Source organism: Protopterus annectens, chromosome 11.part0, assembly GCF_019279795.1.
Source record: "Protopterus annectens isolate FY-2018-M chromosome 11.part0, PAN1.0, whole genome shotgun sequence".
Taxonomy (NCBI): Eukaryota; Metazoa; Chordata; order Ceratodontiformes; family Protopteridae; genus Protopterus; species Protopterus annectens.
Window position 1 is genome coordinate 1393655634 of NC_056745.1, and position 144179 is coordinate 1393799812.

Consider the following 144179-nt stretch of genomic DNA (forward strand, 5'->3'; position numbering starts at 1 on the left):
ATTTTTATTTTTCAGATATGTATTTGCAGATCTATACATGTAAACAATTTTGAGGAAGCCCATACCTCCTTCAGAATGAGAGATCTGTAATCTTGGTGTACACTGATTTTTATATATCACTTGATAAGCATGAAGCATTTTTCTTGTTTTCTTGTCCAACTGATCTAATACCTTTTGGGGCCATTCAGTCACCCCAAAACTGTATGTTAGAATAGGAAGATCAAATTGGTTTATAGCTTGCACTTTGTTCCTAGATGTCAGGGCTGTTTTCTGTATTAATTTTAGCCTTCAAAAATGTTCTTTACTGAGTTTTGTTCTCAATTGTTCATGTTTTATTGTCGATCCTTCATCAATTCCCATATATTTATACACTCCCTCCTGATCAAGTTCCTTTAGGTCACATTCCTGTCCCAGGATTATTTTCTTGATGCAGCAGCTTTCTTGCTTTAAATACTTCTTTTGCACATTTTTCAAGACCAAATGACATTCTTATATCATCTGAGACTTTGATCACTTGCAGGTGTATTTTTAGCTCCTCATTTGATGAACTATACAGTTTTAAATTATCCATAAAAAAAGATGAGAAATCTTTGCACTTTGTTGTTGTCTGACAGCCAGACTTTAGCCATGGCCTAATATGTTATGTAAACAGCTTAATGTGGTAAGGGCAAAACAGAAGAGCAGCAATGAGAAAGAGTCACCCTGGAATATGCATCTCCCTCTGAATTTTTATCCTTGGGATAATTAATTATTTGTCCTTTATCATGGTTAAGCTGCAAAGTGGTTTGCCACTATTTCATGGACACTGTAATGTAATCAATCAATGTAGGGTGTATCTTATACATCTCAAAGCACTCCTTTATCCATGGATGTGGGATGCTGTCAAATGCTTTTTGTAATCCGTCCGTAACATACTTAAGATTCTTCCCCTTTTACAATTCTCCATTATAATTTTATTTTAAAGAAATGATCCTTTGTTCCATATGACTTTCTTTTGTTTGTTTGCCATGACTGAATTTTCTTCTAAATCACTATAAACTGTCAGTATCACTGTTAGAAGCATATAGAAAATTACAGAAAATCAATTAGACCCAAAATGTTAGAAGTCTGATAAAACAATTGAATGTAGTAATCAGAACTATTAACAGAAATTCATGTGATATAACGGACGTAAATAGGATGATGACTTACTACAAAATTATATTGCAATAAGAGATAGGAAGGAAAGTAATCAAAAGCCATTATGGAAGTATCGAGTAGAGAAAACTATAATGCAATTAAGACAAGAAGTGTCATTGTTAGAAGAGTGGAAGAGATCAACAAAAAAACTTAGAAAGATAGATGTGATAAAAGCAAGCACAGTATTAGAACAGACCAGGATCTATCATACAATAGTGCAAATAATAAACTAAAGATATCAGACTTCTAACATTTTGGGTCTTATTGACTTTCCGTAATCAATTTCTTTCATCAGTCCTAACACGTCAATCCATCTCTGTTAAATCAAGCAACTATTCCCTTAGATCTTTTTCTTCTAAACTGGTGGCACATTCTTTATTCTCTGTTTCCTGCAGGCATTCTACAGAAAGTTCCAGAATATCGTCCTGTGACATACTCTCTTCAGCTGCATCCTGTGTCATCTGTTACTCTTTCATATGGGAACTCATTGGCCTTTCCCTCCACAACATTGACTGTGTCAGAGTTGCCACCACTTCCTGCTCCTTCTCTTGCTGTGCAAATCCAGCTGAACTTTCGTACTGGTTTCCTGCACAAGGCTCCAGCGTATCTTCATGTGGCAACTGATCAGATGCTTCCTGTTCCACTTGTTTCTCCTTAATTTGGGGACTCACTGTTCCATCATGCTGTGACGTTGCCAGTGTTGGGTTTTCAACACTAAATCCTTCCCTTCACAAACAATCCATAACTTCTGTTTCTATTTCTTTAACATAGGCATCCTAAGGCAGTGTAGCTATTTTTTCATGCATACTGACAACCACTGACCCCTAACCAGGAAAAGCCGAAAGACAAACAACAACAACAACTGACAGCCACTTAATCCTGAAACAAACACTATATGTAAGAGATGTAGTTACACTATGAAAATGAAGGCAACACTCTCACATACAATGCCAAACATGTTGTCAGCATACATACATCACTTCCCACACCAAATAAGGATTTGACACATAAACCCACATATGCAGAGGTACTCATTAGTAACTTAACAAAAACTTAGAGGCCTCTCAAATACTGCCTTCAGAAACCACATATACACACAACAAAGCAAACTACAACCACAACATATAATACACACACCATTGTCTCCACAAATAAGCCCATCAGGCATAATGACACAAAACCTAATATATTGTTCTTGGGTGACTCCATTGTGAGATGCATGGATGTTCCTCCCACCAGGCTGGATAAGTAGCGGGTTACGGTCAGCTGCCTGTCAAGTGCCAGGATTTGTCAAGTCACTCAAGTCACTCACCCACAAGTACCAGTATGACTCTGTCATAGTCCATGTGGGGGTAATGACTTGAGCAGTACCTTACTGGACTATATGAAGAGAGACATGACTGAGCTGTCAAATTATGTGTCACAGGCAGGTATAAATCTAGCCTTAAGCAGCATTCTGCCTTCTCCGAATGATGCCACAATGCAAACAAAAAATTACTGATGTTAACAATTGGCTTAGCTTCTGATGTCAGTCCAAGGGGTTTCAATATCTGTCAGTCTAGAAAGACATGGTCAACAGGCCACACTGCTTTGCCGGATATGGTCTGCACCTGTCTCCTCTAGGCTTTTGGATACTGGCAAAAGCATTAGCCACTCATAATGTGCCTTTTTTCGACAGTGACAAAATAACCAACCACCCAGCATAATAAAATCCTCTCTAGATAAACGCAAGGTACTGCTGCTTAATGTTAGGAGTCTAAACAAGAAACTGCACTCCCTGGAAGCATTCCTCACTTTGGAAGATGCTAACATCTGTTTAGTCACCAAGAAATGTTTCAAAGGTGCGGGAAGCACCCTGGCTGTGCAGGGCTACAGTGCATTCCATACGTCCAGACCACAAACTGAGCCTGAAAGAACCAAAGGAGGAGGTGTATCAATCTTCATTAAGTGTAAACACACCTCAAGACTTGTCAAAAAGTATGACTCTGTTGCATTTAGCATTTTACCTTAAATGAAGACAATACAATTCTTCCTCTCTTTCAGTGGTATTTATTACACAAGTGTGGGAGCCTCATGGAAAGTACCAGGGAGACTCCCCAAACAAAGGAATGCATATGCTGGTAATACTGCTGACAGTGGTTTACCCATAGGCTTAAAGCAGTTCACATTACTACATCTCTAGGCAGAAAAAGAAAATCGGATGTGCTTCCATATAAGGCACATTTCCTGCTTTCAAGAAGGTTCTTGTTTTTCAGTACTTTTCCACTATTCACAGTTTACTCAGAGTTCGCAGTACAAAGTCCATCTTAATGCATGCAGATTGTCACATACTCACTTTCCTTAAACACATACTTTGGCCGTTCATATTCTACAATCCCCCATTTGATGCTGTGTAAGCATCACCATTTAGTCTATCATACATTTGCCCTAAGTCTAACATAACCATGTGGCTGGTTCCTTCAACATTGTCACACATTTTTATTTCATCATCCATATCTATGACTGCAGGCATATAAAACTTAAGACCTTTTTAGTAGTCTTAAAAGACATTAATTTCAAAATCAACGCTTTGAAATCACAACAAGAAAGGCAATAATAGCTAATACTGCGATTAATAAAATTAACTTCAATAGTCCACCTCCCCAACCTGAGAACAGGTTGGTTAACCATGTCCATGTTGAGTTATCGGCCTCCTTGGCCTTAGAGAGTTCAGAGACTCTCTGAATGAGTTTGAGATGACTTTCAATTTCATGCTGATTGTCAGGAATAAATGTACAACACTCCTCCTGGATTAAAATGCAAGTTCCTCCTTTTGCCGCTAGGGTGAAATCAAGAATCATACGGTTTTGGAGGACTACAGCTCTCATAGCAGTCAGTTCATCAGTCACTAGTTCTAAAGCAGAAAATGTGGCATTGCTTAATACTTCAAGCAACTTGGACAATTTTCTCAGTTCCCAAATTGATTTTACTGCTCTGTATGCTGGAATTATACCAGCCCATGATATGACATCATCACCCAAGTCCATATGAGATAGTCCTTTGGTGCCAGCATGAGCTAAGTCATGATGACAAATCCATGAAGCATCAACTTAGCCTACTGGATTGGCAGGCTTTTTAACCTCTTGAACGTTCTGAATTTTTCCTTGAGGTAAAGCAGATGTATGTCGGATGGCTGGGACTAAATAACCTAAGAAACAGCTACCAGACCAGTTTTCCGATAGCCATTTATAGGCCTTTCTTTCGCATATAAAATAACAGTCCTGCACCAGGGTGGTAACGTTTGAAGAATGGTCACTGCCCGTAGTTATGCCATGAAATATGGAAATAAATAAATGTGAGAAGCATGTAATGAGGCATTTCTCAATGTCAGCTGAATGGCATCAAATGAGACTGGACAGCCCAAGGCTATGCGGTTTCCTTCTGTGTAACTGCACTGGTATTTGATTGTCGTGTTGCAGACACTTTGTCCCATTTTTCGAGTCCAATGATGTTGACTTGAGTAATTTCGTCAGAAAGACAGAGTGCCATTGTGATGGAGAGAAAGTTGTAATGCAATAGATTTACTGGATGTAATGTTAGCAGTGTTGTCGAGTAAGCTAGTCCATGTATCATTGATACTTAGTGGAGACACAGCCAATGACAATCCCCCATGTACGGAGGGAATGGCAGTGCAGATCCAGCAGTTGGGAATGTTGAATGTAGAAGCATAAACATATTTGATGGCTTGGTAGGTGTTGAAAGGTGGATGCCAAATAGCTCACTTGGTGTGATGCGTCGATGGAGCAGGAAATAAAAATGGCCACATTAAAAATAACAGGACAACAAGAATGACCACCAAAATGGCTGTCCCATATTTTTGTGGAAATGGTTGTTGCGTCTGAGTATTGTCAGGAGTTTGGAGTTTTCCAAAAGGGTAGATGTTAGGCATTGTCAGGTACTGGAACAGTTCTACTTCGAGTACGAGTAGCAATGGGTGGAGAATCTGGAGTTGAAAAAGATAAAGGCTGTTGGTCTTCGGACAGCACAACTTTTTTGACGTGTGAAATGTGGATCCATGTTGGAGATCCTTGCAGTCGCACAGCAGATGACGTTGTCAGGAGAACCTGGAAGGGCCCCTTCCAGCATGGCTGGAGCGCTGTTTTTCTAGAGAAGGACTTAACATAAACCCAATCACCTAGTTGTAGGGAAGATGACAGGAAAGGATCTGGAAGATATTGAGCAGCTGCTACTTGTCGATTGTGAAACTGTAGGAAGGAAACAAGAGACTTGCAGTACAAAAGAATATCATTATCAAATGCATCATATTCAGAAAGGGATGGTGGTGGTGTCATGGGCATACACAGAGGGCGACCCATGAGAATTTCATGAGGAGAAAGACCCTTAGTAGGATGCGGTTGTGCTCACATAGAAAGTAAGGCTAGTGGTAAGGCCTGTACCCAAGTTAAGCCTGTTTCTGAAGTGATTTTAGCAAGTCTAGTTTTCCAGGTCTGATTCATTTGTTCAATAATACCTGATGCCTGTGGTCTATACAGGCAATGAAATTTCAAAGTGATGCCTAACATTGTATACAATGATTCAACTAACTTAGCAGTAAAATGCGTTCCAAGGTCAGAGTATACTTGACAAGGAACACCAAAACGAGGTATCAATTCATAACACAATTTTTTGCAACTAAAATAGCATTGCTTTTAGCACACGGGTAGGCTTCTAACCACCCCAAAAAAATATTAGCAACAGTAAGGCAGTTTTGCCTATGGTTAGTTGCACCTGGATAGTCTCCGATGCTTCGTGCGTTGCCACTAACCTGGAGGTGTGGGTATCTTTGATGAAAATGGATACTCCCCCTCCTTTTGTGGTTCTGTCCAAGTTTTGGGGCCGGAAAGCATGATATGAGGTAAAACCTGATAGTGCTGGGCTGCTCTCAGGAGCCTTGAACCAGGTTTCAGTCACTGCACAGACATCGATGTTCTCCATACTGAGAAGGGCTTTGAGGCGTGCATCTTGAGGTTTAGACTTCTGGCATTGAGCAGCATTACCCTTAGTTTTTTTTTCCACTTGTGTTTTCTAGGGAGGTAGGTTTGTCATTTGAGCCTTGCCTAAAAGGCACTATGGGGGTGGCAAGAGCCTTGGCCAATATCCGAAGCCAGGGTGACAGGTGCAAACCATCCCTTACTAAGCAGCGTGGCTTGTCAAGCATGTCATCCCAAGCAGACAGACACTGGATCCCCTTAGAATGACACCAGTAATTAAGCCAATTGTTAAAACTGATCATTTTGTCTTTGTACTGTGGCATCATTCTTGGTGAGGGTAGATGCTGCTCAGGGTCAGGGTCATACCAGCCTGGGCTACATAATCAGAGAGCTCCTCTATGTCTCTTTTCATGTAGTCCAGGGAGGTGCGTCTCAGGTCGTTTACACCTGCATGTACAATGACTGAGTCATATTTGTACTTGCTGTGGAGTGACCTGAGTGCTTGTGTTATGTGGCGGATTCTAGCTCCCGACAGGCAGCTTACTGTGACCCTCTCCTTGTTCAGTCTGGTGAGCGGGACGTCAGTGTGCCTGACTATGGAGTCACCTATTACAAGTGTGTCTGGCATGTTGTTTGGCCTTAAGGGCTGTGACTGTTTAGCACACTGACTTTGTGAACTATGTGTTGCATTTGCTATGTCTTGAGGTGGTGGTTGCTTGGGTGTCTGCTTTGGAGGCCTCTGTTGTTTTGGTAGATTTTTAATCAGCGCCTCCGAGTATGTTTATGTGTTTGGTTTGCAGTTGTGATAGTTCTATGTGAGACTGGGTTTGCAGTGTGCGTGGTTACCTTCTCCTCCTGACTGGTCTTGCCAGTACTGAATTGAGAGAACTCAGCCTCCAGTTTGGCTATATAGTTGCATCTCTCGCATATATTTGTATTTGTTGGGAGGAGGAGAGGGTTGTCTGTGTACATGAGGCAATTGTAACATTGCCTCAAGATTCCCAGATTCACCAGCTGAACAGGAGAGGACGCTAGCAACTGACCCTTTGACATGCTAGAAATAGTGAAAAAGATTGCTGTGTAACTGAGTCAGAAAGGACCTATAGGGAAATGGGTACTCAACAGAATTTAGGTGAATGAAGTACTTTTGTTTGTTTAAGAGTGCTTTACCTGTATACAAAATGCTTTAGGAGCAAGTGCTGAGCTTTTCAGATAGAGTATAGGCTGTTTAGATTGCAAGTAGAACAGTTCTAAGGGAAAAATTGAAGAGCAGACTTGGCGGAGCCAGAAAAAGTTTAACCAAGTTTAACGGCTGCGCTATCGCGCATACCGCATAAAGCGGATTTTAAGCAGTGAACTCAATTATAGCGGGGAACTGGCCAAAATGCCTTCGTCGGTGTAAATATCACTTCCCTTTTCCTTTATAATAGGGTTTAGATTTAAAGTACATTACAGCTTTTGCTTCCTTATGAGTCTTACTATGAGTTCTTGGTCCCTCTTTTTTATCGCTTGTTTCCAGATCAGATTCACTAGACTGATTGTCCGCAGCTTGTGCTCTCTCTCTCTAGTGGTGGAATCTTTAGTGGTGAAATCTGGCTGCTTTGTTTTGGCTCCTTGTTGAGCGAGGGGGGGCTGATACTGTGGGGGTGCAATCAGTGGTGCAGTCAGTGGTGGGGGAAGCCAGGCATTATCGTCCTCTGACAATTCAGTTTTTTGCAATTTAGCTAATTCCTTTACAGGATAAAGCCCCTTAAAGGGTGGGTCCTTCAAGCATTTACCATTTATTACATCTAAATTACTAGCAATGTGTTGTAATTCCCTTATTTGCTCTTTTAATTTTTGCTGATTATCTTTTAGACTACTAATAACCAAATCTTTTTCTCTTTCTTTCGCCTCTGTCATCCAATCATTAAATGCTGCCCAGCACAACCCTGGTATTCTTCTCCCTTTTTCCTTAACTTTCCTTGGAGATTAAGCAAAATATTTTTATTAAAACTACCATTTTCTGGAAAGGTGAGTTTACCATCACCCTTAGTGAGGGCGACCCACTGACTTACAAACATACAACTGTCCCAGGATACACGAAAATACATATAACCAGCTGGTGTACCTCTTTCTGGCTCCTTTATGGTTCCCACATTCGCTCCCATTTTCACACAATAAGCTATACTGTGACATTTTGTAAATGTCGTTTTCCCCACTCTCGTATCTCATTTCACTTTTAAGTCGCCAGCATTCCTCACCTTGGAAGATGCTAACATCTGTTTAGTCACCAAGAAATGTTTCAAAGGTGCGGGAAGCACCCTGGCTGTGCAGGGCTACAGTGCATTCCATACGTCCAGACCACAAACTGAGCCTGAAAGAACCAAAGGAGGAGGTGTATCAATCTTCATTAAGTGTAAACACACCTCAAGACTTGTCAAAAAGTATGACTCTGTTGCATTTAGCATTTTACCTTAAATGAAGACAATACAATTCTTCCTCTCTTTCAGTGGTATTTATTACACAAGTGTGGGAGCCTCATGGAAAGTACCAGGGAGACTCCCCAAACAAAGGAATGCATAAGCTTATATGCTGGTAATACTGCTGACAGTGGTTTACCCATAGGCTTAAAGCAGTTCACATTACTACATCTCTAGTCAGAAAAAGAAAATCGGATGTGCTTCCATATAAGGCACATTTTCTGCTTTCAAGCAGGCTCTTGTTTTTCAGTACTTTTCCACTATTCACAGTTTATTCAGAGTTCGCAGTACAAAGTCCATCTTAATGCATGCAGATTGTCACGTACTCAATTTCCTTAAACACATACTTTGGCCGTTCATATTCTACAACTCTCTTGAGCTACTCTACATCCAATTAACTATAGGCAAAGCCCACTACCACATCATAGCTAGCTATAGGTCCCCCACCATGAAACAGGAAAAGCATACCACATACCTGGACTTACTTGAGTCACTTGCCATACAGCTCAACACCTTACTCATGTGTGATTTTAATTATCCTGCCATCAACTGGGAAAAATACACAACCACAGACATGCTGGCTCAGACGTTCTTGGACTTAGTTAATGCAAATGTTCTGGAACAGCTAGTCAGCACACCCACAAGAGGCTCAAATGTCCTGGTCATGGTACTGACTAACATGGAGAGCATTGCACCTCCCATGTGATGCCCTCCCTGGTAAGAACCAACCATAAATCAATCTCATTCAATGTGATTATAAGACCAGATACCCCATAGAGCTCAAAAATGCTTAAGAATTTTTCAAAGACAAATTACCTCCTACTAAGTGATGGTATAAGAAGTTTCAAAGCCCCCTCAAATGCAGACAACACGGACTGCCAGCAGATGTGTACACCAATACCCTGTATAACCACTTAAGCAGTTGCAAAAAATCAGCTGTATCTGACCAGATTAAAACCAGGTCCTGCTGAAAAAGCAAGCCACCCTGGTAGACCCCGAGTATAAACACACTATACAAGAGAAAGAAACTAATGTCCAAGAACAAAAGGGAAGTGGCTCAGCAGAGCAAGAAATCCCTCACTAGCTTAAACAAACAAATGAGAAGTTTTGTCAAGTCCTCCAAATCTAATTACAAAAGCAAAAACAGCCTACCCAGCTAAGGATAATCACAAGGCATTCTTTAACTACATCTGAAATCTAAAAGGGAATACGCTACGCACTGAACTGACTGTGGATGGCACCACCCATACTCAACCAGAGGTAATAGCTAATCAAACTGCTAGCTGACAGATTTGGAGTAAACTTCACCCCCATCCCCTCAAGTCATCCCCAAAGTATACCTGCCATCATTCCTCAGCCTATTATCTTAAGAAGCAGGTCATTTTGGCAGTCTCCAAGGCCAAAAATATGGCATCAATGAGACCAGACTACATTCCAGGTTGCCTTTTGGTGTTCAGCTGGCTCTTTTCGACCCTCCTTTGCCAGTTTTCAAGCGTACAATCATCTTTTCAATTTTTCCTGTAAGTCCTTTTTTTCCTGTGCTAAGTGGTCGGAGAGATATTCCACTTGTGTGACTAATTCATGCAATCCAAGACTAGGCCAGCTTAAACATACTTCCTTTAGCTTATCCCGTACTTGTGGGCATAACCCATCTATGAAGGTAGCCGACAATCCACTCTGTGCCTGCCCTTCAGTGGGTTCTGGGTAACCGGAATAAGCCTCAAAGGTTTCAGTGAGATGATTTAAATACTCGTTCACAGGTTCATCTTCTTTTTGAAGAACTGACTTGATTTTGGACCAGTTGGGTGTGGGTGGGACTATTACTGTAATAGCTTCTACTATACGCTGTCTGACCGCTTCAAACCCATTATCTTCTTGTGCATCTTATTTTCGAATTGGAGTAGGGACATTAGCATGGTCCCAAATTCGTTTCATCAGATCAGCCGGTATGGCATACTGAAGAACTGCCCTGACTTCTTCTATTGTAGGATTTTGTAAACAAATATGCCCTGCAAGCACATGTTGGAACTTAGCTGGATTAGTACAGATAGGTGGTAGTAATTTGGTAATGGCTTCCTCTGACAATTCAGTTATTTGCAATTTAGCTAATTCCTTTACAGGATAAAGCCCCTTAAAGGGTGGGTCCTTCAAGCATTTACCATTTATTACATCTAAATTACTAGCAATGGGTTGTAATTTCCTTATTTGCTCTTTTAATTTCTGCTGATTATCTTTTAGACTACTAATAACCAAATCTTTTTCTCTTTCTTTCGCCTCTGTCATCCAATCATTAAATGCTGCCCAGCACAACCCTAGTATTTTTCTCCCTTTTTTCCTTAACTTTCCTTGGAGATTAAGCAAAATATTTTTATTAAAACTACCATTTTCTTGAAAGGCAAGTTTACCATCACCCTTAGTGAGGGCACCCACTGACTTACACACATACAACTGTCCCGGGACACACGAAAATACATATAACCAGCTGGTGTACCTCTTTCTGGCTCCTTTATGGTTCCCACATTCGCTCCCATTTTCACACAATAAGCTATACTGTATTTTACAGATTTAGCTGTGACATTTTGTAAACGTTGTTTTCCCCACTCTCGTATCTCATTTCACTTTTAAGTCGCCAGTTTTTTGTTTTAACCCGCTCTCACACTGCACAATCAACAGCATAAAAAAATGCATGCCACTTACCTCAAAACAACTGAATGAGAGGAATTATTACATTTCTATAAAGTTGTCAATACCAAATTTTAAAGCAGGCGAGGACAGGAAATGAAAGAAACACCACCAGAACAGAAAATTCTGTCATGGGCCCTTTCACTAGCAGCGTTTTGTTCAATCCCCAACTGCCGCCGCTGTTGTCAATTCAGATCCGAGTAAACGGCACCAATTGTTGCATTTAGCATTTTACCTTAAATGAAGACAAGACAATTCTACCTCTCTTTCAGTGGTATTTATTACACATGTGTGGGAGCCTCATGGAAAATACCAGGGAGACTCCCTGAACAAAGGAATGCATAAGCTTATATGCTGGTAATACTGCTGACAGTACAAAAATATGAACTAGACCAATTAAATTAGTACAAAAGACAATTAGCCAATCAGTGGTTTACCCATAAGCTTAAAGCAGTTCACATTACTACATCTCTAGGCAGAAAAAGAAAATCGGATGCACTTCCATATAAGGCACATTTCCTGCTTTCAAGCAGGCTCTTGTTTTTTTTAGTGCTTTTCCACTATTCACAGTTTATTCAGAGTTCCCAGTACAAAGTCCATCTTAATACATGCAGATTGTCACATACTCAATTTCCTTAAACACATACTTTGGCCGTTCATATTCTACAACTCTCTTGAGCTACTCTACATCCAATTAACTATAGGCAAAGCCCACTACCACATCATAGCTAGCTATATGTCCCCCACCATGAAACAGGAAAAGCATACCACATACCTGGACTTACTGGAGTCACTTGCCATACAGCTCAACACCTTACTCATGGGTGATTTTAATTATCCTACCATCAACTGGGAAAAATACACAACCACAGACATGCTGGCTCAGACGTTCTTGGACTTAGTTAATGCAAATGTTCTGGAACAGCTAGTCAGCACACCCACAAGAGGCTCAAATGTCCTGGTCATGGTACTGACCAACATGGAGAGCATTGCACCCCCCATGTGATGCCCTCCCTGGTAAGAACCAACCATAAATCAATCTCATTCAATGTGATTATAAGACCAGATACCCCATAGAGCTCAAAAATGCTTAAGAATTTTTCAAAGACAAATTACCTCCTATTAAGTGATGGTATAAGAAGTTTCAAAGCCCCCTCAAATGCAGACAACACGGACTGCCAGCAGATGTGCACACCAATAACCTGTATAACCACTTAAGCAGTTGCAAAAAATCAGCTGTATCTGACCAGATTAAAACCAGGTCCTGCTGAAAAAGCAAGCCACCATGGTAGACCCCAAGTATAAACGCACTATACAAGAGAAAGAAACTAATATCCAAGAACAAAAGGGAAGTGGCTCAGCAGAGCAAGAAATCCCTCACTAGCTTAAACAAACAAATGAGAAGTTTTGTCAAGTCCTCCAAATCTAATTACAAAAGCAAAAACAGCCTACCCAGCTAAGGATAATCACAAGGCATTCTTTAACTACATCTGAAATCTAAAAGGGAATACGCTACGCACTGAACTGACTGTGGATGGCACCACCCATACTCAACCAGAGGTAATAGCTAATCAAACTGCTAGCTGACAGATTTGGAGTAAACTTCACCCCCATCCCCTCAAGTCATCCCCAAAGTATACCTGCCATCATTCCTCCACCTATTATCTTAAGAAGCAGGTCATTTTGGCAGTCTCCAAGGCCAAAAATATGGCATCAATGAGACCAGACTACATTCCAGGTTGCCTTTTAAACAGCTTAAAATATGAGCTACCAGACCCGCTTGGATCCCTATTTAACCACAGCCACCAAACTGGCTATGTTCTGGCAGAATGGAGGACAGCAACAGTAATCTTTCTGTTAAAGGGGGACCATCAACTGATGCCAGGAATTATAGGCCCAAAAGCTTGATTAGCTTCACCTTCAAGACCATGGAAAGAATCATTGTGGACCTTATTAACAAGGACAAAGGTGATCTCTAAACTCTGGACCCAACCCAGTTTGGATTTGTTAAAGATTGATAATGCCTGTTAAACATGGTTGAAAAAGTCAGCAAGGCCCTGAATGAGGGAAAGACAGTGCATACCACCTATTTTGACCTAGCCAAGGCATTTGATGCAATCCCCACTCAGGTACTATAGAGAAACTCTTCCATCTGGGAATTAACTCCTTCATTACCAGATGGGTAGCCAACTGGCTCACTGACAGGACACATTCTGTCAAAGTGGGTAACTTCACCTCTAGCAAAAGACCAGCTGCCAGTGGCATACCACAGGCTTCTGTGTTGGCCCCTTACTGTTTGGAATTTATTTCTTATAAGTCCAGGCAAACTTGGACAGCCTGTAGATGACCAAGTTTGCTGATGATTACAAACTTGGAGCAATCACTGAGTCCCCCAATGATGTAATATACTGCAGACAGGGTTAACACATACAAATGATTGGTTCCACAGCCAAGGATTAAAGCTAAATGCAAAAAATTGCATTATAATTTCCTTTGGGAAAGCTGACATCCCTGCTAATTACATTATAGACAGCACCCCCGTAAGTGTAGACCTAGTGGTACATGATCTGGGTACTTAATTTGCTAACAGTCTGAACTTTGACCACCACGTATCCACAGTAGTAAAGAAATACTTCTGTGTGGTGTATCTTATAAGTAAAGGCATTCCATCTAAGGATGTTATAATTCCATTATACTCAGCCCTCATCAGACCAATAACTGAGTACAATGCTCCTTTTTGCATGTACCTCAACAGACACCTGCAACAATTGGACAGACCACAGAAGTTTCTCACCAAGAAATTACAGGACACATAAAACAAGTCTTAGTCTTACGTGGAAAGACTGAAAGCCCTGTCACTGCATTCTATCTCCTACAGGTTGCTAGGGAGTGACCTGTGCCTGGCTTACAGGGCAGTCTCTGACCTGGTCCTGATGGAAATGCTACACATTCATAAATCAAACTGTACAAGTGTAATTCACTCCATAGATGTTAACCTAGCCTCTGACATGAACATGTCATGCTGGAGAGATAGATACATCTCCCAGAGACTGCCACTTCTCTGGAGCAAGCTTCCAATTCATATGAAAGAAAGCACCTCCCTGACCCTCTTCAAATGCAACCTAGATCAATGGATAGGTGACCACAGATTCACTCCTGGTGTGGTGCACATGTCCCTCCTGGACAAAGGAAGTCGATATTAGCTACCATAGACCCTAACCTCTCTGAACTTCACTAAACTAACTGCCAACAATTGTGGCAACTCGAGATAAATATGATTAGGCTTGTAAGGAGTCTAGAGCCATTAGCCCAGTAACCTTCTATGAACCTGTTTGTTTGTCTGAGAATTAAGTGGTTGCCAGTGTACATGAGGCAAATGCTATATTGTCTCAGGATGCCCACGTCCACCAAGCTGGATGCAGAAATGTGCCCATCCATGGTTGCAGGTCCTAATGTGTACTTTGCAAGGATTAAGAGTGAAGGGTGTTTGTAACCAGATGAGGGATGGGTGCTTACTTCAAGGTAATCTACAGCTAACCTATCCAGTGAAGCTACCCAGCACCCAAACCAGATGCTCTTAGAGCAGTGATAGTCCTGTGTGCTGTAATAATGTAATGTAGACCATAATAGTCTTGACTAAATGTGTTTATGCTACTGACCACGCAAACTAGCTGCCCTGTGAGTAGTGCAGAAATTTGGTAAACTTCTGAGGTAATTTTTATAGGGAGGTTTATATATGATCAGAGAAAGGCAATTTAACTATGCCTCTAGGCCAGTAAGGTAAGCACACAATGAGCTTTTTACCAGCAATTCCCAGCTCAGATAAGTAAAATCAGTCTTCTCCTGCCATAAGAGTACAGATTTTGACCCTCTTAATGTAAAGTGACTGGTTTGGAACCCTAGTGTTAAGGAACCAGAAACAGATGCCTTAGTACTAGTCAAAAATCACTGGATACAATGTAATTAAATGCAGGACAGCAGCCTTTACAGCACTTAGAAAATGCAACTTTTAAACTTTAAAGAAGTGCAGAAAAAAAAATATAGCACAGAAATCATTCACGATATAATGAAAACAACTAAAACAAGTGGAAAATGACACAAAATTTCATTTGTCTTGCCAAGATTGCTTCAGATGTATGCAAAATCTCTCAAAGTCTCTGGCGTCATCGCCAAATGATGAGCAGTTCTGGATAATTGAGCCAAGACTCATGCAAATACGAGTCTTACATACAATCAGAAAAAAGCAAGTTTTACATTGACTATGCCCTAAGGCCAATCTTGTGAGCACACAATGAGTTTCTCCCAGCAAGTTCCAGTTCAGATGAGTGAAATCAGCTCTCTCCTACCATAAGAGTGTTGACTTTGATCCTCTTAGAATGTTATTTTTACTTTTAGAATGTGCATTTTGTATAAACTAATGTAGTTTAGGGACATACAGTTTCTTGGTAATTTCAGATTTTATACTTTATCTGTATTTAAACATTTTATAAGCTGTATTTTAATTATATGTTGTTTGATTGTTTTCTAAGTCCCACTGGACCCTTTTAAACACCTGACCATTATGTGCTTAGTTTGTTAGCTATTTAAATGTGGTGTATTAGTTTTGTTGAACAGTCTGAAAAAGTGGGTGTATGTGTGCCCACGAAAGCACTTACTGTCACATTAAATAATTTTTTGTGCCTTTTAAACTTGGCTATTTTTTTGTTTTATAGTAGTTCTACAGTTTGTTTTGGAACGCCTAAACGTTGACAACTTAAAATCGCGAATGGCCGTTTCCACACAGGGAAACAAGTAACTTGGCCATTACGTGGATTTTGCCCTGTTTACAATGTAGAGCGATCTTGGAGTTGGTATATTTAGTTGGAGGGTGGGGGGACATAGCCCCCACTTGATTTCTGTTTAATTTTTTTTTTTTCCATTTTGGCCAATGGCATTGTTTCCCTGTGTGGAAATGGCTGTTCGCGATTTTAAGTTGTCGACATTTATGCATTCGACAACCTAAGCGGTCGACAATGTAATATAGACTCTAAAAATCACTGGATACAATGTATTTAAATGTATAACAACAACCCTTAAAAAATGTAAATATTAAACTTTAAAGAAGTGCAGAAAACAATAAATAGTACAGAAATCTTTCACAGTATAATGAAAACAATTAAATCGAGTGCAAAACAAAACTTAATTTCATTTATCTTTCTAAGGATGGCTTTAGATGACTTCAGATGTTTGCAGAGTGGAACACCCCACTTTAATGTTTGCCTCTGATCCTTCATATATCCTCCTAATTAAACTTACTATTTTATCAGAGAATGCAAATTTTTCCATTTCCCCACTCATAAAATCCCAGCTTACTCTAACGAATGCTTTCTCTGCATCAAGACCTACCAACAGTGGTATTTTCTTACATTCTGCTTCACTCTGGATCATTATTGTTCTATTAATGTTATCAAATGTTTGCCTCCCCTCCACAAAACCACATTGATCCATATCTATCAATTTGGCATCACCTTTGCATTTTTTCTAGCCATTATAGATCTAAGCACTTTATAATGATGGTTTAGAATTGAAATAGGCTTATATGAAAGCTTTCTTCCAGGATGTTGGCACTTCAGTTCCTTTTAAGATAAAGTTAAACAAAGTTTTCCAGATCCTTATCACTTTCTTCCCTCTTAGCATCTAAACTTACACAGGAATGCCATCTATTCCTGGAGACTATCCTGAAGATTAGTTATACATCACCATTTTTATCTCATCTCTTCCTATCCTAACTCAATAATTGAGCCTCATCTACATCTAACCTTGGCATACTTAATTCTTTTATAAACATTTTCATTTGAAATGTTTTATCTCTACATTTCTCTACTTTATACAGATTTTCATAAATTTTCTGAAATATTTCTAATACCTCTTTTGTTAAATTTTCATTTCTAGGACCCATAGATACATTTAATTGCTGCAAATCAAATTCTAGTCTCCACCTATAAGTAATATTCCTTGCTGAAAGCTGACTACTTTTCCCAGATTTTTCTTAAGCTCCATTGTAGCAGTTTTAGGTGGAATATAGATACATGCCAGCATGACCTTCTTCCCTTGCCAGTAGCCCCTTACTACTACAAATCTACTATTCAAACTACTAAAAGTAAAAAAAAAGTCCGGTAGAAGAAAAAGGAAGCTGCAAACTGTTGATGCCTTAAGCTGCTTTTTTAATACACACACTTTTCGTCCAGGCACAGTCCAGACTTCTTCAGACACAAAAGCACAATAAATGTAAAAGCACACACTAAAATACTCATGTAGGAACAGCACATGACTAGTTGTGCCCTATCTTAGCTGTGCTTAACTAATTAGACAATTAAATGATTAAATAATTAAATACCACAAGAAACCCCACCCTTCATTCATCTCACTTACTGTTGAAATACTGAATGTCACTGAACATCCTATCACTGTCAACTCTAAGAATATATATACAAAAATATACAAAGATAAACATATTCACAGTGAGATATAGTCACCAGTAAATCATAAGAAGCAAATGATAAACAATGACATTAAAAGCACCAGAAAATCAGGTTAAAAGCAAATGAAACATATATTCCAATGGCTCAACTGAATAAAACTCATTCAAGATGTATACAGCGCCTTGAGAACTGCGCCGTTCAAATGTTATCAAAAGAAACTTACACTTAGCCTGGATAATGTACCTAAATTCCTTACATTTAAAACATTTAGAGAAGTTTTATTGTAAATGTTACTCACTAGACATAGGTGAAAGACCGCTTAAACACAAGTTATCCTTACTTTATCACCCCACACCACGTCTTTCTGCTATACAAAACATTCAATGCTGACCCAGACGCATTACAATCCACAACAAAGGGTCCAGCTCGGAAAAACAGATAAAATTAGCATATAGTAAAATCCACCTAGAGTGGATTCGTCAAAATTCCACCTATGAGCCCAGTCTAAAGACAAAAAACTGTCAGCGGGTAAATTATTTATGTATGAACACAGATCATATATTGCGTTCGCCGATTCAAGTGGAATCAAGACGGACCAAACCATCCCTTCTGGTATACACAGGGTGGTTTAATAAAGAAGGACATTCAAAATACTGAGTCTTAGTACTTGTAAATGGGCTAACCGGACAAGAGAAATATAAAGGAAACCATCTATGGAGTGCAAAAATTATGAATATTAAATTGGATAAATGAATTGAAATAAATAATAACATTCGTCAATGGGATGCATAATGGTCCCCCCCATATCAGGTTCAAAAGGTGAATCTACCATGGTGAACACTGAAGTCCTTAGAAAATATTTTACAAATCCTTCGTAGATATACGCAACAACTTCACTCAGACACATATAACAGAGCAATTCAGGGGGATATATAACCCCAAGTAACTACAATCAAAATGCACATCAAATGTAGACTAAGGGATAGGTGTCTCAGAATAATTGTTAGAAAGCTTCCTTTTTCTTCTACTGGACATTTTTGTTTGAGTTTTATAAATCTACTATTATCTTTTTATCCCTCTTCTGCTACTATTGGAGCTTCTCTAGCAATTGATATAAGTACTTCCCTTTATCCTTTGTCCCAGATATTCCACTGAATAACCATAGTGAAACCTTTTTTCTTTATCAAATGACACATGCTAAGTTCTTTCCAAATGTGTCTGCTGTAGCATTACTATCTGCACTCTGAATTTTTAATATAGTTCACTCCTCTTTCTATTTTATATATACCTGTGAGCCCATTCACATTAAAAGATAATATGGAAAGTGTTGCCTTTATGAAAAGAAGTCATTATTCTAATTTTCCACCTATTATGTATAACAGCTTTTTAATGTCTAGTTTCAGCTTTTGTGTTGTATGCATACACTAATGTTTGGCAGGTTGATCTTTTATACAGCTTCTTCTTGTCATATCGGTTTGAACCTATGTCACATCTTACAAGAAGTTTTGTTTTAATGAAACCCTCAAACAAAAATAAATACCCAAGAACACCCCCTTAACTTACTAACTTAATACAAATACACAAAACTATGTACATCTTTAAATAATGAACTGTAACACTCCTAATAATAACAATTGTCCCAGATTGACAGCTACACTCATGGGCTTGAATTGACTTATAATAAAGGTTATGCATGCCAATATGCATGCTATAGCCTATGCTTCTACTTAAATTAAGTGATGCCATAGTCTTATCTTTATACCTCTCTCAGATGTAGAAAACAACTTGAATGTTATCAGAAAACATTATCTTATAGACTTTGAAGTAAAAAGTATACTTTTATATTGCCTTTATCAGCTTGTCTCCATAGAAACATAAGAACCAGATACATATTTGCCTTCAGCTACAAGGTTCTCATGTTGTGAGAATTTATTTGCTAAAGAAAAACTTATTATATTCAGTGTTCTTTTATTTACTTGCTTCTACTTAAAATTTGTTAGATCAAGACAAGAGCCTTAATACAATTATTCCCCTATGTAAAAGTAAGAAAAAGCATACAAATATTACGTATATCATGTCCTCTTCTCTAGGCTTTCTTCTCTTTTTACATTGTAGTGCCTACATTTCTCCAAAAATAACTGAAAAACTTTACTACTATGACAATGCAGTACATGTCATGTTTTAGAAAAATACTGTTAATAACAAAAATCATTTTACTTACAGTTACGTCTTTCCTTCCTCTTCCCCTTCTCTTCATGTTCTTCCAAATATTAATGACATGAAGTAGGGTATATACTTTGCTGTCCCCTACAAGATTAACAAAGTCAAACAATTCCAATAGTTCCAGGTTTTCTTTTTCTGCCTTATTTCACAAATGTGACTGATGCTTAGTAATCCCACATTTATTCATTAATTTCTGAGTTGCTGGTTTTCTTCCTGTTGATCTCCATCTCTCAACTCCAGTCTTAACTTCATTTCCAGCATACTCCTTGGTCCCTCTAGTCAACTCATGTGCTTTTCTCTGAAATGTGAAATCAAGAAATGTTGTGGTAGATTTTGAAAATTCAAAATAATCCACAAGGGAATCATAACCACCACTCCATATAACAAATATATCATCCAAAAACCTTAAGTACAATTTAAAAAAAGAAGTGTAGTTACTATTCATCTACAAGCATTTTCCTTTGAAACATTGGAAAAAGATTTTGCTGGCATAGTCTCTCTGAGTTTTATCATCAGAAGAACAAGAAGTAGAACCCCATTTGTTTGATAGCTCACTCTTTTGGACAAACTAGTATATTTTATTTGTGTGTGCAGAGTTTATTCATGTACTGGATGGACTTGCGGTGGTTCTTAGCTGTGGTTGTACCAGTATGTGTTGGAGTGCTTTGTTTATGGTGGATACTATTTTTAATGGTTCTTGGTGGACTTCTTGATATCCTCAGCACACAATAATTTAGACTCGAGTTTGTGTGGAATACACTGTTAGCCTGTGTTGCTCACAGAATGTGAGAAGGTGGTCTTCACTTTAGTTAAGCACTTGCATCTCTCACAAATAGTGTTGAGATAAGAAATAATTCATTCACTGTAAGCATCAGGCAGTTGTTACACCACCTATGTATACCAAGGCAGCAGAAGTAAGACTAACTTGCTGACTCTCCAGTTATACAAAGTATAAAAGAAAAAGGTTCTAATATAGTTCCTGGTTATAACTATTTAATATACAAATAAAAATCCATGGAGTAAATTGTATTTAACACTACAACTGCTAATACAGTTACAATTTCATAAACATAAATAGCAAAATCTGGATGAACAACTCCTGATTATAGTATTTAATATAAAATAAATGAATGAAGTAGACTGCACATAGTACTAAAAGGATAGGAGAGCAGTTATAGTGCTGTGAACAGGTCAAAACCCATGTTGAGTGGTGACTATCAGTTGGTTTTGGAGTAGAAAGTTCATAAGTTGAGTCTGAATGAATTTTTCCATTATTTTAGAGATGGGGGATAGTTTGGCAATAGGGCGGAAATTTGAGAATTCTGTGTTGTTGCCACCTTTATGTAAGGATATGATGTAGGTTTTTTTCTAGATGGAGGGTACATAGGATTCATGAATAGATCTGTTTATGATAATACTGATGGAGTAGCTGATAGATTTGGCTGACATTTGTAGGTACTCAGGGGGTAAGTTATCTGGGGCAGTACTACCATGTTTGAGTTTTAGTAAGAGCTTAGTTATGGTGGAAGTAGGAATAGGAGAGATAGTAAATGGCTGGGGAGAAGATTTTGTTGATGAGTAATGATTTACTGGGTTGTTGTTATGAGTAGTTTGAGGAAAGGAGGCAGATAGTTTGGATATCATCTCTAAGAAGTAGTAATTGAAATGTGAAGTAAGTTCAGCAGGAGTTTTGTCAGGATTTGTGCAGGTGTTGCTTTTGGTGAAAGGGTTTAGTAGAGTAGAAACTGAGTTCCAGAATATTTTGGGTTATGGTTACAGTCATTTTGGAGATGAAGGTAGTGTTGTTTTTTATCTTTAATGACTAGATGTTTTACTTGGTTGTAGAGCTGTTTAAAGAGCTAGAGTTCCCTGGGGTTTTTACTTTTCTGCCATTTTTTCCATGTTCTCTCTCTTTTGGTCATGAGTTGTTTGGTTTCTCTAGAAAGCCAAATTGCATGATTTGTTTTTATTCTCTTGTTTCAAAGGGCAGCCATTCAATTGAGGATGCTTAGGAATGTTGAATTGAATAATTCAATAGCTTTGTCCAAGGGTAGGGATTTCAGAGTACTCCAGTTAATTTTAATCAGTGTTTCACTGAAGTCTGTTAGGTTGAAGTTTGCTAACTTTCCGGTAGGTTTATATTGGTGGTGGTTTAGGGCTGTGGTGTGTTGCATGTTATGTAAGCAGGCTGATGGTCACTAATATTACAGGAGAGGGTTCCTGCTGAAGAAACTTTGTTAGGGTCAGAAACTAAAATCCAGTCAAGGATGGAGACATTGTTATTTCTTGGTAGGGTTATGCTAGTGATGAGCTGAGTGTAGGTATAGAGACTGATGGATGCATTAGGAGAGGTAGTCAAGTGAACTAGCCAATTGATGTTAACGTCACCTAAAATTATTGTTTCATTATGGATATTGTTTGAGGTCCAGGCTAATATTTCTTCTAGTATAGGGATATTATTACCAGGTGGGATGTATAGGGCAATCAAGCAGAGACTTTTGAATTAATTCATTTTTAGATAAGCTATGGTGAGTTCAGCTGTGGAGCACTGTGGAATAGGGTTTGAGTAGGGGATGATGGTAAGGGAGTTAGGGTAGAGGAGTGCAACTCCTTCCCCATTCTTGTGGGGTTTGTCTGATCTTAGGCAGGAGAAACCTGGAGGGAGGAATTCAGTGTCTTTTATATATGGTTTTAGCCATGTCTCGGTTACAGAAATTATATCAGGTCTTGAATTGGATATCTATGCATGGAATTCTGGGATTTTGTTTCTAATACTTTATATGTTAGTTGTGTTGATTTTTAGGGATTGGGGGGCTGATGGGGTAGGTCCTAGGTTGGGGTGAATCTCCCCACATTGGGATAGTGTAGTGATACTAACTGAATAAAGAGTTGGTAGCAGTTTGTGCTTAGGGTTATACAGTGTTGTGGGGAGTATGAATGTGGTCTGTCTGTGAGTGGGATGAAGTGTTGTGAGATGAAGAAGGATTGAAAGAGATAGAGAGAGGAGTAATATAGTTGTAGACAGTGGTGTCATTATAGACAAAAAGGATGAATGCAGAAGATACATGCATAGGTTGTGAGGAATGGGGGAGGAGTTGCTATTTCAGAAGTGGGATAATTAGTAGGGGTTAGTTAATTGGGTATGTTGATTGGGTGGGGTTGGGATGATTGGTTGGAGTGTGTGAGAATTGCTTGACTGGAGTATGGGTAGGGTATGGCAACTATAAATGTAACTGATATGGGGTGGGTGGGAATGGGGGTAGGGGAGTGGAGCGAGGGGGGGAATGGAGCGGGATTGCCCAGTCGACCTGTACAGCACTAGTGAGTTGAAAGAAAGAAAAATAATCAGTAAGGTAAGTTGAAATGGAGAAAAACTGAAGGTTGAGTTGTGTTAGAGAAATAGAGTTTGTTAGTGATAGAGAAGAGAGGAAAGTGGAGTATTTAGAGTCTGTGTTACCTTTCAGTTGAGTTTTAGTTGTAAGTGTTAGCAGGTAAGAAGTGAGAGGGCAAGTAGAATAGATATAGAGTCAGGGAGATAGGATGTTTATTTGATTAAGATGCCCTGTTTTGGGGGGTACAGTAATGCATAGGGCTGGAACAGTAGTCAGAGATGCTGCACCAACGTTATGAGAGGGTTAGCAGTTAGTGGGAGTGGGAGGTGTAAGGATGAGGCCCAGAGAAAGTTGACCAGAGAAGACTAGAGGATGCTGTGGAGACAGGAGGGGTGATGTACTAGGAGGAAACCAGATAGAGAGACCCAAAAACATAAATAGTTGTTACACTAGGCTAAATACCAGAACACATACATTCACTGTAAGAGGTCAGGCAGTGGACCAATGGGTCCAATCTTCCACCAAATGACTAGGTGTCTCAGAAACTGCACTTTTCTTGGGGGTTCTGTATCTGATGATATGAGGGAAGAGCACAACTATAGTAGTTTACCTAATGGGGTAGAGAGAATGAATAACAGAGGAAAAGAAAGAAAAAAATGAAGCAGTGATACAAATATTTAGATATGACAATACTAAAATAGATAATATTCAGCTAAATAAAGCACATGATAGGATCAGACAGGGGAGTAGCAGGAAAGCTATAAAAATATTAACAGACAAATGCATTCATGGCTTAAAATGGCACCCTGGAAAATACAGTGCATATTACCAATACCTCAGCATGGAACAGAGCTTACACATTGGGTAGTCCTGACCAAAACTTTGATTATAATATTTGTTAGGACTTGACAATAAGGAGCTTAGTTACCACACCAAGAGAGCAACTGTCTTGGTATTTGGGAGTAAATATTTAATATGACATTGACACGGTAAGGAATGGAATGGGCACAAGTACTTTGTTCATGAGAATGTGAAACTACAATAGGCTGAGTGAAAGTTAACTGAATGGTTAGCAGGTAAAAGAGGAGATAGATAGTAGTTAGGGAGTAGTGAATAGGGTAGTGCTAGATATGGAGATAGGGATGACTTTTGAGGCTAATAGCACCATCTAATGTCTGTAGCTAATATTAGGCATACTGTGAAATGGGGAGGAAGAGGGGTTGTAGGAAGCAGCCTGGGAGAAGTATATGAGCAGTCAGAGGTATGTTATGCAAAGTATAACTTCAGTAGAGACTGCATATCGGTATAACAGATGGGCATATGAGAAGGATAGGTATTGTACAGCTAGTTAAGACCAGGTGGTAGGCCCATACTATGTGGGATAAGAAGAAAAAAGTGTCTTGGGTTCTAAGCGGGAAATATGACCGAGGGTCTTAAGCAGTGATTTTGCTTATTATAAGCTGAAGAACAGTGAGCTGCTTGGTGTGGATGTATAGCTCCGTGCATTTTACCCCCATAAATAAAGTTACTATTATATACATTAATGTAAACACATTGTCCTTTACGAACGTAACTTGGGTATGCAGTAAAAGGCAGTAAAAACACAATATAGCTATGTCGCAATTAAGCAGAGGCAGTGAAAAGCGTAAAACAAACAAAGGAATAGACAAGCACAACTGAGCAGAGGCAGTCTGATGCTTGAAAACAAACAAGCAAAGGCAAGAAACAAACAATTCACAATTTCGTCACATATAAGCAGATACTTATAGGTTAGCAGTACTAATATAAACAAGAAATGGGAAGAGCGCTCAGTGGCTAGTTGGGATACAACAATTGCCAGTAGTTTGTGAGTGTTGTTACAAATTGCCATTTATCCTAAAGGTCTAGGTTGAGCTCTTAAAACAGAATAAAGAACACATGAAGTACAAGCGTTAGCCTGAAACACGTGCTTAAAGAACTTAAAATTTATAACAGCATTAACAATTCAGCAGGAGGGCTAATTATGCTTGTACTGGATGCTGACATACCTTTTAGAATATCAGTACATGAATCAATTACGACAGACAAAAAGCTAGGCACCAGATTAATAGTATTTGCACATAATAAGCTTAGAAGTTATAACAATAATTCGGCAGAAGGACTAATACGCTTGTACAAGACCTGACATAGTTTGCAGAATATAAGCACATGAATCAACTGCAGTGGGCAGCAAAGCTAGGCAACAGATTAACAGTTTTTGCATAATTAGAAAATAAGGCTTACGTTATCGTTTTTTGGTCTCAGTGTCCAGAACCGTAATCATACATCACCCAGGGGTGATCATAATCCTCTACACAAACCTTTAGATTGCACACTAAACAGTTTCATACATTTCATCTGACCATCTTGGCTCCCTATTGATATGTCAGCACTCGAAATTAATAATGCCAAAAAGCTGGAAAAAGGACCAAAAACCTAGAGAACAGTGAATCTCAAAAATCGCTCTTCTCCTTATAACTTCTTTTTGCAAGCTCACCCTGCACCCCCCACCCACCCTAAAGTTATTATACCAATTCTGAGACTGCCATGCCACAGAGGAAAAGGGAATATTCCAAGAAACGGCATGTAGACTTAGCATCTAGGCTTAGTATATGTAAGTTTGATCTTTCAGCCAGTCTCCGCAATTCAGGACTCACTCTAGTGGCTCCCAACAATTCAAGTGGTAACCGAAAGTCTTTCTTAGTATGTCCACCCAAGGTTCTTGTTAGTCTGCTCTCAGTCCATTGAATTTACCACTACCACAATTCACATTTTCTTTGCCCTGTGTGAGCCAGCCATTCCTGATTATTTAAATTATGGTGGAATGGTAAACATTATTTGGAAATGCATTCCATGTGTTTATGATCCTAGTATCTCTTTAACAGACCTGGCATTAAACTGATCATAGACTCACTGTAGTCAGGGAACATGGGTATAACATGGTTAGGCTTGTAAAGGCCCTAGGACCATTAGCCTAGTAACCTATGGACCTAAACCTGCCACTTGTAAGGTTATGTGTCTTCATCATTACACCCAACAAATTAAAATATACTGAATTTTATTCATTTTACCCACAAAATGGATATATATTTTAGATAACAAAACTTATATATTTAAAGTTTCTAGCCTATCTGTATAGGATGCATTCCTTAATCATTATATTGCTGTTTGCTGCATCTTTTCATAGTGGTCTTGGTTCAAGAAATTTGTAGTTACTGTTTACCATTAAATCTGATGTTGTCTTTTTGTCTGTTCCTCAACCAGTGGGTCTCTGAACCAACCTCAGATCCAACTTCGGCCACTTCTAAAGACTTTGGCTCCATAGCTTGAGCCCTTCCCCTTACCCATAATCCTCCTGTTTAGCTTAAATTCTCTCAGATCTCATTTGCCACTTCAGAGTATGGACATGGTTTACTGTAGCTCAGGCATTAGTGGTTTGAGATAAGTGCTTTTTGTGGTATTTTAATGGCTTTTTAAGCTATTCTGCTTTTTATATGCTTCTCTGTTTCTCTCTCTCTCTCTCTCTATATATATATATATATATGTGTGTGTATGTGTATATATATATATATATATATATATATATATATATATATAGATAGATAGATATACATATATAAAGTTATTTTTCCTTTCTATGCTCTACCTTATAGGCCTTGCGCTTACCTTGTTTCCCCAATTATATTTGGTGCTACCTGTTGAGGCTACAACTTTGTTACTATTGTTGGTATTCTTCTCCTTTGTATACCATTGCTGGTAGCCTTCTTTCTTCTTTCTTTTGAGTAACCTTTCCAATATGTATGGCAAGCCTACTGACTTCAAAAAATGTACCTCCTGTAGGCATAAGATCCCAAATTCAGTTGCCCACCAAAAGTGTGTTTATTGTCTTGAACTGGAGCCAATACCATCTAGGATCCATTCTCCTTTCTTATAATCCTTTCTTACAGGAGACCTCTCAAAGTGCTTCCAGGCCACCCTCAATCTCTTCATCCCTCAGGTAATCTAGGAGCCTAACTGAAGCAGATGTGGACAGGATGCTGAGAAAGTTTCTCCAGGCCCAGATTCAGTTGGGAGTTTTACTGTCTCCATCTCCCACTGGACCCATGAGCCTGGCAACAGCCCAAACCCAGCTAATGAGTCCTAATCCAATCTGGCCTGTAGTTTTGGAGACATGGGATGTGAAAGCTCCAAGTTTGTCTGTGTTGGATCTGAAGGCCTGGCCTTCATCAACTCCAACTACATCTCTGATCTTGTTGTCACCAACACTGTCAGAGCTGGAGGGACCTCAGAGCTGTAGTATCACCATCAGTTCCGGGGGGGTGGGTTTGACTCTGATGCTGTAGGCCCCATCTTCTCAGGGCCTGAGCACTGGACAGCTTGGCTCCAACCTCTGCTTTGAGGCAGGATCATGGTGAAGCTCTGAGCCATCCTGGGCAGATGTCTTTGGCTACTACCAGGGCGCCCTTTGTTTCTCCCATGACTTTGGCCTTTGAGGTAGTGGAGAGAGAGCATTTTCCATTTCCACCCCCCTCTGCAACTTTCTGTTTTGGTCCCTGAACCTCTCAACCTGTCCCATTTTAGCCTAGAGACAGTCCTCATCCAAGACTCTGTTCACACTTTTGAGTCCTCTCCATAGCATCCCACCAGGGAGCCTCCTCAGAAGTGTTCATGCAAAATGAGGCACTTAGATTCCTCACAGGAATCTTTGATGGAAGACAGTGACTTCAATGAAGAGGAAGGGTCCCCCAGATCACCCTGTGAGATCTCATTTGGTAAAATACTCAAACTGCCCCATTCTCCGGAGGAGTCAGTGTCTCTCAAGGCTTCCAGAGCAGGCTCAACTACGTCTTGGGTAGTCCCCGGCAGATGAGATTGCGGACTTCATCTCCCACTGGGCTTGGAGGGATCCAGATGTCATGAAGCCTATCCCTAAGAGGTCAGAAAAGTACCTTGTTGTGCCCAAGGATCAAGCCTATTTATTTATTTGTTCCTCTAGAACAGGCTTCCCATCTACATGAAGCAAAGCTCATCTCTAACCCTATTCAAGTGATACCTGGACCAGAGGATGAGAAATTGGAAATACACTTTGTGACTAGCACCTGTCTCTAATGGACAGAGACAGCCTATAAATCTTGCCCTAGCTTACATATACTCCTTTAAAATAAAGTACAGTTGTATAAAATGTTACCATAATGGTAGAAGACCTTCTCTTCACTGTTGCAGTATTCATTACATTAGAGATTCCCTGCCAAGTGTGACCTGATGTCTGGTCAGTATGCTAAAGCCTTAGGTTGCTTTAAGGTATGCTGCATTTCACACTTATGCTACTCACATAGCATAGGCCATAAAGGTGACATCTGGACGTACCATCCTCAGAACTGACAGCCACAATAGGAATGATAGTCCAAGGAAAAAAAGATGTAACCAGTACATCCAGAAGACCAATGGACCAGGGGGAGGTGGGAAGGAGTGAATACTGCAACAGTGAAGAGAGGGACACTGCCACTATGGTAAGATTTTACACAACAGTACTATGTCCTTCCATATCACTGTTGCAGTTTTCTTTATATGAGGGAGAGTGCCAAAACTCAAGAAGAAAGTTGGGGGAGGAAGGACCAGCAGACCCTTCCAGAAAGCCTTGAAGGATGGTCCTAGCAAAACCAGCTCCATCTCTGAAGATTCCATCTAACTTGTAGTGCTTGGAAAATATATGCACAGAAGTCCAGGTAGCTGCCTCTAGAATAGCGTTAGTACCCAAATCCTTGAAAAAAGAACCAGAAGATGCCACACCTCTAGCAGAATGGGCATTAACAGAATAAGAAAAGCTCTTACCAGGAAAGGAGTAACAAAAAGAAACAGCTTTTGAGATCGAAGTAGTTTGGTTGGATACAGCTAATCCTAAGGATCTGGAATGAAAGGAAACTGGGATGATTAGATTTCCTAACAGTCTTAGTCTTATCCAAATAAAATTCTGAGTTATTTATGCACATCCAGTGTGTGCAGCACCTTCTCACTAGCAGATTGTGGAGCAGGGAAAAAGTGGGCAAAAAAACAGACTGATTAAGGAACAACTCATTCACCACCTTGGGCATAAAAGAAGGATTAGTACGCAAGGACACCCTGTCCTTATGAAAAAAAAAGGAGGACAAGCCATAAGGGCTTAAAGCTCATACACCCATCTGGCAGAAATAAGTGCCAACAAAAGTACAGTTTTACAAAAGCAGTGTTGCAAGGAAGCTGAAGCTGCAGGCTCAAAAGAAGCCTGAGTCAATTTTTCCAAAACAAAATTAAGATCCCAGAGAGGAGGAACAGGCTTCCTGGGAGGCCTAATATGAAGGACGCCTTTAAAGAATTGTTATGCTTCAAATCTAGAGGCTAAAGGAGGAGATAAATGCAGACAAGCAGAGATAGCTGATAATTGGGACTTAACAGAAGAATAAGCCAACCCAGCACTGAACAATTCACAAAGAAACATCCACAGTGGATGGCGGTTATGAGAAAGACACCAAAGAGAAAACCTCTTCTATTTGGATAAGTGAGATTTCCTAGTACTGGGTTTCCTGGCCTCATGCAGGACCCTAAGTATGTCCTCAGAAAAAAAGTGTTTATGTGGAATCAAAATCCTATAACCTACAGTGTCAGTTGAAGAGTGTACAGGTGGGAAATGGATGCGAGATCCCTCGTCCTGTGTGCGTAGGTCTACCCTGTGAGGTATCTTGTGATGACTGCCATTGGCTGAATGCAAAAGAAGAGGGAACCAATGCTGTCTCTGCCAAAAGGGAGTCACCAACAAGATTTTGAGAGCATCCTGTTGAATTTTGAACAGGACTTTTAGAATAAGGGGAAGGTGAGGGAAAGGGTAAAGAAACACCCCCTTCCAAGAAAAAGACAGAGTGTCTACCTAACAAACCATAGGACCTGGGACTTTTGCCGAAAATAAAGGAAGTTGTCTGTTCAGAGGGGAAGCAAATAGATATATTTGAGGAGTACTCCACTGGTGGCCAATGTCCAGAAACACATCCCTCTGAAACATCCATTCATGGGATTGAGTTAAGGGTTAAGGACCTGCTCAGAGTGTCTACCACAGTGTTTTGACCTGAGGGAGTGTAAAATGTCTGAAGAGTCACTTGATACCGGATAGCAAGATCCCACACTACGAGTGCCAACCTGCAAAGAAGGTAAGATCTTGCCCCCCCCCCCAATCACTGTGGTATTGTTTATAAATACCTTGAGAGATCCTGGGGAGAAAAGCCTGAAGCGCCACCAGAAGAGTTCTCATCTCTTTGACATGATGTGCTCTTTCTGTTGAAGAGGCAACCACACCCCCTGCACCTTTAGGGAGCCAAAAGCTGCTCCCCATTCCATGTCTGAAGCATCTGTGAACAGCTCCTGAGAGGGAAGAGGGGGATGAAAAGGGAGCCCTGGTTTTAGGGACAACTGCTGGATCCACCACTGAAGTTCCTTCTTGAGACAAGGTAGAAGAGGAACTACAAATTCTAGGGGATGCGCATGTTGAAGCCAAATTGACTTCCGAAACCACTGAAACTTTCTCATAGGTTCATAGGTTGTTAATAGGCTATCGGCCCTAGGGCCTATACAAGCCTAGCCATAATAATTCCCTGGCTATTTCTTCCCACACTATTTACTTCCCTGGACCCCTGTCTAGCAGGATGACTGACGTGATCCCCAGGGTGAATTTCCTTTCTCCCATCCAATCATCAAGATTCCTTTTGAAGAGGGACAAAGAGGCGCTCTGTTTGACATGTATGGGCAGTCTATTCCAGAGCATGGGGAGTCTCTGGGTCAGGAACCTATGGAGTTTGGCCAGTGGGGGCATAGGGATGGTGGATGCCATGAACCCCCAGAGCTCTCAGAAATTCCCTGGCTGTTATACAGGCCAGAGGAAGAAGAGTTTGAAAGAAGGAAATTAGTGTTAAGGCCTTGGGAGGAGGCAGAGTTGCCAACATAGGCACAGTCTGTATCCTGCTTCGCAAATAAACATGGGCTTGAGAAGGGGTCAGAAAAGACTTTTTGAAGTTTATTGTGAACCCCAAGCTTTTCAGAAGGGAAATGGCAAAGTGAAGATTTTGCAACAGGATCTCTGGAGAGGAAGCCTGAAACAGGAGGTTGTCCAAATAAGGAAATACGTGGATCCCCTTCTTCTTCTTCTTCTTTCGGCTGCTCCCGTTAGGGGTCACACAGTGGATCATCTGTTTCCATTTCTTCCTGTCCTCTGCATCTTGCTCTGTCACACCAGTCACCTGCATGTCCTCACTCACCACATCCGTAAACCTTATCTTAGGCCTTCCTCTTTTCCTGTTACCTGACAGCTTCATCCTTAGCATCTTTTTCCCAATATACTCAGCATCCCTCCTCAGCCCATGTCCAAACCAAGGTAATCTTGCCTCTCTGGCTTTGTCTCCAAACCTTCCAACCTGGGCTGACCCTCTAATAAACTTATTCCTAATCCTGTCCACCCTCATCACACACAGTGCAAATCTTAACATCACGTCCAGCTTTGACTCTTGCCATTTTGTCAATGCCACTGTCTCCGACCCATATAACAGAGCTGGTCTCACTACCCTCTTGTAGACCTTCCCTTTCACTCTTGCTGGTACTCATCTGTCACAAATCACTCCTGACACTCTCCTCCACCCACTCCATTCTGCCTGTACTCTCTTCTTCACCTCTCTTCCACACTCACCATTACTTTGAACTGTTGATCCCAAGTATTTAAACTCATCCACCTCTACTCCCTGCATCCTCACCATTCCTCTATCCTCCCTCTCATTCACACATATATTCTGTCTTACCCCTGCTGACCTTCATTCCTCTTCACTCTAGATCATATCTCCACCTCTCCAGGGTCGTCTCCACTTGTTCCCTGCTCTCACTACAGATCACAATGTCATCTGCAAACATCAAAGTCCACAGGGACTCCTGTCTGATCTCTTCTGTCAACCTATCCATCACCACTGCAAGTAAGAAATGGCTCAGAGCTGATCCTTGATGTAATCCCACCTCCACCTTAAACGCATCCGTCACTCCCACTGCAGACCTCACCTCTTGTCACACTACCCTCGTACATATCCTGTACCACTCTTACATACTTCTCTGACACTCCTGACTTCCTCATACAATACCACAACTCCTCTCTAGACACCCTGTCATATGCTTCCTCTAAGTTCACAAAGACACAATGCAACTCCTTCTGACCTTCTCTGTACTTCCCTGAATCCTGCAAAAAGCAATCACAGGAGCAAGACATTTGGTGAATACCCTTGGGAAAACAGAAATGCCAAAGGGCAAAACAGAGAACTGAAAATGCCAGGAAGCATCAGAGAAATGTAAAAACTTCCAGAAAAGGGGGTGGAACAGGAAATGGAGATAAGCATCTTTGAGGTTCAGAGACACCATATAAGCCTGAGGAAGCAAAAGATGGAATAAAGTCTGAAGGGACAACATCTGAAAGGAGGGCACCTTCAGAAAAGTGTTTAGTTGAGAGAGATCTAGAATTGGTCTCCAAGTACCCTCTTTTCTGAGTGCTAGAAACATCCTGGAGTAAAACCCCCTCCACTGTTAGGAAACAGGCACCTCTTGAATAGTACCCTGAGTCAAAAGGTCCTGAAGCACCTCTGGAAAGAAGGAAAGTTGTTCCAAAGGGGGTTGAGAAATACCCATAAAAGGGGGATGGGATTTTCAAACCATGAAATACGCCTGGCTAATAATGGACGGAACAGAAACTCCCTGAGGAGGTTTCAATGCCATCAAAGCACTAAACAAGCCCTGAGTGAAGGCCTGTCATTCACTTTGTGGCTCCATAGGAGCAGGAGTAACATGCTTAGTCTTTTGCTATTTCTTCAATGGGATGCCCACCTTATAAAATTTGGAAGGCTCTAACCCAGGACGGCATTCAATAATGGTAGTCAGAACTTCTTCTCTGACTAATATCTGAGGAACACCCTTAGGCCCCTCAGACATAATCAGCCGTGGTTCCCCCTGAATGTCCAAAACAGACCTGCAATAACTCCTTGGACATGTTTAAAATCAGATCCCAGCTGGCCTCCAACCCGGTCTCGGCAGAGGAATCCAATAATAAAGTATGGCGAAACTCCAGGCATTCACTTGCCTCTGGAGAGACGTCCAGTGTAGGCTGAACAGCAGAAGATTCTAACTCTGGATCTTGGCCTTCTTCTTCTTCACTGATCACTGTCCTCAAGAGCAGGAAGTTCCCAAGTTCCCTCCACTGTGTCTTTTGCAAGAAGCTTAAGATGCTGATTTTGAAGATAAAACACCAAAGAAGAGAGTCTACTATGAAGTGTTTTAGGTACAAAGGCCTGACAGATGGAACGGGACATATGGTTGTGCGAGGCGCCAAGGCAAAACAGACGCTGTTCATGGTGGTCTTTATGAGAAATCTATCTCCTACACTGGCATTTACCCTTCTTGGATGACATGAAACCCCACAACCAACAATAAAGAAAGATAAGTAAAAGAGAACCCCAATGGGGCACTTATCTGCAATGGCTTGGTGATCCAGCAATGGAACAGGTAATCAGATCAATGATCAAGAGCTGGTGTTTGGACTGGCGATAAAGACATTCTGAGGAAGGTACATCCCAACGTCACCTTTATGCCCTACGCTATGTGAGGAGCATACATGTGACATACGGTGTACCTTAAAGCAACCTAAGGCTTTGGTATACTGTTCAGATGTCAGGCTGCCCTTGGCAGGGGATCCTTAATGTAATAAATACTGCAACAGTGAAATGGAAGGACATCCTCTAAGAGACATATAATTGCAGAATACAATTGGGATGCTTGGCTAGGCTTATAAATAACCCAGTAGCTGTTAGCCTAATGTATACCTATGAACCTATAAACAGACATAGAGACCAAGGGCAAACACTGATGTCAATTACTGAGGACTAAGTACTAATGCCGTTAACATTTATAGTCATGTGCTGGCTCTCTGCTTCAAAAACTCAGCATGCATGTGCAAAAGTCAGTATGCCATATTATCCCCCACTTTAAAAGGGCAGCATGGTATTTCAGTGCCCATCTGACAATACCCATTTGAAGATATAGAGGGTTATTTGATAAACCTGTAGGATAGAATCCCTAACTAATCCTACTAGTTAGCCATATTATAGGAACAGACAGCAAATGACAGTAGCAGCAAAAGGAAACCTGGACCTGGAAATAATGTTACTTATAAAGGTGTTTAGAAAAAACAAGGTGCAGCTACACAGGAATCTTTTATAGTAACATTAAGGAAAAGGCCAGCAGGAGTCAATATTGCTTTAGTGGTACGAACCCTTGAAGTTCAGGAAGATGCTTTTCATGTTTATTGTGACAAAATTCAACACAGTTAGCTAACCTTACAGAAAGGGTGATATTACATACTTTCTTACCCAAACTTTATTTACCAAATAACACAAACAAGTAGTTATATTTTTGGAAAGATTTTGTTCTGTTCATCTGTGCAAGAAAAACATATTTACCATGGTTAAAGTATTCAGGGAGAAAAGATGACTAGAAAGGATGACTAGATTTATTGACTGTTTCATATATTACTCTTTCATCACTTCTAGCATGAAGGATCGGTTAATTCTTTACTAAGTGCCGCCCTTTTCTTGTGGAAAGTACGTAATAAGGCTTGACAGAAAAAAAGCTTGTGACACAAGTATTATCTTGTGTGATATGATCTAATAATGTCCAGAAACAATTTTCCAGGACAGGACTTCATATCAGTCTTGGGCACATTGTTCAGAAGGTGAGGGGTAACCTTCTCAAGCAGAAAGTAAAAGTCTTATGGAGGTACAAGGTCTACAACTAGGGTTCTGAGTAACATGCAAGAAGGCCTTACATATGTCAAGAGATGCAAGGAAAGGAGAGTCTAGATCAGAATGAAAGTTAGATATTACAACCAAATTAATTTTGATAGAGGAATAACTAAGACCAAAATTAAAATCAGATAGATAAAGGATAAATGGAATAAGTACTGTAAATGGGTCTATGTCTTTATTAGATATCAGATACAAAAACACATTAGTCACTGTCAGATTTTTGGGTAGAATGCTTCTGAGAGAAGAAAAACAAAGAAAGTTCCTTCTAAAAGAGAAGATCTTTAGCTATGAAGCAAACAAGGGATGACAGGCTATCATCTTGAGGACTTGAAGGTTGTGGTGAGGTTTGTCTAAAAGAGAAGAGAGATGTGTCTTGAACAGACAAAGACAGAGGGGCTTCTGTTTAAGAAAGGATGTCAGAAGAGGGGTCCACATCTGCTTTGTCCAGAAGAGAACTACTGGAAGGACCATGACTCTGAAGAGTTTAGCACTGGGTGTCTGTTAAAAGTTCACTGAAATGGGATTTCGATGTTCTTGTCTCGACTGTCTTGCCTTTGATGATGTGGGGTTTGGACGATTTGAAGTAGACCTATATATATATATATATATATAGAGAGAGAGAGAGAGAGAGAGATACATTCTACTTGTTTGAATGACATTCTGTTATGAGTAAACTTACAGAATGGATTGCATTTTGAATAGAATAAGGAGACTGTTATTTTTGCAAGAGCTAAATACCAGAAATAGGGGAATTTCCCACTTTCTCTGGTATTGTGCAATGTTGGAGTTGGTGTTTTTAATTTAGCTGGGGTCTGGGGATGCATTCCACCAAGTGGGAGTTGCAAGAGGCTCCCTCCCTTCCAAAATACTTGTTTTTATTTATTTTTGTTTTGATATGTTTGTTTTTTGAATGGTTTTGTTCAATAAAGTGGACTTTGTTGTGACCGCCTTTTGACCATTTGTCATGAACACTTCTATATAATGGGATGAAGTGGGTATAGACCCCTGCTTTTAAATTGTAACAGTGTCTTCCAAAACTCACTCTTTATTAAGACCTGGATTTACATTTTTGAGGTGTTGGGACTCTTGGTATTGGGTGCTGGACTCCTAATAAAGAGGATGAATTTCATCACTAAAGAATATGGGGTAAAGATTAAGCAGTCTATGTGGCCATTGCTGTGATAAAGGATTGGATAGTATCTCCTTTATCCATTTGCCATTAAATTCTCTTCATATTTTGAATTGTTAGGAGATTTCATGTCTGAACAGGGGAGGTTCTTGGAAAGAGAATCTAAAAAAAAAAATCACCTTGATTTCCTTTGACAATTCAGTCAGTTGCACCCAAGGGTATCTAAATAGCAGTACTGGATCCTGCTACTGGGTTGCACCTTATGTTTCTTTGCAAATCACTCTGACTATAATGTTGCTAAAATTAGAAGAGGTTGTGGTCTTGGACTAGCTCATTTCTTTCAGTGGGCCCTCAGGCAATTCATGTGAGCAATTCTGCATTTGATGTGCCATCTTTTTACAAACAAACTGAGAAGGTCAAAATATGTTTCAGTGCTTGGTTAGCTAAGGTACCTCATAAGGAACCATATCTAGCCAAATTCCAGGATATAACAGTCTAAAAAGACAATTTCCCCAAGCCAATCATCCATACTCTTATGAAATAGTAATATATATTCTAATTGTCTTACTTTCAGAAAGAACTTATTCAAGAATTTTCATCCTATACCTCTTGGCTTTTTTAAATTAAGAGTCAACAGCATATAGTTATTTATGATCAAATTTCCATGTGCTCCAAGCAAGATACCCAGTGTAATTATGCAAACATCTGTATGCCCCCATAAAGCCCCCTCTTTATAAAAAGTACTGGACTGAATTCAACATTTTAACTCCAACCTCATATTTTAAACTTTTTAACACCAAGAATACTTTTAGTAAAGTGTTTTTGAACTTTTCCCTTCTTTTTAATATCAACAAGGCTGTAACTGCAAAAAACACCTCCATATTCAAATGTATGTCTAAACATGCTTTTTATATATATATATATATATATATATATATATATATATATATATATATATATATATATATATATATATATATATATATATAGAGGTAACAGTACCAAACTACTTTATAAACAATTCATCTTAATAGTGTCTCAATTATTCCATGCAGTTTTTACATATGACCTAACATGCACTACAAACCTTAGATCACTAATTATAAGGATCCCAAGATCATTATATTTTGTATATGAGCAGACCAATTCATTACTGATACTATACAGATATTCTACATTACCCTTTCCGAAGGTATGTACCATACTTACTGTTACTGTTGTACTGTTAAATTTCATATCATTATTATCTGCCCATTTTATTATTTCATCAGAAAAGTTGGGATGCACTAGCAGATGTCCTTACTAGATGTCACTGTCAACTGTATGTATGGGGATCTGTTTAAGGGTAGGGTATAAAGACAAAACATTCTCCATGACAACAGGATGACACAGCACTGGCATGCATCAATCCCCTGCCTGGCCTTAAATGTCTAATCACATCCAGGGGAAAAGTCAGCTTTGGAGATCTGGAGGTAGAGGAAGGGTACAGGGAGCACCTGATGGTCAGCTGTGCTGGGGCAGTAACAAAAATTAAAAATAAATAAATAAATATTTTAGTTGCTGCTCTTTGCTGAGCACAACAATACAGTACAGCTACTGATAATTTAGAAATGGGTAAGTCTTTTTTCTCACACACTTTATTCATTGTTGCCATTATTTTAAATATGGCTGGAAAGTGTTATCAATATTTGATCGAATACTTCTAGGTTTAGTGGCATAGAAAAATAAAGTCCTATGACCCAGGTGTTTTGAGTTTGAATAATGGTTTGGGTACTAGAAGAGCTGGTCAGGGGAGGGTAGGAGTGAGTGTCTAATGCTAGTTTACCCATTATTGTGAGAAGGGGATTTTCATCACTTGCATCACATGGAAGCTGAGGCTTGCAGGCAGTGATATAACAGCTTTAACTGGAGATATGGTCTTGGCTCACCCAGCTAATAGCAGTAGCTTTCATTTGCACATGAGTGGAAGCACTGATATGCACATGGAATGTGGAGTAGACCCGTGCAGGAGGTGGGTGCCCATGTCAGTCACCAAGGCTTGCAGTTAGGTTAGTTAGGGGGTGCCTTGCTTCATCATTCCAAAACACCACTTTGTGTGGCAGGGGTATTTATTTCATCTTTTTTTAGTGCTATGCAATAGCCCTACAAAAGTCAGATCAAATAAACATAAAAACTGCCAAACATTAAAACATAAAATGGTATGCCAGACTATAGTTGTAGCAAGACTTGTTAAAGTAAATTATACTTTCAAGTTTATCCATTCCATCATCAAATAGAAAAACAACTAATTCTGTAAATTTGACCATAGCTTAAATGCAAAAAAATGTGTCCTACTTTACAAAAACAAGTTACATGATTTAAATCATAGAGATACAGATAAAAATAAAATGTGTGAACTGCCTCACTGCCATGCTTAATTAAGTCATTTTTGTTATTGCCTTTGTTAATATCACAAATACATGTCGGTATTAAAACCTCTAACCATCTGTATGCCTTACCTACTTAAAAAAAAATACATGTGTGCAAGTCATATATACTATAAACTGTGTTACTATTGCACTATTGATCTGAGAATTTTTTTTCCATTTCAAGATGCTGCCATGCATTACTTAAATTTGTATACTGACCTATACAACAACTGTGACACTTGAACACAGTTATACTTCCAACCCTCCCCCCAATGTTTTTTTAGAGAAAGCGGAATTGACCTTATTTTATCAATAACTAAGATGAGTGGCCTCCACTACCATTTTTGCAACTTTCTCATCCTTTGAATGCATCCTACCACCACACATTGTGCAAAACTCAATTTGACTCCATGTTTGCTTTATAGCATTATTGTTCCTGTCTCAAGAGTCTAATGAAAGGACAAATATCCTGTTCCCAACTTGTTTGGTTACAGTGTCAACTTCCATGAGTAAAAATTCAAGCCCATAACCTCTCTCACTTATATGATCTCTTTACGTGGCTCAATGACTACATCATCCCACGGAGACATGTGCATCACTGTCAGACTAAATTGGCCACATGAAAATTGCTCATATTATATTTAGTTTCACAGCAGGGCTGGTGTAATATACATAAATATATATGAATGTATGTGTGTAGATATGCATGTATACTCACACATACACTCACACACACATATATATATATTTTTCCATGCTTCTTATTTCAGCATCAAAAATACCATTGCATTATTATGGAATTTGACTTCACATTTTAAAGGGACAAACATTACATTTATATAAGAAAAATGCATGTAAATATTTCACTAACCCCCTAACCAACACTAATATACTATCAGTAGAGCAAACTAGCATCATTAAGAATACATTTGTCTTCCAGATAGGACATGTAACTGTAGACATGACTGGGTACCATGGGCAAACCCATGTCCAAACCATCCAACTGGTACATTTTTCACCAGTTTTATTAAATGATCAAATTTTAATCAGTGACATGGGTTTACATGCATTACTAGCAAAGAAAACAAACCCAGGTAACAGTTTCCATTATTTTCATGCAGTGTGTACATATAAACATATACATATAGACATACAGACATATACATATAGACATATAGATCTAGACATATAGATATATACATATAGACATATAGATATATACATATAGACATATAGATATATACATATAGACATATAAACATATACATATAGATATATAGATATATACATATAGACATATATATACATATAGATATATACATATAGACATATAGATATATACATATATACATATAGACATATAGATATATACGTTGACATTTGGATAGTGGTACTGAATTGTGTTGACTCTAGGTTTGGTCGACATTTGTTTAGTCAAAAAAATTTGGTTAACCACACAGATGGTTGACAAGTGTATGAGATCCCATGATTCTTGGGGTTGGGAAGTATGCCCTTCCCCAACATTATGTGATCTCAGACTTGGTATGTATAATCAGCAGAGTGTGTGCGTTGCTCACTTCATACATAGTAGAGCATTGATGTTTTATGGTCAATATTGTGAAAGTCAGCATTCGAGTGTTTCGACTAGTCAGTATACATACACCCCCCCACACACACACAAATTATATATGTGTCTATATCTATATCTACATACACACATATATATATATATATATATATATATATATATATATATATATATATATAAATGTATTTATCTGTATATGTTCATTTATTGAAATTCTGTCGTTTTGAAAATGATCATATTGGAGAAATTACAAAAATCAATAAATAGGAAACAAATTAAATTTTTGTGATTTGATCGATAAAATATTTGTCTGAACAGAGGTAATGTTATGGAAAGGGTTTTACTGAGTTAATGTGCATAGCTAGAATTAGGGATAGGGAGACAATTAAGATTAGCAAACATAAATAAGGTGGCCAGGGGGTCTCAGACACATACCACCACACATACACACCCACAGTAAAACAGCTGTATTAGACTAAATCTATCCCTTTACTTATCCCTTACTCTAACCCCAGCCTACAATCACTTACCCTCACGAGTGCTGAAACATTCACAAAACATATTGCTGACATAAGAGGTAATGGTCTAGAGCCAGGGGAAAAAAACAAGCTTCATTTCAGACACTTTGGGCACACAGAAGCAGATTTTATTGCACCTAGACAAAGAACTACAAACTCTAAATGAACTAGCACCTCGGCTTATGCCTTCAAGGTTCAAAAAGAGTTTCAAAGATATGTCTTTTATATACTAAAATCAATTAAATTTAATTAATTATTTCAAAAAGTTCTATGCAAAGTCCTACAGTACTTAAAGAAACAGACAACTTTAAAACACACACAATTGTCTATAAACATAAAACAAAGAACATGTAACAAATACAAAAATAGGACATTCACTAAATCCTGCCAAAATCAAACTGACTACTTCAACTGAGTTCCAAACAACAGAGAGTCATTATTGCAGTTTTACAGTCTGGAAGCATCACAAGCTACAAGACAGAGGGACACAACAGTGAAGGTAGCGGCTGAATGAATATTCCCAACAGTTCCCTGCAGATGGCCGAGGTGGAGGCGACAAACCAATAGAAATTAGCATTCTCAGATGACATCATCATAAGCAGATTATATGGGTTGCCTTCATGTTACTGAAGTTATGCCCACCGCTTTTAATTTGCAATAGATCAGATAACTGCTACTTGGTAGAGCACTGGGAGAGGTCTAACTATATATAATACCACAATACTTTTTTGTGTGTTGGGGGGTTTTGTGTCCACCTATACCCCAGTGTACAGACTCTGCCTCTAAACACCTAACCTCATAATAAAGTAATCTCTGAGGTCATAGCATCTCATAAAAATGGGAATAAATGCATTTCCCTTTTCACCAAGTTGACATGACTTTACCCCCTCCCCCACTGTAAAAATGTTTTATAGTTCAGCCTTTCATTAATATGAGGCGAGCAGATGGGGTAGTGGGAGCCTGTGCTTAATAAATCAAGCACAATTTAGATGTGTTTCCGTAGATCAAAATAGACATTGAAAATAGCAGCAAGCCAGTTAACTTGAAACAGATTTGGAAGCATAATAACAAATAAGACCTTAAAATGCATGAGTCCATTTTATTTCAAGAAGCAAAGGTACGGCTAAAATAGACATTTTTTTACATCCAGTTGTCCCTTGTAGCCATCCATCTTCATCTTGGATGACACTTTGTGCAGGTTCCCACAAGCTGTCAAGCTGCTTTCCAAACCTTGCTCTAACTTCTGCATCCCCCCCCCCATCATATAAAACCACCCACCTCTTCTCTCCCATATCTAAAACATGTTCGTCAGCCATTTCCCTTGTAATCTCTGGGGATTTAGTAGTGTTCCCATAACAGACTCACATGCCTGCATGTACTTTAGTCCCTAGCCTTCCCACATATATTCTGCATTTGCAGATACTGCCAAAATGCTTCTTCAATCCAGATTTCTCCTCTGCTTCTAAAATTCTTACATTTCTCCATCTTCCCTAGGTAGCTATCCCAGATAGTAACATTTTTTTAATTTCTGAGACTCACTAATGCAAGTCCTGAAATAGCAAAACTGGATGAGTGAAAAAGTGGACTCAACACACATGAAGTCTGAGATCTGTGTCTTGCAGTGTTCCCTTTTCTCTGAGGTATGATGATCTCACAGTTAGTATATACAAGTAGTGGAGGTATTGGGGGGAGGGGGGTTAAAATAATTTTAAAGGAGTAAAGCAATTTTCAATATTTGCTGTTTCCATATTTTGATATTTTTATTGTATTCCAGGAATCATTATTACAAGTTTCAAAATGTCAGTAGTGAGCCATCCCACATGTATCCTTCCTTTCCGTCTTCATTTTACATAACTTATTTCTTCTCTTCCTAGACTTTTAACCCTTCAACAGTATTATCAAATGTCCCCAGATTCTTACCTATCCCATCTTTTTCAACCTCTTCCTGCAACTTCATCAGAACTTTATTACATCTACTACTCATCTACAACCCCCCATTTATTCTCACTTTTCTAATACTCTTAACATCCTGAATCTGAACTCATGCTAACACACATTCCCAGAATTTAGGCACTCTCACAGCTGCCTCCACCCTGTGCATGTTCTGCATCTACTAATTGTTGCCAATCCACTGTTGGCAAATGTCATTATTACCATCTGCAGCATTTAAGTATTTAATAGATAAAAGGTTCAGACAGACACCTGTTTGCCATTATGCAGTGTCACTCACTTAGCAGGTTTGTGCCTAGAAAAGCAGAAGGTATGGGTTATGTTCCCATAAAAAGTATTTGGATTAATGTTCCAGTACTGAATCTGATACTGCAGTATGGCATCAGGAGGTGCTATCCTACAGATGATAGATAAACTGAGCCCTTGCCTGCCAGCTTCTATTCATTTTATTTTGCACTGCCAAATTCTTTTATCACAGGCTTGCTTCTGCTGCAGTTTAGAAGATCCTCACCTTGTCTTGCCATTCACCTCTCAGTCTTACAGGTTAAGCAAGGTTGATGCAAATTTCTTTCGTCCTTCTTTGCAGGTTTCAGCTCACTGCACCCTCTTCCCACCAGAGGTAAACCTTGCACTGTCTTTCCTCTCCCCAATCTCAGTGGCTTGCCCCGTTGATTATTTATTTCTACTGGGTAATAGGCCTTTGCTTCATGTGAGGATCCTAAAGATTACATGAATCAGGGCTCCCCTCAGTCGGTACACTGTTACGTATCCCACGCAACTCACTATGCAAATACTTTTAATATTAAAGATTATACCCTTTTGGCAGCTTTGTCAAACTGCCCGACTCCTTTCTCAGGAAAATTTTGATTTAGGCCTCAATAAGGCCACTATTAGAGCCTCATCACCTGGGAAAGTCTTCTTTCTCCCCCACTTCTCAGCATTATTAATTCTCTTCCACAAGTCTTGTCTTCTTTCTCCCCTACTTCTCAGCATTATTAAGCTTCTTCCACAAGTCTTGCCTTCTTTCTCCCCCACTTCTCAGCATTATTAAGCTTCTTCCACAAGTCTTGTCTTTCTTATTGGACTTGATAAGCACAGCAAGCTGCTGCCTCACCGCATGACTGTTCTGCTGGGCTCCTCCTGCAGTGACTTACATTGCCCCTCCCTCTTGCAGTGACTTACATTGCCCCTCCATCAATATTGCTTCAAGTATTGCCTGTTAAATTTGCTTTTCAGTTTTTTAAGTTCCACAAAAAAGCCTTTTATGAGGACCAGTACTGTTAATTTATTTTATTTTTCTATGCATTTGATATATATTACATGTGATGCATTTTTTTTGCTAAGTAATTGTTAAGGGATTGTCATCCGGGTATTTCTTCCAGTTATCGCTACGTTGTTGATGCTTCTAGGTCTCCATGTTCATGGAATGCAGAACTATAATTAGGGAAGGTCAAAGGAGGCAACTGCACTGGGTATAAGCTGTTAATGGGTGTGATCAGCAATTGCTGATGGCGTGCGAGTGCAATACTGGCATTTATTTGAGAAGCTAGGAGATGTTATGACTCATAGCTTCATATTTTCATAATAACTTGCTAAGCTATTGATATGCGTTAATCTTAAGAAGGCTAACTTTACATTTCTATGGTAGTTTTTAGCTCTTCTACTTTGTGTATGAATCACACAGAAGCAGGCAGAATAGGCATATGCCTAGAAAATATCCTTGTTGTCCCTAACTGTGAGGTATATGGATGCTATACTGGGGTGGATCTGTGGTTACCCAGTCCATTCATCAAAATTACATTCAAACAGAGTAAAAGACATACACGAGGCTTTGAGATGTTCTGCATAGTTTTTGTGATTCAGACCCTTGTTTTTTTCAGTGAGAAAGTATTGTGGTCTCTCCAGTTGTGACATGTGTTTGGACAGATACAGATGAAGACAGGCACTGTATTCAGTGACTGGTCTGATGAGAGCTGAGTACAGTGATTACATCCTTGGACCTGGATGCTGTACCTTTATATGTAAGTTGTGGGATGATAAAGGACTTCTGTACAATAGTGGATATATGGTGATTAAAGGACAGTTTATTGTTCATATAGGTTCCCAGATCCCAGACTATGAGATCAACATTCAGGGTTGTATTGCAAGACAAGTCATGTTTGCTGAAAGATATGATTATGCATTTTTTGACATTCAGCTTTAGTCCATGGTTTTGACAACAGCTATTTGTTTAGGAAATGCTTTCTTGGAGAATTTTGGTGCCTCTGGGGAGTTTATCATGGCACCAAGTTTGTAGTCCTCTGCAAACCTGGTCAGCCATAAACCTGTAACATTTGCTTTCAAAAAATAAAGACTAAGGAAGAGTGATCCAGTGACATGCAGGCAATGAATGAAGTAGACCACCCACCCCAATTTCCTGGGTTCTGTTTGTGAGTCTAGTGAGTTCATATGAACTTATAAAGTAGTGGAAGACATTTACAGTTCACTTTTGTTTTCTCAGGGCATGAGCATTGCATATGAGTTAGTACTAAGTAAGTTCAGTGAACATGTGCCAAAAAGAAGTGTCATTCATGAAAGTGTAATGTTTTGTGTATGTGTTCAGCCTAAGGGGGAATATATTGAACCATTTGTCACATGGTTATATAAACTGACTGAAATGTTGTGGGTTTAATCAGAAAAAAAGATGAACAAATTAAAAACAGAATACTGATTGGGCTGGCTAATACTGAAGTATTTCAAAAATTAGAACTGAAAGTGAACTTAACATTGGAAAAGGCTATTCAAATTGCCAAAGATTCTGAATTAGTGTAGAAACAAAAAACTAGTAAGTACAGCAGCTGATGTCGGAGTTAAAATGCAAAAAAAAAAAAAAAGGTAAACTTAGAAAAAAAACATGCTAGTCTATGTAAGCAACTGCATATGAAGCAGAGTGAAGGCATGTTTGGCAAATGCACAAGATGTAACTGTTGATATATTGGGTAAGGGTAGTTTGCTGCAGAAGGTTTGTGGCACAAAGTGCGAGAAAGGCAAAACAATGGGATATTTTGTGGTCACTTTTAAAACTAAGTTAGTAAAAGAAGTAGTCAGTGAGAATAAAAATGAGGAACGTATTCAGAAACCATTTTTTTGGGTGTACTGACTGCTGTGTCAAGCAAAGAATCAGAGAGGTAATTCAAACTCACAATATATGTAACACCAGTTATCAAGTAAATAGATATACGGACTAGCTTAGATCAGTGGTGTAGTGGTGTAAAGCTCTAACTATGGCCCGGGTGACCTGAGTTGAATTAGCAGGTCAGGGACATGACAGTATAGGCAGGGAGATGGATGTGCCCATCTTGGAGGAAGGGTGTGTGCCCTGTGGCACACTGCCATATTTGAACCCTGACAGAGGCTAGGGAAATATGTGTGGGTGCTTTCTGCAGAGGAGGCAGGACTTTGGATGAATCTCACATGTTGTTGTGGATTATAAACTGAAAGTCCATTTCAAGCCTTCCCCTTGGAGGGCATGAGTGCACACCAGGAGCAGGATTAGGCCTTAAGTAAAAAAAAATTCAGCAGCAGTATGACACTGCCCCAGGATGCCTTGATCTTCTTACCTTGAATGCAGGTGGAATTAGTCCAGGGGAAGGAACATCAGGTTCAGTAGATCCAATGCATGAGGAGAGGTATTGGGTGCAGCTGACTGTCTTCTGTGGAATGGAAAAACAAATAGATACAGGGGCTGATGTTCTTGTAATATTACATGATATTTACATAAACATCTCAGAGTGACCCCAGCATGAAGCAGAAATGGAAATACACAGCCCAGCAGTTAAATTCAATTTTTCAGGAACATTTCTATTGATGACAGGAAAGGAAAGAGCACAAGTATGCATTTTGGGTTTATGCATATGTGAATACTCTGCTAAGTTTAGTTGTGACCTGCAAGTCCGGGATAATTACCACAGTAAATAAAATCAGTGTGACTGTGTTCAGAAAAGTTCATCAGTTTAATTTTGAACTATTAAACATAAAGTTAAAGCCAGATGATGCCCCATATGCTTTGACCACACCCAGAATGGTGCAGTTTCCAATGGTCTCTAAAGTAGAGGCAGAACTCAAACATATGCAAACACTTGGTGTGATTGAAACTATAACTGAACCTACTGAATAGTGTGCACCAGTGGTACTGCTTATAAAAAGGAATGACTAAAGTTAAATGATGTGTGTCATGAAGGAAAGGTTTATTCTTTCTACCCTTGAGGATATTGGACTTAAGCTGATTGGTGCAAGAGCGTTCTCCACATTAGATGCTTCAAGAGGGTTTTGGCAGACACTCCTAGAGAAACATAGTAAAAAATTTAACAACCTTGATTACTCTGATTTAAAGGTTTTGTTTGCCATTCAGCATAACTTCAGCATCAGTATTGTTTCAGTGTAAAATGGGCAACCTGATAAAAGGGCACACAGGTGTTGTTGTTGTGGTCATGAGTGGTATGGTAGTGCTTGGTTCTGTTAAACAGACACATGACATAAGCTTAGAGGCAGTGTTCAAACCACTAAAACTTCAAGTCTGAATATAAATAGAGACAGATGCCATTTTAGTAAGCCCTAATCCAGTATTTCATTCACAACATAAATACTACTAAAATCAGACCAGATTGGCCTATATAACTCAGCTATACTATGCTCTAAGTATGATGAATTTATTGGACAAGTTTGTACCAGATATGTTCACAGTGCTACATCCTCTGACAAATTTACTAAAGAAAGATGTACCCTGATCATGGAGGAATCCTTAATCCCAAGCCATCAGCAAAGTCAAACAAATGCTGATATCTGTCTCACTGCTTACCGGTTATGTCTCCAGACAAAAGTCATGTGTGCTGATGCCAGAAGTTATGTGCTAAGTGCTGCTTTACTTCATATGAATCGACATATCAGAAGACCTGTTGCCTTGTGCTTGAGAATAACTGATGCAAACCAAATAAATTTACATATAGAAAAAGGGGTCCCCTTCAGTAGATCAAACTTTTAAAAGTTCGAACCTCATATGGCCGAGACCATATGAACGAACTTTTAAAAGTTCAAATGGACTGAATGGAGATCCCCATACAGTGTAGAATGGGAAGAATTCCCTTTTCCGCAATGTAGTGTGATCTCAGAGTTGGCATATTTAAGTAGCAGGGGCTGTGGGGGATGCGGGGGGGGGGGGCTTGCTCCCCTGCTACAACCGTTTAGTTTTGTTTTTGTTTTGTTTTTTTACTTCGGTGTTCGGACTTTTAAATGTTCGATGTTATGGTCTCGGCCATATGAAGTTCGAACATTTAAAATTTCGATCTATTGAAGTAGATCCAGAAAAAGAGTGCCTTACAAGTATGCGGGCTTGTGAAAAATTCTCCAGATATCTTTTGGAGCTAGAAACAGAACAGAATGACCACAAACCACTGATTCCATTAATTCATTCCTATGATTTGGAGAAATTCTAACTAGGATGTCAAAGGTTGCTTCTGGGGCCAAAATGTTTCAATGCCACAGCAATCCATATATCAAAAAAGCAATTGATTGTGGCTGACCGTAAGAAATTTTCTATTTATTCTATTATGTTTGTTGTTTTTAAATAAAAACAGTGCTTCTTTATTTAAATAAATAAACAAATAAATGGCAAGGAGGGCCACTGTTGAAAGAACCTGCAGCTGTGGTGCCGTACAGAAGAGGTCAATGCACTTAACCAATCAATTGATGGGATTTCTGCTTTTTGGTCCATGAGAAAGTTTAGAAAAATTAAACATGTAGAGTGGTCAAGGCAGTCAAAGGAGCAGTAGCTGTGATACAGTATCATACTTTTTCAAATACTGGCAGGCAACTAGATATCACCAGTGGGTGCTGGGTGGCAACTAGCTGTGTATTTGTATAAAACTGAGATGAAATGCACAGTGTGGCTGTTATACTGTGTGCCATTATATGGGCAGACATCTCAGATGTGTACAAAGAGCAAATAAGCAACAATTGCTGGCTACAGTAGTAGTGTATATATGAAAGTGACTGCTGATGTTTGATTATTATTCTGTCTTTGTTGGACTAATTTAATTTTTGTGAAACAAATCAGTATTGTGCTTCTACAATTTGTAGCTCTGATTTTGTCTCATATTTTTGCTTTGTCTTTTACTTCCTAAAATGCCATTTTTTGGGGTAAATTGCTAAAGTTTAAAGTCAGTCAATAATACTTGACATTAGAGTTTCATACGTGTTATTGTTCAAAAAATGCAAGTTGATGCAAAATTGTTTTTTTCTATTAACAAAATAGTTATAATTGCTGAATACAGGAGCTGTCTGAATATGAAGATGGCTGCTATCATTTGATTATTCTGGTTTTGAGGGACTAATGGAATTTTCATGAAGCAAGTCAGTATTGCACCACTTTTCCTGATTTTGTAGAACATCCCTCATTTTGTATGATATTTTTTACTCTGCTGCTTGTAAAGTACTTGATTTTCTGGTAAAGCACTGATGACTAAAGTTAGTCAGGCATATAATCCATTACATTTTTATACTTCTTGTTCTTATTGCTCAAACAATGAGTTGTGGTGCAATGCCTGTTGTTCTATTAACTTTTAAGAGAATTAGAGTTACATTTAAAAATTGTACCCAATTTTGAGACTTTGTCCTTCCATTATTTTTGTCCCTAATTTATACTTTCCTTTGCCAACTATTTGCATGAAAAAGATGAACACCATTTATTGTTGCCATTATTTTTTGTCACAATCAGATGTCTGATGTGTATATAGTCAAAAAGTTGATGATGGGGGTACTCTGTGAATGAAAGTACCGTTCCCTCTTATCATTTGCTCATTTTAAACAATTGTTAATCTGGGTTTGCAGGTCTAGTGTGCATTTGTGCAATATTAAGTTGGAATACTTTATTGTGGACACACTGGCTACAGGGTATTTGTGTGAACAAAATTGAAATACATTTCTGTGACCATTATCTTTTATGACAATGAAACATCTGAAGTATACACTATTAGACAATTGACTATAACTGTTGGGTACGTGTGGCTGACTGTGTATGAAAATATCTTAACCTCATGTCATCTGTTCACTTTAAACAGTCTTTGATTTAGATTTGCAGAAATACTACGTATTTTGTGGGAAGTAAGTTGGAGCATTTTACTATGGTTACTGTGCATTTGTGTGAGACAAACTTGAAATACATTACTGTGGTCATTATTGTATCACAATCCAACATCTGAGTGGGGTGACTATAACTGTTGCATGGGAGTGGGTGTGGGGAATGTCTGTTGAAAAAAATCAGTAACTTTTAGTAAATTTTCCTCATGTCACCTGCTCGTTTTAAACAGTCATTAATCCAGTTTGCAGGACTAGTATGCACGTATGTGAAGTAGGCTGTAATGCATCATTTTGTTTACTGAGTGTTTGTAAGTAACATCTTGAAATACGTTACAGTAGCTGTCATTATTACTTTTTCTGCAATTTGACATCTAAATGTGACTATAATTTCTGGGTATAGTGGCTGTCTTTAAATGAAAATGACTGACCCTTCTGCCATGATCAATTAAAAAATTATTAGTCTGCCTTTGCAGGACTAGTGTGTATGCAGCCATTTTATTACAGGTAGAGATGTAAAGTGTATATAGTCAAAGTGCCTGTAATTGATGAGGATGGACAATCTGTTTTTTTTTTCATGGCTGACGTCTGAAACTGGTAGTTTTTTTGTCATTGATTAATAAACTTTGTTTCAATTCTTATTGTAAAAATGTTGAAGACTACAACCTTAAACCCCACTCAAACAAAGTTTGCATTATTAAATAATAAATTATTTTATTTTGTTAAACAATAGTTTGTTCAGCAATAATTATTTAAAAATGTAATTTAAATCAATCTGGTAGGTAAGTGTACAGTTAAAACAAAAAAAAGATAAATCCAAAGGGATGCATGCATTTATACATGATCATAAAAAACAGTGTGCGGAGGGGCCCATGATTTGAAAAATGCTCAGGTCACAAGGTACACTTAATCCGCCACTGGTGCAGAGCATCATGGTAAATCAATCCGTAAGTACTAACAGGCTTGACAGACTAAAACAAGGTAACAAACACTGAACAGTAGATGGTCATTACTTATGAGTGGGATGGATAGCCTGTTTGACACAAACAAAGCATGTGATGTGCAGATACTATACTGTCAGAGCACAGCTGTCTGAATACAGTGGTTTACTACTGTACCAAGACAGAATTGCTGTATGTTCTTCATGATGTACCAAAATGCTTAAGCAAATAAATGAAGTACATCAATGCCCTAAGTATTGTGAAGGAGCCAAGATGCCTGTATTGTGTCCCGTACAAAGCTTGTGTTGGCATGCCAGTTTTGCATATTATGTAAACCATTCTACAGAAGAGAACTATTGCTACCAATTCCATTTGCAGAAGGTCCATGACAGAAAATGTCTTCACGTTTACTTGAGTTCAAAGGAAATAGCTTACTCTCAAGATAAGAAATTCTGCAAGTAACAACTAGCAAACAAATTATTTCCAAATTCAATACAATTTTTATCAGATATAGCAAACTAATGAATTAATTACAGATAATGGTATCAGAGCCAAGGCTACTACATCTACTGTCCAGTGCTAATCCTCAATATAGCACTAAACCCCTCAGCTCCTCAAGTGAAAAACAAAAAAAGTAGGGGGACAACTTCTTTTACTTTAGCAAGCCAATTATTTCTAAATTTATTGCAACTGTCTTTAGCTTCCTACAGCCATGTTCGTGCCCTCTCAGATCTTCACCTGAAGAGCAAAAAAATAAAGTGTTTTATACTGCAGCAAGCCAATTGCTACATCTGTAGCAACTGGCTTCCTACAGCCAGATATTGCCCCCTTAGCTCTTGAAGAGGGGAAAAAAAGACATCATCTACTTTTACGAAACAGAGCACACATGATGTGGTTAAGTGCCTTGCACTCCTGACTGTGCCCACTGACACTTTGTGCCTGGGGCAGCTGCCCCCTTCACCCCATATTTGCTATGCTTCTGAATGGTATACACTTTTTATCTTCATATTTCCAGCAATTTGCTGAGGATCATGGCTTCGTACAGTCTGAGTCAACTCATCACTACCCATAGTATAATGAAGATGCTGAAGAAGCAGTTCAAACTGCCAAAAATATGCTACTCCACATAATGCTACTGGAATTGCCCTGCACATTTCATGTCTTGCAGACATATCAGGACTACTTTACCTATGGTGTAATCCAAACTGTGATAAAAGACTATTCCTTTCAACTCTGTCAAGAAAACTGACCAAAAAGCAAAATATGCTTACAAACACTTGAATGACAGATGATATTCTACCCAAACTCTGTCTGTCCTTTAACCAGGCCAACCAGTGTACCTAAATTTGGAAGATCAGAGAAAACGGGAAATACGTTCTGTTACAATACAGAAAATGAAGGGAACATGATCTTACCTGGTATAAATCAATGATGGAGTCATTGTAAGGCATAACTGGAGACATATCCAAGCCTTTCCTGAGGAGTATGAATCAGAAAACCACATATCAGAGAGTCACAGCCAGGTGTTTGAACCAATGATGATGAGACCCTTACTTAATAAAAGTACACTAATTCCATCAAATATACTGCTTAGCCACCTGTCAGAGACTAAAAGGTGCAAGTTTAGAGTCTGAGAGGACTTATCAGGCTGCCATGAACGCCTTGAAATCTGATATGACTGTGCCAAATGTACCAAAAATGGTCCAGCTAAACACATACAATACTTTAGAAGTTTAACCCTCCTTCTTCTACAAATTATTTTCCCAAGCAAATGACCAGTTGTGGCTATGAAGTGTGTCTGCCTGAATGATACAAACAATAAAGAATACCCATAGGCAGACAAATGACTGATTTCCTACCTTAATATTCAAAACAGTACTGTGAAATGTAAAGGAATACCCATAGGCAGACAAATAACTGATTTCCTACCTTAATATTCAAAACAGTACTGTGAAATGATTTCTAATGATAAGTGCAAAACTACTTCCAAGAGCTGTTTTTGAAAAGTACTAGTAAGAATGTGCATTACATGTTGTTTGTCTTTCGGCTTTTCCCGGTTAGGGGTCGCCACAGCAGAATGTATATTACATGTATTAAACATTATGCAAATGCAGTATGAGTTGTTTAGAGAGAGCTTCTCTTACTTCCTGTGGGATGAACTTGTCAGAGCCACGCCTTTCTCATCTAATGCCCAGTGCCATTCCCTGATTTGGCAGCCATGAACCCTAAATTCATGAGCAAAATTAAATGCATGAATAAAAGTTCATTTTTCCCAATCTATACCTACTTGACATAAAAAAAAGTTTGTTATTTTATTGCTACATCTTTTACCAAACAAGAAGTACTAAAGTGCTACATTTCCAATCGCAAATGCACTATCGCAGTGCGAGGCTGGCATAAGGGTTAAGGTATTTACCTTACAGACACAAGTTGTGGGGTTTGTTTCTCCCACAAATGGCCCAAAATGGCAGTTAGCCTAATACTATTTCCAAATGCTGTTAGTGAATTACTAATCGATTGGCATTTCCTGACTGCACCGCTCAACACCCTGAAACCCAGGGTGGCTGGTCCCTTCTCCTCACCCTAGCTACTCTTCTGGGAGATGTGAAAATAGGAGCTCAGTATACAGCCTTCTAATATGTATGTGTAAATGCTTCTACCTTTAAGAATGCTTATTATCCATAATGCATACAGCTCTAGGCTCTTTCTTGAAGAAGAAGCCGTGATCATAACAGTGTTTTCAGTCTGCTGCCGTTTTCTGTGGAATTAAACCTGCATCCTGTCTTTTAACTCCTGAGTCTAGTATCATTATCAAAAAGCACCATGCAGAGTCTGCTACCATAAGCTGAAGGCATGACAATGAGATTTTATTGTACACTGGTATTGCTTACCTTTTAAAGTTGCAGAACTGTTTGGGTTGCATTGACTTGCATGGGTTTACTGAAATATATTTCTGGAAGATGCAAGTGATAACATAGGTGTATTTTTTCTTCTTTTTTCATCACAAGTTGCCCAATTACATCCTCCACCAGCAAGGAGGCTAGGACAGTTTGCCTTCAAGCAGTACTGCAGCAACTTTTAAGACAAATTCATAGTTATGGAAGCATGTTGTTGGAAACTGAGAACATATAAAGGAGGCAAGTAACCTGGAACATTATTTCACAGAGGATTGAAAAAATAATCTTTCATTTATATGTGAACAGCTCTAAACTTGTTTAAGACGATTACAAGTGCATTTGTCGTAATGCCCCACATCAAGTTATTATTTCTGCATATTGTTTTTAACAAACCTTGCATTTTTCAATGACATCATCTTCCTCCATTAGAGTTTACAGTTTAGTATTTTCATTTTACTACTTCTGATATTACATATTATAGTTCTGTAAGTATTGTAAATACTGTAAATAACATAATTAGTGCAACTTTATATAATCAAACTGCTTACAATTTACTATATTGGATATAGTCTGGCGGTACTACTATTATTGCAGCCAGAATTATATCACTTTTTTAAACTAATAAACTAACTCTCTCTCTCTCTCTCTCTCTATATATATATATATATATATATATATATATAGATAGATAGGTATAGGTATATTATTTGTACTGATAATCTGCCATTATATTTACTATTGTAGTTTTTCTTTGTTTCTGTCTACTACTGCTTTTATAACTTCTATAGTCAGAGCTGTAGATAGTCTTAAAAACGTGTGCACAGATCGACAATGTGTTCTTCAACTGCATTATATTGAATCTGATTCTCTGTTTAGTCTTATCAAATTAATATTGTTAGAAACTAGCAAGTTAATAACTGTATGTACTTTTCTACCTGTTGCTGCCAAATGACTCAAGAATAACTACTGTGTTTCTATTGCTTACTGTATTTGCCGAGTGCTCTGGGTCATTGCTGAAAGGCTCCAAAGTCCACTTACCCAGTTAATAAATGTTAAATAAATCAACAAACAGATTATACATTTCACTGAGGCAACATGCATACTGTTGTTATAGAGCATCCCTTACACACTGCTAATCACCCCCACTACCATCATAAACAAATGTAATTATTCAGGTCCAGTAAGATGTCAGTCATTATTAGTCCCCAAACTACATCTATTTTGTAAGATACAGTGCCCTGTCCTCCTACTCAAAAATGATTTCTCTACTTTTTTCTTCTGTCATCAGTGTGCAAACTATGGGGAAAAGATACCCTTCAGGTATTACTAGCCAGGCAATGGAAAGGAAAGCAAGGTATTCTTTGTACTTTGCTACTTTTAATTCCTCTTGCTAGCCATTATATCCTCAAATTCTGGAGCATTTCTCTCCGGGCCTCCGCTGAAAACAGGATCTGTGGAACCTAGTCGGACTTTCCCAGTCAACAAATGATAAATAAAATAAAATAAATAAATTGTCCATTACTCCTACTTACTACCTTTCTGTGGAGGAGACCACAGAAGCAATCAACCAAGTGCATGCTCATTGGAGTTCCTTTGATAATGTAGTGAAGTGGCCCTCACTGACTCACTGAGATGTTTTTAACCTTCCCAGTTGATATCTGCATGGAAACCAATTTTTCCAATTTTGTGTACTAAGTTAGGTCGCTTTCACCCCCAATCACTTAATAATCTCACTCATCCCAAGGTTTCACATTTTGAATTGTACGTAAAATCCACACACACCAATTGATTCTTAAATCCGCAAAAGCTTTAGTTTAGAAAGTGCTCACATCTATTTCTCCTTCACTCTGCTTTATTACATTCTTATAACTACTTTAATTCCTTCAGTTATCTCCAATTTCTCTGATTTAAGCATTCTTTGTTACCATTTTTCCACAACATCTCCACAAAGGCATCATCAAAATATTATTAGTAAATCCTAATTTGTCTCAGTGTGTACTTCTTCACAGGCAAAGACATAAAAAATGGTGAACAAGAGACTTCAGTCTGTAATACCTTAAACCTCCTTGGAAGGAGGCTAACAGAAAATATGCAAATGATCACTTACAGACATACAAGCATTTAATCTGTATGGTTTCTGAATGTCTACTGGCTTTTTATCTTTTGCAATTCGGGACAATAAAGCCAACCCCCCAAGAAACCATGCAGTTGAAACACATATATATCTTAATGTAGCAAAGTAAATCCAATGGGACAGGTAAACGCTCAGGTTCACAGAAAAAAGTTTAAAATCAGTGAATAAAGCCAGGAACTGAGCGACAGTGAGGAAGTCAAACGATGCAAAAATTAATTAAAATCTCCACTTTTAATACAAAAATATAAGACAGGATAAGCACTTTCGCAAGTAGCTTCATCAGATCCATACAAAAATCCAAGTGTTAACTGCATGCTTATATACCTGCAGATGATGACTCATACTCATGGTTAATTAGCAAACAAGGTACTGCCCATCATTTTTAAAGATATAGATGATGTTTAAAATGATAGATAAAAAACAAATATATAAAAGCTTCATAAAATGCATTGCTGAAAGATAAATAATGGCTAGGCATCAAATTACAAACATATTGATCAGAATATTATGACAAACTGAATTATATTAAGAAACACAAAACTATGTATAAATTAAAAAGTAAATACGTCTGTATATAATCAGTGTATAACAATTCATTTGACATTTCTACGTTGTTTTAGTTTTGGTCTTATAGAGGCTCTCTCATTCAGGCCAAAACCTTTGTCAGCCCTTAATGAAATAATCCATTGCATTTCCTTACTTTCTGTGTAGGTTCTGATATCACCTCCCCTTACATTGGGAGAAATAACTTCTAGCACCTTGAATAAAAAGTAATGTTCATTGTTGTTTAATGTAATATGTTTGGCTAGAGCATTGTGCAATGTACCTCTCTTCATATGATAGATATGCTCCCTCATCCTATCTCTTAAGGGGTGATTAGTCTTGCCTGCGTAGAATGACGGGCAGGATTGACAAGTAGCCAAATAAACCACATGTGATGTCATACAGTTTGCATCTGCTTGTATCATAAATACTTTCTGTAAGTCTGGTTGAAAAAACTGAGTGTTACTGTTAATAAAAGGGCAAAAATTACAATGCCCACATGGCTTCGTACAACCACCCTTATTATCACTTTTTATAGTTTTAGGGTAACAAAGTATCCTTTTTAAATTATGTTTATCCCTATAAAGGAAAGTGGGTGTCTCACCCACGATCCGTTTTAAATCACTGTCAACATGTAAGATATCCCAATGCCTATTAATAACTTCCTTGATTTTGAAGTAGTCAGAAGAAAATTGTGTTGAAAATCTAATACTGTGGTTATTACAGTTATTACCTAAAGGATTATCAAATTCCCTAGGACCAAAATAAGGTGCTGCTCTAGTGCAACGCAGTTCGTATATATCATCCATATGGGAGTTGATTTTAGTTGGGGTATAACCCCTATTGACCAATCTGTTTTTCAGGCTAGTTAACTCAGTTTCAAAGCCATCATTCGTAGGGTTTAATCTTGAGGCCCTGATAGCCTGTCCTCTTATAATATTTTTAAAAACGTAAGGGGGGTGCATACTGGATCTAGAAAGTAAGGTGTTACTATAACAGGCCTTACGATGTACACCTGTATTGATTATGTCGTTCGGTAATCTCTCAATAAATAAATCTAGGAACTCTATCCTACGTGAGGAATGTTGCATGGTAAACTTAAGGCAAGTCGTAAGGTTATTCATCATGAAATGCATGGATTCTAGTTGTTCAATAGTGCCATCCCATAAAATGAAAAGGTCGTCGACGAAATGTCGATAAAACACTACGTGTTGCCTGAACATCTCCTAACGAAAAAGCACATGTTCTTCCCAATATGCAAGAAACATATTTGCGTAGCTGTTGGCACATGGTGTGCCCATTGCTACGCCTTCCTTCTGTCTATAAACAGTGGTCATGAACATAAAGAAGTTATTCTCTAAGACCAACTCCAGAAAATACACTATCAAATCTATTAAAACCATAGAATAATTACTATGTTCTTTTAGATACTCCGTTACATAAGTCAGCCCTAAGTCATTGGGAATGACAGTGAACAAAGATTGTACATCTAAGGTGACAAATAAATAGCCAGTAGTTGTACCAAGATGCTTAATACATTCATAAAGGTCAATAAGAAATTGCCTAGAGTCTTTTAATACTGTGATACTATCAGATAAAACTTGTTTCAAATGCTTTTCAATAAATACAGAGAGGTGTTCAGTTAGCCAACCACGACCTGAGACTATAGGTCTCATCGGTGGATCATAAGGGTCTTAATGTATTTTGGGCAAGCCATTGATAGTCTAGTTAACTCAGTTTCAAAGCCATCATTCGTAGGGTTTAATCTTGAGGCCCTGATAGCCTGTCCTCTTGTAATAGGACATAAGGCATCTTGGTACATTTGGTAGTACTACTTGGTAGATTTGATAGTGTATTTTCTGGAGTTGGTCTTAGAGAATATATGATATAAACTGCTCTTTGCTTGAGTCGCAGTGCCCTATAATAAGGAGAGGGGTGGCATTATTGTCATCATCCGTCTAGATGACCCAAGGTTTCTTAAAGCGGCAGCCATCAATTTATCATCAAGTCCCATCTTATTAAAAGAAATCCTCCCATGGGTTTTGGAAACTACTGTAAGGGAATAAAAACATATTAGAGTATGTTAAAGTAAATGTACATTCTTTTTAAATTCTGTGTTTAAGGTGCATTTCAGTGTGTTCCTAATTGTAGCACTGAAATGAAATCCCTTTCCTGTTATTCTGACAGACAGCACAACAGCTCGTGTATTCATCTTTTTTTAAGATGAATTTCACTGCTGTTACTGCTTGGAGAGAACACCAGACAGTAACATGAAAATATCAAAGAGGTCTAGCCTGTACCTTATCCTAATGAAACTTTCTCAGCAGTGTCTAAAACATGGCCGGATGCAGCTTTCCTTATTTAGTGAAAGAACAATGATGTGCTCACATACATTACTTTTCAAGTGAACAGCATGAGTAGCTGTAAGATTTTGATATGTTAAAGTTGTATCATACCATGTGCACCTCATACTATACCCAATGTTTTTGGGTTGTCTTTGCAACATTTCTCTGAGATCATGTTAGAAAATGCTTGGTCCCCATCATGAGTTGCAATTTGGAACAAATATTATTTGTATAGCCAGATATTTTGTCTGTCTTTGTAATATTATTTGCCTTAACAGATGGTGCTATGACTAGATTCAAACCAGAAGTATCATTTGAAGCAGCTGACTGTCTTAAGTACAAAGTTTCCTGGTTGCCAGTAATTTAGGCAAGTGTTTTCACTTTCATCTCATGTTTCTTTTGTGCTTTGACTTTCAGGCTGATGATCTTATCGGCTGTTGAAATGTTTTAAGTAAATGGATATTAGAATTTAAAGTTTAAGGATTTTGTCATGCCTTACCTGCAACAAAACAAGGGAAAAGGGAAAAACATACATCTGCATGCTGTCAAGGTTTTAAGTATCTAAGTACAGCACTAGTGTTGTGTGTAATTTATAGTGGGGTGTTTCTGGCTATACGGCAAAGAGGACTTGACTTTACCTGTGTGTTTGTGAGAGTGAGAGTATGGAATAATGGGAGGCAAGGGAAATTCGATTCCTACCCCCTCCTAAGGGTACTCTAGCTTTTTACGTGCATAATCATTACGGGGCATTAAGTTGTAGGTATTCGGATAAGTAATATGACTTCACAAAAGAAGACTGAGCTTTACAATTTCCACAAACTGCGACTTTTGAACACACTAAAGTAATTAATTTAAAAGAACTTAAAAAAAATGAACTGAAAGACAGATCAGTGAGATGCTTTTAACGATTGGTATGGTGACGTTTTTAAAACAGAAAAGGAACCAGCAGTATGTGGAGTAAAAGCTACAAACCAGAAACTGTTGCAACAAGTAAAATACCTAAAGGCCATGGCAGGAAAACAAAATGTGGGATCTCTTTAACTAGTAATATATGGAAGCACTATATCTGGCCAGGAGGAGGAAACATCTGAAGGTGATTATCGGCTCCCTTTCTTTAAAGGTGACATTCGTCCACCTCCTACTGCCCATCCTGCTGACAGAAGCAGTCCCAAACAAGAGGCAGTAGAAGAAAGGAGACAGGAAAATAAAGCAGACCATAGTGAGAGAAAAGATATGACACAGCAATGGTTTGATAATACTTATCGTACATGCTCTAAAGCACAGCAGAGAATGTCCTTACACTCAGAGGCAACAGGAAAATTGGAGGACATGGCAACCAGATCATAATAATGTCCCTCTACCACCAACAAGACTCAGAGAAGTCAGGAAACTCCGTACTGACAGCATTCAGGTAAAGGAAAAGAGGTAAACCTAAACACTACAGCACCAATTAATCAAAAAGGACCATATATACTGAACTAAATGTAGGGACAACAAAGTCCCATTTTTAATTGATACAGGTGCCATTAGGTCTGTACTTAAATTCAGTTAGTGAAATACCTTTATCCAGAGAGAAGGTAAAAAGCAGTTGGTGTGACTAATATTTCTATTGTTTATCCTGTGTCACAACTTGTGGCTGTGTCCTTAGCACCAATAGAAGAGAAGCATGCGCTCTTGTTGAGTACTACAATTCAGGTAAATTTAATGGGAAGAGATCTATTATGTAGACTAGGATATGCCTTCTGTTGTACCCCTGAGAGAGTATATTTTGATGTCCATGATGAGGCAGACGGGGAGGTTTTAGCAGCATTAAACACTGAAGAGAAAATACAAATATGACAGCCTCAGACAGATGAGATACTATTTATTTTGTTATTTATTGACATTTGATTATCAGGAAAGTCCGACTGGTTAAGGAAACCATTTTCATCGGGGGCCCAGGGAGAAAAGCTCCACAGTAATACAAAACATTTTAAGAACAATAATTCTACAGTCTTTAAACATAACACAAAAAAACTAATAGAGTTTAAATGATTATACCAAATTAGACATAATATGAAAACATTGGTTAAGGACAGGTACAAGTTATATGGCAATGATTTAATAGTTAGAAACATTTTAGCCAGATTATAGAGAAATTAAAGGTAAATTAGCATAATACAAACAGGAATTGCAATACAAAGTGATAGAAATGCAGTTTTAAGGTATATTTACAGAGAAAGCTAGGGGATAAAAATTGAAAAACGTAAGAAAGTAAGTAAAGAAGGGATAGTAAGGTATGAATAGGTATTTGTTCACATTTAAGGATATACAGTAGTTTATCCTGGTGTTCAGCAAGAAAAGAGAAAACGTTTGACTAAGAAGTCTTTCAGAATAGTTTTGAAAGATGGGAGTGAGGATATTGGGGTCTACTTTAGGACCTCAAAAGTTAAACAGATCAAATGCATATGGATCAAACCATATGCATCGAACTATTAAACAATCGAAGTCCAAAAAAAAAATTTAAACTAGTGTAGGCAGGGGGCAAGCCCCCCTGCACCTCCCATGTGGGGGGCTGCACCCCCCACACATCCCCGCTACTTAAATATACCAACTCCAAGATTGCACTACATTGGAGTAAATGGAAATCTCCACCTATGGAGATTTCCGTTTACATTTTCGATGTTTTGCGCTTTCGGTGTACTCGTGTCAAGAATATTGTATTCAATATTCTCGGACTTCGAACACATAAAGTAGACCCAGGATATTGACTTGATGGATAGAAATAAGGAGTTTCAGGCCTTATCAACATGGTATGAGTACAGACAATGGCCAGCAGATTTGATAGGTTTGTGGACAGACAAGAGTTTTTGGTCATTGGATCGTAATGACTAACTAGGAACATAGTTGTGTAACATATTATTTAGTGTTGAACAAACAGATGGATTCTGGATAATTTTATACTTGGTAAGAAGCTGTGTATATGTTAGTTGACAGGGTAGTTCTAACCAGTTAAGGTTTTTTAATGCTATGCAGTGGTGGGTTCTGAAAGGGGTAGTCACTGAAATTTAGCAACTTTGTTATAAAATTGCTCAACTTTTAATTTTTGTGATACCTGAAGGTTAGAAAGAATGGTAGCACCATAAAGAAGTATGGAGAGGAGAGATAAGTAGTGGCAAGTGTAACTTTAGTTGAGTCAGTGAGAAAGTTTTTGGCTCTATAAAGCATCCCTAGTTTTTGATGAGTTTTCTTATGCAATTTTGTATATGCATGTGAAATTTAAGATTATTATGCACTATCATCCCTAATAATTTGCTCTGAGAAGCGACTTCAGTGGCTGTATTATCAAGAGAGAGGACTTTGAATTTTGTTTTTCATGGGAGAGAGATTTGGGAAAAAAAATAATAGTTTGTTTTTTAAGGATTGAGCATCAGTTGTGAGTTACAAGGCCATGTTTCAGTTGCTGTTAAAGCTTCCTGAGTAATTTTTTGGAGGTGTGCCATGTTGTCAGATGTGCAAATGAGTGTGGAGTCATCTGCGTAGTATATCAGGGGTGCCTATTATGTGGATGTGTGGAGGGTGTTGTGAGAAAGCTAAAGAGGAGGAGAAAAATAGACAGAGCCTTGAGAAACACCGCTGATGACTTGGACGTATATAGAGAGGGTGGAGTGCCATTTTACTGACTGATACTTATTGGCTAGGTAGCTGTTGAATCATGGAAGTGTGGGCTGAGAGAGACCTAATAAGGACAAGTGAAGTAGAAGTTTGCTGTGACAAACTGTGTCAAAGGCTTTAGACAAGTCTAGAAATAAGGAGGAGACTAGTTTGCCATTATCTCTAGCTTTATTGACAGTATCTATAAAGGTTAGAAGTGCAGTGTTAGTACTATGGGAAGGACAGAAGCCATATAGTTTGGGGGACAGGAGTTTAGCAATTGTTTTTGAATAGATTTTTTCAAGTATTTTGGAAAGGGGGGATAAGATTGATATACGTCTAAAGTTAGTAACATTTGTTGAATTTCCTCCTTTATGCAGAGGGATAATGTGTCACTTTTTCCAGAGAGAGGGAACTTGGGATTCCTGGATTGACCTGTTTATAAGGACTGAGATAGGGTAGGCAATGTTATCGACTGCTATTTTAAGGTATTCGCTTATTAAGTCATCAGCTGAAGTAGAGCGTGGTTTGAGTTTGTTTAAGAGTAGTTTTATATAGGATGTGGTCACAGGTTTGAAGGTGAAAATAGATGTGGTGATATGTGGCTGCTGGGAAAGGTTAGGATTAGATGTTGGGGAAACCTTGATTAGAGATGCTACAGGTACCCAAAAGTATATGGGCACAGTATTCAAATAAGGTAGGATAGTTAAAATATGGAGAACCAGTAACAATATGAGTAGATTCAAATAATCCACTTCCCAAGGTACGATAATATCTCCTTAAACCAGAAGCAGAAGAGGGGATCCAGTCTGTTATTCATTCTCAGTTACAGCAGGGAGTAACTGTCCCTACTAGAAGGTGCTGTAACACTCCTACACTTCCAGTTGAAAAGCCAGGCCAAAACACCTATAAGTATGTGCAGGATTTGAGAGCTGTAAATTAGGTAGTAGTTTTCTTTTATCCAATTGTCTCAAGCCCAGCAACTATTCTTAGCTGTATACCAGCACGGGCTACTCATTCTTCTGTTACAGACTTATGCTCAGCCGTCTTTTCTATACCTATATACCGTGACAGTCAGTATATATTAGCATCTGCATATAAAAGACAACAGTATACTTGGACAAGGCTGCATCAGGGATATATTGGATCTTCATCCATATTTTCACAAATCTTAAAAACGGACTTGGAAAATACAGTTTCTCCATCAGACAAAATGAATGCAGTATGTAGATGATTTACTTACAGCATCAGACACACTGCCGTACTAACAACAGGATACTATTTTCTTGTTAACTAAATTAGCAGAAAAAAGGCATAAAGTGTCAAGAGAAAAATTACAGGTCTCTGGTCGCCAAAGGTAAAAATATATGGGCTAACAGACAAATATTACCCTCACATGTTAGGCAGTAAATGAAAGTCCAGTCCAAGGCCAGTCAGCCACAAACAGATTAGATCTTTTTAGGCATGGCAACATATTTTTTTATTTATTTATTTTATTTTACATTTGTTGACCAGGAGTAGTCCGACTGAGCTGCAAATAGCCCTTTTTCAATGGGGGCCCAGGGAGAAAAGCTCCAGAGAACATTATACAATGCATTAAAGAAAACATTCATAATATAATACAGTAAAGTAATTGCAGAGGACTAATAATCAAAATGGGATGGCAGAGATATTTTAGCTGGTATTTACAACATTACACAGTTATCAATAATTTGCTAGTAAATTAGTAATGCAGTCATTGTGAGAAAAAGTCATTCTTACAGCCTTAAGTTTGTCTTCAATGCATACATAGGTTACTTTTAGAAGATGATTTAAAGGTGGTATGTGTGCAGAGAGGTTATGCTGAAGAAATAGAAAGTCAGAGTTAGAAAGATACAGGTAGTCAGGCCAGGAGGAATGGAAGTGTTGAGAACAGTTAGAGAGTAGAAGTTAAAAGTAAGGACAGATGTTCAAATAGTAAGCAGGGTGGGGGGAACACTTTATGGTTGGTGAGTTCAGTGGCAGGACCAGAGTGTTTTTAAGTGTTCCTTGGCAGCAGCTTTGAATTGTTCAGCTTGATTTAATAATCTAATTTGAAGTGGAAGCTTATTCCATGCAATGGTAGGATGGTAGCTATATAGGTTGCTTCCCATTCTTGTCCTGGGTTTATAGATAAGTAGTAAGTCTTGGTCGGAGCTGCGGAGTGATCTAGTGGGAATAGTGGGATATAAGGGAGGATAGGTTAGGGCAACAGAGAGGTTGGTGTATTATAGAGTATAAAATCTGAAACTGAGAGAGTAGAAGCAGGTTGGGTAGTTCCAGCCAGTTTAAGTGTTTAAGAAAGACACAGTGATGAGTTTTATAAGTATGTTGACCAGAGAATCTGGCTACTTTATTATAGGTTGAGTTAAGTTTAGCTAGAAGTGTGGCATTAAAGTTTGTGAGTATTTGAGAACCATATAGTAGACTGGGTAGGAGATAGGTTTGAGATAGGGTTACTTTAGCTTTGGAAGTGAGAAACTTTCTATTTCTGTATAAGAGGCCTAGTTTCTGATGAGTCTTCCTGATACAGTTGTTGATGTGCAAGTCAAATTTAAGTCGATCATCTATAATGACACCTACGAGTTTGGAGCTAGGTTCAGGTACTATCGGAGTGTTAAGAGACAGTATAGTAAAAGTAGATTTAAGATGGGTAATAGTTTTTGGAAGAAAGAGTAGGAGTTTAGGTTTTTAGGGGATTGAGGATTAGTTGGTTGTTGGTGATCTGGTTTCTACTGATGTAAAGGCAGCTTGAGTAGTAGTAATGAGACCAGAGGAAGAGTCAGAGATCGTAATCACAGTCGAGCCATCTGCATATTGAACAAGAGATAACTGTGGGAAAGAGGTGTAGAGTAGATTGGTGAAGATATTAAATAGCAGTGGACCCAATATGGTTCCTTGGGGAATGCCTAGTTTTACGGGGAGGGAAGGGGAGAGTGCAGAGAGCCATTTCACTGATTGTAATCGATCAGAGAGATAGCTGGAAAACCAAGTGACGGTAGCAGGGGAGAAGTTAAGATTAGTCAATTTAGTAAGGAGAAGAGAGTGTGAGACGGTATCAAAAGCTTTAGAATAGTCTAGAAATAAACAGGAGACAAGTTTGTTGTTATCACGGGCCAAGGAAATAGTATTGGTAAAGGAGATTAGGGCTGTACTAGTACTGTGTTTTGGACGGAATCCATACTGAGTGGGAGTAAGTAGGTTTTCCTGTAATAGATATTGCAGAGTTTGCTTATGTAAACATTTTTCAAGTAGCTTAGAGAGGGGTGACAGAATGGCTATGGGTCTAAAGTTAGAGATTTCTTGGGAATTTCCACCTTTGTGGATAGGTAAAGTATAGAATTCCTTCCAGATTGATGGAACGGTTAATCAAGATAGATACAGAAAAAGCAATGGCACTGGCTGCTAGCTGGAGGAAGTTGGAAGGAATGTTATCAGCAGAAGCGGAGCAAGGTTTTAGTTTGGAGAGTAGAGATTTGATATAATTGGTTGATACAGGTTGAAAAGAAAAGGGTTTAGAGGGGTTTCAGCCAGAAGATAGGACAGAGTGATTTTGATAATTAGCTGGGGGGGGGATATTAATCATCTTTGTTACAGTGTCAGTAAAGAAGGTATTAAAGATAGTGGGAGTGTCTTTGGGTGTACTATTTGTATAGGGATTGGGACTGGAGGGATTTCCAGGATGCAAAATTTAGTTGATTGAGTTCCAAATTTTTTAGGATTGGATTTTATTGCTGTAGGAGGGTTGAAGTAAAATTCTTTTTTTATCTTTGGCAATGTGGTTATTAGTCAAGTTTCTTATTTCTTTGTACTTTTGCCAGACGGAGGGAAGTTTAGATCTCATCCAGGTTTTCCACAGCCTGTCCCTATTTCTCATTAGGGTACGGGTTGCATTAGAGAGCCATGGGGATACTTCAGATTTTATTCTAACAGTATGAGGGGGTGCTAGAGAGTTTAGTATACTGAGAAAGATAAAGTTAAATGATTGGACTGCTTCATCCAGAGACAGTTCATTAAGGTGACTCCAGTTAATTCCTGAAAGAAGGGTATTAAAGGTGTCAGGAGAGAAGATGGATAGTTTTTGACAAGTTATGTATCTATGAGGTCTGGTAACATTGGGGGTGAATCTAGTAACTTTTTCTGGAGAGTGATTACTAATGGAGTTTGGTAGGGTTTCCGGATTATGATATACAGTAAGGTCAGTTACTAGTATCCAGTCTATTAGAGTACTAGGGATTTGTGAGGTATTGTAGTGAGTAGGTACAGATATTAGTTGTGTAAAGCCATGTAGATTAATACAAGAAGAGTTGTAGTCATTTAGAGCTAGCCAATTTATATTTACATCACCAAGGAGAATAGTTTCATTTAAATAGTGTTCAGTGAGATAAGAGAGAAAGTTTTCAAGAAGGGGAATATTATCACCTGGGGGAATATAGATGGCTACTACAGTGATAGTAGAGAAGTTATTAACTTTAAAGTTAGCTGCCAGGAGTAAAGCCTATCCTGTTGTAGACAGTGGATTTTAAATTATGCAGAGCTAGCAAAACCACTGACAAACTTGCTAAAACATAATACACCATAACCCTTGCTGTCAGAGAAAGTGAGGAAAATTAATTTAATCTACTGAAACAAGCTTTGGCAAATGCTCCTGCTATAGGTCTAAGTGGATTTGCAGCAGGAGTAAAGTTACAAACCTTTGGATTATAACAGCATGGCACTGGATCCGGTAGGAAAAGGATTGCCACCTTGCCTAACAGTAGTTGCTGTAGCTGCCCTGATGGTAGAACATGCTGTCCTAATTCTCCTAGGAGGGCAAACATACAATTGAAGTTTCCCATGCAATAGCTGCCCTTTTATATTAAAAACAAAAATGCTTCCTTTCTCTCCTTTAAGGTTGAAAACATGAGTTGTTGCTGATTTTGACCCAACTATTACAATTGTTTGGCGACCAGTTTTGAATCCTGCATCTCTGCTACCAGCTGCAGAGGAGGGAGAATTTCATGACTGCATTATTGTTACTATTTGCTTTCTCTTAGTAAAGACCTAACTGATGTTCTGATTCAAAATGCTGAATTAGAGCATTTTGTGGATAGATCTTGTGGCAGGAATGAAAAAGGATGTTTGGTTGCTGGAACTGATATATATATAAAGGAAGTGGTGTGATGAGATAAGAAAGACTTAAAGGGGTCACTTCAGTTCATGTGACTGAATTAGTAGCACTTATTAAAGTATGTAATGTGTAAAGAAATGTGAACATTTATATGGACAGTAGATATGCATTTGGGGTGGTGCATTATTTTAAGGAATGTGGATTTTTGGCATCATCAGGCACAGAAATTAATAAATGTTAAGACTCTCTTTTGCTGCTAGTAATAAAAGTACAAGCACATCGTAAAGGAAGTAACATGTTGTTAAGGGCTAATAGTCTGCCTAACAAAGCAGCAAGACAAGCTACTGGATTAAACAGTTTTCTGAATTCTCTAGTAGTGGTCTCTGAACCAATGTATAACCCTGTATTTCATTTTATTTTGATACAGTAGTTACTCTGTAAGATGAAGCATCAGAAAACATGTTAAAACTAAAAATTCAGCTTTGCCACCCCCTTGGGACCTATTGTAAATCTTCAGCTGAATTTAATATAGGTGAAGCAATGAGTCAACTTAAATTTGTTTTAGTTACTGGTTGCATGTTTTCAGCCTGGACAGAAGCTTATCTTTGTACTAAAAATAATACAAGCACTGTAAAAAAGTTACTGAAGGAAAATTTGGGGTATTTCATACTATTAATTCTGATAAAGACTTCATTGCTGAGATCATAAAGAAATTATGACAAACTTTTAAAATAAAATTGCAGCTCCACTGCTCCTCATCACCCTCAGTCGTCTGGTTTAGTTCAGAGAATAAACAGAACTATTAATACTAGGTTAGGTAAAATATGTGAAGAGACTGGTCTAAAGTGGCGTGATGCACCAAATTTAGTTCTCATGAGTATAAGAAGGAGTAAAAACGCAAATAGAGAAAAGTAGACGCCACAAAATTCTTATGTGATGTCCCATGAGAATGCCATCTGCTCCTCCTACCAAAAATGTGGAGCTTACATTAGCTGATGCTGCACTGTTCAGTTATTGTTCAAAACTTGTTTCTGTCTTACAGACTTTGCACCAGAGAACTTGTGAAGCCCTTCTCCAACCTTCAGCTCTGTCATTCTTTGCAGCCAGGGAACTGAGTTTTTGTCAAGGTTTTTCAAAGGATGTCTTCCCTAGAATCAAGGTGGAAAGTGCCATAACATGTTCTTTTTACAACTTACACTGTTGTTTGTTGTGCTGGATTATCAACTTGGATTCATGCTTACCACTGTAAGCAGACTTGCCTGGTATCCATGGAGATGACAGATGATACCCCCACTTGCTCCTGATGACATCACTTCTGATGGTCCTGACTCCTCCTTCAGCTGTGATGAAAGAAAACCTCTTCCTACAAGTACTATGTCAATATGCCAAATATCTTAACATCAGTCATGGCTGGGTCTGTGCATTTAACTGCACTTCAAATGGATTTTGAACAAAGATTGTTTGAGAGAAACTTGACCTGGCATAATGTTTAATCTTTTTCAAATAAAAGTATATTTTCAATTTGCAGTATCCATCCTAGAGAATACCTGTTAGGGAAGACAGGGAACAGTTCATAAAGACTACAGCAAATGAAATGTGACAAGACATAAACATGTTTTAAATTAACGCAAACTAAAATCTTACCCATGGAAGCAAGCTATGAGTATGCTGACTAATCATTATTAAATTTGTGGAGACTGTGTTGTCCCTGGTTTCCTACTACCTCATCCAGATGCTGTTTTATAGGCTACATTATCCCAACTATCCAGCATTTTTGGTCTCCACCAACTGACCCCCCCCCCCCCAGTAAAACAGGTACTGACTTACATATTTGTATGGCTAACAGAGAAATCACCGAAATGAGAGCTGCAAAGGTTGCAAAATAAATACGATCCTAAAGGGGGACAGGACCTGTAGGCTCTTGGATAAGCACTGTTGCTCTTAGATTTCCAATTTTCATGATAAAAAATAGCTGATTACATGGAACAGTTTTATGTCATAAGTGATGGTTTAATAAAGCTGTTTCTATTTAAAAAAAGGGTCAAGAATTAAATATTTTATGTAACGTTCCTTAGGTTATATGATATATAGCAATATATGTGAAGTATAACGCTTGTAAATGTTAATTTAATACAGTTTAATTACTTTTATATGAATGCAACTTTGGCTATTTCAAAAGTGATTAATTCAATAAAGGTGTATTTAAAAAAAAAAAGCTGAAGCAAAATGGACATTATTTGATTGGTTAAGAAATGTATTTAGGAATATAATATGTAGTATTTTCCAGCATTTTATTGTTATCATAATTGTGATTTGTTAGTATATTCTTTAATTAAAAATGTGTTACTGAACTGTTTCATGACAAAAGCAAAACAAAGGTAATAGTTTCTCCAAAACAAAGACACCCTACAGCATATGTGTTTGATAACTGTAATATCCCTGTTATTGATAACCTACAAAACACTGCCGTATAACAGACACCCTACAGCATATGTGTTTGATAATTGTAATATCCCTGTTATTGATAACCTACAAAACACTGCCGTATAACAAAGACACCCTACATCATATGTGTTTGATAACTGTAATATCCCTGTTATTGATAACCTGCAAAACACTGCCGTATAACAAAGACACCCTACAGCATATGTGTTTGATAATTGTAATATCCCTGTTATTGATAACCTACAAAACACTGCCGTATAACAGACACCCTACAGCATATGTGTTTGACAATCGTAATATCCCTGTTATTGATAACCTACAAAACACTGCCGTATAACAGACACCCTACAGCATATGTGTTTGATAATCGTAATATCCCTGTTATTGATAACATACAAAACACTGCAGTATAACAAAGACAGCCTACAGCATATGTGTTTGATAATTGTAATATCCCTGTTATTGATAACCTACAAAACACTGCCGTATAACAGACACCCTACATAATATGTGTTTGATAATTGTAATATCCCTGTTATTGATAACCTACAAAACACTGCCGTATAACAAAGACACCCTACAGCATATGTGTTTGATAATTGTAATATCCCTGTTATTGATAACCTACAAAACACTGCCGTATAACAAAGACACCCTACAGCATATGTGTTTGATAATTGTAATATTCATGTTATTGATAACCTACAAAACACTGCCGTATAACAAAGACACCCTACAGCATATGTATTTGATAATCGTAATATCCCTGTTATTGATAACCTACAAAACACTGCCGTATAAGAAAGACAGCCTACAGCATATGTGTTTGATAATTGTAATATCCCTGTTATTGATAACCTACAAAACACTGCCGTATAACAAAGACAGCCTACAGCATATGTGTTTGATAATTGTAATATTCCTGTTATTGATAACCTACAAAACACTGCCATATAACAAAGACAGCCTACAGCATATGTGTTTGATAATTGTAATATCCCTGTTATTGATAACCTACAAAACACTGCCATATAACAAAGACAAAACACTGCCGTATAACAAAGACACCCTACAGCATATGTGTTTGATAATTGTAATATCCCTGTTATTGATAACTTACAAAACACTGCCGTATAACAGACACCCTACAGCATATGTGTTTGATAACTGTAATATCCCTGTTATTGATAACCTACAAAACACTGCCGTGTAACAGACACCCTACAGCATATGTGTTTGATAATCGTAATATCCCTGTTATTGATAACCTACAAAACACTGCCGTATAACAAAGACACCCTACAGCATATGTGTTTGAATATTGTAATATCCCTGTTATTGATAACCTACAAAACACTGCCGTATAACAAAGACACCCTACAGCATATGTGTTTGATAATTGTAATATCCCTGTTATTGATAACCTACAAAACACTGCCGTATAACAGACACCCTACATCATATGTGTTTGATAATCGTAATATCCCTGTTATTGATAACCTACAAAACACTGCCGTATAACAGACACCCTACAGCATATGTGTTTGATAACTGTAATATCCCTGTTATTGATAACCTACAAAACACTGCCGTGTAACAGACACCCTACAGCATATGTGTTTGATAATTGTAATATCCCTGTTATTGATAACCTACAAAACACTGCAGTATAACAAAGACAGCCTACAGCATATGTGTTTGATAATTGTAATATTCCTGTTATTGATAACCTACAAAACACTGCCATATAACAAAGACAGCCTACAGCATATGTGTTTGATAATCGTAATATCCCTGTTATTGATAACATACAAAACACTGCCATATAACAAAGACACCCTACAGCATATGTGTTTGATAATTGTAATATTCCTGTTATTGATAACCTACAAAACACTGCCATATAACAAAGACACCCTACAGCATATGTGTTTGATAATCGTAATATCCCTGTTATTGATAACCTACAAAATACTGCCGTATAAGAAAGACAGCCTACAGCATATGTGTTTGATAATTGTAATATCCCTGTTATTGATAACCTACAAAACACTGCCGTATAACAAAGACACCCTACAGCATATGTGTTTGATAATTGTAATATCCCTGTTATTGATAACCTACAAACCCCTGCAGTATAATGAAAGGTGACACCTCAGGTGTGTCGAAGGGGGAATGTAAGGGAATAAAAACACATTCAAGTATAATAAAGTAAAAGTACATTCATTTTACATTCTGTAATTCTCTATTTAAGGTGTATTTCAATGCCCTCCTAATTGCAGCCTTGAGATGAAATTCCTTTCCTGTTATTGTAACAGAGAGCAAAGCAGCTGGTGTATATCATCCTTTGTTTAAGACAACTTATATAGCAGTGTTACTGCTTGGAGATAGCACCAGAAAGTAATGTGAAAATGTCAAAAGGGCCTATGCCATAACTTTCTCAGCAGTGTCTAAAATGTGACTCATTCAGTTTTCCTTATTTAGAGAAAGAACAATGATACACATACATGTACTTTTCATATGAACACCTTGAGTAGTTGTAAGATTCTGATTGGTTAAAGATGCATTATACCATATTTATCCCATACTATACCCAGTGTTTTTAAGGTACAAAAAGGTTGTCTTTGCAATATTTCTCTGGGATCGTGATAGAAAATTTCGGTCCCCCTCATGAGTTGTGATTCAAATAAATATTATTTGTAGAGCCAGATGTTTTGTCTTTGTTTTCCAGTATTGTTTACTTTAGCACAACACATATAAGGTATTGTGTCTAGGGGATCTTGTCTTTTAATATGGCTGACTACTCCCATAACCTGATCCAATTATATGGTCTAACACAGCTTATCACCTTGTGAGCCGGTACTGATAAAATTTCAGGCAAAGAGAAGGTACTCTCTTTTCGCCCAATGAACACTGAGGACATAAGTGGATTTTATCAGAGTCCATAAGTGACCAACACGCTATCTTCTGTATCTGATCTCAAAGAAAAACACCCCCATGAACATAGTTTATTCATATAAGATGTTTTAAAAAGGATAATCAAGATAAATTAAATCACATAATCCAAATAACTATTTGAACAATCCTTGGTCACTTTCTGACCACTAATGCAACTCTACATCACTCCACTTATACCATCATAAACTTCTTAGACAGCCTAACTCTTTGTAATCTTTCTGGAGAAAACAATCCTTAACCCTAGATGTTTAATGCTCTAGTTAATCGAATGCTCTCCATCGACAAGATATGCTATTGTACTGCAAATGTTTAAACACCAGCTCTATTCAATCAATATATTATATTAAGGAATCAGTGTAAAAAAAAAAAAACACACATCATAAGTACAACTTCTTTTCTTCTCTTCACAGAAAAATGTCTCCCTAAAGGAATTTTGGGGCAGTATTAACAAATTACTCCATGTTGATGCATACTTTACTCCATCTTTTTCACCTCACAAACCTGACATCAAGGTGGTAGAACATTTTTTTTTTGAAAATGATTTGCTGTCCCCTCACCCTGCTTTATACTAAACCCACCTCAGACAAATAATTGTTCTGCCACGATACACACTATATTTGGTCTAAATTCATTTTGTCTGTGTTAAGTGGGGAAATGACTTCCTAAGGCAAACTTCTCAACCTCTTAGTACAAGAAATCTTGACAAAGCCAAAAGTAATGGGGGGACAGATTTTAAATATTACTCACACAAACTTAGAAAGTTTCTAAAATAAAAGGCTTTGTGCTGCAATGCATTTTCTGAAATATATTAAGTCTGAAATACAAATGTCTAACATTATTTAGTGAATCTAGTCCTCACTGATTTGCCAGAAAACCACAAGTTTTATGAGGAACAGACCAAAAATATTAGGTAAAAATGTGGGCCTTCTGTGAAAATCTGGACAGTTGAGTGCTATGTCCTAAAGTCAAAGTTAATGACTCCAGGACCCCAGACTTATTCTGCCAAAATGTATTATCTTGCTACCTACTCATCAATTCCCTTTAACTATATTGTCGGTAAAAGTATTAGAGAGGTCTTGGTCCACACACTTTGGAAAAAACCCTCCTACAAAGACGGTCACAGCTGAGCTAACAGCTTCAGACCCATTGCCATACTCAGCAGTCTAGTCAAAATGTTTGAGATAGCGATAGTTCATCTTCAGTTACCACAATACATGAGGAGCAACTCCATACTTAGCAAATATAATCATGGAGTCTAGGAAAGACGTTCATGAACCCTGGTCAATTGTAACTCAATAATTTTGCATGGGAATATGTCATTAAAGATGAGTTTGCCCCAGCTCGACTTCTTAACTTTAGATTATTAAAATCTATTAGTCACACATGCCATTTACAGAAACTTTGCCACTTGGCCATGGCGGATCTAAACTACGACTTCTTCAAGCTGTTTATAAAACATTTATTTATTTATTTATTTCACATTTGTTTACCAGGAAAGTCCGAATGGGTCATGAGGTACCCATTTTCAGCGAAGGCCTGGGGAAAAAAGCTCCAGATACACATGGTTAACAGAATGAAAAACTAGACAGACATAATAAAGTCATAACATTCAAGCACAAAATTTGAAAATCTGCGCATTAGTTTGTCAGAATAAAACCTCAACAGCCATAATAAAATCATTGTGTTCAAGAATAAATTATATGGAAATCCTGATAATAGGAAGATGCAGCTTTATTTACATAATAGATGGTTATCATAATGATTATTAATATTCTAGAGGTCATGAATTATGGTACCAGATTATATTGGTGAAAGTGCAGGATAATACGAGTAGAGAATGGTAGGGTGTGATAGACAGGATAGTAGGAATAGATGTGGAAAAGGTATGAGTGTAACTTCATGGGAGCATGTGTAGAGGAAGGGGGGGTAGGGTAAGTTAGTAGCAGGGATGGAGAGAGAGTAAAGTTAGACAAAGGTATAAGAGTACCTCAGCCTGGGCTCATACAGGAGCAAATCCAAGCTTTGTTGACGTATTCTTTTATAGAGGTTTTGAAGTAGTGCAGATTGGTAGCAGTTTTGATAGTTAAAGGAATGAAGGAAATCCCATAGTTTTGCTACAGAGCAGGGGTAAAAGCTTAGGCCTAGGGTTTTGTTAGGTTTATAAGCTGTGAGGAGATGTTTGTCTTCACAACTGAGATGTTTATTTGGGATATAAAAGTTGATTAATGGGCTAAGAGCAGGACAAGTTAGTGGGTTGTGGATGATTTTGTATACTGTAGTACGTTGTACGTATTGGAAGTGGGGGGGGAGTTTAAGCCATTTTAAGGAATGTAGGGCTTCACAGTGATGAGTTAGAGGGGTTGCGTTTATGGCAAATTTGACAGTTTTGTTATAGCAGCTTTCTAGTTTTTTTCTGCCTTAGGGAGGTCTGTAAATTAGTTAGAACTGGGGCCCCATATAACAGTGAGGGCAAGAGGTAGGTTTTGCCCAGGGTAATTTTGGTAGCTACTGTGAGGAAGTTTTTATTCCTGTATAGCATACCTAGTTATTGGTGTTTTTTTAGGGTCCACATTACCTTATCAAAAAGGCAATACATCAAAACGCCTTTTCATTGACCCCTAAACATCGAACTTCTATTTATGCGAACGGCCACTTCAGCGATTTTTTTCCTAGGGAAAAAAATTGCTTTGCCAACCAGAAAAGACACATCACTTCAAACATTTCAAAGTAGGGAGCTTCGCCCCCACACCCCTAACTAAATATATCAACTCTGAGATCACACTACAGTGGAGAAAAAGGCAAAATCACGATGATAGCCAAGTGATTTTTTTCCCCTAGGAAGAAAATTGCTGAAGTGGCCATTCATATAATTGGCAGTCTGATGTTTAGGTGTCAATTTTTATAGAGATTTATTAAATGTAAATCTGGGCTCTTCTCTAGTACCTTCTACAGGAAACCAGATTCGCTCAGTCTTACTATTTCTGCTAATGAAAGTACATAAGTTGAATGTGTTAATCACAAAAAATAATGAGAAATTACTCTTGACAGCTCTGTTTCTTGACCCTCAACATTAAGCTGGCTGCTTATATAAGGTCATGCACTACCTGTCACCAAACTCAAAACACTAACTAATCTAGCATCATTTGTTTTCTTCTCCAAGCTACTCACATGGTTCAGTTGTATTAACAGACAACGTATTTAGCAATTCCTCCAAACTTTTGCAGGTATGCAATAAATGTATCATAATTTATGTCCTAAAGCCATCAAGGTCTTGTCACTGCAATCTGTACAAGAATCTGAAATGGATTCCTAAACAGTCTGAAACTCCTCCTACAATTGTCTTTATTCCACAACGTAATTTCCTTTTCACCCATTTCTAATATGGCACTTACTTCCTAGGTAGCTATGCTCAACGGGGCCACAATTTATCAAAAATAATAAAAAATAGATGACATGAGTATTATGGGGGACAAACTATTCTCTGACTTCACAAATACCATTTGAAGTAGCCTTCTGCTATATATTTCAAGGAGCAGCTCTAAAGACATATTTACAAAGATTCAGTCTTACTTTATGGCTGACGCTAAAACTGTAAAGGCATTACCTGAGTATTATTTTCTGTTTTGTGATTTTTCACTATTTTTCTTTTAGTACGTTTCATTTGTATATTCCACAAATGTGTTTTTTGCATTTGCATTTGTACATATCACCTTTATTTTTTCCTACACTATAATGTACCACAGTCTAGTGTACTTAGCCACAACTATAGTTCCGCATATCCTTTATACCACTTCTTCGTACTGTTACAGTCTCTGATTTGTATTACTGTTTGCCCAACACCAAAGAATATTACAGCAATAACCAATGACTGTATGTGGTGTACTGAGATTTACCCACAGTTGGTCTGCTTTGCTCTCGTGATTAAACAAAAGCAACCATGGGTAAATTTTCAATATATTACACCCAGGAGTTGGTTATCGCTATTATACAATGACATTATTTAAGACAAAAATTACTTACTTTTCTTAAATAATGTATTTGTATAATGGCACAATGGTGTTCTTCTGCATTCTTTACATATCCTGTGACTTTGTTGATGTACTGCGCATGTGTATGGAACTTACGTTCCCACGCTTACGCAGTACATCAGTGCTTCGGCAAGCAAGCAATGGAAATGGGAACGTCTCTGTTGCTTTCTTGCTTTTTTTCTTTTTTTTAAAAAAAGAAACTGTGAAACTTGGGCATTCTACAGGTATAAGAGAGGGCAGAGAAAATACAAAGAAAATCAGGTATGTTTCTTTAGTTTTGCATAATGTACCTGATTTTTCTTGTATTTTTTCTGTTCTCTAGACATACCCCTCAACCTCTTAGCTCAAGAAAACTGAAAAACCTTGGCATATCTTAATAGAAAAAAAAGTCTGGGCAACCAGACTTTTTTCTGTTGCTATATGCTCAATTTACAATTGTTACACTGGTTGGGCTGACCAATAAGCATGCACGTTTTTAAATGCTAATGACCTCTCATTGTATAATATTCTGTAAATAACATTTGTCTTAGCTTGCCTGCATAGTGGAGCGGGACAGATCCCTTTCTGCAACCCAGGCAAATGTGGTTCGATTAGCAGCCCTGGCTCTGGAGAGATGTGGCCTGCTCTCCTACCCTGTCTTTTTAGAGAGGGTAGCGGGTGGTTGTGGAGCACACAGGAGAGAGAGAGAGAGAGAGAGAGAGGAACCACTTCACATACTTAAAAGTAAAGATATGGGGCTTCTTGCTGGCAATGTCCTTTACAGCAGTGAGAGACAGACAGTGCAGACAGCCCACTGCACATTCCCCTTGAACTACACAAGCCACATGTTCGCAGGGATGGTAGAGCTAAAAGAAAAAAAGACTCTTCAATGACTTCCTAATGGTTATCTAAATAACATCCCATCCTGGTTGACCTTAGCACTCCCAAAAAATAACAACCGTCTTCACAACTATTTACCATAGAATACATATTCCTGCTGGAGGTTTTCTTTCTGATGAATAAAACAAAAATAAAAATAAATAAGTAATCTATTTGTCCCTTCTATTTTCTTTGTTTTTTTCTTCTTCATGAAAATGGTATGATCTTACACCCAAGATCTGACTTCCATCTGTCGAATGCAACACCTATCCAACCTTCTTGTCTGTGATCCTGGGGAAGCTTAAAGCTCTGTCAAGCATCGGCCATCTTTTCTGGTATCTCAGTAGCTCTCTGAAAGTAGCAGGATGCAGAACCTTGTGTCCAGAAACAGTAGTCTTTACTAATACAATTTTCCTTTTATGGTTATTAGATTCTGTGGATCAGGTTAAGCAAGACTTGTGTCTTACCTTTTTTTTTTGTCATGCAGAAGAGCTAAAATTGAATAATGTAATCAGTGGGGGCTCAAATTCTATCTGACGTGTACAAGATAATAAATATATACAAGATAAAATCCTTATCTCACATATAGTGCTTAAGAAAACACCAGCAACCAAATGGCTCCCCTGGATGACCTACGGATATCTGAATCACCTGACTATTCCTTTTTGTGACTAAATGAACCACAGTGTTCCTGAAGTAGTCATGGGCCTTTTGATGTCCCCAAGGCATGCACAGGTAACTTATTTTCTGTAAAGCTGGAGTAGCCAACATACTTGGTAAATAGAAATTTAATGGAATAACAGCTACTATCCTCCATTTACACACACACACACACACACACACACACACACACACACACACACACACACACACACACGCGCGCATACACACAGAGGACATAAATGGTTAGCTGCCATGTGGTCCCCTCACAACCACCATTGCCACAGGTCTTTTCTTTCTTTTTCTAATCTTATTGATATTACAGCTTATGTTATACCAGTATTGTTTTGACAAATAACACTAGTTTCATTAGCACATTATTTATTATTATTATTTATTTATGTATTTATTTTTACTGGGAAATGTAAGTTTAGTTTATTTACTTATTTATTTGCAGTTTGTAAATGGGGAAAGTCCATTGGGCTGAGATAAGCCCTTTTTCAATGGAGGCCCGGGGAGAAAAGCTCCATGTACATACATATTAAACAAAAATCAACAGAAATTAATATAAAATTAATACAAAATGTTATAAAAGCAAAATCAACAGAACTTAAAATATTACACAACTTAAAAATGAATAAAAAACATATTGATGTAGTGATAGTAGTAGCAATGGATTTTTGTAGTATGCTATAGTAATAGATTCTGAACAACCTGAGATGATCAGCACTCTGTTTTGTAAGGAATGCTAATCAACCTGAGATGATCAGCACTCTGTTTTGTAAGGAATGCTAATCAACCTGAGATGATCAGCACTCTGTTTTGTAAGGAATGCTAATCAACCTGAGATGATCAGCACTCTGTTTTGTAAGGAATGCTAATCAACCTGAGATGATCAGCACTCTGTTTTGTAAAGAATGCTAATCAACCTGAGATGATCAGCACTCTGTTTTGTAAGGAATGCTAATCAACCTGAGATGATCAGCACTCTGTTTTGTAAGGAATGCCAATCAACCTGAGATGATCAGCACTCTGTTTTGTAAGGAATGCTAATCAACCTGAGATGATCAGCACTCTGTTTTGTAAGGAATGCTAATACCTACATTATGTAAAATATAAAGGGAGTAAGTAATTGTAAGAGAGAGATGAAGGAGGAAAAAAAGTGTGACTAGTGTTAGGTACAATTTTGGGAGCGAAAGGTTGAGGGAAGTGGGGGCAATTGGGAGGAGGTTAGGTGGAATGAGAGCAGGAACATTCCCAAGTAGGAGAGAGATAGGAATGCAGCAAAGTCTTAAAAGTGGAGAGGTTCTGGGTAGTTCGGATATGGGAAGGAAGTGCGTTCTATTTTTGTGCTAGGGAAAAATGACAATAGAAGTTGCCCAGGAGTACGTAAGGGCTTGTACACTTCAAGGAGATTCTGATTATTAGACCCGAGAGATCGATTGAGGAGATGCATAATAAGGATGGAGGAGAGGCAGGGGCATTGAGCTGGCTGGAAAATGAATTTATGAGCAGTAGAGAGCTGAATGTAAGAGAGATAATTGGGGAGCTCCAGCCAGTTCAAGGAGTGTAAGGCATTGCAGTGGTGGGAGGAGGATTTGGAGCTAGTAGCAAACTTGGAGATTTTATTGTAACAGGATGCCAGTTTAGCCATAAGGGTGGCTTGTAGACTGGTAAGGAGAGGGGCCCCATACATGAGAGAGGGAAGGAGGTAAGGTTGTAGAGAGGGTAAGCTTAGATGAAGAGGTAAGGTAGCGATTATGATGATAAAGCATTCTGAGCTTCTGGTGAGTTTTCTTGATGTTAGTTTGAAGGTGAGTGTCAAACTTTAGTTGTTCATTGATAATGACACCCAGAAGCTTAGTAAGGGGGACTATTTCAATGGTAGTCATGTTTTGGCTTACTATAGAGAAGGAGTTCTTGTCTATTTTGGTGTTTTTAGATGGGGTAAAGATCATGATTTTGGTTTAAGGAATGCTCTCCGTGATAAAGTTGGAATCCTGCTTTTTCAGCATTGCTTCAGTACAAAACTATTATGTACACTTTATTCAGCTGCTTTTACTGTATTTTTGCCTCTTCCTACTTTATTACTTTATTTTTGCTTTTGTTGCTTGTTCTTAAAGTGTTCAATTAAATTTATTCTGCTGCATGTATTGCTGCCTGATTAAATGGTAATTGTTACTCTAAGTCTCTCAGTTTTGGTTTAAGGACTTGGGCTTCAGGCCAGATATTTTACATTAAGAGGTTTTGCAGTCTACACTCTTGTGGGGGGAGAGAGTGGCCTCTGCCCTTCTGAGCTGGGAAGTCCTGGGTGAAGGCTTACTGTGCCTGTTGCTCTATGTGTCTTTGTTCCGGTTTAAGCACTTGGGTTCCAAACCAGTTATTTTACTTAGGAAGATTTGTGGTCTAAACCCTTGTGGCAGGAGAAGATAGCCTACACTCTCCTAAGCTGGGAGTTGCTGGTCAAAGACTCATTGTGTCTGTTATTCTGAAAGTGTCTTAGTTCTGGTTTAATCTCTTGGACTCCAAACCAGTTATCTTCCATTGGGAGGGTTGTGATCTAGACCCTTGTGGCAGGAGAGTGTGGCCCACACCCCTCTGAGCTGGGAATTGCTGGTGAAGGCCTGTTGTGTCTGTTACTCTATGTGTCTTTATTCTGGTATAAGCACTTGGGTTCCAAACAAGTTACTTTACATTGGGAGGATTCGTGGTCTAACACCTTTCTAAGCTGGAAATTGCTGGTTGAAGGACTATTGTGTCTGTCTTCTGACGTGTCTTTGTTCTGGCTTAAGCACCTGGGCTCTAAATCCAGTTGTTTTACATTAGGAAGGTTTGTGGTCTAAACTCGTGTGGCTGGAGAGTATGGCCTATACCCTTCTAAGCTGGGAATTGTTGGTGAACTGCTGCTTTATTTAAACTGTTTTTTTTTTTTTTTGCTGTTGTGACTATGAATTTATGCACTTTTAATTTCTAGTACTTCTGCATTTTATAGCATAAGCTAGATTCAGACTTGCTGAATCTAGACTGTTTGGTATTACTTGACAACTAAAACCAGCTCTTTCCTGAGATGCTGAATGATCTGAGGCATCTGTTGCTTCCATCTAATTATAAGTGCCTGTTTTTGCTCTTATATTGCACATTTAATTTGTATTTGCATTCCAGTGTCTGTTTGAATTGTCTGAACTGTTTTGTGCCACATTTTACTGTATACTGTACTAGTTCAGCTGTAGCATAGCGCAGTTCCAGCTTTGCTGTTTCTGGGTCTGTTTTGTAACTTCTGAGCATCAAATTCAAGCCATGTTTGTAGGTGAAGGCCTTTCTGCACTCTTGTTGGAGGAGAGTGCTGTCTGGGTCCCATCTTATTGAGGGTGATTGGAGTAATGTTCAGCAAGAGTGCCTTTACTGGCTAGTTTGAGTTAAAAGGGTTACCTCTTGTTTTGTTTAAGGCCTGCATTTGCACTTGTCTGTGTCCAGAGCACCATCGTGCACTGACGCATAGCAGTGGTCACTGTTGGTGGTTTAGATGCAAACATTTTGCTTGCTATATTTTCCCTTAGCACTAAGCTTGTGGTCCTTGAGAAATTCCTAGGTTCATAGGTAGGTACTAGGCTATTGGCCCAAGGGCCTAAGTAAGCCTAGCCAACAAGGTTCCCTGGCTTACACCACCCAAGAAAGTTAATTTCCTGTGCCCCTGTCGAGCAGAGCCACATAAGTGATCCCCAGGATGTATTTCCTATTTCCCATCCACTCATCAAGATTTTTCTTGAACAGTGTTAATGAGGAACTTTGCTTGACGTAGATGGGTAGCTTGTTCCAGAGTATAGGAAGTCTCTGGGGCAGGAATCTATCCCTCCAGCATGTTCTGTTTATTGTGGTGACAAGGTATATGTCCCTAGAGCATGTAGCTCAGTTTTTCATGGCTCTGCTGTACTATCAGGTGGAACACTAAGCCCAGCCTCAGCGGTACCAACACACCTCTCACCCACTAGCCATTCCTAAGTACAACCTCTTTTCCTGACCATATAAATTTATCTAACACCAAGGACAGACAATTTCCCATAGCTTCTCCAACCAGCTTGTTCAACATGGGCATCCTGAGTCAGTGTAGCAGCAAACTCAACATGTGAGAGATGCAACTATATTAAGAACCTTGAATCTATGCTCTCTCATATACCAGTCAGTACATATGACAATGAGCAGGTTGTCAGCATGCACACCTCACCCCTTACTCCACCCAAACCCACATCACACATACCTACATATGCAGAGGTCCTCACCAGAAACATACCTAAACACAAGAGACCTCCCAAGCACAAGCACGCTACACATAATACTTCCTCTGCAGAACACAATACACATAATAGCTCACATACCAGTGTATCACCCATCAAGCCCCTAAGGCAAACTTCAAAACCAAACATATCAGGCATAGGTGATTCCATCATGAGACACTCAGATGTCTGTCTCACCAAGCTGGATATACCATATCATACATGCACTCAAGTCTCTAAACAAGAGGTACTGTTATGACTTTGTCATAGTCCATGTTGGTCTGAACGACTTGATAAGTACCTCTCTGGACTATATGAAGAGAGACACGACTGAGCTCTTGGACTATGTGTCTAAGGCAGGTATGTCCCTAGCCTTAACCAGCATTATACCTACACCTAGGATGATGCCTCAATGCAAACAGAAAATGATTGACTTCAATAATTGACTTAGTTTCTGGTGTTATTCTAAGGAGATCCAGTATCTGTCAGCCTGGGATGACATGATTGAAAGACCTCGATGCTTTGCCAAAGATGGTCTTCATCTGTCACCCCTGGAATTTTGGCTACTGGCTAAGGCTCGTGCCACCCCTATAGTGCATTTTTAGGCAGTGTCTCAAAAAACAAATTCCCAACATAAAAACTCCATCTAAAAACAACCTCACGCTTATGTTACTAAATGCGAGGAGTCTTAACATGAAACTGCACTCACTGGAAGCAGTCCTCACCTTGGAAGAAGCAGACATTTGTGCAGTCAGGATGACCTGGTTCAAGGCTGTGGAGAGCATCCTATCCATGCCGGGTTACACATCCTTCTACACGTTCAGACCACAAAGTGAAGGTGTGAAAACTAAAGGAGGTGGTGTATCAATTTTCATTAAAGATGAATACACTTCCAGGTTGGTCAAATAGCATTATTCCAATGAGATATTTCAGGTGCAATTAACTGTTGTTAGGACACCTGTTCAAGTCATTGCCAGCTACAGGACCCCCTCCATGAATAAGGACACCCACTCTGCCTATTTGGATCACCAAGCCCCCTGGAAGAGGGGATATCTGTGCATACAGCCTACCTACACTTAGCCAAGGCATTTGACACTATCCCCCACTCAGGCATCATTGACAAGCTCACCCAGCTAGGCATCAACACTTATATTGTTAGATGGGTTGCTAACTGGCTCACTGATTAAACCCATTTAGTCAAAATAGAGGAATCCACCTCCAGCAGCAGATCTGTAACTAGTGGTGTTCCACAGGGATCAGTCCTAGGAACTCTACTGTTTGAAATCTATTTCAACAAAGTACAAAATCCCAGGATGCAAAATACTCCCTTACCAGCCTCAGTAAGAAGCTGAGATCCCTCATAAAATCCTCCAAAGCTAATTACAAAAATAAAATTGCCAAAGATTCCAAAGACAACCACAAGGCATTCTATAGCTATGTCAAGAATCTAAATTGCAATGCTCAGATCTGCTCTGAGCTACAACTGAATGGCATTAAATCTACTGATCCCAAGGATATTGCCAATATCCTGGCAGATCGATTCAGTGCCAACTTCACCCGTCTCTCACCCCCTAAAGGGCACATCTCAATACCGAAAGATTGCCAAATTCCAGTAATAATGGCCACACAGGTAAAAACCGCACTCTCCAAAGCTAAGAACACAGCATCCATGGGACCAGACGACATCCCAGACTGTGTACTACATGAACTACAAAATGAACTGGCATCTCACCTAAGTGTCATGTTTAATCATAGCCTCACCTCAGGCTTCGTGCCCACTGAATGGTGCATGGCTACAGTTATCCCACTCCACAAGGGGGGATCCATCTTGGATCCTGGGAACTACCGCCCCATCAGTCTGACGAGCCTGATCTGCAAGGCCATGGAACGTATTATAATGGAACTTACAAACAAAGACATTGGCAACCTTCAAACACTGCACCCCACCCAGTTTGAGTTTGTGAAGGGACGATCTTGTCTCATGAACCTGACTGGCTTCTTCAAATCAGTCTCCAGAGCTGCGGACGAGGGTAAGGCGGTCCACACAGCCTATCTGGACCTTGCCAAGGCCTTTGACACCATCCCCTACTCTGGAATCATAGATAAACTTACTAAGCTGGGCATTAATCCCTACATCCCTTGATGGGTTGCCAACTGGCTTACTGAAAGAACCCACACTGTAAAAGCAGCCAACTCCAAATCCAGCTCCAGACAAGTGACAAGTGGAGTACCTCAGGGTTCAGTCCTGGGACTGCTCTTGTTTGGCATCTACTTCTCTGAAGTACAGGCCAACACTAAGGGACTCTGGCTAACTAAGTTTGCAGATGACTGCAAACTGAGAGCCATTATTGAATCCCCAAATGATGTGGATATTCCACAAAAGAGCCTTACAGAAACAGATGCTTGGTTCCAGAGCCATGGGCTCAGGCTCAATGCCAAGAAATGCATAGTTATCCCCTTTGGGAAAAAACATGTACCCATGAATTACCACAAAGGAGTCAGTACACTAAACACTGAAAGTGTGATAAGAGACTTAGGGACACAGGTGGACAGTGGTCTCACCTTAGATAACCACACTGCCACAACAGTCAGGAAATCCTTCTATGTGGCACACCTCATCACTAAGGGCTTTTCATCCAGAAAAAAAGTAGGTTATTGTCCCACTGTACTTATCCCTCATTAGACCCATTATAGAATACAACGCCCCGTGTGGCACACCTCATCACTAAGGGCTTTTCATCCAGAAAAAAGTAGGTTATTGTCCCACTGTACTTATCCCTCATTAGACCCATTATAGAATACAACGCCCCGTTTGGTATGTACCTCTCAAGACATCTGCAACAACTGGAAAGTCCACAGAAATATCTCACTAAAAGAATCACAGGCCTAAAGCAGATGCCCTATGCTGACCGTCTAAAAAAACTCCAGCTATACTCTGTCTCATATCGTCTACTCAGAGGCAATCTCTGCTTAACATACAAGGCCATGTCAAACCCAGAGCTGTTCGACATGCTACACTTAAAGAAATCCCAATCCCTCAGAGCCACACGCTCCAGGGATGTAAACCTTGTTATCACAATGAACAAAACATGCTGGAGGGATAGGTTCCTGACCCAGAGACTCCCCAGACTCTGGAATAGACTGCCCATACATGTCAAGCAGAGCGCCTCTTTGGCTCTCTTCAAAAGAAACCTTGACAATTGGATGGGAGATAGGAATTTCACCCCGGGGATCACATCAGTCACCCTGCTAGATAGGGGTTCAGAGAAGTAAATATTGTGGGAAGAAACAGCCAGGGGAATTGTTATGGCTAGGCTTGTATAAGCCCTAGGGCCAATAGCCTAGTACCAACCTATGAACAAGCAAATACTAAAGGTCTGTGGCTGACAAAGTTTACTAATAACTGCATACTGGGAGTGGTCATAGAATCTCCAAATGATGTCAACATCCTACAAGAGGGTATTTCACAAACAAATGATTGGTGCCAAAGTCATGGCCTTAATCTCAATGCAAAAAAATGTATTATCATCCTTTTCTGTAAAGGTGATGTTCCTGCTAATTACCACATCAACAGCAGCACCTTAAGTATGCACTCAGTGGTGTGAGACCTGGGCACGCAAGTTGACAGCAACCTCACCTTTGACCACCATGTCTCCACAGTGGTAAAAAGGGCATTCTATATTGCTCATCTCATATGTAAGGGCATTGCCTCCAGAAAAAACCTGCCTGTGCTCCTCCCTCATCAGGCCAATAATTGAGTACAACACTCCTTTTGGTATGTACCTTTCCAATCACCTGCAGCAACTGGACAGACCACAAAGGTTCCTCACAAGGAAAATTCTTGGTCTTCAGCATCTGTCCTATGTGTGGATCACCTGAAATCACTGTCACTTTATTCTGTTTCATACAGACTACTCAGAGGCGATCTCTGCCTTGCATACAAGGCAATCTCTGACCCTGATTTACTGGAAATGCTGCATCTCTGCAAGTCAAAGGCTACACAGGTTACTTGCTCTAAAGACCATAACCTGGTATGTGACATTAATAGAACCTGCATGAGGGACAGATTTGTTTACCAGAGGTTACCACACCTTTGGAGCAGACTCCCACTTCGTGTCAAACAGAGCACCTTATTGGCCCTCTTCAAATGCAGTCTGGACGATTGGATGGGTAACTGTAAATTCACCCTGAGGGTTCCACCATTGTCCCTCTTGGACATGGGCAATAGGTGCTGATTGGAAATAAGGGTAGAACTTGGCTAGGCTTGTAAGGGCCCTAGGGCCATTAGCCTGGTAACGTCCTATGATTCTGTGAAAAACTATTAAAATGTTCAATTGCAATACTAGTCAGCAACAACCATAAAATATATTTAAAATAATCCATCAAAACATATACAAATACAAACTATTATACTGACAAGATTAGGAATGTAGGTATATACTCAAATATATGACCTATTTACTCTATAAAACCTAACACTTTTATTACACCTGCTGTACTAGCTACCATATGTACTATTTAATTTAGACCTTTTTATTGTTCAGACCCTGGATTAACCTGGTTTTATGAATTCTTATTGCCTGCATGATGTCTAAGACATTACTAACCTCGGGAGTATCTCAGGACTTCCATTTTTTAGTAAAGCATTTCTTACGTACTAACAAAATCAAACACACTTTCATTCTAATGTCATCCACTTTAAAATGTATGCCTCAGTTTAGAAAAATGAGAGAAAGAGAAAAAAAAAACATTTTTCATAATTAATGTCCCAAAAATGTGTTCTCTGCTGCCAAACAGTTTACTACCACATCTCCTACAACCTCTAGACACCTGTGTAAGCAATTTGTTAAGTCTTACAGGGGTATAGAGATACCTTTGGAGACATTTCCATTCAAAAACATGGAACCTTCTCAATTCTGTGGCATATCTATTTTACCCCACATATAATATTTATTATCAATAGATTAAAACTGTATCTGTCTTATTGGTAAATTGTGGCTCAGTTTACTACATGTCTTTTTAAGGCCAACCTATAACATCACATGTAAAGATTTGTAAAATCCGGTATGCCATAAGTAAATTTTGATTTATGAAAACATTATCCACAGTGTAAAAGAATGCAACATAATAGCAATGTAACATTTGGCTTGTCATAAGTACTGAATATGTGAAGAAATGTACCACATTTCAGAAGCCGCAAAACCTCAGACAATGCATGTTTCTGAAAAGTATATGCTTTCAAAATCTCCTTAAAATCATACCTCTCAACCTCTTAGAGCAAGAAATCTGGACAAATCCATAAATAAAAGTGGGACAAAGGCCCAAAAATAGGGACAATTTTTAAATATGGCTCGTACAAACCTAGAACGTTTATAGAATAACAGGTTTTGAATTAGCATGAATTTTCTGAAGGGTATGAAGTCTAAAACTCAAATGTCTGTCATTATTTTCTAACTTCAGTCTTTAATGATTTGCCACTAATTTGGCAGAAAACAACAATTTTATGAAAATGGACCAAGCATAAGAAGCAAAAATCTGGACATTCTACAAAAATCTGTACAGTTGAGAGGTATGCAATGGCAGGTTTAAACAGACAAAAAAAATTAAAAAGCACAAAATATATAACCATAAGTCATGATAAATGTGCCTTTTCTATTTAAATTGTATAATCCCACTGCATAAAATAAAGAAATTATTTTTAAAGTGTATGCCATCACATATTTGGCATATGTCCGTTTATGCTATGCTATGCTCCACAACCTTATAGGTCAACTATTACCATTCTGTATTCAACTGTTCTATAGTGCCCAATGTCTATCCTGCTAGAAAAAAGCATTCCTATCCCTAGAGATTCAAGGATGATTACTGATGAGACTGCATTTAAGGCAGAAACACAAACATTTATAAAATTGTTTTTGCAAAAGAAGGTATAAAATACATGTTGTAGATGAGATCATTGAGGTGGTGGTAATATAAAATTCATCACCAGTCCTAAGGGAGATTTTAAAGAGTAATGCATTGAAACACGGGAATAAAACAAATCAAGCTGGAAAGCATGACCATTAAATAAGAAATTATGTACTCACCATAACGTTCCATGTTGGTAGTCTATCTCACCCTTCATTTTTACATATGGGTTCAGAGCTGATCCTCGGCTCTGACTCGACCGATTTACAAGCTGGAAGACTTCTGGTTGGCTCGTGGCTAAGCAGGTATCCCATGGTGCACCAGTACAATCTCCAGATCTTGTTTGCTGCTCACTAGAATAACAACCATAAAAACAACCAATACTAAAGGGTCTCCAACCAAAGGCAACCAAATTATTACTTCCAGATCTTCCAGGATGGGGACGGAGGGCAGGTTGGTAAAAATGAAGGGTGAGATGGACTACCAACATGGAATGTTATGGTGAGTACATAACTTCTTAATGTTATGTAGTCCAATCTCACCTTCATTTTTACATATGGGACAGCGTCCCTAGCGCCTTATTCTTGGGTGGCTCATTGGAAAATACTCTTGAGCACCATGGAGCCAAAGGATGCTCTACCCCTGGATGCCAAATCCAATTTGTAATGTGTAATAAAAGTGTGAAGGGGTAACCCACTTAGCTGCTGCACAAATATTATCAAGTAGTACCCTGGCTTGAAAGGGTGCAGAGGTAGACAGCGACCTGGTAGAATGAGCCTTGATCCTGTAGGGTAAAGGTTTGCCCCCCGAGCTATAGATAAAGGCTATACAACTGGAAATCCAATTAGACAGTGTCACTTTAGAAACTGGTAAGCCCAATCTAGAGTCAGAAAAGGAAATGAATAATTGATCTGATTTCCTGAAAGCCTTAGTCCACTGTAGATAAAAACATAGTTGTCTATGAACGTCTAGCTGATGAAAACAGTACACAGATGCATTACAGTGGTTAGGGAAGAAAACTGGGAGTTCTATTGATTGGTTTAAGGTAGCATTAGAACAAACTTTGGGGACAAAGGAGGGATTAGTACGTAATGACACCCTGTCTTTGTGAAAAATCAAATAAGGTGGCTTAATAGACAAGGCTTGTAGCTCAGATACCAGTCTAGCTGATATGATAGCTACCAAAAACAAGGTCTTCCAAGACATAAATTTTAGAGAAGATGCGTGAGAAGGTTCAAAGGAGGGAGAAGTCAATTTGGACAACACAAAATTTAAATCCCAAGAAGCCACTGGTTCTTGCAGAGGTGGTCTCAGTAGAGTGGCCCCTTTCAAAAAGGTCTTGCACAGCTTATGAGACATTAAATTGGTATCTGGAAAACCTAAGTGAAAATGAGAAATCACTGCCAATTGGACTCTGATAGTGGCAGTGGCAGATCCTTGCTGAAAAAGCTCAGAAAGAAAATCCAGAATCACAGGGATAGAAGCAGCGTATGGATCTACATTCATTCTCTGTGCCCAAATAGAAAATCTTTTCCATTTACTACCATACAGCCTCCTAGTTGAAGGTTTATGGGAGGACATAAGAATATGTGACACTGAGGATGATGCATCATGAAGCCTGACTATGGATGGAACTGGAGCAGCCATGCTGTAATTTGAGGGTGTGGACTGAGGGGTGTAGCGAACCTGACATGTGAGTCAATACATCTGGAGCTGGGTCCAGAATCCAAGGATCATCCAGGAGGAGAGGCTCTAGGAAGGGGAACCAGACCTGACGAGGCCAGTAAGGAGCAATGAGGATCAACTTGCTTCCCAGCTGACTGGCTTTCTGAATCACTTTGGAAATGAGAGGGATTGGAGGAAAGGCATACAGAAGTCCCATGGGCCAATCGTGAGCCAGAGCATCTCTGGGAGACTCCCCTGGAGGGGGAATGAGGGAAAAATAGCTGCTGCATTTGGTATTGACTGGGCTGGCAAAAAGGTCGTAGCAAGGCTGTCCCCATTTCCGGAAAATCTGATCCACTGTTTCCCGTTTCAGAGACCACTTGTGAGGCATTAGCATTGCCGGGCTGAGCTTGTCGGCTATCAAGTTGGTCGGCCCTGGAATGTGTGTTGCAACCAGAAAGCGCTGGGAAGAAATCGCCTATTCCCAAACTTGCATGGCCTCTCGACAGAGTGGGTAAGATCTGGTACCACCCTGTTTGTTGATATACCAAACCACCGACATGTTGTCTGATTGTATCGCAATTGTCCCTAGGGGAAGAAGGTCTTGAAGTACTTGCAATGCCAGAAGCACCGCCCTCATCTCCAGAATATTGATATGCAGATGAACCTCATGTTCTTGCCAAGTGCCTTGGACAGTCCTGCTGAGATAATGCCCCCCCACCCGAACTGGGAGGCATCCGTGGTCACAGTGGCAACGGGTTGGGCCAGAACAAAGGGGGCACCCGTGATCAGTTGATTGGGAGCTATCCTTCTTCCATGATTCCGTCAGCAGGATAGGATGACTCAGTGGGGGAGATTGGAAGGACCATTGGGAAGACAGACGCCACTGGAGAATTCTTCCTCTACTTCCCTCCCACCTTCTCCCATCCTTGACCTTGGGAGAGACCTAATGGAAGAGTGGTTAGGAACCATAGTTCTTGTTTGAGCTCTTGACCTGTCATCTATCACTGTCCTATCATAGTATGATTATCTTACTGGCTATGCTCCTGTACTAACCCTGACTAACTTTTTTCCTTTTAAACTAATAATTACTCTGAAACTTTATAATTTTACCCTAAATAAGCAAAATACCATATTATTGCATATAAAATGTATGTATATATTGGATATTGCACCATCTCTTGTACATTACCCATTGATGCTTACTGCTAATGTTATCCTCACTGACTATTGTATTCGTACAAAAAAAAAAATTTTTATTTTCTTGTTACAATTGTATTTTTTTAGTCTGATCTGTTATGACGTTTATATTTCTTTTTGCATGTTTTTCTTGGAGCTTTTCTCCCCGGGCCTCTACTGAAAATGGACATGTATCCAGCTAGACTAGCCCGGTCAACAAATGTAAAATAAAATAAATAAATAAATAAAATCTTAATGTATTAGTATAATGTACATAATAGCAGCAAACTCGATCTGAGGTATTGTAATGGTCAGGGGGCATAATGAGTAAGGGAGGAGCTTGAAGATTTGGATCCTAGAATCTGTAGGAACTGCCCAAGTCGGAGCCGATGGCCAGATCCAAACCCATTCATTAAGGAAGAATGAAAATGGACAACACAGATGGAACTTTTTTGGTGAGAATAACTTCTTTATTTGTATATCAGATCATGGTGCATCTCAGTAAACCTTGAATTCACAATTGAAGTGTAATTCTACATCTTTTTTAAAATGTCTTTTCCTTCACTAATATCCTGCTCACTGCAGTTAAATAATGAAAAAAATCTTGGGAAAAAAGATATAATTGTAATCAGAGTTCCATTTACGGTGCAGATGTGTATATCCAGGCATCCTAATGGATTATTGAGCATTAACCTCATCATACTAGATAATTTTTGAAACAATCTTTTTTCCTAAAAAAAAAAAAAAAAAAAAGAAGTCGTGGAAGCATCCAGTTCATTGTCTGCCATACCTGAAAGAATGCCAGAATTATCATTATTTCTAAAAGCATCTAATAACTGGAGTCTATTTTCTAGAGCAGTCACAGAATCAGTAATGTGTTTATCCTTTAAAATTAGGGATGTAGAGAAAGAAAGCACCATATCAACTGATAGTGCATCATTAGAAACTCATCTTCATTTCTCTGGATTCATGGACGGCTGGCCAGAAATAGCCAGTCTGTTGTCATTTAGTACACTGTGGATGCCACTACTTTCCAGTATGACCTGCAGCCGCAGATAGTGTACAAGATTTAGTGGGGCAATCACTGACAATTTTATTCTAGTTATTTATACACAAAGGAAAATACTGGCTGCCCTTTCTTCCCTTATGACCACTCACATTAAGAAAATTACCTGAGTGCTAAAATTTATAATTAGCAATATATGGTTCCACAGTAGTTTCCCATCCATCTGTATAAATTACATGAAACATATGCATATGTAGTAAAGTAGCAACAATGCCTTCTTTGGGTTAGGAGGGTGGCCTAATAGTTAAGGTGTTTGCCTTACAAACACAAGATACAGGGTTTGAGTCTCACAAGGGATAATTGGTTAGGCTTAAAATGGCTCGCAAGGGCAATTAGCCTAGTACTAATCTATGAACCTATGTGCAACCTGGTTAATGGTACCAATAGAATTGTGGAAGCCATAGTCCCGAGGAGCTGAAAAACCCACTTCACTTTGACTTTTTGCAACAGGAGAAAACATTGAACTTCCAGCTTGTAAATCGGCTGAGTTGGAGCCGAGGATAGGCTCCGAACCCATATGTAAAAATGAAGGTGAGATCGGACTACCTAACATCATAGAAAAGGCAGTGAAGGGATCAAAAAACATATTTTCTGGGAGTGTAATGCGTTGGCAGACTTAAAGATTATCTGCAGATTGCTCAGTTGGAGATGCTGGGTGAGCAAATTGATGCAACTAAGGAAATTTTTTTTTGAGCTATAATACAGAATCATGATGGCCGCCAAAAAAGTAATTACTAGGAAAAAAAAAGTTATGTACTCACCATAATGCTCCATCTGAGTAGTTGTACTTCATTTGTCTTCAACCTATGGGTTATGGATCTGTATGGGTTCTGACACGGCCGTATATCCAGCATCTGATCCAAGCTCCTCCCCTTACCCACAATGCCCCGTCTCTTTCCTCCCTTCAGATTGAGTTTGTTGCCCAGCAGATAACATACACCCGACCCACCAAGACCTTACCACTACTAACAACCCCAAATTCCTGAGCCAAAGCATGACAGAGTATGCCTCTGAAATGTTCATTTTTCATATGTATGGCCAGGACAATAGTGACAAGGTAGGGGGAAGGAAGGGGGGAATGGTTGAAGACAAATGAAGTACAATACTCAGATGGAACATTATGGTGAGTACATAACTTCTTTATCTGAAGTAGTTGACTTCACTTGATCTTCATCCTGTGGGACACAGTCCCCAGCCGCTATACACCTGGGAGACCCTCATGGGAAGGATATTCCGGAGCATGGCGGAGCCAAAAGATGCCCTGTTCCTGGATACGATCTCCAATTTATAATGAGAAATGGATGTATGAGATGAGGACCAAGAAGCTGCAGAACAGATATCATCCAGTGACACCCTGGACCAAAAAGCTGCTGAAATAGCCATAGATCTGGGAGAATGTGCTTTTTTCCTGGCCTGGAGGGGAAGTTTCCTTGACAGAGTATGCCCAAATAATGCATTGGGAAATCCAATGGGCAATCGTAACCTTGGAAATTGGTTTCCCTCAAAAGGGTTTTGAGTACGGAATGAACAGCTGGTCAGATTTACAGAAAGCTTTTGTCCTGTGCAAATAGAACCGTAATTGTCTATGCACATCAAGTAAATGTAATTTATATTCTCTTTTATTTTGAAAATATGGAAAGAAGACTGGAAGATTGATAGTCTGATTAATATTGGCTTCTGATGCCACCTTGGGAAGAAAAGATGGATTAGTACACAAAGACTCTCCATCCTTATGAAAAGTCATATAAGGAACTTTGATTGATAGTGCTTGAAGTTCTGACACTCTCCTAGCAGAAGTAATGGCAACTAAAAAGGCAGTCTTCCAAGATAGATACTGCAAATCTACCGAAGCTGCAGGTTCAAAAGGGGGTGAGACTAAAGCCTGAGGCACTAATGTAAGGTCCCATGGAGGTGTAGGATCCTTCACCGGGGGTCTCAGAAGAAATGTACCCTTAAGGAAGGTCTTGCAGAGTTTAGAAGAGGCCAAAGATGTCATGTTTTCCCCCACATGAAAATTGGAAATTGCGGCCAGGTGGACTTTGACAGTGGAGAAACTGGCACTTTGCTGAAAAATCCCCGCCACAAATTCCAAAGCCACAGACACTGGAGCAGTAAAGGAGTCCAATGCACATTGCAAGACCCATACGGAAAAACGTTTCCACTTGCTACAGTATACACTTCTGATGGATGACTTGTGAGACAACACCAAAATGGTTTTAACTGGAGAAGATAAACCAGGAGTCCTAACAATCATGGGAATGGGAGCAGGTCCGGATAAGGAATCCCTGAGGGATGAGAAATAAGATCCTGAACCAGATCCAGCATCCATGGTGGAACTAAGATGCGACCATAAAGATGGAAACCAGACTTGGCGAGGCCAGAATGGGGCAATGAGGATCACAAAGCTCCCCAGCCTGCAAGTTTTCTGAAGAAACTTTGATATAAAGGGCAGAGGGGGATAGGCATAGAGAAGACTAGGAGGCCAAGCATGAATCAGAGTGTCTCTGGGGGCTTCCCCCTGAGGGGGATTCAGAGCGAAGAACTCTCTGCATTTCACGTTAGGAGGAGATGCAAATAGATCGCAGCAAGGATGACCCCACTTTAGAAAAATCTGCTCCGCCACTGAAGGATTCAGAGACCACTCGTAAAGCATCAGGATAGATCTGCTGGGGCTGTCCGATAGAATGTTGGACCATCCCAGAATGTGCATTGCCAGTGGAGATCACCCATTCCCACACTCTCATGGCTTTGTGACAAAGGGGGTAAGATCTGGTTCCCCCCTGTTTGTTGATGTAGCAGACCACTGACATATTGTCTGTCTGGATAGCAATCGTCCCTAAAGAAAGATGCATGAAGGGCCTGCAATGCCAAAAACACCTCACTCATCTCCAGGACATTGATATGCAAATTGGTCTCGGATGGGGACCACGTGCCTTGAACAGTCCTCCCTGAGCAGTGCCCCCCCAAATCTGGGAGGTGTCCGTGGTCACTGTGGTCTTGGAAAAGGACAGGAGAAAGGGATGTCCCCTGACTAGATCCAGGGAATGAATCCACCACTGAAAAGAGTCCCTGCACACCAGGGAGATTCATACAGGGTGAGATAATGGCAGATCTAATAGAGACCATTAAACGGCAAGGGTCCACTGAAGAATCCGCATGTTTAGGCTTGCTAAGGGTAGCGGGTTGACCGTGGCTACCATAGACCCCAATGCTCTCAGAACTCTCTCTGCTGTTGGAGATTGGGCTAGAATGACATAAAGAACGTGTAGCTTCAGGCTGTGTATCTTGTCTGGGGTGAGGAAAACTTTCATTTGGATAGTGTCCAACTGAGCCCCAATGAAATCTAAGACCTGGACAGGGGTCAGCGATGATTTGTTGAGATTGGTGGTGATGCCCAAACCCCGTGCTAGGGAGAGGAAGTAATCCCTGGCTTGGCAAAGTTGATGCTCGGAAGGGGCAGCAAAGAGCCAATCATCCGGGTAAGGGAAGACCTGAATCCCCTGAAGCCTCAGGTGAGCCTCTACTACTGCCATCACACTGGTGAACACCCTGGGGGCTGTGGTGAGACTAAAGTGAAGGGCTCTGAGCTGATAATGATTGGCTCCTAGCTGGAAGTAGAGAGACCTCCAGGAGTGCCTGTCCATCTTGATATGGTAGTACGCTTCCTGGAGGTCAATCGAGCACATCCAGGCATTCACCTGCAGGTAGGGCAGGATGGACTGAAGTGTGATCATCTGGAATTTTGCCTTGGTCACTAACAGGTTAAAGGTGGATAGATCCAAAATGGATCTTAGGTCCCCTGTTTTCTTTGGCACTAAAAAAACCTGGAATAAATGCCAGATCCAGATTGTTCGATGGGGACAGGTTGGATGGCTTGTTTTACTAGCAGCTTTTTTATTTCTAGTGCTGCTTCCTCCCTTTGTGCGGGTGAGATGTCTGGGAGGTGTTGGGTGGATGGGGCTGTTAGAGGAATGGAATTGAATATCCTCTGGATATGATCTGCAACACCCAGCAATATGTTATTATGGACTCTCATTCCACTGGGTGTAGCAATAACCGACCCCTGACTGCCTCCAGAGAAGAGCAGTCAGGCAGCAGGGCTGCTGTGTGGGTCTGTCTGAGAACGGTTCTTGAGACTCACAATTTTTTGGACCCCCTCTGCCTCTGGGGTGATGTCTATCAAAACCCCCTCTGCCCCTGGGGGATGGTGAGTCTTGAGTGTCCCGGAAAAACACCTGAGACTTCCAAAACCACATCTTCTTAGCCCCTCGCTGATTCCTAGAAAAGGATCTTTAAGGGGGAGAGAAGCAGATCCGGAAGGCAGACAGTGTATTCCCGTCCTTCTCACTCTGGACCAAAGTCTCTCGTACCGACTTCCCAAACAGGGAGGAACCTTCATATGGGGCATTGGTAAATGATGCCTTGAAGGGTTCCGAGAACTGACATAGCCAGAGCCAGGTGTGTCGCCTAATGGCAATGCCTGTGCCAGCTGCCCTAGCGGCTCCCTCAGTAGCATGGGAGAGGAGATGCATGGAGATGTTAGCAACTGATTTCAGAGAGGCCACACGAGCGGAAATCATCTTCTTGTCTCTTGCTGACATGGACTCCGTGGTAGGCTCAAGGATCTCCTTCAATAGGTCTCGCTGCAGCCGAATCATATTTGCCATGTAATTCAGTGCTCTTACTGAGAAGGTGGCTGAAGCGTAGACCTGCTTCCCAAATTGATCCAATGCCCCTGACTATTGGTCAGGAGGATGGACCGAAGAGCTCTCCTGAGCGAGCTCTTTCTTGGTGGCAGCTGCCACCACCATAGCATCAACTGGGGACCCTTTGTTCCAACATGTCCTGTCTGAAGGAGGCTAAGTACTTTATCACGGCACTTAGGTTAGGCTCCACCATATCCGGTTCCTTCCACGGCTAAGATGTTATTAGGTCCACTAAGCTATCCACGGGAGGGGACACCCAGGAAGTAGATGGGCCTGTGCTGGATGCCTCTAGGAACACTGACTTGTCTGAGGTCAGTTTTTGGGCAGACCCCACCCCCCTTGGCGAAGGAGTTCCATGATGTCTTCAAAAGAGATATCCTTGAGGGGTGATGGGGGTGGACCTTCCCCTTCCGCCATATCAGTGTCTTCGGTGAGGGACACCGGTGGGGAGTCCAAGTGCCTCCTCTTACCTGTCCGTTTGCGAGGGATCTCCTCAGTGGGAATCTCTGGGGAGGACTCACAAACATCTTGCTGCTCCTCCACAGGGGCTTCCTGAGGCAAAGCAGGCACAGGCTGTCCCTGAGATGGTACGATGGTTGGGACCATAACCAAAACAGAAGGAGTCAGGGCAGAGTCTGAGGACGAGATGGTCAAGGGTCTCAACGACACCGGGAGAACCTTCTCCACCACATCAAAGGCTGAAGGAGAACTTACATCCTGAAAAGTGCCAGCTGGAGCCATTCCTCTCTGACCCAACAGGGAAATCAGAGGCGAGACTCCAGGAGCCAAGATACCAAGGGGAGTACTGTGCTTCGATACGCTCACAGCCGACAGCAGCCCCTCAGAACCAACTCTGAGGCTATGGCTCTGAGAGCTTGGATCTGACCTGGTCGGATCCGACATGCTCAAGGCAATGGCCAGGAATGAGGTACAAGGTACCATAGGCACCGACCACTCGACCTCAAGGATCCATGGATCCAAGGGCTCCAAAACCGAAGGCTGGATCAAAGAAGGAGTGATCGGAGTAAAGAAAGGTTGTGAGCTTCCCCTTCCAAAGGGAGAGAGGGCTGGCAAGACCCCCATCTGAATTTGGGTGCGGATACACCTTTGCATCTTCTTATCCATCTCTGTTTCACTGAGGATCCGGTTGGAGCGGGAGGATGAAGCTACTGATACCGGTCTGGATTGCCAGTGGGGGGAAGACCGTATTTGTGACTGGATCCAGGATTCCTCCAGCTCTGAGGAGAACCTGGGAGAATGGAGCCAGGGAGAATCAGGTCTGGTCTCTGGCCTAACCTTCGGCAGCGGGCCAGCCAGGGTTGAGCAGTCAGGAGACCACTTCCTCGGCTTGTCTTTCTTGGACTTCTCCCCTTCCCCGGACCTCTTTGTGGCAGTATGAGTCCCAGAGACTGGAAAAGAGGTAGAAGCTGCTGCTACCACACCTGAAGTGGGTGGTGGGGGGGCATGGGAGCTACAGTCCCTGAGGAGGGATGTAGGTCCTTGAGAATAAGTTTATCCCTCCTGTCCTTCAGTGTCCTAGGATTAAACCTGGCAAAGATAGGACAAGGAGGTCTGTAGGTGGGCCGCCCCCAAACACACCATGCAAAGAGTGTGACCATCAGCCAGGTAGAGCTTATGGCCACACTCTGTGCACTTTCTGAAACCTAGTTTAGGGGGGGTTTTTTTGGTTTTATTTTTAATTCTGACGAAAAATTACAAAATTGCACTCACAAAAACCCAATGACTAGCCAAGAACTCGGACCACAATGCTTGCTTTTCCAGCAGTAAATGAGATATGAAGGGAGGAAGGAGACATGGGGCATTATGGGTAAGGGCAGGAGCTTAGAGCTTGGATGAAATGCTGGATATGCATCCATGGCTGATCTGATACGGATCCATAACCCACTGGTTAAAGATCAAATGAAGTCAACTACTTCAGATTGGCAATCAAAGTCTAAACCAACTTTACTAGAAGTAGTGAAGCTATAACCAAGATAAAACTGGAATTAGGATCTTTAGAAAAGGGTAGGAGCAAATTACATAGGAAAAAAATGGGAAGTGTGGGATCAATATATGCAGAGGAGGAGCAAGGTTTAAAACAAGGCAGGAATTGAATGAGCTATGTAATGGTTGACTGACAATGACTGGATATATTATAAGTGATGTATAATGTTTACAGCTACAGTTGTGTCGGCATGGTTTGTAATGTATAATATCTGCAACTGAGATTGTGTCTGTATGGTTTATTTTAATTTATATAAATGTAAGACTGCCTATGACATGTCATACATGATAATTTAATAAAGATGTTTCTTGTTTAAAAAAAAAATCAACACTTTTTTCCTCTTCTACTACTATAACTCTGCTCTCTTTTACTCTGTTACCAACTATCACCTACGCCGCTCAACTCTCTTTCACCACTAATTTCATTTACATCTCAAAACTAAAGCAACCTTTTTGCTATTCACCCTTTGCAAATAACTCAGTACTCTATATTGTGATACCTATACTACTGGATAGTTATTTATTTAACTATATCTTTGTAGAGTATAATTAATATAAAAGGCCTTACCACTGTATGGATAGTTACTATCTTATCTAGTTTCACATTGTAAAATTTAGTTTAATTGTTTTCTGACTGACATGCATGTACTGGAGCTTTTCTCCCCAGGCCTCCACTGAAAAGGGGCCTTTGTGCCCAGCTAGACATCCCTGGTCAACAAATGTAAAATAAAATAAATAATAATAAAAATTGTTTTTATTGCTATCATTGTACAAGCCATGACTTCATATTCACCAAATTTGAAATGCCTAGCAGAGAAAAAAAAAACATTTTTGTGATGAGCTTTGTCCTCCAGAACCTAAATTCTGAGTCTGGTTTGCACCCATAGCTTAATAAAATTTTCCCTACTGTTGTATCATGCCCTTGGAAAGTGGCATCTTTAACAAGACGATGACCGATATCTTCATATCCACAGTGAGTGATAAATATCCTCTGTATACATGTGCTAGAGACCCTTCACAAGTAATGGACACTTTGCTTTAATGCAGCTGGAGGATGGAAAGCACTCAGATGACATTCTCAATGAGCCACTGACAAAAGAAATGTGAACATGTCTTTATATATTTTAATGCTTGCCATGCAGATGAGCAGAGGTGCTAACAGTCATGTTTCCAAAATCTTCCATATCCACAAAAGGAGATAAACTGATATATGTAAACCTGCCCAGATAGATATTTGGATCTTGGCAGTTAGTCTAAGTGATAAATTTTAAATCACATCAAGATTTCACTTTCTTATCTACTTACAACATTTCCTGAGGTCCATCCTCAACCCCTCTCTGGGAAGCTGTCTCTCTGACAGTAGCTAAATATTACATGCTGATGATCCAGAGAATTACACATCTGGCTTGAGTTATACTTACAGCTCAGCTGCTTTAGTAGTTTATACATTTGTTGCAATGTTGTAAGTCAATGGACTTCCAGCTCCTCAAAGCTAGGGAAAACTAGGCTTGCTGTATGGATCTGCTACAAATTCTGGGAAGGGCAAAATTCTAGAACTCCTTCAAAAAAATGGTACTTGCGTATTATCGCTACCACATTCCAAATCTGTCTTCACAGGCCAGTTTTACACACAGTGATATAAAATCCCTACAATGTCTTGCTGTTGTCAGTACATAAGTACCCAGATGTTATCCACTTGTCACACCCAAAGTTTAGACTAATTGTTGTTTTTGGTGCTAACATTTTTCTTACAGTTTAACTATTTCTGTGGACCATTATCTGTAAAGTCTTAAAATGTGATTTCTTTAGGCTCTCAAAATGCTGCTATAGTTTTAATGCTCAGTTACCACCATATCTCTCAAGCGTTCTTCACATGATGGCCGTTCCTCATTTTCTGTCCTAGAAAGTCCATGTTCGTGGCTGTTCCATATTGAAATGGTTTGGCACAGACACAGTGCTGAAATTTGTAACCAATATTCATTGCTAATGATACCAAATCATATTAATTAATCAAAAGAACGCCTTATAAAAGTAACACCCCTTTTCAGGTTAACATACATCATTGCATGAAAAGATTAGAAATTATGTCAGGTTAGGAGTCAGTCTGCAGAGTAAGTTGTTTACAATATGGTGGTTGCAATAATAGAATTTCAGAATGTCAGCACTCATGTCGTCTCTGATGATCCACTTGCACTTCTGGAGTTTACATAATATTTAGATTCAGTACTATTAATACAGTATACCGTTCACCTTACTGCTTTATTCATAATGGTAAGAGAGGTATCATGACACAGTCCTACCATTCCTCATGTTAAGGGCTACCAGTTCTAAACAATTCTACTGCCATCTCACGTGGGAAATTGGACGATTTGTAACAAAAGTATTGTCATTTGTTGGTTTGGGCAAACTGTACTAATTTGTACCAAGACTTATCATCACACTCTTCTCTACAGTAATATGAAATTATTTCAGAGTAACAATGTTGTCTACACTACAAGGACACTAAATTATATCAAACTCTGGACCATTTCTATTGATTTACAATACGCTTGTTTCACTTGTGTGTGTCACATTATCTATGAACACATCTTGTTTTATAATTGGATAGCTAAATGCCACAATTTCATTTGCTTAACACTTGATAGTTAGTTCTGTGCCCAGCAACCTAATGGCATATCTCACAAAAACTTCTTCTTTATCTTAAGAAAGTATTTTTAACTTTCCCTTCTGTACATGTGCTTGTGGCTTCTGATATTTTCTGACATTATTTGTAACACTTGTTGCTCCCTTTTGTGCAGGCTTTTTCTGCCTTCCAGTAATACTAGTTAACTGTGATATAATTTGTGCAGACTATTGAACTGCTGCTTAACTGATGTGCTCTACTCTTTCTGGTTACCCGCTCCAAATCAGATTTGACATTATATCACATCATGGCGGTTTATAAGCTTAAGGCAAACAAACCCATTCTTACCATTTACATATTTAATCCACTATGATCTGTAACTATTTTCTTCTTCCACATTATCTCTGCAATGGCTCTCCATTTCTAAATCTTGCTCAAATGCCCCTCACCCAATAAAATTCTTCTTGTCTGATATAGGGTGATATTCCAGTATTATATTTTATACAAATTTGATCATTTTTACTATTGGTTAATAAATGATGTGATTGTTGCTTCTACCAAGGCACACATTCATTGTTCATAGCCTTTGCAGGAATGGGAACAGATGACCTAGTACATATGGACAGGGAGACAAATAAGGCTTCCCTTATATGCACTAAAAATGAAAGGGAATAGCAGTACTCTGGACCCTACATTGTAGCAAAGGACTATTCTATTATACTAAAAAACATAAGGAAATTTGGAAAAATTATGTTTTGACTTCAACTTTATTTGCTTTATTTGAGAGCTACAAAAGATAAACTGAAATAAGTGGATGTTTAAGATACAGTGTATAAAACAAAATATTAACAGACGTGAAATCCAGTTAAAAGTGCAAGCATTCCAAACAATAAACTGAAAACAAATGTCAAATTGCGTCTATATTACCTGATCGAACATTTAGGTTAGTGAATACCTAAAAGTTGATCTGGTTGTAGTTGTGTCTTTCGGCTTTTTCCCGGTTAGGGGTCGCCACAGCGGAACTCCGGTCCGCTAATGATTGGCAGTTGATTTTTACGTGCCGAGTTGCCAGCCCTGATGCACAACCTTCAACGAAGGTACGCCCATTCACGCATGTCTCCACGCAGAAGACGCACTAGCTGAGAATCGAACCGGGCAGCATCTTACTGTCAGGTGACAACACTACCGCAGCACCACCACTGCGGATTGCTAAAAGTTGATCTGGTAATATCGAAAAATTAAAACAGTGACCAGCCGATTTTACGTAGGAAATGTATTCTGTTGACCGCAAAAAAATTTTTTAAACCCAAACAAAAATGTTTAAACCAAAATGAAGCGGAGGGCTGTGCCCCCCGCACTCCCCCTAACTAAATATACCACCTCCGAGATAGCTCTACAGTGGGGAAAGGGGCAAAATCCGCTTAACGGCCAAAGGAATTCTTTCCCTGCATTAAATCGGCCGTTCACGTTTTTTTGCTTTCGCTAGTACCAGATCAATGTTTAGGTATTCACTAACCTAAACTTTCAATCAGGTAATAGGAACTCGTCAAATCCTATTGAAAATCATGTCATAATACATCGGAGTACAACAGTCCAAAAACAAATTGGCAAACCAGCAGAACTGAGCCAAAATGAGCAGATATTTCTGATATCCTAAGCAGCAAAGAAAGAATTCCAAAGCAATTCTCTGAATTCAAAAGTCCTAAGAATATCACAAATAGGAAGACCACAAACAAGAACAAAGATTGCTGCTACAATATTACCACATGTATTGTTACAATGTAAAGTTACTGCTGCAGTTTGCAAAAAGATTGCTTGACAAAGTTCTGGAAACAGCAAGTATAGCGTCTTAGTAAAAAACACAGAGGCCAGATGAATTCTATTGCAGACCACTTCATTAATAAGTCTTTCAAATGTATGTGAGCAAATTGCCATTCTTTACAAAACAGTGTTCTTAGACTTAACTTTCTCATTCTCCTACAAAAATCAATGCTTTTTTTGTCTAGGTCCTCCAGATAAGTTGGCCTGCAGTTATTTTCTGCTCAGCATATAATGGACACAGAAATAATTCCTGCTGGAAACATGCTCTCTTAGAGAGAGAGAGAGAGAGAGAGCAGATGGGACAGAAGTATCACCTCAAATAAACAGCTTCGTGGAATGACACAACGTGCAAGCAACTTCAAAAGCTGTAGTCATTAATAAAGTGAAAATGAAATAGGTACTGAAATTAAAAACAGCCAAATCTTAGAAAACAGGCAATACAAGCAAGAAAATAGCAAAATAATGAACCCAAAACATCTGTAGACAACCACTGTTCTCTTTGAACGTATGTATCAGTGCCTTGACTGTAATTTAGAGGACAGGATAAAATTGCATAAGAAATTGTAAAATAAAGTTTGGCTTTAGAGTTTGAGTCGATATTATTCAGTGCTATCCTAAAGGAAAATGAAAAAGAGTATTCCTACAAACCTGACAGATAATGTAATTTATCAAAGTTAATGTACTCCAGAAATATATACAACTAACAAGGAACAAGCATTACTGCTTACAGCTGTTATAACCTGCTTGAGAGGTGATTGAGAATTGTTGCTGAAAACTGCATGTATTACCTTAAATCTGTAATTTTAGCCTCAGCCCAATACGTTGTGCTAACACATTTTAACAATGCATAAATACATAACATCTTTGAAATATTCACATTTGCTATTTATATAATTAACTTCAAATGCTTTATATTGAAAATATGCCCATTTACTGAATATATGAAATTCACTTAAATCTCAGCTCAGATGCGGAGAATATGTGTTGCCAGATTACATACGTACTACAAAAGGGGTGAAACATTAGAATCCAGTATGTAACTTTTTTTTTTTTAGCTTTACTAGCTGGACTTGTTGCCATACAAAATCCAGATTAATGCCCCACTTCAAAGGCAAACTAAGCTAAGGTCCAGAATGAGAGTCATTATATATTTGTGCACATTTGCCCTTTCCTATAATTAATATGAGAAAAAATAATTTGGTTAACATATGGTGCTCTCTTTCCCATATATCTTATCAGAGTTACTATTAGAAAATTGATTCATTTCTAATGTACATGCAATTTAACTACTACTTTTCCACATATGAGAATCATCTATGCTTAATTCACCTCAGGGCTTCGCACAAAGGTCATTTTCTTAACTTCTGCTATATCTGAATCTACAAGCAGTTAGTTTAAATAACATGGCCTTCAGATAATGTCAGTTGCACATGTCAACTTTAATTGTAATAAAGTGTAAGTCAAATATTGAATTTTCCACCATCATTTCCATTAGTACTTAGTAATACTTATCAGAGTACAATTCACGTGTTTCATTATTTTTAATGTGGAGTCTGATTATATATATTTTAATACAGTTATGCTTTCATTACAAAGCTTTAGTAGATTACAAATTGTTAAATGTATATTTTATCCAAATAATATGTATGACAATTCTAAGTTTTTATTAAATGAATGGACCAATGCTTTATACAGTCTCCATTACTTGCCGAACTGGGTGCTGATGGCTGTACTTGTATGACATTTATAAAATGTTTTGGCATGCACATCTCTGTAATTAAGGATATACTTAAGCATGCTAATATTCTTAAAATATCTTTATTTCTTAAAAAAGTAGTTCTAAACAAAGAATAATGTGTTAGACAAAGAAAATCAAACAAAATCCAGCACGCCAATAGATAAGTACATATTTGACATATAACTACAGTATACATTTAAAATGTAGAAATAAATATTCCCCAGGATTCATGAACATTGCGCCAGGCGGACGCATAGCGTAGGCGTTACAACGCCAAATATGGCCGCCGAGTGATTCAGGTACGATCCAATTCCACGCGCACTACCGGCGTGCGCCGGATTTGCGCCGCCTCTGGCGTAGGTATGCTAAACACCCCATGTGCGGTGTTGCACCATGCAAATGAAGGCATATAGCGATCCACGGCGGCGCAGGCGTAGCATATAGGCACGGCAATGTAAACCAAAAAAAACGGTTTACATTTACCCAAACATGACATAGGAGTAACGGAAGGCTGTCAACGTCAGGTATCACACTGTTGCCATATGCCAATGGCGAAAGACACAGAGAATGTCAAAAGAAAACATGCACAACATGTAAATAATAACATAAATGGTATGTCCACAGAAACTCACAGCAGAACCCCAGGACATGTCCGCGGAAGGTGCTAAACAATGAAATAATATGACAATGTCATAAAACAGCAGTGTAATACACATCAGCTTCACAGCCACAATACACCATGGTATGCAAGGAAAGCCACATCCACGGTGCAAGGGTTGCCAAGGAGTCGCGGCAGTGTTCTGCGCGGTAACTATGAATTAGTAGTCAATGCCATGCAAATGAGGCAGATAATACTGAATCGCAAAACCCCCGCCGGCGTAAGGCTGTACCAAACGGCGCAGCGGTAATACACCGAGGAGTGGCTCAGAGGGAATACATGTCACCTGCAGAGGGGTGTGCCACTGTAGGAGGAAGCACATTGGAGCCCAGCAAACCTGGGCTGTACATTGCACAGCACAGCTGCAGGACCGGCGTGTGTGGAAATAGTTGAGCTGAGAGCACACAATGCGCGCAGAGGTGCATGTGCACGAGGATGACTACGCTCCCCTAACCCAGTCATGTGACGCCCCGCAAAACAACATCGGATACAGGAAGGTGATGTTGAGAATATGAGAAAATGCGGAAGCAGTCTAATTGGAGTAGTAATGAGCAATCAACAGTAATCAACCCACGAAGGCCAATTGGCGGCAGCTGACAACTCTGTATGCAGAAACCTGCAAAACGGGATAGGGGAGGCATATGAATGCAAAGAAAGTAGGGGAGGTATCAGATTACAAAGAGTGAAGACCTGACACAGCAGAGCCAAGTAGACAGGCAGCATAACGGCGGCAGCACACAAAACGCACGATATGCCATGTCCCAGAAACTACACATGACAGGGCTCTGCAGGATGCATGCCAGGAAATAGTAGGTGCAACGTGCAGAAACAGTAAGGTAAGGTCGAAAGCTAATCCAATGCAGGCAAGAGTAATGCAACACCAAAGGCAACAGCGTTGCAGTGCCAACGGTAAAACACGGAAGATAATCCACAGATACGGCCGCACAGACACACCCTATGACATCACCGGGTGTACAGCACAACAGTATAAAGTGTGAATGCACACAACACACAGCCATGTATTCCCAAACGCCGCACTCTAGGTGTAAACACACGGCGAACTTTTAAAATGTACATGTTGGGTGCCGCCGTGGCGTGATCCATCAGCATGTGTTAGAGACAGACGGAGTTGTGGAGGAGGGTGCCGACAACCACCGTAGGCCTCAGAGGAGAAGGAGAGTGTTCAGACCAAGGGTAACCTACCAGGGGCTACAAGACCTGGAGATAGTAGAGCGTTACAGGGTGGATAGGGACACTTTACAGCAAATAGCGGAGCTGTGCCGCCACGCCTGAGAACAAGAAACAACAGAGGGGAGCCCATCCCAGTGGACACAAAGGTATGTGTAAGCTTGCGAATACTGGCCACAGGTACCTTTCAAAGGCCAACTGGGGATATAATGGGCATCTCACAGGCATCAGCATCCAGGGTACTACACCAGTTTCTGGATGCCATGTTACCACATGCCAATGAGCATATATACTTCCCCAGATCTCAGGAGGAGTTGGCTAGCAATATGCGCCACTTCCACCGTGTGGCACAATACCCGGAGGTACTGGGTGCGATAGACTGTACGCACATACAAATCAAGTCACCACCTGGGGAGCAGGGTAGACGCTACATAAACCGCAAGGGATTCCTCCATCAATTGCCAGGTCGTGTGCAATGCGCAGGGCATTATCATGGATGTGTGTGCTGGCAGCCCTGGAAGCTACCACGACTCCCATATCTGGCATGCCTCACAGCTGTACCAGGTATTCGCCAGGGGGGACATCCCACAAGGCCACCTTGTGGGGATGCTGGCTATGCACTGGAGCCGTGGATGATGACTCCCATCAGAAATGCACACACACACATGCAAGAACGCCATAATGAGGCACACGCACAAACCAGAATAATCATAGAGCGTGTGTTTGGGATGCTGAAATCACGGTTCCGTGCTTGGATACATCCGTGGAGCCCTGCAGTACTCTCCAGGCACATGTGCCCACATATTCATAGTATGTGCCATGCTACATAATATGATCCTGCGGAAGCAGCTGCTGCAGGGACATAATGGTGAAGGGCCACAAAGCCCACCACAACTGCCAAGGCCAGTACAGGCACAGAGGGTTCAGGACCATGAACACACTGTGCCAGCCCCAGTAGGCAGACGGAGGCGCACCCAATATGCCTATGCCCTGGCAAAGAGGGAACGATAGCACATACTCTGACAGCGTAGGCCCCATGGACTGACACCTCCCTACCTGCACACACAGTGAAATGGACGGCACACAAACATGGCCACCCGTAGTGTACCGTGATGGGTGGCCCCATGTGTGACTCCAACATAGGCAGCACCCAAACACTGCACACCCAACAGCCAGCGGAGCATGGAACGCCAACACCTGAACCGCACGGGTCCTACAGCAGACGGCGTTGCTGTATGCTGCCACGCTCACTGCAAGGTGTTTACATATAGACATGTAGATATGTGCATATACAGATATGGAGATAGATATAATTACACACATAGAAATATATGTACACATATACATATAAGTACAACAGGTAAGACAGGGAATCAGAGGGATGTAAGGTGACAGAGAAGTAACACGCGATATCTGTACATAGTAAACATAGTGAACGACAACCTGAGCATCCGGAGGTTTAACAGAAGAGGAAACCGCCACCCATGGAAAGGTCAACATACCGAAATGCATAACCGCGAGTCGGATGATCGCCAGACCACAGTACAGTAACAGTACATGCATGGGTAATACTATGATGATATGAGGGGGGAGGTAGACACTGCCGCCGGTGATGCGGGCCACGCAGGTACTGTGTGCAACCGTCCCTGTGACTGCCGCAGTATGTGTATGTGTGCGTGAGGGTGCCGTGTGTTTCGCTGTGCGAGTGTAATGTGTGTGCCACTGTAAAATGTGTATGTTGGTGCCATGTGACAGGCGGAGTGGAATAACATGTGCAGGCATACAGTATAGTAACCTCAGGCGATGTACACCAGTACTCCCAAAGTAGTACTGAGAGCCCCTCCCTGGCTAGGCGGTGGCGACGATAACGATGCAAAGTGAAAATGTCCCAGAATGTACCACAGGAATATACCCCACATGAAATGGAAAGGACGATGTACAAATCATGACCGTATGTATGACACCGATATGCTAATTGCAAAACGATACGCCGGCAAAGTTACACAGCAATAGGTATGTACCGCTGAAATACGCATGTGCTACCCCGGTACTGATCGTGGCCACGATCGCCCGTAAACACCGCTGTGTGTTCTACAAGTGTCAAACAAGCAATCGCCACCTGAATAGGTGGCAACCACTAGCAAACAGGCCATCCCAAGTACAGGACCACAATGACTGTAAATATCCGGGACAGAATGACAAGGGATAGTCATCACGCATAAACAACCGCCGATATACCACCGATGTGACGGAGGAATACATGCAGGAAGCACACACGCAGGCGATACCAACACCACATGACAACAACACAACCTACACTCCCAGAACAACAGACAAGTAACTGCCAACTCCCCAGGCAGGGATGGAGCACACAGACAAGCATACCGTATGTAGAGATGCAAGGCCCACAACCCGTATCCGCTACCTACAACCTCCGATATTCCCCATCGCACATATCAAAGGGATACAAGCCGTAATAGCAGCACAAACATACAGGCAGTCAATAACAGCTGCATAAGCGCAACATCTCGTGGGAAACACTATCAACAGCGGATGCATACTTGCATCCGCTGTTTAAAGGAATACAACAGCTATGTTACACATCCGAATGCAAAACGCCATCAACAGACGCCAGGACAGGGACACCCACATGTCGAACATAATACCATACCCAACACACACAATCCACGGCTAACACCACTGCGAATGTACCTGACGCCACACATAGCGGCTGCAGTTACACATAACATAACACAATACAGACCATCTCCACGAAGGTAGGGCAAATAGCCAACGCCCAGGTGAGGAATGCAACCATGCCCTAGTTACGACGCCAGAATGTACGAATGGAGTAGATGCACAGGTGATATGCACAAGTACACACTGAGGAACAGCTATTGGTGTGATGAACCCACATGTTGCAGGTAACGACGGATATAAGGATGACTCCCAGGATATTCAAACCGTATGCTCATACCGAACTACTACTCAAAACGGATAGAGTGAGAAAACGGAATAGCGATACACGCAACGAAAACGGAAGGAAACACAGACAAGGTATGTAGAACCCACGATATGTACGGGTGTAACGGATGATGTGTATGACGAAGCTGTACTGTATGTGAATGGTGTTTGTAAGTAAGGATACTTGTCCATAATGCAGAGAGTGGTGAAAGGTGGTTATGTAGTGCTATCCTGCTGAGCATACCAACGTCTGTGGACACCGTGTGCACAGCAGTGGGACATCATGTACACAGCTCCGATAACACAAGGGCTGCCACAGGGGGCATAACACAGAACAATGCCACACCACACGCCGATGCTGGCAGTGGATGTCCAACAAGGAAGTGCCATAGCAGGCCATAGGACATGTATGTATACTGTCACATCACACATGTGTATGGACATATACCGTTGATGACATACGTAATGTGCGCACGACGCACGTCTGCCTTGCAGTAGGGGATACTATGTCAACTATGTGTAATGTAAAGCTGTCATGGTGGATATGACAGACATCATACACAGTATCACAGGCATATCATGCATAATGGAGTTATGGCCTATTGGTATGTACAATAACAGGATACGATGGCCTGTACATATGGGACAGAGTAGTAGCATAATAGCCATCCGAAATGGAAGGAACACCAAGTAACCATGGCCAAACGATCTGTAGCAGGTGCAATGTGGGCAACAATGAAGTCCGCAGGTCCATGTGTAAACACATGTGCAGTGTACACAGTAGTGTCACCTCCCATGGTAGTGTCCAGTGAACAGCAGAGGTGGGTGTCAACTGCATGTCTACACAGTACTGCTGCTGTGGTGGTACCATGACTACGTGTCACTCAAACAGCAAGGGAGCTATCACATGAACAGTGCCACTGTGTGTCCCTGTGGGATGTGCACAGGACCTATGTTCCACAGCATGGTGTGTGTTGTGTCTGCGGAAGTAACACAGAAGCCCAGCCCATGCAATGTGGCATGTGTGCACATATCCATGAGTGGTCCGCTCACACTGCCCACTGCAATTGCCATGTATGAGTACTACATGCATCAGTAATGCGGAGGACATGGTCCATGTCAGAGCAGAAGACACCCCTGTGTATGTGGTATGCAGATGTGTACAGATGTGTTTCCGCCTGTCAGCCGCATATGTAAACTGTCTGAGCCTGGTACACATCATGGCATGATAATGCTGTGCCATGTAAAGTCGTAGCCATTGTGGAAGGTACACCACAATGTGGTATTGTAACCCTGCCCGTGTGTAGATGTGTGTATGCCACAGGTACAATGGCTACCTATGTACCAGCATCACACACAGTACAGATAGGTGTGGCCCTGCAGATGTGTACCCATGCCACAGTGGAATACGGCAACCACAGCACCATGTGGGGCATGTGTGTGTACAGCAACCATGTACAATTTGATATGCATGTACGGGACAGTATCCATGTGATACTCAGTGGATGAATGTTGCTATGCAAAGGTGATGTGCATGCACCATGTGTCATGCATCCTGATGCCATGACACCCACATGATGTATCTGCCACACCGACACCCATACGGTTGTTATCAGTATGAGCTGGTGGAGCTATAATGGTGCCAGGTATGTAGATGTGGGATATCTAGGCATGGACAGTACTCTGTGACAGCATGTTGTGTATGTAAGCAAATAGTGAACATGAGGGGCCCCATGACTGAGGACTGTGTAATGCCACATGTACCTGACATGTAGTAGGTAGCATGATATGCTTGCACCACTGTGTGTCCTGTCCAGGAGTCATATAGCCTAACATCCTGAGACACAGGGTATGATGTGACGGTGGATGTGTACATTGCCAATACCAGAACGTGGAATGGTGCTGAAGGGCAATGTGAGGACAATGTCTGATCTGTTGCCCTCTGTACCACACCAACCACCCATGCAATGGTATGACAGGTGGCCAGCATGTGTATGTGGCGTGCTGTGGCACACAGAAGCCCAACAAGGGTGCCAGTAAAGGCATGGAGGTCATCAATGAGTGCGTGAAGCACGCTTGTGAGGATGTGCCCCAGTGCCATACAGAATGGTCCAGTCATGGGTGTACGAATGCAGTCCCACACGTGCAGTGCCACCCATGTGTAGTGCGATAGATGCGGCAGTGTGACGGTCAAGGTACACAATGTCCGACAACAGGCTAGCAGTGAATTCAGTGGGCTGGTGTGGAGACACATACCAAACAGGTTGGCGGGACATAACAGCTAGGAGATCGGAAGGTGACATTGGGACAGTGTCTTAGGACATAACGTGTGCATGGCAGTACCATGTATGTGTCCACAGGGACACTACGATGTCCATGTATGGATTGCAACCCTGTAGTGAGTGAGAGTGTGTATTGTTGGTAGGTACACCATTGCCTGGCATGTTGCCAACATTATCTCAGTCTGCAATGCCTGGGTGACTGTTGTACGCGACATCGAATGTGGATGTAGCCAAACAACACAGACATACCACCACACTGCCTGAGGACCCACACTGCAATGTGCGGCAGTCATGTGTAGGTAGCTAGCCTTGGAGCATGTGATGGACCACGAGGACCCACCATGGCTGTCAAGTGATGCACCCCACACATGTGAATATACCCACCATGCAACAGCCTGCACATGTGCCCATACAGCAGATGTGCATGGAACATGACCACCACCGTGGCGACTGTGAAAAGGCCAGTACCGCCATGTCTCTGTGTGGAATAGCATGGTCCCTACCATTGCGGACATGCTACGGAAGTGCACTGTGATATGTGTCAGCATAGTTATACACACTGTCCATCTGCCGGGTGCCATGCCATTAACAACCCCTGTCAGCAGACGCCAGTAGTACTGGCTGTAGAACACATGTACCATGTATGCTGCGATGGGTGTGTGTCCAGGGTGTGGCTAGCAGGGCCGTGAAGCATATATGTTCATCTACCAAAGGGGATAACCCCAGGTTTAACACACCAGACACATGGAGGTATCGTGCATGCTGAGGGTAGTGTAGGTATGGTATGTGTTGTGTAATGTGTCACCCAGCTAGGTGGAGTGCATGCCCAAGCATGTGTGGGTACATGGGTGTCCATTCTAGGGAAGTGTGGGTTGCTGTCAGCACATGGCAGTAGCAGCTGTCCGAGGCCCAATGTACAGTATGACAACACAGACAGCATGTAACCTGTGGTGTACAGTGTAAGCTCTGTTGCATGTTACAATGTGTCTAGCGGTCACAAACATGGGTATCTGAACATGGAGCACCTACGATGCATTGTGTTCGCCAAATATCCAGTATGTGTGCAAAACATTGTGTGATGTGGGATCCCTCACCTGTGTGTGTTGCAGTCCAGGTATGTGCCTGGGAGGTATGATCCGTGTACAATCTGTACTTGCAGGTGTGCTGTGCAGAGCATGGAGGCAGGTCCCAGGCACTGCAGATAAATGTGAGTCGCACTAGTGTGTGTGCCTTGCTTGTGTGCAGCACAGTGGAAGGTGCAAGCATTGTCCCACATGACCCCATGCCGTGCCTGCCTGTTACAGCCCTGCTGGAGACAGTCATGTGACACCGCCACAGAGGCAGTATAGCATGTGAAGATGTACATGTGTGCTCCACACCCCAGGCAGATGTCCGCAGGTCATGTGTGCCACAGCAGTGTGGTCGACCAGGACTGTCATAGTGGTCAGATACCACATGCCTGTATAAGTACAGTATGAGCATAGTCAACAGTTGCAGTGACAGAGTAGGTCAATGTACAGTGTCCCTGTGTTCAGACCACTGCCTACTGTACACTTGGCTAGACACACACCCAGAGGGTGAATATACCGTGAGCCATCACATGTCCCAGTACACGAGCCTGTATAATGCCATCACAGGGTGGTCACAATAACATGTGGTATGACAGACATGTTGTACCAGGTGATGTGTCATGTGTGCATATGTTGAGTTGCACAGCCGCTCACACGTCCGCAACATATCAGTGCATGATGCCTAGTGTAACATGATGTGTGGAACTGCACTGTGATCCACAACAGGGTCATCTGAGACAGGTGTGTTGTGAATGGTGTAACCCATGGTTCCACGGGATATACACTGGTGCTGTTGGCTGCCATGCTGGGGCCACCAGTGGTGCCTGCAGTGGTCATACAGACATACTGCACACATTGTTCTGGCAGGAATGTCCATTGTTGTGGATGATGTGTTGCTACGTGAAGGTAGGTGTGTGTTGTGAATGTTACCCATCCAGATGTGACCATCAGGCGCAGTCATGGTTGTCGACAGCATCACACCCATCCACAGCTGTCAGAACCCTGTCCCCAGAATGGGTGTCAGCCGCCTCGCACTGTGTGACCTATGTGCAGATGGCGGAACACCTCCTACTGGCTGGCTAACAGTGTCATCTAGGAAGGCTATGTGATGGCTGGAATACGCCGTTATAATGTATAATGCTGGTATCCCAATGAAGTACATGGAATCACACACAGTACGCCATGGCTGGCATGTAAACCATGTACAACAATGACTGTGTGACAGACACAAACAATGCGGAGCCATGTTGAACATGCACCCATGAGAACACCAATGAGGTATGTTGCACATATCGATGTACAACTGTCAGCTATGGCCATAGCATGGATGCAGACGCATATCCCCCACAGGCAGTACCACGCCATGTAGGTAGGGGGCATTGCATGACTACATGTGACAGTTGCTGTACCGCCACATGTACTGCATATCCGCCATGTAGGGGTAGCAGTGGTACGTGACTGTTGGACATGCCTGTACATATGACCATGTCCCACAGGATATGTGTTACGTGTGTACAACACGTGTTGTACCGCCATCAAGCTGTGAAGTGTATGGCTGCCAGTGTACCTGTGTGACATGTTCTGCAATGGGTGCAAAGGTACGCAGTAGTGCATTGCATGCCCACATGCCCCACACAGGTGCATAGCCTGAACATACAATACAAAGAGGGTGTTGGATCATAGCAACCCACAAGAGGAGATGGGTACGGGTGGCAACCCACTACCACCTGTTCGGGTAAGGTGTGCATGTCCATGACACATTAGCACCCGAGAAGCTAGCAGTACAGCAGTACAGGGTGGCATGCATATATGTTCACTAATACCCCTGTGTGTCCCACCACTGGCCCGTGGACAGACAGACACCAACACAATGTGCAGAATTGACATGTGCACAGCACATCACCGCTGGCTACTGTAGAACAGGCTTACTGTGTAGACATGTGCACAGAAGGTCTGCGCCAGCCACACTCAAACACGTTATGTGTCGAACCCCACCATTATTGTAGCCCATGCCACAGACAGATGTTCACGTATCTGTGTATGTACGTCTGGGAATGTCCCTGGCCTAGCAGTATAGCTGTGTCAGTGTTGCGAACAACATACTGAATGGGCTGTGTGTGTGAGGTGTGCGCCATACGTGTATGGTCCGATGGATGATACCATCAGTGCCCCTGCTATGTGAACATCCCTGTCCCCATACATGGATACCTATGCTGTGCCCAACACCACGCTCCCTGTGGGAGGGATGGCGCTGTGTGGTGCACCAGCTGACATGGGGTGGCAGCAGGCACTGGATGTAGACATATGTGGTACCCATGTCAGGCCAGGCAACCATCCATGTGCACGGGATAGCAGTGTGTGGGCACATACAGCACTGTGTTGAACAATATCGCAGCACATAGCACCTGTCAGGGTAATGTGTATGCATGGATGTGCGATACCTGCATGCACCATACACACCCCCACCAAGCAGCGTGCAGCCTACCTTGCAGAAGGCCATTGTCCACACCATGATGATAGACATGTGTAATGTCCATATACACATAGCAATGACATATGGAATGGACAGCCACCCTGCCAATATCAGTACCCCCCAGGTGGGACACATCCCAGTGCCATGTATGTGACATACCCTGCCATACCATGCAGCCCTGCCCAGCAAGGCTGCACGTGCTATCACAGTCCTACATGGTGCGATGGACAAATGGCACTTGCACTATCAACCGCCCACAGCAGTAATGTGGCACTGATGCACCCTATGGTGTCACAGGTGCTGTGTGTTGGTGTGAACAACGGCGGCGCACATGCTATGCATGACCTTTCCTGCTAATGTCACATGGTTACACAATGTCCCATGTGTATCACATGTGCAATACAGGTGAGCCGTGGCAGGTTGGCCAACACCCGCACAGTGCTGTGTAGATGTACATGGCACAACACATGCATGTACAGGTGTCCATGTGTATGTGTGCAGTGCCACTGCTGATGATCATAATGGCCGCGCATGTGATGCCTAGTGACATATACACAGCATCCAGGTGAACAGTAGAACTGTTGTCACATTGGGACACGTGCCAACTGGTATGAACACAGGTGCAGGCAGGTACACATGTCCACAGCAGGCTACCATCAACATGGTGTGTGTACAGTGTGATGAGTTGACACACAGATATGATATGAAACCCACTGCTTAATGGTGTGACGGCAACACGCCAGCTGTGTCACTGCCATGATGCATCGCAGAGATTACTGTGCAGATGTTGTACATGTCATAGCAATGTATGTCCAGCAGTATGCCAGTACATCAGTGTAAATGTGACCTGTCACCATCATTATGTCTTACAGATAATGCCATCGCTCCGCTGCCAGCCTTCAGCCGCCAGGAGGATGACGTGATTATACCGCTGCTCCACGACAACCACGAGCTACTATTCAGCCATGTGCCACAACAAGCACAGCAGCGGACGACGTGTGGCAGGATATGCGCAGGAGGGTGAACAACGTGGGTGGCAACAACCGCACCTACCAGCAGATCCGCCGACACTGCACAGACCTAATACGGCACGCGAAACAGCGTGCCGCTGCAATCGCCAGAGAACAAGGTGGGACAGGTGGTGGGCCACCAACCCAGCACCCACTCACACACACGGAGGAGCTCCTGGCCAGTCTGGGGACACCCAGGGAACAACATGCAGAAACACTCGCTGCCATCGTGGAGGTGGGTGTCTCCCAACCAACGAGCCTGGAGCTGCCTGGTAAGTCAGTCTTGCATGTGTGTATGATAACTGACGTAGGTGTGGGTGTCATAGTACACCACATAATGTACCAACACATGCCAGGTATATGGCCACACAAGCTGCATACTACAGTATGCTACGTTGTGTTTGCAGACATGTGCATAACACATGCTACCACACAGGTACATGATGTGACATGCACAGTGCTTACTGTGGCTACAGTAATGGATAATGTGTATACTGTTGTGTCGCCCTATACAGGTACCTCTGGCGTGTCGCACAGCCATGGGTCCGCCCCAGGTGAGACTGTTGCTAGTAATAGGCATGTTACAGTGTATAGATATTCCCCATGTGTCCAGGTATGACATGCACACCTGGGTCTGCTCCAGTCACGGTATACAGGTTGCACCACCCGACACACACGCCACCCATGTACAGTAGATACAACCGTTAGTATACACCGGCATGACACCACATAACCCATCGGTGTGATATGTGCAGTCAGCTATGCATACAATGGTGGAGGTGTTCTACAATGGCTGCATGTGTAGTATGCATCGGAATGCCATTTGCGGTATGCACACAGTACCACATAGTGAGCTGTGATCTGGCCAGCACACAGGTGTTACCAATGTGACCTATGCCCCTGCATTGTGTGCACACATTGTGACATGGCACATGACATGTCCCATGCACGTGGTGTTCTGTCTGCAACATTGTCACACCATGACATGACCTACGATGACATAGCAGACATCCACAATGTCTGCATAGCCTTCGGGATTGTGACACCTCAGACTAGTATGGGTGTATGTCACATGGGCCACCACAGGGATGTGTACACGATGCCCATCACACACAATTGTCCATGACCCAGTCAAACATGGCCATGGGTGATACCCACAGGCATGTTGCCACACAGTACATCTGCAGTGGGTAGTCACCGCTGCACCCTGTCCACACATAGTGCGATCATAGCTGTAGTGGACCCCCTGTACATCTGATGTGGTACACCAGACAAACGAAATGCCTGTCTGCAGCCACTGGAGGTGCCACCAATGTCTACCATATACGTGCTGTGGAACAGCATGACTGTGTTGCAGACATGGCAATGCAATGCGCCCATGATACGCATCGCACAGAAACATACCTGTGTCTTGCTGCCATGCAGTGTCACAGTGCCCGCACTCCCCACTGTACAGCTATGTACACAGCTCACACCAACCACACCTGCACAGACATCCTTGTTACACATGCATTCTATCTGTAGCCTGTACACATAACACTGCACTGTGACGCCCAGTTTGATGTGGTGCATGTGGTGGGACACCATTGTCACATGTCCACATGTTATCGCACATGTTGGCGGAGTACATGACAAAGTGACGCCAGCCATGTGTACTGTTAACCCGCCTGTGGCCACACGGTGTATCACGGTGATGCATGCAAACTACCATGAATGTGTGTACTGCATGCCTACTGAAATGACACCTGCTTGATGTAGTGTGCACCCCAGGGCAGTATGCATACTACCACTATTAATGTCTGGCCTGCATTCACTGAGCTGTGGTGTGGGAATGCTGCATGCCATCTGCAATATCACATGCATGATGTGTCTGCATGTGTGTGTCAGTGTGTGTGTGTCTCCGCATGTGTGTGTGTGTGTGTCTGTGTGTGTGTGTGTGTGTGTGTGTGTGTGTGTGTCTGCGTGTGTGTAATGTATCTTACAGTATGTCTTTGTATTCACAGGTGCTGTAGGTGCGTTCCCTCCTGCGGTCCATCTGATGCTAGTGTCCCCACAGATACTAGCGGTGATGACCATATGCATGAGGCACAGGCAGGGTCATCACGGGCAGAAGCTGTGCCATTGATTAACATCCCACCTATGTCCCCTTCATCTCCGCACACGGTTCAGATGCCGACACATACCACATCACCGTTGCCCATAGAGGAAGGACTGTCAGCGTCTGTTGGCATTGAGCAGGAATGTGTGGTGGCTACAGAAGGTGCGGGTACACACCATGTTGCCAGTGTAATGACTGGTGATGTGCCACACAGGCATGTGGCTGGTGCTGCTCGTAGGAGGAGCTCTGGTAGACATGCACCTGCCGTACAGGGTGCAGCAGCTGGTATCACCAGACGATGTTCCAGACTGTAATGGCGGCACAGGCACGTGCTGAACGGCAGAACCAAGAAGGGCAGAGGCTGCAGAGGGCCGCAATCCATTCCCTAAATGAGAACATCCAGTCATTGGCGAATGCTCAACAGCAGCTTGCCGATGTTCTGGATAGGCGATTAGGTGAGATGGTTGGAATCCTCGACCGAGGCATGTCAATCCGCGAGCGTGAGCTGTCTGTGCTGGAACACCTGGTAGGGGTGAGGCGTAGGACACGTGGCCGTAGGCCAGCAACACCACCTAGTGCAGGTCGTCGGGTGCGTGCCACCTCTCATGCCCACTCACACAGTGCTGGTAGCAGCAGCAGTGCAGCTGGTGCTACACCAACCACACCAGGACACAGCAGGCCACGTGGACGTGGCCCTGGCCGGTCCCAGCGTGGACACGGTTCCAGCGGACATGTGTCATCGGAGAGTGGCCACGCCATACCTCCACCCGGTAGTGCCCGTGCGACCCCAGGCAGGCACGGGTCACGTGGCCGCAGGCGGACACAGTGAGCCATACAACCTGCACTGTACAGTCTGGGGCTGCCAAGTATACCCCGTGTAGGCATCACAGATGGCTGAACTGTGTACACACATACCCACACACAGCAGACACAACTGTAGGGCTCCACCACATCCACATGCATTCTGCACAGTCATGCCCAGTAAATGCACCGCCCCTTACACACACACATGATGTCATCCATTGGTACAGCCTATGCCCCTGGCACACATATCACCCTGTGCATATGATGAAGCCTCTGCCGCAGCACTGTCATCCACACCATCGGTGCACGGTTATGCAAACATATTCTGATGCACAGGGTGGACAAGATAGTGAGAGGTGTATGTGATACCTGTGTCCGCATAGTGCGTGATGTGTATGTTGCAGTGGTTGTGTATGACAGGTGACAGGTGCGTATGTGACGTGGGTTGTGTACTGACATCATGCAGCAGACATACCATGTAGTGCAGGTGCAGCATACATTGATCTGTGTACACGGTATGCGTGACGGTTACATGTGTAGCACCATGTTGGTTCTGTTAACCTGTATGCCAAATATGGTGTACTTGCATGTGCCTACTGGGAGCACTGTTATCAGTCCTCCACGTGTAGCTGTGGGTTACCCACAGGCACATCTGGCAATATCAGCATACCACAGGTACCCGCAACCTGCATGGACCCCTACATAGGTACATAGGCGCATAGGTACATACCAGGCTATGTGCCCTACGGCATGTGTAAGCCTAGCCAGAGTGTGTGTGGCTTTCACCACCCCTTAGGATGAGGATACTACATCCATCGGTCCGCTGTCCCTCTGTCCAGCAGTGACACAGAGATGATGCCTGGCGCATACCTACGATCACACATCCACACGTCAGGATTACTCTTGGACAAAGTCAGTCAGGGGCTCTGCTTCACATGGACTTGGAATCTTTTCCATGTTGTAGGGGGGTCTCTGGGCGATGACCCTGTCCCCCAGCACGTCCTATTTATGTCCGTGTTGAGGTTTCTGTCAGTTGCTTCTGTGCCCGTGTTTGTTTGGAGCCTAGGAGGTGGAACATGTCCATGTCACCCAGGTCGGACATGGCCGTGTATGTCAGGCACAGATCACCACAGAGCAGACGGGCTGAGAAGGTATACAGCCGGAGTCCCTCGGTCGGGCAGCGTGTGACATATGTCTCAGCACCTTTATCCCTGTGTCGTGGAACGTTTGAGGTCCTTCCGAGTGCTGCAGGTGTCAGGTTAGGTACATTCCAAATGTGGCGTTGTACGCAATCATTGGTCTGATGTGTGAAGAGTACAGGGGTACAATGACCTCCCCTGATGTGGATGTGAATCCCTTCATGACCAGGTGGGCACAGTGGAATGTCTTCCCAACCACATTGGCAATGTGAGTGTCGAGAAAGGTTACAGACAGGTCTGGTACCCATGTCCCTGATCACGTCCACCATGTTTAATGGATTACCACCTATATGGTAAGTCGGGTGAACATGTCTTTCCCAAAGGGTAGGTCTATACCTTCCCTGGCATGTAGCATCAGGCCATGGCTCTGGCACCAGTTATCCATTTCTATGAGACCCCAGGTGGATGTCCGTGTCTGATGGGGTGTTGAGTATGGTGGCCGGTGTGCAGTCATCTGCATACCTTGTCTGCCACAATCCCCCTATGTTTGCATGCACATTGGAAAGTTGAATGCCGAACAGGAGGGGGCCCAGGACTGAGCCCTGTGGGCCACCACTCGGGACCAGCTTGGAGTCTGACATGGCACCAGGAACACAAACCCTGTGTGGTTTGACCTCCATCCAGTTGGCAAACCATCGTGTGACATATGTCTCCACATCTACGCTGGTGAGCCTTTCTATGATGCCCACGTGGAGTGTGGTTTGAACGCTCCCGCCAGGTCATGGTAGTCTGTGCAAACCGACGCATCCCCATCAATGGCCTTAGTGACTCCTCCAAACAGGTCGACCAGGTTTGGGAGGCAGGATCTGCCCTTGACTAAGCCGATGTGGGTATGTTCCGCATTGGCTGTACACCAATGTCTTTATTTATGGGCTCCAGTATGGACCTCCCCACAGCTTTGCAGACAAGGCTTGTCAAGCTGATAGGGCAGGGATGTCTAGAGTCCATAAGAGCACTACCCTGGTGTAGTGGGACCACAGTTGCCGTATGCCATCCATCGGGACGAGCCCGTAGTAAGGCTAAGATGAAACAGCAGCCTTATGTGCAGGGTGAGGGCCTCAATGAGGTTGTGTAGCACACAGCCGGGGACACCATCTGGTCCCATTGATGCTGTGTTCACTGCTTAACAGATATCAGCTCTCTCCTGGGCATACGGGATGTTTGGGAGGCTAGACTCTGGTGGAATGGATACGCCCCTCTTGGGGAGGGAGGGTAGATGTATGCATGGAACATGTCCGCTGGTTTGTTGACAATGTCTGTGGGTTCAGTGATCATTGTACCATTCTGGAGTAATTCCGGCCATAACTGTGTGCTTCCACCCATGTTCCTACCATAGCTAAGGAAGGCCCTATGGTTGTCTTATGTGTCCTTTGCAGTACCAGTCCCACAGGCGGCCTTGGATGATTGTATGAGTGATCGTATGTTAACGCCGGTATTAATCAGTGATGCCTTCCCTGGTACTGATATTGCTCTGTCATGTATTAGCTCTCAACTCTTGTTGTACGGTTTGTCAATGGCTGGGGTCCACCAGACCATGTGCCTGCCTTCGGTGGACAAGGTCCTGATGTTATCAGGATCGCTTGGTGCAGACATTCCTGGGGGTGCTCATAGAAGGCATTTGTAAGGGTTTCAGCAGTGTGGCCTGTGTTTACCACTGGCATGGAGGCCTTGTAGGGTACCACACCGGTCGTATGACGTGTGTGGTTCGCTGTGGAGAGGTCGTCACTGTGGTCTCCCATGCCGGTGTTGGGTGCAGGATGCGGATCTCCAGTGAGTTCACTATATGGTCTGACCTCACCATTGAGGGATGTACATCCTGTGTGGAGCATATCGTCCCCATGTGTGATGATCAGAACTAGTATACTTCCCTCCCTTGTGGGTATGGTGCATGGTTGTTCCACAGCATTCAGGTGTATGAACACCTGGGACCTTTGGTGTAGGGTGTTGTGTCCTGGGTAATGTTCCCGGTCTATGTATGGGTGGTTGATGTCACCCAATATGACGGTGTTGTGAGAGCATTCACACTCACCAGTGTCTTCAGGAAGGCTGTGCAGGTATCCTGGGTTTGGGAGGGTGGTCTGTAGCATGCAACAAACTGTAGGGCAGTCCTACCCATGGTTAATTGCACCTGGATATTGCCGCCTGCTACCTCCATGGCTGCCAACCCGGAGGTGTGTGTATCCTTCATGGAAATGGAGACTCCTCCTTCTGTGTTAGGTCCGGGTTATGGTCCTGAACGCGTGATATGGGGTATGACCCGATAGTGCTGGGGTGCTCTCAGCAGCCCTGATCAATGTTTCAGTCACAGCACTGACATCGATGTCCTCCATACTGAGGAGGGCATTTGAGGGTGTGCAGCTTGGGCGTAGACCACTGGCACTGAGCAGTATTACCCTGTCTGTTCTCCAGGTTTGTAGTGTAGGGTGGTAGGTTTATCATTCCAGCCTTGCCTGCAGTGGGCACTGTGGGGGTGGCAGGTGCCTTAGCCAAACCCTTGAAGACCAGGGGCGACAGGTGTGAGCCATACCTTGCGAAGAGGCGTGGCGTGCCAAGCATGTCATCCCAGGTATGAGGAATCTGGATCCCCTCAGACTGACACCGGTAACCAGGCACATTATCAAGGGTGACCACTTGGAGCCAGTATAGTGGCATCATACTTGATGAGGGTGGGATACTGCCCAGGGTCAGGGACATGCCGCCTGGGCTACACAATCTGAGTGGCCCTCTATGTCTCCTTTAATGTATCCCAGGGTGGTATGTCTCCAGTCGCTGACACCAGCATGGGCAATGACCGCCATACCTGTACATGCTGCGGAGTGACCTGAGTGCGTGTGTTATGTGGCGGATTCCAGCGCCCGCAGGCAGCCTACTGTGATCATTCCCTTGTTCAGTCTGGTGGGTGGGACGCCGGTGTGTCTGACAGTGGCGCCACCCATTACAAGTGTGTCTGGCAGTGTGTGTGTTGCCTTTGGGGCTCTGACAGTTTAGCACACTGACGTTGAGAACTATGTGTTGCATGTCCTATGTCTTGTGGAGGCAGTTGCTTGTGTGTCTGCTTCAGAGGGCTCGTTAGGTTCGTGACATGTTTTAACAGTGCCTCCAGGTATGTCTTAGTGTGTTCATGTGTTTGATTAGCATTTGCGATAGTCACATGTGACACTGGGTTTGTGGTGTGCATGGTGTCCTTCCCTCCCGCTTGGTCTTGCCGGTCATGGTTTGAGAGAGCACAGCCCCTGTCTGGCTATATAGTTGCATCTGTCACATGTATTATGTTCATTGGGGAGGTGCGGCTTGTCCGTGTCCATGAGGCACCTGTAACAGTGCCCAGGACGCCCAGATTCACCATCTGAACAGGAGAGGTCGCTAGCAATTGACCCTTCGACATGCCAGAGAACGTGAATGCATTTGCTGTGTAACCGGGTCAGAAGGCACCTATAGGGAAGTGGGTACACAACAGGATTCTAGGCCAGTGTAGTACTCCATTTAGTATACATGTACTTTACCTATGTAGGAATACTATGGGAGCAGGTGCAGAGCTTTTGTGATATAGAGAACAGACAGTCGGGATTGCAAGAAGAGAGGTTATACACATAAACCTGCGGAGCACGGAGCCGGATACAGTGTAACGTTGCTTACACGGTACATGACGCACATGTCCACACATATACTGCACCTGACGCCTGTGGTCGGTGCCACAGGCTACGGTGGACAGAGACATCACATACATGGCATGACACAGTACAGGTATGGTGACATTCTGCAGGTGTCGTACGCAGTGTGCTGGCTACTGACCGCAGGTGTCACCTGTCAGCTGTGGTGCACGGTGTGCAGCAGTCGGATGCTGTACCGGTACAGGAATATGCCCGCATTCGCGGTGCGTACACCTCTATGGCACACACACCATTGTGTGCAGATGGGGACACCTGTCTGTGTGGTCAGCACCCTCACAAGACAATGCACCCACGTGCCATGACACAGCGGTGGTCTTGCACAGGTGGCCAGTAAGGCTCACAGGTATGGCATTGACAGGGCTGTACAATGCAGCACCAGTACGGGATGGTCACCCTGTGTGGTCAGTGTCCAGTCACAACACTATATCTGCATACACCCTCACAACAGGCAGCAGACATACACACATGTTGACACACTGACATGGTGGTGGCCACACATGTCTACACGGAGGGATGACGTGTTGCATGTACTGCACCATCCACATCGATGCACCCCACACTGAGGTAGGTACAGATCTCTACCATGGTGTACAGTGATGTGTGGCACGTGGCACATAGTCCCTCCGATCTGTGGCATACATGGGCACACATTCCTGCACACATGTTGGTGCTAGGAATGCCACACCCGCTACATGGGATTTGTGCAGGCATGCAGCGGTATGTGGTGCATCCTGCGTACTACCACTGTATCTGGCAGCTGTGCCAATATCTGCACTTGGGAGGTGGTAGGGGTTACAGTGGCAATGTGACATATGGTCGATCACGCATGGCCGATGGGTATGCATCATGGCAGCGCTGTCATGTAAAGGCGACATAGCAGACTGTATGCACATGGCAGGGTAGGATGGTGTGTGACACACCTGTGACCAGCACCTGCACACATGCATGTGGACAGGTGTTTAAACACATGGTGTACACACAGACTGCCATGCGTGCTGTTACTATGCCACCATATGACGGCCCCCATGATGGGTATGCATGTGGTAGGGGGTTGCAACTGTGTTACGGACACCGGACACCGCTCATGCACGGCTGCACCGTGCACAGTACACGTGTCACATGTATCCCCTGTTGCCATGTGTGTATGCATTGCTACGTTGTGACATGTGTGTCAACATACATGGAACATGGACTGTGGTATGGTATCACAGCTGTCACAGGCAAACTGTACAAGGGTATGTGTCCCAGTGAACACCGCTACACCCTGTAGGGGTGCATACCACAGACATGTGTCCGCCTTCCCTTCGTGTGTGTACTACCGCACGCCTGTGTTATGCATGTGGTACATCACAGGCTTCAGATGTGTCCTGCGTGCAGTCCATGCACACAGCCAGGAAATCACATATGTGACATATCCGACATTGTTTCACTGTGGTACAGCTGCAGTCATGTGTCATATCTGTGTCAGGCCCGTGGTATGTGTGGAGCACGCCTGTCCATGTATACCGGTATGGGTGGACTACATCACACCTGTGGGATCATTGATAGTACATGTGTACTCTGCACGACGGACGACACCGCCACATAGTCTTCTGGACATATGTCACATGCAGTTGCTGGACCGTGAGGCATACTGCTGCACCGATGACATGGTGCTGGCATAGCAGCTACAGTGTTCACTACAGTGTGTACATGTTCAGCCTGCACCCGTGACGCCTGTGCTGTCATCTGTGTGTGTACGTGTGACTGCATGTGTGTCCACCCTGTGCGTGTGTACGGGTTTACCTGGCCGTGACTTGCGGTGTGTGCACTCCGTCTGCATGCCGGACGGCGCGTAGCACATACTACGTGTGTGAGCATGGCCGGGTTGCTGTTGTGTGGGTGGACACACGACGGTCCACATTCTGCCTCCCATGCCGTCGCCCCATGTGTATGCATGTCTGCACTGTGCAGATTCTAAGTGTCTGAGCATGCCCAGTAAGCAGCTGTGTAGATGGACACACAGTACAGTGCACACCGCGCCCGCCTGCATTGATACCCCGTGTGCATGCCTGTTTCCCCTTCGCAACTGCCACGTCTGTGGCATGGCCGGGTTGCTGTTGTGTGGGTGGACACACACGACGGTCCACATTCTGCCTCCCATGCCGCCGCCCCATGTGTATGCATGTCTGCACTGTGCAGATTCTAAGTGTCTGAGCATGCCCAGTAAGCAGCTGTGTAGATGGACACACAGTACAGTGCACACCGCTCCCGCCTGCATTGATACCCCGTGTGCATGCCTGTTTCCCCTTCGCAACTGCCACACCTGTGGCATGGCCGGGTTGCTGTTGTGTGGGTGGACACACACGACGGTCCACATTCTGCCTCCCATGCTGTCGCCCCATGTGTATGCATGTCTGCACTGTGCAGATTCTAAGTGTCTGAGCATGCCCAGTAAGCAGCTGTGTAGATGGACACACAGTACAGTGCACACCGCCCGCCTGCATTGATACCCGTGTGCATGCCTGTTTCCTTCGCAACTGCCACGTCTGTGGCATGGCCGGGTTGCTGTTGTGTGGGTGGACACACACGATGGTCCACATTCTGCCTCCCATGCCGTCACCCCATGTGTATGCATGTCTGCACTGTGCAGATTCTAAGTGTCTGAGCATGCCCAGTAAGCAGCTGTGTAGATGGACACACAGTACAGTGCACACCGCCCATCTGCGTTGATACCCCGTGAGCATGTCTGTCTCCCCTTCGCAACCGCTAGGTGTGAGAGGCATGGCCAGTACACCATTCGGGGGTACACACTACAGTCGGCACCGATGTCTGCTACTAGGCGTGTAGCCATGGCCAATGACATCCTGCATAGCCATGGTGACCATCCAGGTGACTCATATGTGGTTGTTATGCCACAATGGCTGCCTACATCCTGCACGCCGGATGCCCTCTCATAGGGTATACTGTATGTGGTGCATCCCGTATTCATGTCGTGATGTACTGCTCCGTAGTTAGTTGGTATTCCCGACTGCAGCACTACCGTGTTACTGTACGGCCACCTTGGGATGGTAACATGCTGTGTGACTGCGCACTCTGTCTTCATTCCCTATCGGCTGCCTTGCCTCTGCAGATGATACCACCCACCTAGGGGTATGCCTCCTGACAGTGCTGTGCTCAGTAATCTCGGTAGCGTGTTCTGTAAATGCATCATGCTGTAGTGTGTTCATGTAGGTAGGCGTAGGTTCGACTCCCGGCCCTTCCCTGTGTGTGTGTGTGTGTGTGTGTGTGTGTGTGTTTCCAGCTGCCTCTGCAGATGAACATGCTTTTAGACGCTTCGCAACACATACCTTGGCTATTGTCAGCTATTCCCTTACGGATGATGTCACCCGCCTAGAAGTATGCCTCTGACAGCCCTGTGCTCAGTAATCTCGGTAGCGCTCTGTAAATGCATCATGCTGTAGTGAGTTCATGTAGGTAGGCGTAGGTTCGACTCCTGGCCCTTCCCTGTGTGTGTGTGTGTGTGTGTGTGTGTGTTTCCAGCTGCCTCTGCAGATGAACATGCTTTTAGACGCTTCGCAACACATACCTTGGCTATTGTCAGCTATTCCCTTACGGATGATGTCACCCGCCTAGAAGTATGCCTCTGACAGCACTGTGCTCAGTAATCTCGGTAGCGTTCTGTAAATGCATCATGCTGTAGTGAGTTCATGTAGGTAGGCGTAGGTTCGACTCCCGGACCTTCCCTGTGTGTGTGTGAGGTGTGTGTGTGTGTGTGTGTGTTTCCAGCTGCCTCTGCAGATGAACATGCTTTTAGACGCTTCGCAACACATACCTTGGCTATTGTCAGCTATTCCCTTACGGATGATGTCACCCGCCTAGAAGTATGCCTCTGACAGTGCTGTGCTCAGTAATCTCGGTAGCGCGTTCTGTAAATGCATCATGCTGTAGTGAGTTCATGTAGGTAGGCGTAGGTTGGACTCCCGGCCCTTCCCTGTGTGTGTGTGTGTGGTGTGTGTTTCCAGCTGCCTCTGCAGATGAATATGCTTTTAGACGCCGCAACACATACCTTGGCTATTGTCAGCTATTCCCTTACGGATGATGTCACCCGCCTAGAAGTATGCCTCTGACAGCACTGTGCTCAGTAATCTCGGTAGCGTTCTGTAAATGCATCATGCTGTAGTGAGTTCATGTAGGTAGGCGTAGGTTCGACTCCGGCCCTTCCCCGTGTGTGTGTGTGTGTGTGTGTGTTTCCAGCTGCCTCTGCAGATGAACATGCTTTTAGACGCTTCGCAACACATACCTTGGCTATTGTCAGCTATTCCCTTACGGATGATGTCACCCGCCTAGAAGTATGCCTCTGACAGCGCTGTGCTCAGTAATCTCGGTAGCGTTCTGTAAATGCATCATGCTGTAGTGAGTTCATGTAGGTAGGCGTAGGTTCGACTCCCGGCCCTTCCCCGTGTGTGTGTGGGTGTGTGTGTTCACAGCTTCCCTAGTAGAGTGTAGTTATTTTAGACGCTTGGCAACACATACCTTGGCTATCGGCGGCTATTCCTTTACGGATGTTGTCACCCACCTGGACATGTGCCTCTGACGGTGCTGTGTTCGGTGGTCCACGTAGCGCGTTCCATACCTGTGTCATACTGTTGTGCGGTTGGGTATGTGGGGTGTGGTCAATCACCATGCCTGCCAGATGTGTGTGTGTGTCTATGCTCCCAGCCGCATGGGTTCATAGGGTATGGCTTTAGAGTTTCCACAGAACACTCATATCCTGCCGCCATCCCTGTGTTTGTGGATGGTGAGACGCAGCTCGTGGACTGCCTGTGTGCCTGCTGTGGTTGGCGACCTCCGTAGCGTGTTCTCCACGTGCACCCTGCTATGGTGTGGTGGGGTGGTGCTGTGTACGTTACACTCACGGCCTTGCCACATGTGTCCGTCTGTATCTCTGTCATTGTATATCTACATACCTATGTTGTGCCCATAGCGCTGCTCTTGCATGGACAGCTGTCTGTCCCATGTATCGCATATTTGCACGGCTGACACATAGAACTGTGGTACGATGCATATCCACTCATTGTCCATGCAACGTCCGTATTCCAGAACACCCTAGAGACATCTGCTGGATATCGTGGCAGACAGCTATCCTTGCTGTACTGACACTGTACCCGAACACGCCATAAACCTTGTGTATAATTGCCTATTTATGGTGTGTGTATGTCTAACTGTGCTGTATGCATGGTCGTGTGTGTGTCCCGCTATAGCCATCTGTGCAGGTGTCGCCACTATGGGTAATCCTTGTGGACCGCTGTTTCATGTGCACTTCTGCACATACCTGCAGACCGTACTACCCCTCCTACGGCAGCGGCCTTAGATCGACCGCTGCCCTAGGCTATAGGGCTCCATGGCGCCCACCACCACAACACATGGTGCCCCCATCCTGGTGTACCTACATGACATACCTACTAGACAGGTGGCCCTACTAGTGCGGCGCCCTAGGCAGCCGCAGGATTGGCGTATGCCTACGGCCGGCTATGAGCACATCACAAGGCATACGTTTACATTCAGTGTTTTACGAAGGCTAGGTTATAATACCAGAGGGGGGACCTCATCAACTATGCTTTAGAATGCGGATTTAGATGGATTATTAGGTGGAGGGTTGACCACACACCAGGGCTGACTGATGAAACACTGATGAAGCCTCTTTTGAGAAGCAGGTGGCTTAAACCCCCGTAACAGGAATGTAGTTTAGGTACAGATATACAGTTAACACACATTAGTCCACTCTTTCAGTTGTTTACCACTGTATTACATTGATATGATATACATATCTTCTATATATATTGTTAGATCTTTGATTGATGAGTATTAGGCATAGTACAATATCATATAATACATGTGTTAATAGGATGTTTTTGGAGATGTTAATATATGTGTGTGTAGTTAACATTGCGTCTGTGCTTTATATGCTGTGGTTAAATGTTCATTGTTTGCTGAGAAATTGACCAATGAAAGTGTAGGGGGATATTTAAAGCCTGGATGCTTTTATGTTATGTGTAAGTCTGACGGAGCCTACGGGTGAAAGCGCTTACATGTCTATGAAGGAACCTTTGTATACCATTTGTGACCTGTCCTGGACAATGTCTACGTTGACTGTTTCATCTACCTATGTGTGTTTTGGATTGTGTGCCATAAGGTGCCAGCGGTTCTTTGATGTTGATTAGGTGTATTCCATGGTCAATTGACATTAATCCTATTAATTCACTGAAGGATGTTCTTTATAAGTGGGAACGCCATAGTTTAACCATCCTATGACCTTCCTAGCTGAAGTTGTTATTGTGCCATTGGTATGTGTTCCACAGGTCGCCCATTTGTTCCGCGGTATGGAAGCGAGTGATCCCCATTTTGGTGCTGGCAGATTGAGTGCTGTGTACGCCGGTATTCGCACGGCGGTCTGACTTTGTATGGGGAGTGTCTACTGTAGTCCCTATCTGTATTTCCTGTGTTATGCCTTACTGCAGCTGTGTAATTCCACCAGGTTTGCAGTTATGGGTGCCATCTTGGTCGTGACGCTTGTCCATCCATGGGAATTGCCTACTGGACACTGGTATAGGGCAGTACACATTTCACACCTGCATTTAGCATTATCCGGTGGATGCTTTGCATTATTAGTGGGGAGTAAGACATGTGCTATACCCACATCCCTCCCACGGGGTGGGACAACGGATTATCTGCCAAACAACACCGAGCCCCATTTCTGCATACCCACGATCCCATGGCTGCAACCCTCGACGGTACCCATTACACATCCTTCATGTGTGCGGGACTGGGATGTGGACGCACTTCTATGGACTCGACCATCTGGGGATTTCTGCTCATATGTCCTGCATTTCATGGACACTTGTCATCAACCTTAAACACGCTGGTGGTGCATATGTCTAGCTGTGCCGTAGTCACGGCTGTTACTCCTTCAGGGTCACTCGCTCGCAGCTGGTAGATATTGCATAGGGTTAAATTTTTGGGGTCCTACAATGGACACCAATGTGCATATGTAAAGTGTAGAACTTGTTGGACTGTGTCCATCTGGCCAGTGGTTTTGACTGCTGCTGTATGTTCCCCAATCGCGGATGTCTGTTTGACTACCCATATTATGTAGTGCTACGACATCCAGGTTTTTCAAACCTGAAACCAAATGGTGTACATCCAAAGATGCAGGTTAGCAACTGCTTTAAATAATCCTCAGAAGTCACAATAGGAAATATCCGCCACTGTATTGTCAAAATAACACCACCAAAACATGTAGATCCTATTAATTCATTGAAGGATGTTCTTTATAAGTGGGAACGCCATAGTTTAACCATCCTATGACCTTCCTAGTTGACGTTGTTGGTGTGCCATTAGTATGTGTTCCACAGGTCGCCCATTTGTTCCGCAGTATGGCAGCGAGTGATCCCCATTTTCTTGCTGGCAGATTGAGTGCTGTGTATGCCGGTATTCGCACGGCGGTCTGACTTTGTATGGGGAGTGTCTACTGTAGTCCCTATCTGTATTTCCTGTGTTATGCCTTACTGCAGCTGTGTAATTCCACCAGGTTTGCAGTTATGGGTGCCATCTTGGTCGTACGCTTGTCCATCCATGGGAATTGCCTACTGGACACTGGTATAGGGCTGTACACATTTCACAGCTGCATTTAGCATTCTCCGTGGATGATTTGCATTATTAGTGGGGAGTAAGGCATGTGCTATACCCACATCCCTCCCACGGGCGGACAACGGATTATCTGCCAAACAACACCGAGCCCCATTTCTGCATACCCAGGATCCCATGGCTGCAACCCTCGACGGTACCCATTACACATCCTTCATGTGTGCGGGACTGGGATGTGGACGCACTTCTATGGACTCGACAATCTGGGGATTTCTGTTCATATGTCCTGCATTTCATGGACACTTGTCATCAACCTTAAACACGCTGGTGGTGCATATGTCTAGCTGTGCCGTAGTCACGGCTGTCGCTTCTTCTGGGTGGAACGATAGCAGCTGGATGATATTGCGTACGGATCAATTTTTGGGTCCTACAATGGACACCAATGTGCATATGTAAAGTGTAGAACTTGTTGGACTGTGTCCATCTGGCCAGTGGTTTTGACTGCTGCTGTATGTTCCCCAATCGCGGATGTCTGTTTGACTACCCATATTATGTAGTGCTACGGAAACCAGGTTTTTCAGAACTGAAACCAAATGGTGTACATCCAATGATGCAGGTTAGCAACTGCTTTAAATAATCCTCAGAAGTCCCAATAGGAAATATCCGCCACTGTATTGTCAAAATAACACCACCAAAACATGTAGATCCTATTAATTCATTGAAGGATGTTCTTTATAAGTGGGAACGCCATAGTTTAACCATCCTATGACCTTCCTAGTTGACGTTGTTGGTGTGCCATTAGTATGTGTTCCACAGGTCGCCCATTTGTTCCGCAGTATGGCAGCGAGTGATCCCCATTTTGGTGCTGGCAGATTGAGTGCTGTGTACGCCGGTATTCGCACGGCAGTCTGACTTTGTATGGGGAGTGTCTACTGTAGTCCCTATCTGTATTTCCTGTGTTATGCCTTACTGCAGCTGTGTAATTCCACCAGGTTTGCAGTTATGGGTGCCATCTTGGTCGTACGCTTGTCCATCCATGGGAATTGCCTACTGGACACTGGTATAGGGCTGTACACATTTCACACCTGCATTTAGCATTATCCGGTGGATGCTTTGCATTATTAGTGGGGAGTAAGGCATGTGCTACACCCACATCCCTCCCACGGGGCGGGACAACGGATTATCTGCCAAACAACACCGAGCCCCATTTCTGCATACCCAGGATCCCATGGCTGCAACCCTCGACGGTACCCATTACACATCCTTCATGTGCGGGACTGGGATGTGGACGCACTTCTATGGACTCGACAATCTGGGGATTTCTGTTCATATGTCCTGCATTTCATGGACACTTGTCATCAACCTTAAACACGCTGGTGGTGCATATGTCTAGCTGTGCCGTAGTCACGGCTGTCGCTTCTTCTGGTAGAATGATAACAACTGGATGGAATTCTGTACGGATCAATTTTTGGGTCCTACAATGGACACCAATGTGCATATGTAAAGTGTAGAACTTGTTGGACTGTGTCCATCTGGCCAGTGGTTTTGACTGCTGCTGTATGTTCCCCAATCGCGGATGTCTGTTTGACTACCCATATTATGTAGTGCTACGAAAACCAGGAGTTTCAAAACTGAAAACAAATGGTGTACATCCAAAGATGCAGGTTAGCAACTGCTTTAAATAATCCTCAGAAGTCCCAATAGGAAATATCCGCCACTGTATTGTCAAAATAACACCACCAAAACATGTAGATCCTATTAATTCATTGGAGGATGTTCTTTATAAGTGGGAACGCCATAGTTTAACCATCCTATGACCTTCCTAGTTGACGTTGTTGGTGTGCCATTAGTATGTGTTCCACAGGTCGCCCATTTGTTCCGCAGTATGGCAGCGAGTGATCCCCATTTTGGTGCTGGCAGATTGAGTGCTGTGTACGCCGGTATTCGCACGGCGGTCTGACTTTGTATGGGGAGTGTCTACTGTAGTCCCTATCTGTATTTCCTGTGTTATGCCTTACTGCAGCTGTGTAATTCCACCAGGTTTGCAGTTATGGGTGCCATCTTGGTCGTGACGCTTGTCCATCCATGGGAATTGCCTACTGGACACTGGTATAGGGCTGTACACATTTCACACCTGCATTTAGCATTATCCGTGGATGCTTTGCATTATTACTGGGGCGTAAGGCATGTGCTACACCCACATCCCTCCCACTGGGCGGGACAACGGATTATCTGCCAAACAACACCGAGCCCCATTTCTGCATACCCACGATCCCATGGCTGCAACCCTCGACAGTACCCATTACACATCCTTCATGTGTGCGGGACTGGGATGTGGACGCACTTCTATGGACTCGACAATCTGGGGATTTCTGTTCATATGTCCTGCATTTCATGGACACTTGTCATCAACCTTAAACACGCTGGTGGTGCATATGTCTAGCTGTGCCATACTCACGACTGTCGCTTCTTCTGGTAGAACGATAACGGCTGGATGGTATTCCGTACGGAACAATTTTTGGGTCCTACAATGGACACCAATGTGCATATGTAAAGTGTAGAACTTGTTGGACTGTGTCCATGTGGCCAGTGGTTTTGACTGCTGCTGTATGTTCCCCAATCGCGGATGTCTGTTTGACTACCCATATTATGTAGTGCTACGAAAACCAGGTTTTTCAAAACTGAAACCAAATGGTGTACATCCAAAGATGCAGGTTAGCAACTGCTTTAAATAATCCCCAGAAGTCCCAATAGGGAAGTATCGCCACTTTATTGTCAGAATGACACCACCATAGCAAGTAGATCACGAGCACTTTCACCCGGTCTTACCGGGCATTTTCAAGTGTAATTAGCTGAAACATATAACTAAATAAATAATAATACATATTTTAATAATAAAGTTAATAATATGTTATTTGGACAATAGCTTCTGCTATTGACATACAATGCTGTGGGTGGTGCCGGTTACCATACATATGGCTTTCTCAAAAGCCGACTTCACATTTCTAAACACTAGTGTGGTCTCCTTTAAGGCCCCTGAGCCAGTGGTGAACATTACTCAAGCCACTGAATCACTTACATATGCCTTCTACCAGCACCTACAGGACTGCATGGATCAGGCAATCCCTTACACAACTGTGAGTCTTTGTACCAATGCCAAGCATCCAGTGTGGTGTACCCCAGCCATACACAAGCTCTACAACGAGAGGAGGTAGCTACTACAAGACAGAGCAGACTCCTTGTGAGGTATGACACCCTTGCTCATTATATGTGAAGAACTACAAGCTCTCATGACATCATCCAGGGCAGGTCCGACAGATATATCACCAAGGACTCGACAGACAATCATACGGCCTTCTTTAGCTATGTTGGACACCTGGGAGGACACTCCCAGATATGCTCTGACTGGGTTCACAATGATGTGAAGTTTACTGAACATACACACATTGCCAACATACTGGCTGACAGGTTCGGTGAAAACATCTCCACCCCCTCCACCCCACATGGAGAGATGTCTGTACCAGAAGATTGTGGCCCCCGAATGTTCTGTAACGCACAGGTGGGACATGCTCTCTCCAAGGTAGTGAACACAGCATCCATGGGAACAGATGGTGTCCCAGCTGTGTACTCCATGATCTCAGTGAGGAATTAGACCCACAGTTAGGACGGCTGTTTAATCTTAGCCTCACCTCAGGTAACGTACTCGAGTTGTGGCGCACGGCGACTGTAGTCCCACTTCACAGGGGCAGTGCCTCCACTGACCCTGGTTATTACCGTCCCATTAGCTTGGGAAGCCTTATCTGCAAAGCCATGGGGAAGGATCATACTGGAGCTCATAGATGACGACATAGGGGACTTGCATACTTTGCATCCAACCCAGTTTGGCTTGGTCACAGGCAGATCATGCGTTTAAAACTTGGTTGACATTTTAGGAACAGTCACCGAGGCCATTGATGAGGGTCAGGCAGTCCATACAGCCCACCTCGACCTGGCAAAGGCCTTCAACACAATACCCCCCTCAGGTATCATTGATAAACCCATCGGCTTGGATGTGAACCCGTACATCACAGGATGGGTTGCAAACTGGCTAGGTGACACAACCCACACAGTCATACTTGCTGGCACCATGTCAGACTGACTGCCAGTCACAGGCGGTGTCCCACGAGGCTCTGTCCTGGGTCCACTCTTTTTCTGCATCTACATTTCCAAAGTACAAGCAAACACAGGGGGGTTATGGCTGACATTGTTTGCAGATGACTGCGAACTGGGTGCCATAGTGGGACGGACATCTGACACAGATATCCTTCAGAGGGGCCTCACAGATATGGATATCTGCTGCCAGGGACATGGCCTACAGCTAAATGCCGGGTAATGCATAGTCATACCCTTCAGGAAGAACAAGGTTACCCCTAGCTGCCATATAGGTGGCAATCCACTGAGCACAGAGGGAATTACCAGGGATCTGGGGACCCAGGTTGTCAGTCACCATTCGTTCGACACACACGTTGCTAACGTGGTTCAGTAGAACTTCTACATTGCCCACCTGATCATGCAGGGATTCACATCTAGATCAGGGGAGGTCATCGTCTCCTTGTACTCATCACTCATTAGACCTATGATTGAGTACATTGCCCCGTTCGGAAGGTATCTGACCCGACACCTGCAGCAGCTGGGAAGGCCCCATAGGTTCATCGTCAGACGGATGCAGGGTGTCAGGAATTTGTGTTATGCTGCCCGACTGTAAGGACTCCTGCTCCATTCAGTCACATACCACTTGTTCAGTGGTGACCTGTGCCTGACATACGAGGCCATGTCGACCCATATTTGATGACTATGCTTCACCTAATGGATCTACATCCCTCAGAACCACAGGGGCAGGTGACGTGAACCTTGACACGGTCATTAATAGAATGTGTTGGAGGGACAGATACATCACCCAGACACTCACTATGCTGTGGAACAACATCCCAGTACATGTGAGGCAGAGAACCTTGCTGGCCTTGTTCGAGGGGGATCTTGACCAATGGATGGGAGATTGCAGATATACCCCAGGGATTACATCATTGTCACTGCTTGACAGAGGTACAGCAATATAATAGGCATTTTATCTCCAGACTGGAGGGTTGGCAAAGGAAACATAACTATGGGCTAGGGTTATAGCTGCCCTTGGGTAGATAGCCTACTATGTACCTATGGACCTATGAACCTATGTTCATAGTTTGTCCCATTCACACTTGTCTATCCCCTATCCTCATTCATATGTGTATATTTCTGTGGCACATGATTGAACTATGTATTACCTGCAGGTATGCTGTCTACAGTGCACATACGTCACAGTTGATTACAGTGTATCTGTGTACCTACCTCTGTGATACTGAGGACTACCACACATCCTTCACAGCATTACATGCATATGTCCATACTATTATTCTTTGGCCTGGGGGGGTTGTTAGGGCAACGGTTACACGTGTCCCTGTTTGTGCACGCGTCATGGTGGTCTTTGACCAGCCTCCGTTGCTATCGTGGGATGGACGGTAGTGTTGGTGTGTGTTTGGGATGTGTTTCCACTGCCGGTACATCTGTGGGGGGTGGGGTTGGCACATGTTCCTCTTTGCAGGGAGCCCCATCCTGGACATTTGTGTCATGCGTCAACACTTGGCACATGCCATATGTCCTGTGCTATTCCCACAGTCGTGTATGCCTTCCTGCATTACTACTGCATGTTACTGGCTGTTTGTATCTGGTACACATGGCTATTATGGTGGATAGCTTGGCCTATTCCCATGCTATGACATACCCATTCATCCAGGCATATACATGTTATTCCATCCTTTGCGTTGGCCGTGGGTGTTTGGCCATCCAGCAACGCTATTCTCAACGTGTGATGTCCCACCTTCACCTTCTGTGCCTGTGGCACCCTGTTGGGGCGTCCTGCTTGGTGGGCAGATGTTCCGCCATATGTGTTGTGTTTGACATGTCTGCATAGCTAATCATCAGTACGGTGGCTGAACATACTGCCTTGTCCAGATGTGTACAGTTATGGGCACCGTGGCGTGTCACGCCTATGGGGTTTCAACAGGTCCATACCACTTGCGGGATATACACATTCTGCCGACACATTCACATGCAGCCATTTGGATATCTGTACCTGAGGTGGGATATTAACATGTGAGGTACATATTTGCCCGCGTGGCACTGCCTAGGACAATACTTCTTACTACATTTCAGGTATACCCATTGTGTGTAGGTGTGCAGCTGCGCAAGGCTGCTAGCTGGGTTGGGTGCACTGTCGTACATGGGTGCGGGTTACATGCTATGACGGGGCTGTTGTGTATTACATTTGCATGCATGGGTTCTGCTTCTGGATATTACGCTTAGGCATACGCCGTCCTATGTGTATGCGACGGGCACGTTGCTGGGTGTAGTACATGTTGCTATGCACATGTTTGTCTGTGTTTAGGGTATCTGGTTTCCTTCTTGTTGTTATATCGACACGGCTACCCGGCTGTGTACTCTCACTACTGCTGGTGACCATGCCCATGTGGCTACTTCTGTGTAGGTGCGGCGCACTGACATGCTGCGGTACACCTTCACTGGGTATGCCCACTGACAGTGCATTGCGTGACGGACACGGTATTACGCGTATCCTTTGTTCCTTGGACGGGTACACTTTGGACTTCGTGGGTTAATGTTTGGTTCTCCGTTTTGTGTGAACGGGTACTATGTTGCATACTCTGCGTACGTTTCATTATCCACGGACCCTGGCTGGTGCGGTTACTATTGCAGGCGGCCTGTGGAAGTCAGCACTTTAGGTTGCTCATCGCCTGCCGGCTTGGCCACGCCTATGGCCGCATCCTACTTGGGCTCGCTCACGTGCCCTCCGCACGTGTCTGTGGTTGCGGCACGCACTCATTACTATGCATATGGCGCTGCTACGCCGATTATTCACTGCACTGCCGGCGCAAGCCTTACACCGGCCTTGCGCCGAGCTTCATGAATCCCGGGGATTGTGTTCTGACAGTGTCTGCACATTTTTTTTCTTTAGGGTTCATCAAGCACCACTACAGCATAGGAATTTGAAAAAAAAAACGTAACATTCACAGCAATAATTTCTAAATGAAAAGCAAATACTTTTCTCTGCTAAAAATGTCTTAGTCACATTTGGTGACAAAACTTCTGCTCCTCTCTGGGTTTCTAATGTTCTTATACTTTCAGCCCCTTGTAATCTGTTGTCTTGCTGGAAGTGTTAATTGCCTAGTCCTCACCATCCTTTAGCCTCATAATTATCACAGAGTCCACAGATTCGGAGTTCACCTGTACCAGGTAGTCTAGTACCTTCATAGTCAGCAAATGCACATCACCTCAGCACATGCAGTCACACCTGTCTGCAAGTTCAACCATTCTGTATCCTTTCTCAGCATTTTCTTTGTGTGTATTTCTCACGTATTATTTCACTGTCAAGACTTGGGATTAGTGCCTAGCAAAAAAAAAAAAATAAGTCTTGGCTCAATCCCACCATTAGATTGTCTGTGGATCAGTACATTTTTATATGCTTAATTTTTGATGCAATTAAATAACTAAGTGGAAGCTGGAAGGAGTATTTTTCACAAACATCCAAATTATACTACCTTAAATTAGGTTATCTGCCTTAAAATATATTATGTTCATCCTTACTGCTACGAGCAGTTTACTCCAAAACTTTCCCATAATTTGTCACAAACTCTCATTTAAACTTGATGAGTTTCATGAAGGCTGCACTCATATACGTTACCATATGCACTCTCCTTAACATGATTTTTCTTGATCTCTGCTGTTTTTATTACACTAGACTTTTCCTTACTGATACTTGCAATGTATTTATTACACATTGTACTTTTGCTTACTGTAGTCATGTTCTTAATTCACACACAGTTTTATCATGTTGCTATTGCTCTGCTAACTCTAACAGTGGACCTGCATGTTTTATTAGACAAAGAAAATCATACATAAAATCCAGCATGCCACTTGAATGGCACATGGTATTGCCAGCCTTGGAAACTTCTATGTGCTATAACTTGGGCAAAAGTTCAGAAGAAGTTTATTGTTATTCAAGAGATACAAATGTCATGCTGGGATTTCTGTACATGATCACTTATCCTGCAGCTTCTGCTTACAATATTCAACTTAGCTGATACTTACCCTAACCCAAGACCACCCTGCTTGCCTGATAATCTTTTGTTCTCCCCTGTAACACATTCTGGAGGTCAGAAAGGGGCATGAAAAACATCCACTTAAACATATACAACTTAAGGAATAATACTGCTGAGATTCCTGTACTGGCTGATTTCTATGACCTCCTACTTTATTTGTTCTTTCTGGAATGTGGCTAAACCCATACATATCAGACTCTGAAATTAAATAAGCGCTAGAAGGTTGTACTCACAATGCGGAGGTGGTAACTATGTGTGAAACTAAATGACTTCTGTTATGGATTCACTTCAACCTCAACCTTCCTTGATATGGATATTATCATCATCACTTTAAGGCTTTATGGAAGACTAGATATGAAAGACTCCTGCGTTTGTTGTCAACCTGGTTCAGCCTCTCACTTGCTTTAGCCCATGAGTAAAATGCCCCTTTTAGTATGTACCTCACAAGACATCTACAACAACTGGAAAGGCTGCAGAAATACCTCACAAAGAGGATTACCGGCCTCAAACAGATGCCCTACGCAGACCGTCTCAAAAAACTCCAGCTTTACTCCGTCGCATATCGCCTACTCGGAGGTGATCTCTGCCTAACATACAAAGCTATGTCAAACCCAGAGCTGTTGGACATGCTCCACTTAAAGAAATCCCAATCCCTCCGAGCTACACACTCTACGGACCTAAACCTTATCACCACAATAAACAGAACATACGAGAGGGATAGATTCCTGCCCCAGAGACTTCCCATACTCTGGAGTAAACTACCTATCTATATCAGACAAAGCTCCTCATTAGCACTGTTCAAGAAAAATCTTGATGATTGGATGGGAAATAGGAAATTCACCCCAGGGATCACCTCTGTGGTTCTGCTCAACAGTGGCACAGGAAAATAATTTTCTTGGCTGGCAAAAGCCAGGGTACCTTTTTGGCTGGGCTTGTATAGGCCCTAGGGCCGATAGTCTAGTACCTACTTATGAATCTATGAACAGAATGGTTATAAACTTACACTGATGCTGAAACCCTAACCATGGAAGACTTTAACACCAAGACGAATCAGGACATTGAACAGCAAAAGCAGGTAGTGTGTCACAGAACAATACTGCCTATCATTTTCACACTACCATTTCACTACTCTAAGTGATGTAAACATTTTACATACTGGTTTCTGTTAGCTACTTTCTTAAATCATTTTTATCATATTTTAACTGTTCCTTTGGTTTTAGTGTGCTCTTTTATTGCATAAATTATTTTTATTTTTTTTCACTTGATATATGTTCACATTATAAGCAGAAACTGAATTTGAACAATGTGCTACGTGCTCTACCCAGTTAGTACATTGTATAAATAAATATTTATTTATTTGTTTTATTTGACATTTGTTTACCGGGGTGGTCTGACTGGGTCTACAGAACCTGTTTTCAGCAGAGGCCCGGGGAGAAAACCTGCACATACAGTACAATACAAATACAGCATAATCCAATACAATAAAGATTACATTAGAAATACTATTCAAAACAAAAAGTTGAAAGAAGAAATAGTTATTTTTAAACTATTTATTCAAGTATAAATAATCTGTTTCATGGGCCTGCCAGTGTACTTGATTGTTTCTTACAAAGCTCCTTTAAATTGTGTCAGATATTGGTTCCATGTCAGATTTTTTTCAGTGATCATTCACTCCTGTTTGTAATTTTAACACACAGCAAGTTTTACTCTTCAGCCAAAAATAATTCAAACTAGGAATGTGATGAACTTTTCCAATCTAAAGTCTGGAATGGCTCTGCAAGAGGCTAACTGGGCACCTGTGATGTCTCTCTGTACCACTTGACTATTAAAGTATCACTTTCCTTTCCATATTCATTAATATGGCACCTATGCAGAAAAGAAGAGTTAAGAACCCCTCACCGTCCTAGCTGGCTACGGAGCTGCAGCACTGTACGAAACTTACGGAAAAGCATGCAGGGTTCTTAACAGATGACTGCAACCTCATGCTCACAATGCACACATAACTCTTACGGACTACATCAAGGCACGACAAAAGTAAACAACAAAGTAATACTCTCTAGTTATTTACAGGCCAATTCTGGATTTGTTAGTCCACTTTAAATTTTAGGTTCATAGGTTGGTACTAGGCTATTGGCCCTAGGGCCTATACAAGCCTAGCCATAACAAATCCCTGTATATTTCTTCCCACAATATTTATTTCCCTGGACCCCTGTCTAGTAGGGCAACTGACGTGATCCCCAGGGTGAATTTCCTATCTCCCATCCAATCGTCAAGGTTCCTTTTGAAGAGGGACAAGGAGGCGCTCTGCTTGACATGTATGGGCAGTCTATTCCAGAGTATGGGGAGTCTCTGGGTCAGGAACCTATCCCTCCAGCATGTTTTTTTCACTGTGATGACAAGGTTTAGATTCCTGGAGCATGTGGCTCTGAGAGATTGGGAATTCTTTAAGTGGAGCATGTCCAGCAGCTCAGGGTTTGACATGGCCTTTTATGTTAAACAGAGCTCGCCTCTGAGTAGATGATATGCCACAAAGTATAGCTGGAGTTTTTTTTAGCCGGTCATCTGCTTTAGGCCTGTGATTCTTTTAGTGAGGTATTTCTGCAGCCTTTCCAGCTGTTGCAGATGTCGTGTGAGGTACATATCAAATGGGGCGTTGTACTCTATAATGGGTCTAATGAGGGATGAGTACAGCGGGACGATGACCTCCTTTTTTCTGGATGAAAAGCCCTTAGTGATGAGGTGTGCCACATAGAAGGATTTCCTGACTGTTGTGGTGATGTGGTTATCGAAGGTGAGACCACTGTCCACCTGTGTCCCTAAGTCTCTCATCACACTTTCAGTGTTTAGTGTCCTGCCACCTATGTGGTAATTCATGGGTACATGGTTTTTCCCAAAGGGGATAACTATACATTTCTTGGCATTAAGCTTGAGCCCATGGCTCTGGCACCAAGCATCTGTTTCTGTAAGGCCCTTTTGTAGAGTATCCACATAATTTGGGGATTCAGTAATGGCTCCCAGTTTGCAGTCATCTGCGAACTTTTTTACCCAGAGTCCCTTAGTGTTGGCCTGTACTTCAGCGAAGTAGATGCCAAACAAGAGCAGTCCCAGGACTGAACCCTGAGGTACTCCACTTGTTACTTGTCTGGAGCTGGATTTGGAGTCGGCTACTTTTACAGTCTGGGTACTGTCAGTAAGCCAGTTGGCAACCCATCAAGTAACGTAGGGATTTATGAAACACAAGATTCTTTAAAATTTACAACTCTGGTGAATGAGAAGGAACTGAAGGGTCTACCGCATTGTGGAAACATGACCGTACTTCTAAGAAACTGTATATTTGGAGACATAAATGACAACAGGAAGATGGAAGTAATGTATGTATTTGTAGTCAGGAAAGAGTATCTTATAACATGTCGACATTTCTATAAATTCAAATTATGTTGGGTAAAGTACTGCATCCTGTAGCTTTGATACAGAATTTAACACATGGCATCATAACTGGCAAGTCTTCCCTCCATTAA